The sequence below is a fragment of the Scyliorhinus torazame genome, chromosome 2 (genome assembly GCF_047496885.1).
Source record: "Scyliorhinus torazame isolate Kashiwa2021f chromosome 2, sScyTor2.1, whole genome shotgun sequence".
In the NCBI taxonomy this organism is placed as follows: domain Eukaryota; kingdom Metazoa; phylum Chordata; class Chondrichthyes; order Carcharhiniformes; family Scyliorhinidae; genus Scyliorhinus; species Scyliorhinus torazame.
In genome coordinates, this window is record NC_092708.1 from 397741648 (window position 1) to 397878927 (window position 137280).

A 137280-nucleotide genomic window follows, 5' to 3' on the forward strand; every position below is an offset into this window, starting at 1 on the left:
CTGCGTGTACCGGGATAGTTCAGCCTGCGTGTACCGGGGTAGTTCAGCCTGCGTGTACCGGGGTAGTTCAGCCTGCGTGTACCGGGATAGTTCAGCCTGCGTGTACCGGGGTAGTTCAGCCTGCGTCTACCGGGGTAGTTCAGCCTGCGTGTACCGGGATAGTTCAGCCTGCGTATACCGGGATAGTACAGCCTGCGTGTACCGGGATAGTTCAGCCTGCGTGTACCGGGGTAGTTCAGCCTGCGTGTACCGGGGTAGTTCAGGCTGCGTGTACCGGGGTAGTTCAGGCTGCGTGTAGCGGGATAGTTCAGCCTGCGTGTACCGGGGTAGTTCAGCCTGCGTGTACCGGGATAGTTCAGCCTGCGTGTACCAGGGTAGTTCAGCCTGCGTGTACCGGGATAGTTCAGGCTGCGTGTACCGGGATAGTTCAGCCTGCGTGTACCGGGGTAGTTCAGCCTGCGTGTACCGGGGTAGGTCAGCCTGCGTGTACCGGGGTAGTTCAGCCTGCGTGTACCGGGATAGTTCAGCCTGCGTGTACCGGGATAGCTCAGGCTGCGTGTACCGGGGTAGTTCAGCCTGCGTGTAGCGGGGTAGTTCAGCCTGCGTGTACCGGGATAGTTCAGCCTGCGTGTACCGGGGTAGTTCAGCCTGCGTGTACCGGGGTAGTTCAGCCTGCGTGTACCGGGGTAGTTCAGCCTGCGTGTACCGGGATAGTACAGCCTGCGTGTACCGGGGAAGTTCAGCCTGCGTCAACCGGGATAGTTCAGGCTGCGTGTACCGGGGGAGTTCAGCCTGCGTGTACCGGGGTAGTTCAGCCTGCGTGTACCGGGATAGTTCAGGCTGCGTGTACCGGGGTAGTTCAGCCTGCGTGTCCCGGGGTTGTTCAGCCTGCGTGTACCGGGGTAGGTCAGCCTGCGTGTACCGGGGTAGTTCAGCCTGCGTGTACCGGGATAGCTCAGCCTGCGTGTACCGGGGTAGTTCAGCCTGCGTGTACCGGGGTTGTTCAGCCTGCGTGTACCGGGGTAGTTCAGCCTACGTGTACCGGGATAGTTCAGCCTGCGTGTACCGGGGTAGTTCAGCCTGCGTGTCCCGGGATAGTTCAGCTTGCGTGTACCGGGGTAGTTCAGCCTGCGTGTACCGGGGTAGTTCAGCCCGCGTGTACCGGGGTAGTTCAGCCTGCGTGTACCGGGATAGTTCAGCCTGCGTGTACCGGGGTAGTTCAGCCTGCGTGTACCGGGATAGTTCAGCCTGCGTGTACCGGGGCAGTACAGCCTGCGTGTACCGGGGTAGTTCAGCCTGCGTGTACCGGGATAGTTCAGGCTGCGTGTACCGGGATAGTTCAGCCTGCGTGTACCGGGGTAGTTCAGCCTGCGTGTACCGGGGTAGGTCAGCCTGCGTGTACCGGGGTAGTTCAGCCTGCATGTACCGGGATAGTTCAGCCTGCGTGTACCGGGATAGCTCAGGCTGCGTGTACCGGGGTAGTTCAGCCTGCGTGTAGCGGGGTAGTTCAGCCTGCGTGTACCGGGATAGTTCAGCCTGCGTGTACCGGGGTAGTTCAGCCTGCGTGTACCGGGGTAGTTCAGCCTGCGTGTACCGGGGTAGTTCAGCGTGCGTGTACCGGGGTAGTTCAGCCTGCGTGTACCGGGGAAGTTCAGCCTGCGTCAACCGGGATAGTTCAGGCTGCGTGTACCGGGGTAGTTCAGCCTGCGTGTACCGGGGTAGTTCAGCCTGCGTGTACCGGGATAGTTCAGGCTGCGTGTACCGGGTAGTTCAGCCTGCGTGTCCCAGGGTTGTTCAGCCTGCGTGTACCGGGGTAGGTCAGCCTGCGTGTACCGGGGTAGTTCAGCCTGCGTGTACCGGGATAGCTCAGCCTGCGTGTACCGGGGTAGTTCAGCCTGCGTGTACCGGGGTTGTTCAGCCTGCGTGTACCGGTGTAGTTCAGCCTACGTGTACCGGGATAGTTCAGCCTGCGTGTACCGGGGTAGTTCAGCCTGCGTGTCCCGGGATAGTTCAGCCTGCGTGTACCGGGGTAGTTCAGCCTGCGTGTACCGGGGTAGTTCAGCCCGCGTGTACCGGGGTAGTTCAGCCTGCGTGTACCGGGATAGTTCAGCCTGCGTGTACCGGGGTAGTTCAGCCTGCGTGTACCGGGATAGTTCAGCCTGCGTGTACCGGGGCAGTACAGCCTGCGTGTACCGGGGTAGTTCAGCCTGCGTGTACCGGGGTAGTTCAGCCTGCGTGTACCGGGATAGTTCAGCCTGCGTGTACCGGGGTAGTTCAGCCTGCGTGTACCGGGGTAGTTCAGCCCGCGTGTACCGGGATAGTTCAGCCTGCGTGTACCGGGATAGTTCAGCCTGCGTGTACCGGGGTAGTCCAGCCTGCGTGTACCGGGGTAGTTCAGCCCGCGTGTACCGGGATAGTTCAGCCTGCGTGTATCGGGATAGTTCAGCCTGCGTGTACCGGGATAGTTCAGCCTGCGTGTACCGGGATAGTTCAGCCTGCGTGTACCGGGGCAGTACAGCCTGCGTGTACCGGGATAGTTCAGCCTGCGTGTACCGGGGTAGTTCAGCCTGCGTGTACCGGGGTAGTTCAGCCTGCGTCAACCGGGATAGTTCAGGCTGCGTGTACCGGGGTACTTCAGGCTGCGTGTACCGGGATAGTTCAGCCTGCGTGTACCGGGGTAGTTCATGCTGCGTGTACCAGGATAGTTCAGGCTGCGTGTACCGGGATAGTTCAGCCTGCGTGTACCGGGGTAGTTCAGCCTGCGTGTACCGGGGTAGTTCAGCCTGCGTGTACCGGGATAGTTCAGGCTGCGTGTACCGGGATAGTTCAGCCTGCGTGTACAGGGGTAGTTCAGGCTGCGTGCACCGGGGTAGTTCAGCCTGCGTGTACCGGGATAGTTCAGCCTGCGTGTACCGGGGTAGTTCAGCCTGCGTGTACCGGGGAAGTTCAGCCTGCGTGTACCGGGGTAGGTCAGCCTGCGTGTACCGGGGTAGTTCAGCCTGCGTCAACCGGGATAGTTCAGGCTGCGTGTACCGGGGTACTTCAGGCTGCGTGTACCGGGATAGTTCAGCCTGCGTGTACCGGGGTAGTTCAGGCTGCGTGTACCGGGATAGTTCAGGCTGCGTGTACCGGGATAGTTCAGCCTTTGTGTACTGGGGTAGTTCAGCCTGCGTGTACCGGGGTAGTTCAGCCTGCGTGTACCGGGGTAGTTCAGCCTGCGTGTACCGGGGAAGTTCAGCCTGCGTCAACCGGGATAGTTCAGGCTGCGTCTACCGGGATAGTTCAGCCTGCGTGTACCGGGATAGCTCAGGCTGCGTGTACCGGGGTAGTTCAGCCTGTGTGTACCGGGGTAGTTCAGCCTGCGTGTACCGGGATAGTTCAGCCTGCGTGTACCAGGATAGCTCAGGCTGCGTGTACCGGGGTAGTCCAGCCTGCGTGTAGCGGGGTAGTTCAGCCTGCGTGTACCGGGATAGTTCAGCCTGCGTGTACCGGGGTAGTCCAGCCTGCGTGTAGCGGGGTAGTTCAGCCTGCGTGTACCGGGATAGTTCAGCCTGCGTGTACCGGGGTAGTTCAGCCTGCGTGTACCGGGGTAGTTCAGCCTGCGTGTAGCGGGGTAGTTCAGCCTGCGTGTACCGGGATAGTTCAGCCTGCGTGTACCGGGATAGTTCAGCCTGCGTGTACCGGGATAGTTCAGCCTGCGTGTACCGGGATAGTTCAGCCTGCGTGTACCGGGGTAGTTCAGCCTGCGTGTAGCGGGGTAGTTCAGCCTGCGTGTACCGGGATAGTTCAGCCTGCGTGTACCGGGGTAGTTCAGCCTGCGTGTACCGGGATAGTTCAGCCCGCGTGTACCGGGGTAGTTCAGCCTGCGTGTACCGGGATAGTTCAGCCTGCGTGTACCGGGGTAGTTCAGCCTGCGTGTACCGGGGTTGTTCAGCCTGCGTGTACGGGGGTAGGTCAGCCTGCGTGTACCGGGATAGTTCAGGCTGCGTGTACCGGGGTTGTTCAGCCTGCGTGTACCGGGGTAGGGCAGCCTGCGTGTACCGGGATAGTTCAGGCTGCGTGTACCGGGATAGTTCAGCCTGCTTGTGCCGGGGTAGTTCAGCCTGCGTGTACCGGGATAGTTCAGCCCGCGTGTACCGGGGTAGTTCAGCCTGCGTGTACCGGGATAGTTCAGCCTGCGTGTACCGGGGTAGTTCAGCCTGCGTGTACCGGGATAGTTCAGCCTGCATGTACCGGGATAGTTCAGCCTGCGTGTACCGGGGTAGTTCAGCCTGCGTGTACCGGGATAGTTCAGCCTGCGTGTACCGGGATAGTTCAGCCTGCGTGTACCGGGATAGTTCAGCCTGCGTGTACCGGGATAGTTCAGCCTGCGTGTACCGGGGCAGTACAGCCTGCGTGTACCGGGATAGTTCAGCCTGCGTGTACCGGGACAGTTCAGCCTGCGTGTACCGGGATAGTTCAGCCTGCGTGTACCGGGGTAGTTCAGGCTGCGTGTACCGGGATAGTTCAGCCTGCGTGTACCGGGATAGTTCAGCCTGCGTGTACCGGGATAGTTCAGCCTGCGTGTACCGGGGTAGTTCAGCCTGCGTGTACTGGGGTAGTTCAGCCTGCGTGTACCGGGGTAGTTCAGCCTGCGTGTACCGGGATAGTTCAGCCTGCGTGTACCGGGGTAGTTCAGCCTGCGTGTACCGGGGTAGTTCAGCCCGCGTGTACCGGGGGAGTTCAGCCTGCGTGTACCGGGATAGTTCAGCCTGCATGTACCGGGGTAGTTCAGCCTGCGTGTACCGGGATAGTTCAGCCTGCGTGTACCGGGGTAGTTCAGCCTGCGTGTACCGGGGTAGTTCAGCCTGCGTGTACCGGGGTAGTTCAGCCTGCGTGTACCGGGGTAGTTCAGGCTGCGTGTACCGGGGTAGTTCAGCCTGCGTGTACCGGGGTAGTTCAGCCTGCGTGTACCGGGGTAGTTCAGCCTGCGTGTACCGGGATAGTTCAGCCTGCGTGTGCCGGGATAGTTCAGCCTGCGTGTACCGGGATAGTTCAGCCTGCGTGTACCGGGATAGTTCAGCCTGCGTGTACCGGGATAGTTCAGCCTGCGTGTACCGGGGCAGTACAGCCTGCGTGTACCGGGATAGTTCAGCCTGCGTGTACCGGGGTAGTCCAGCCTGCGTGTACCGGGATAGTTCAGCCTGCGTGTACCGGGATAGTTCAGCCTGCGTGTACCCGGGTAGATCAGCCTGCGTGTACCGGAGTAGTCCAGCCTGCGTGTACCGGGATAGTTCAGCCTGCGTGTACCGGGGTAGTTCAGCCTGCGTGTACCGGGGAAGTTCAGCCTGCGTGTACCGGGATAGTTCAGCCTGCGTGTACCGGGGTAGATCAGCCTGCGTGTACCGGGGTAGTCCAGCCTGCGTGTACCGGGATAGTTCAGCCTGCGTGTACCGGGGTAGTTCAGCCTGCGTGTACCGGGGTAGTTCAGCCTGCGTGTACCGGGATAGTTCAGCCTGCGTGTACCGGGGTAGTTCAGCCTGCGTGTACCGGGGTAGTTCAGCCTGCGTGTACCGGGGTAGGTCAGCCTGCGTGTACCGGGGTTGTTCAGCCTGCGTGTACCGGGGTAGTTCAGCCTGCGTGTAACGGGATAGTTCAGCCTGCGTGTACCGGGATAGTTCAGCCTGCGTGTACCGGGATAGTTCAGCCTGCGTGTACCGGGGTAGGTCAGCCTGCGTGTACCGGGATAGTTCAGCCTGCGTGTACCGGGGTAGTTCAGCCTGCGTGTACCGGGATAGTTCAGCTTGCGTGTACCGGGGTAGTTCAGCCTGCGTGTACCGGGGTAATTCAGCCTGCGTGTACCGGGGTAGTTCAGCCTGCGTGTACCGGGGTAGGTCAGCCTGCGTGTACCGGGATAGTTCAGCCTGCGTGTACCGGGATAGTTCAGCCTGCGTGTACCGGGATAGTTCAGGCTGCGTGTACCGGGGTAGTTCAGCCTGCGTGTACCGGGGTAGTTCAGCCTGCGTGTACCGGGGTAGTTCAGCCTGCGTGTACCGGGGTAGTTCAGCCTGCATGTACCGGGATAGTTCAGCCTGCGTGTACCGGGGTAGGTCAGCCTGCGTGTACCGGGATAGTTCAGCCTGCGTGTACCGGGATAGTTCAAGCTGCGTGTACCGGGGTAGTTCAGCCTGCGTGTACGGGGGTAGTTCAGCCTGCGTGTACCGGGGTAGTTCAGCCTGCGTGTACCGGGATAGTTCAGCCTGCGTGTACCGGGGTAGTTCAGCCTGCGTGTACCGGGATAGTTCAGCCTGCGTGTACCGGGGTAGTTCAGCCTGCGTGTACCGGGATAGTTCAGCCTGCGTGTACCGGGATAGTTCAGCCTGCGTGTACCGGGGTAGTTCAGCCTGCGTGTACCGGGATAGTTCAGCCTGCGTGTACCGGGGTAGTTCAGCCTGCGTGTACCGGGATAGTTCAGCCTGCGTGTACCGGGGTAGTTCAGCCTGCGTGTACCGGGGTAGTTCAGGCTGCGTGTACCGGGATAGTTCAGCCTGCGTGTACCGGGGTAGTTCAGCCTGCGTGTACCGGGGTAGTTCAGCCTGCGTGTACCGGGATAGTTCAGCCTGCGTGTACCGGGGTAGTTCAGCCTGCGTGTACCGGGGTAGTTCAGCCTGCGTGTACCGGGATAGTTCAGCCTGCGTGTACCGGGATAGTACAGCCTGCGTGTACCGGGATAGTTCAGCCTGCGTGTACCGGGGTAGTTCAGCCTGCGTGTACCGGGGTAGTTCAGGCTGCGTGTACCGGGGTAGTTCAGGCTGCGTGTAGCGGGATAGTTCAGCCTGCGTGTACCGGGGTAGTTCAGCCTGCGTGTACCGGGATAGTTCAGCCTGCGTGTACCAGGGTAGTTCAGCCTGCGTGTACCGGGATAGTTCAGGCTGCGTGTACCGGGATAGTTCAGCCTGCGTGTACCGGGGTAGTTCAGCCAGCGTGTACCGGGGTAGGTCAGCCTGCGTGTACCGGGGTAGTTCAGCCTGCGTGTACCGGGATAGTTCAGCCTGCGTGTACCGGGATAGTTCAGCCTGCGTGTACCGGGGATAGTTCAGCCTGCGTGTACCGGGATAGCTCACGCTGCGTGTACCGGGGTAGTTCAGCCTGCGTGTAGCGGGGTAGTTCAGCCTGCGTGTACCGGGATAGTTCAGCCTGCGTGTACCGGGGTAGTTCAGCCTGCGTGTACCGGGGTAGTTCAGCCTGCGTGTACCGGGGTAGTTCAGCCTGCGTGTACCGGGGTAGTTCAGCCTGCGTGTACCGGGGAAGTTCAGCCTGCGTCAACCGGGATAGTTCAGGCTGCGTGTACCGGGATAGTTCAGCCTGCGTGTACCGGGGTAGTTCAGCCTGCGTGTACCGGGGTAGTTCAGCCTGCGTGTACCGGGGTAGTTCAGCCTGCGTGTACCGGGGTAGTTCAACCTGCGTGTCCCGGGGTTGTTCAGCCTGCGTGTACCGGGGTAGGTCAGCCTGCGTGTACCGGGGTAGTTCAGCCTGCGTGTACCGGGATACCTCAGCCTGCGTGTACCGGGGTAGTTCAGCCTGCGTGTACCGGGGTTGTTCAGCCTGCGTGTACCGGGGTAGTTCAGCCTGCGTGTACCGGGATAGTTCAGCCTGCGTGTACCGGGGTACTTCAGCCTGCGTGTCCCGGGATAGTTCAGCCTGCGTGTACCGGGGTAGTTCAGCCTGTGTGTACCGGGGTAGTTCAGCCCGCGTGTACCGGGGTAGTTCAGCCTGCGTGTACCGGGGTAGTTCAGCCTGCGTGTACCGGGGTAGTTCAGGCTGCGTGTACCGGGATAGTTCAGCCTGCGTGTACCGGGGTAGTTCAGCCTGCGTGTACCGGGATAGTTCAGCCTGCGTGTACCGGGGTAGTTCAGCCTGCGTGTATCGGGATAGTTCAGCCTGCGTGTACCGGGATAGTCCAGCCTGCGTGTACCGGGGTAGTTCAGCCTGCGTGTACCGGGATAGTTCAGCCTGCGTGTACCGGGGTAGTTCAGCCTGCGTGTACCGGGGTAGTTCAGCCTGCGTGTATCGGGATAGTTCAGCCTGCGTGTACCGGGGCAGTACAGCCTGCGTGTACCGCGATAGTCCAGCCTGCGTGTACCGGGATAGTTCAGCCTGCGTGTACCGGGATAGTTCAGGCTGCGTGTACCGGGGTAGTTCAGGCTGCGTGTACCGGGGTAGTTCAGGCTGCGTGTACCGGGGTAGTTCAGCCTGCGTGTACCGGGATAGTTCAGCCTGCGTGTACCGGGATAGTTCAGCCTGCGTGTACCGGGATAGTTCAGCCTGCGTGTACCGGGATAGTTCCGCCTGCGTGTACCGGGGTAGTTCAGCCTGCGTGTACCGGGATAGTTCAGCCTGCGTGTACCGGGATAGTTCAGCCTGCGTGTACCGAGGTAGTTCAGGCTGCGTGTACCGGGGTAGTTCAGCCTGCGTGTACCGGGATAGTTCAGCCTGCGTGTACCGAGGTAGTTCAGGCTGCGTGTACCGGGATAGTTCAGCCTGCGTGTACCGGGATAGTTCAGCCTGCGTGTACCGGGGTAGTCCAGCCTGCGTGTACCGGGATAGTTCAGCCTGCGTGTACCGGGATAGTTCAGGCTGCGTGTACCGGGGTAGTCCAGCCTGCGTGTACCGGGGTTGTTCAGCCTGCGTGTACCGGGGTAGTTCAGGCTGCGTGTACCGGGGTAGTTCAGGCTGCGTGTACCGGGATAGGTCAGCCTGCGTGTACCGGGGTAGTTCAGGCTGCGTGTACCGGGATAGTTCAGCCTGCGTGTACCGGGATAGTTCAGGCTGCGTGTACCGGGGTAGTTCAGGCTGCGTGTACCGGGGTAGTTCAGGCTGCGTGTACCGGGGTAGTTCAGGCTGCGTGTACCGGGGTAGTTCAGCCTGCGTGTACCGGGATAGTTCAGGCTGCGTGTACCGGGGTAGTCCAGCCTGCGTGTACCGGGGTTGTTCAGCCTGCGTGTACCGGGGTAGTTCAGCCTGCGTGTACCGGGGTAGTTCAGCCTGCGTGTACCGGGATAGTTCAGGCTGCGTGTACCGGGGTAGTTCAGGCTGCGTGTACCGGGGTAGTTCAGCCTGCGTGTACCGGGGTAGTTCAGCCTGCGTGTACCGGGATAGTTCAGCCTGCGTGTACCGGGATAGTTCAGCCTGCGTGTACCGGGATAGTTCAGGCTGCGTGTACCGGGATAGTCCAGCCTGCGTGTACCGGGGTAGTTCAGCCTGCGTGTACCGGGATAGTTCAGCCTGCGTGTACCGGGGTAGTCGAGGCTGCGTGTACCGGGGTAGTCCAGCCTGCGTGTACCGGGGTAGTTCAGCCTGCGTGTACCGGGGTAGTTCAGCCTGCGTGTACCGGGGTAGTCCAGCCTGCGTGTACCGGGGTAGTTCAGCCCGCGTGTACCGGGGTAGTTCAGCCTGCGTGTACCGGGGTAGTTCAGCCTGCGTGTACCGGGGTAGTTCAGCCTGCGTGTACCGGGGTAGTTCAGCCTGCTTGTACCGGGGTAGTCCAGCCTGCGTGTACCGGGATAGTTCAGCCTGCGTGTACCGGGGTAGTTCAGCCTGCGTGTACCGGGGTAGTTCAGCCTGCGTGTACCGGGATAGTCCAGCCTGCGTGTACCGGGATAGTTCAGCCTGCGTGTACCGGGGTAGTTCAGCCTGCGTGTACCGGGATAGTTCAGCCTGCGTGTACCGGGGTAGTTCAGCCTGCGTGTACCGGGGTAGTTCAGCCTGCGTGTACCGGGGTAGTTCAGCCTGCGTGTACCGGGGTAGTTCAGCCTGCGTGTACCGGGGTAGTTCAGCCTGCGTGTACCGGGGTAGTTCAGCCTGCGTGTACCGGGATAGTCCAGCCTGCGTGTACCGGGATAGTTCAGCCTGCGTGTACCGGGGTAGTTCAGCCTGCGTGTACCGGGATAGTTCAGCCTGCGTGTACCGGGGTAGTTCAGCCTGCGTGTACCGGGGTAGTTCAGCCTGCGTGTACCGGGATAGTCCAGCCTGCGTGTACCGGGATAGTTCAGCCTGCGTGTACCGGGGTAGTTCAGCCTGCGTGTACCGGGATAGTTCAGCCTGCGTGTACCGGGGTAGTTCAGCCTGCGTGTACCGGGGTAGTTCAGCCTGCTTGTACCGGGGTAGTCCAGCCTGCGTGTACCGGGATAGTTCAGCCTGCGTGTACCGGGGTAGTTCAGCCTGCGTGTACCGGGGTAGTTCAGCCTGCGTGTACCGGGATAGTCCAGCCTGCGTGTACCGGGATAGTTCAGCCTGCGTGTACCGGGGTAGTTCAGCCTGCGTGTACCGGGGTAGTTCAGCCTGCGTGTACCGGGGTTGTTCAGCCTGCGTGTACCGGGGTAGTTCAGCCTGCGTGTACCGGGATAGTCCAGCCTGCGTGTACCGGGATAGTTCAGCCTGCGTGTACCGGGATAGTTCAGCCTGCGTGTACCGGGATAGTTCAGCCTGCGTGTACCGGGGTAGTTCAGCCTGCGTGTACCGAGGTAGTTCAGCCTGCGTGTACCGGGGTAGTTCAGGCTGCGTGTACCGGGGTAGTTCAGCCTGTGTGCACCGGGGTAGTTCAGCCTGCGTGTACCGGGGTAGTTCAGCCTGCGTGTACCGGGGTAGTTCAGCCTGCGTGTACCGGGGTAGTTCAGCCCGCGTGTACCGGGGTAGTTCAGCCTGCGTGTACCGGGGTAGTTCAGCCTGCGTGTACCGGGGTAGTTCAGCCTGCGTGTACCGGGGTAGTCCAGCCTGCGTGTACCGGGGTAGTTCAGCCTGCGTGTACCGGGGTAGTTCAGCCCGCGTGTACCGGGGTAGTTCAGCCTGCGTGTACCGGGATAGTTCAGCCCGCGTGTACCGGGGTAGTTCAGCCCGCGTGTACCGGGGTAGTTCAGCCTGCGTGTACCGGGGTAGTTCAGCCTGCGTGTACCGGGATAGTTCAGGCTGCGTGTACCGGGATAGTTCAGCCTGCGTGTACCGGGGTAGTTCAGCCTGCGTGTACCGGGATAGTTCAGCCTGCTTGTACCGGGGTAGTTCAGCCCGCGTGTACCGGGGTAGTTCAGCCTGCGTGTACCGGGATAGTTCAGCCTGCGTGTACCGGGGTAGTTCAGCCCGCGTGTACCGGGGTAGTTCAGCCTGCGTGTACCGGGATAGTTCAGCCTGCTTGTACCGGGGTAGTCCAGCCTGCGTGTACCGGGGTAGTTCAGCCTGCGTGTACCGGGGTAGTTCAGCCTGCGTGTACCGGGGTAGTTCAGCCTGCGTGTACCGGGGTAGTTCAGCCTGCGTGTATCGGGATAGTTCAGCCTGCGTGTACCGGGATAGTTCAGCCTGCGTGTACCGGGATAGTTCAGCCTGCGTGTACCGGGATAGTTCAGCCTGCGTGTATCGGGATAGTTCAGCCTGCGTGTACCGGGATAGTTCAGCCTGCGTGTATCGGGATAGTTCAGCCTGCGTGTACCGGGATAGTTCAGCCTGCGTGTACCGGGATAGTTCAGGCTGCGTGTACCGGGGTAGTTCAGCCTGCGTGTACCGGGGTAGTTCAGCCTGCGGGTACCGGGGTAGTTCAGCCCGCGTGTACCGGGATAGTTCAGCCTGCGTGTATCGGGATAGTTCAGCCTGCGTGTACCGGGATAGTTCAGCCTGCGTGTACCGGGATAGTTCAGCCTGCGTGTACCGGGGCAGTACAGCCTGCGTGTACCGGGATAGTTCAGCCTGCGTGTACCGGGGTAGTTCAGCCTGCGTCAACCGGGATAGTTCAGGCTGCGTGTACCGGGGTACTTCAGGCTGCGTGTACCGGGATAGTTCAGCCTCCGTGTACCGGGGTAGTTCATGCTGCGTGTACCAGGATAGTTCAGGCTGCGTGTACCGGGATAGTTCAGCCTGCGTGTACCGGGGTAGTTCAGCCTGCGTGTACCGGGGTAGTTCAGCCTGCGTGTACCGGGGTAGTTCAGCCTGCGTGTACCGGGGTAGTTCAGCCTGCGTGTACCGGGGTAGTTCAGCCTGCGTGTACCGGGGTAGTTCAGCCTGCGTGTACCGGGGTAGTTCAGCCTGCGTGTACCGGGATAGTTCAGGCTGCGTGTACCGGGATAGTTCAGCCTGCGTGTACAGGGGTAGTTCAGGCTGCGTGTACCGGGGTAGTTCAGCCTGCGTGTACCGGGATAGTTCAGCCTGCGTGTACCGGGGTAGTTCAGCCTGCGTGTACCGGGGAAGTTCAGCCTGCGTCAACCGGGATAGTTCAGGCTGCGTGTACCGGGATAGTTCAGGCTGCGTGTACCGGGGTCGTTCAGCCTGCGTGTACCGGGGTTGTTCAGCCTGCGTGTACCGGGGTAGATCAGCCTGCGTGTACCGGGGTAGTTCAGCCTGCGTCAACCGGGATAGTTCAGGCTGCGTGTACCGGGGTACTTCAGGCTGCGTGTACCGGGATAGTTCAGCCTGCGTGTACCAGGGTAGTTCAGGCTGCGTGTACCGGGGTAGTTCAGCCTTTGTGTACTGGGGTAGTTCAGCCTGCGTGTACCGGGGTAGTTCAGCCTGCGTGTACCGGGGTAGTTCAGCCTGCGTGTACCGGGGTAGTTCAGCCTGCGTGTACCGGGATAGTTCAGCCTGCGTGTACCGGGGTAGTTCAGCCTTTGTGTACCGGGGTAGTTCAGCCTGCGTGTACCGGGGTAGTTCAGGCTGCGTGTACCGGGATAGTTCAGCCTTTGTGTACTGGGGTAGTTCAGCCTGCGTGTACCGGGATAGTTCAGCCTGCGTGTACCGGGGTAGTTCAGCCTGCGTGTACCGGGATAGTTCAGCCTGCGTGTACCGGGATAGTTCAGCCTGCGTGTACCGGGGTAGTTCAGCCTGCGTGTACCGGGATAGTACAGCCTGCGTGTACCGGGATAGTTCAGGCTGCGTGTACCGGGATAGTTCAGCCTTTGTGTACTGGGGTAGTTCAGCCTGCGTGTACCGGGGTAGTTCAGCCTGCGTGTACCGGGGTAGTTCAGCCTGCGTGTACCGGGGTAGTTCAGCCTGCGTGTACCGGGATAGTTCAGCCTGCGTGTACCGGGGTAGTTCAGCCTGCGTGTACCGGGGTAGTTCAGGCTGCGTGTACCGGGATAGTTCAGCCTGCGTGTACCGGGGTAGTTCAGCCTGCGTGTACCGGGGTAGTTCAGCCCGCGTGTACCGGGGTAGTTCAGCCTGCGTGTACCGGGATAGTTCAGCCTGCGTGTACCGGGATAGTTCAAGCTGCGTGTACCGGGGTAGTTCAGCCTGCGTGTACCGGGGTAGTTCAGCCTGCGTGTACCGGGGTAGTTCAGCCTGCGTGTACCGGGATAGTTCAGCCTGCGTGTACCGGGGTAGTTCAGCCTGCATGTACCGGGGTAGTTCAGGCTGCGTGTACCGGGATAGTTCAGCCTGCGTGTACCGGGATAGTTCAGCCTGCGTGTACCGGGGTAGTTCAGCCTGCGTGTACCGGGATAGTTCAGGCTGCGTGTACCGGGATAGTTCAGCCTGCGTGTACCGGGGTAGTTCAGCCTGCGTGTACCGGGATAGTTCAGCCTGCGTGTACCGGGGTAGTTCAGCCTGCGTGTACCGGGGTAGTTCAGCCCGCGTGTACCGGGGTAGTTCAGCCTGCGTGTACCGGGATAGTTCAGCCTGCGTGTACCGGGATAGTTCAGCCTGCGTGTACCGGGGTAGTTCAGCCTGCGTGTACCGGGATAGTTCAGCCTGCGTGTACCGGGGTAGTTCAGCCTGCGTGTACCGGGATAGTTCAGCCTGCGTGTACCGGGATAGTTCAGCCTGCGTGTACCGGGGTAGGTCAGCCTGCGTGTACCGGGATAGTTCAGGCTGCGTGTACCGGGGTAGTTCAGCCTGCGTGTACCGGGGTAGTTCAGCCTGCGTGTACCGGGGTAGTTCAGCCTGCGTGTACCGGGGTAGTTCAGCCTGCGTGTACCGGGATAGTTCAGCCTGCGTGTACCGGGGTAGGTCAGCCTGCGTGTACCGGGATAGTTCAGCCTGCGTGTACCGGGATAGTTCAGGCTGCGTGTACCGGGGTAGTTCAGCCTGCGTGTACCGGGATAGTTCAGCCTGCGTGTACCGGGGTAGTTCAGCCCGCGTGTACCGGGATAGTTCAGACTGCGTGTACCGGGATAGTTCAGCCTGCGTGTACCGGGGTAGTTCAGCCTGCGTGTACCGGGATAGTTCAGCCTGCGTGTACCGGGATAGTTCAGCCTGCGTGTACCGGGATAGTTCAGCCTGCGTGTACCGGGATAGGTCAGCCTGCGTGTACCGGGGTAGTTCAGCCTGCGTGTACCGGGGTAGTTCAGCCTGCGTGTACCGGGATAGTTCAGCCTGCGTGTACCGGGATAGTTCAGCCTGCGTGTACCGGGATAGTTCAGCCTGCGTGTACCGGGGTAGTTCAGCCTGCGTGTACCGGGGTAGTTCAGGCTGCGTGTACCGGGATAGTTCAGGCTGCGTGTACCGCGGTAGTTCAGCCTGCGTGTACCGGGGTAGTTCAGCCTGCGTGTACCGGGATAGTTCAGCCTGCGTGTACCGGGGTAGTTCAGCCTGCGTGTACCGGGATAGTTCAGCCTGCGTGTACCGGGATAGGTCAGCCTGCGTGTACCGGGGTAGTTCAGCCTGCGTGTACCGGGATAGTTCAGCCTGCGTGTACCGGGGTAGTTCAGCCTGCGTGTACCGGGATAGTTCAGCCTGCGTGTACCGGGGTAGTTCAGCCTGCGTGTACCGGGGTAGTTCAGCCCGCGTGTACCGGGGTAGTTCAGCCTGCGTGTACCGGGATAGTTCAACCTGCTTGTACCGGGGTAGTTCAGCCTGCGTGTACCGGGGTAGTTCAGCCTGCGTGTACCGGGGTAGTTCAGCCTGCGTGTACCGGGGTAGTCCAGCCTGCGTGTACCGGGGTAGTTCAGCCTGCGTGTACCGGGGTAGTTCAGCCTGCGTGTATCGGGATAGTTCAGCCTGCGTGTACCGGGATAGTTCAGCCTGCGTGTACCGGGATAGTTCAGCCTGCGTGTACCGGGATAGTTCAGCCTGCGTGTACCGGGATAGTTCAGGCTGCGTGTACCGGGGTAGTTCAGCCCGCGTGTACCGGGATAGTTCAGCCTGCGTGTATCGGGATAGTTCAGCCTGCGTGTACCGGGATAGTTCAGCCTGCGTGTACCGGGATAGTTCAGCCTGCGTGTACCGGGGCAGTACAGCCTGCGTGTACCGGGATAGTTCAGCCTGCGTGTACCGGGGTAGTTCAGCCTGCGTCAACCGGGATAGTTCAGGCTGCGTGTACCGGGGTACTTCAGGCTGCGTGTACCGGGATAGTTCAGCCTGCGTGTACCGGGGTAGTTCATGCTGCGTGTACCAGGATAGTTCAGGCTGCGTGTACCGGGATAGTTCAGCCTGCGTGTACCGGGGTAGTTCAGCCTGCGTGTACCGGGGTAGTTCAGCCTGCGTGTACCGGGATAGTTCAGGCTGCGTGTACCGGGATAGTTCAGCCTGCGTGTACAGGAGTAGTTCAGGCTGCGTGTACCGGGGTAGTTCAGCCTGCGTGTACCGGGATAGTTCAGCCTGCGTGTACCGGGGTAGTTCAGCCTGCGTGTACCGGGGAAGTTCAGCCTGCGTCAACCGGGATAGTTCAGGCTGCGTGTACCGGGATAGTTCAGGCTGCGTGTACCGGGGTAGTTCAGCCTGCGTGTACCGGGGTTGTTCAGCCTGCGTGTACCGGGGTAGGTCAGCCTGCGTGTACCGGGGTAGTTCAGCCTGCGTCAACCGGGATAGTTCAGGCTGCGTGTACCGGGGTACTTCAGGCTGCGTGTACCGGGATAGTTCAGCCTGCGTGTACCAGGGTAGTTCAGGCTGCGTGTACCGGGATAGTTCAGGCTGCGTGTACCGGGATAGTTCAGCCTTTGTGTACTGGGGTAGTTCAGCCTGCGTGTACCGGGGTAGTTCAGCCTGCGTGTACCGGGGTAGTTCAGCCTGCGTGTACCGGGGTAGTTCAGCCTGCGTGTACCGGGATAGTTCAGCCTGCGTGTACCGGGGTAGTTCAGCCTGCGTGTACCGGGGTAGTTCAGGCTGCGTGTACCGGGATAGTTCAGCCTGCGTGTACCGGGGTAGTTCAGCCTGCGTGTACCGGGGTAGTTCAGCCCGCGTGTACCGGGGTAGTTCAGCCTGCGTGTACCGGGATAGTTCAGCCTGCGTGTACCGGGATAGTTCAAGCTGCGTGTACCGGGGTAGTTCAGCCTGCGTGTACCGGGGTAGTTCAGCCTGCGTGTACCGGGGTAGTTCAGCCTGCGTGTACCGGGATAGTTCAGCCTGCGTGTACCGGGGTAGTTCAGCCTGCATGTACCGGGGTAGTTCAGGCTGCGTGTACCGGGATAGTTCAGCCTGCGTGTACCGGGATAGTTCAGCCTGCGTGTACCGGGGTAGTTCAGCCTGCGTGTACCGGGATAGTTCAGGCTGCGTGTACCGGGATAGTTCAGCCTGCGTGTACCGGGGTAGTTCAGCCTGCGTGTACCGGGATAGTTCAGCCTGCGTGTACCGGGGTAGTTCAGCCTGCGTGTACCGGGGTAGTTCAGCCCGCGTGTACCGGGGTAGTTCAGCCTGCGTGTACCGGGATAGTTCAGCCTGCGTGTACCGGGATAGTTCAGCCTGCGTGTACCGGGGTAGTTCAGCCTGCGTGTACCGGGATAGTTCAGCCTGCGTGTACCGGGGTAGTTCAGCCTGCGTGTACCGGGATAGTTCAGCCTGCGTGTACCGGGATAGTTCAGCCTGCGTGTACCGGGGTAGGTCAGCCTGCGTGTACCGGGATAGTTCAGGCTGCGTGTACCGGGGTAGTTCAGCCTGCGTGTACCGGGGTAGTTCAGCCTGCGTGTACCGGGGTAGTTCAGCCTGCGTGTACCGGGGTAGTTCAGCCTGCGTGTACCGGGATAGTTCAGCCTGCGTGTACCGGGGTAGGTCAGCCTGCGTGTACCGGGATAGTTCAGCCTGCGTGTACCGGGATAGTTCAGGCTGCGTGTACCGGGGTAGTTCAGCCTGCGTGTACCGGGATAGTTCAGCCTGCGTGTACCGGGGTAGTTCAGCCCGCGTGTACCGGGATAGTTCAGACTGCGTGTACCGGGATAGTTCAGCCTGCGTGTACCGGGGTAGTTCAGCCTGCGTGTACCGGGATAGTTCAGCCTGCGTGTACCGGGATAGTTCAGCCTGCGTGTACCGGGATAGTTCAGCCTGCGTGTACCGGGATAGGTCAGCCTGCGTGTACCGGGGTAGTTCAGCCTGCGTGTACCGGGGTAGTTCAGCCTGCGTGTACCGGGATAGTTCAGCCTGCGTGTACCGGGATAGTTCAGCCTGCGTGTACCGGGATAGTTCAGCCTGCGTGTACCGGGGTAGTTCAGCCTGCGTGTACCGGGGTAGTTCAGGCTGCGTGTACCGGGATAGTTCAGGCTGCGTGTACCGCGGTAGTTCAGCCTGCGTGTACCGGGGTAGTTCAGCCTGCGTGTACCGGGATAGTTCAGCCTGCGTGTACCGGGATAGGTCAGCCTGCGTGTACCGGGGTAGTTCAGCCTGCGTGTACCGGGATAGTTCAGCCTGCGTGTACCGGGGTAGTTCAGCCTGCGTGTACCGGGATAGTTCAGCCTGCGTGTACCGGGGTAGTTCAGCCTGCGTGTACCAGGGTAGTTCAGCCTGCGTGTACCGGGATAGTTCAGGCTGCGTGTACCGGGGTAGTTCAGCCTGCCTGTACCGGGATAGTTCAGCCTGCGTGTACCGGGGTAGTTCAGCCTGCGTGTACCGGGGTAGTTCAGCCTGCGTGTACCGGGATAGTTCAGGCTGCGTGTACCGGGGTAGTTCAGCCTGCGTGTACCGGGATAGTTCAGGCTGCGTGTACCGGGGTAGTTCAGGCTGCATGTACCGGGATAGTTCAGCCTGCGTGTACCGGGGTAGTTCAGGCTGCGTGTACCGGGGTAGTTCAGGCTGCGTGTACCGGGGTAGTTCAGCCTGCGTGTACCGGGATAGTTCAGGCTGCGTGTACCGGGATAGGTCAGCCTGCGTGTACCGGGATAGGTCAGCCTGCGTGTACCGGGGTTGTTCAGCCTGCGTGTACCGGGGTAGTTCAGCCTGCGTGTACCGGGATAGTTCAGCCTGCGTGTACCGGGGTAGTTCAGCCTGCGTGTACCGGGATAGTTCAGCCTGCGTGTACCGGGGTAGTTCAGCCTGCGTGTACCGGGGTAGTTCAGGCTGCGTGTACCGGGATAGTTCAGCCTGCGTGTACCGGGGTAGTTCAGCCTGCGTGTACCGGGGTAGTTCAGCCTGCGTGTACCGGGGTAGTTCAGCCTGCGTGTACCGGGATAGTTCAGGCTGCGTGTACCGGGGTATTTCAGCCTGCGTGTACCGGGATAGTTCAGCCTGCGTGTACCGGGGTAGTTCAGCCTGAGTGTACCGGGGATGTTCAGCCTGCGTGTACCGGGGCAGCTCAGCCTGCGTGTACCGGGATAGTTCAGCCTGCGTGTACCGGGGTAGTTTAGCCTGCGTGTACCGGGGTAGTTCAGCCTGCGTGTACCGGGATAGTTCAGCCTGCGTATAGCGGGATAGTTCAGCCTGCGTGTACCGGGATAGTTCAGCCTGCGTGTACCGGGATAGTTCAGGCTGCGTGTACCGGGATAGTTCAGCCTGCGTATAGCGGGATAGTTCAGCCTGCGTGTACCGGGGTAGTTCAGGCTGCGTGTACCGGGGAAGTTCAGCCTGCGTGTACCGGGATAGTTCAGCCTGCGTGTACCGGGGTAGTTCAGCCTGCGTGTACCGGGGTAGTTCAGCCTGCGTGTACCGGGGTAGTTCAGCCTGCGTGTACCGGGGTAGTTCAGCCTGCGTGTACCGGGATAGTTCAGCCTGCGTGTACCGGGATAGTTCAGCCTGCGTGTACCGGGGTAGTTCAGCCTGCGTGTACCGGGATAGTTCAGCCTGCGTGTACCGGGGTAGTTCAGCCTGCGTGTACCGGGATAGTTCAGCCTGCGTGTACCGGGATAGTTCAGCCTGCGTGTACCGGGGTAGTTCAGCCCGCGTGTACCGGGATAGTTCAGCCTGCGTGTACCGGGGTAGTTCAGCCTGCGTGTACCGGGGTAGTTCAGCCTGCGTGTACCGGGGTAGTTCAGCCTGCGTGTACCGGGGTAGTTCAGCCTGCGTGTACCGGGGTAGTTCAGCCTGCGTGTACCGGGGTAGTTCAGCCTGCGTGTACCGGGGTAGTTCAGCCTGCGTGTACCGGGGTAGTTCAGCCCGCGTGTACCGGGATAGTTCAGCCTGCGTGTACCGGGGTAGTTCAGCCTGCGTGTACCGGGGTAGTTCAGCCTGCGTGTACCGGGATAGTTCAGCCTGCGTGTACCGGGATAGTTCAGCCTGCGTGTACCGGGGAAGTTCAGGCTGCGTGTACCGGGATAGTTCAGCCTGCGTGTACCGGGGTAGTTCAGCCTGCGTGTACCGGGGTAGTTCAGCCTGCGTGTACCGGGATAGTTCAACCTGTGTGTACCGGGGTAGTTCAGGCTGCGTGTACCGGGGTAGTTCAGCCTGCGTGTACCGGGATAGTTCAGGCTGCGTGTACCGGGATAGTTCAGCCTGCGTGTACCGGGGTAGTTCAGCCTGCGTGTACCGGGATAGTTCAGCCTGCGTGTACCGGGGTAGTTCAGCCCGCGTGTACCGGGGTAGTTCAGCCTGCGTGTACCGGGATAGTTCAGCCTGCGTGTACCGGGATAGTTCAGCCTGCGTGTACCGGGATAGTTCAGCCTGCGTGTACCGGGGTAGTTCAGCCTGCGTGTACCGGGATAGTTCAGCCTGCGTGTACCGGGATAGTTCAGCCTGCGTGTACCGGGGTAGGTCAGCCTGCGTGTACCGGGATAGTTCAGGCTGCGTGTACCGGGGTAGTTCAGCCTGCGTGTACCGGGGTAGTTCAGCCTGCGTGTACCGGGGTAGTTCAGCCTGCGTGTACCGGGGTAGTTCAGCCTGCGTGTACCGGGATAGTTCAGCCTGCGTGTACCGGGGTAGGTCAGCCTGCGTGTACCGGGATAGTTCAGCCTGCGTGTACCGGGATAGTTCAGGCTGCGTGTACCGGGGTAGTTCAGCCTGCGTGTACCGGGATAGTTCAGCCTGCGTGTACCGGGGTAGTTCAGCCCGCGTGTACCGGGATAGTTCAGACTGCGTGTACCGGGATAGTTCAGCCTGCGTGTACCGGGGTAGTTCAGCCTGCGTGTACCGGTATAGTTCAGCCTGCGTGTACCGGGATAGTTCAGCCTGCGTGTACCGGGATAGTTCAGCCTGCGTGTACCGGGATTGGTCAGCCTGCGTGTACCGGGGTAGTTCAGCCTGCGTGTACCGGGGTAGTTCAGCCTGCGTGTACCGGGATAGTTCAGCCTGCGTGTACCGGGATAGTTCAGCCTGCGTGTACCGGGATAGTTCAGCCTGCGTGCACCGGGGTAGTTCAGCCTGCGTGTACCGGGGTAGTTCAGGCTGCGTGTACCGGGATAGTTCAGGCTGCGTGTACCGCGGTAGTTCAGCCTGCGTGTACCGGGGTAGTTCAGCCTGCGTGTACCGGGATAGTTCAGCCTGCGTGTACCGGGGTAGTTCAGCCTGCGTGTACCGGGATAGTTCAGCCTGCGTGTACCGGGATAGGTCAGCCTGCGTGTACCGGGGTAGTTCAGCCTGCGTGTACCGGGATAGTTCAGCCTGCGTGTACCGGGGTAGTTCAGCCTGCGTGTACCGGGATAGTTCAGCCTGCGTGTACCGGGGTAGTTCAGCCTGCGTGTACCGGGGTAGTTCAGGCTGCGTGTACCGGGGTAGTTCAGCCTGCCTGTACCGGGATAGTTCAGCCTGCGTGTACCGGGGTAGTTCAGCCTGCGTGTACCGGGGTAGTTCAGCCTGCGTGTACCGGGATAGTTCAGGCTGCGTGTACCGGGGTAGTTCAGCCTGCGTGTACCGGGATAGTTCAGGCTGCGTGTACCGGGGTAGTTCAGGCTGCATGTACCGGGATAGTTCAGCCTGCGTGTACCGGGGTAGTTCAGGCTGCGTGTACCGGGGTAGTTCAGGCTGCGTGTACCGGGGTAGTTCAGCCTGCGTGTACCGGGATAGTTCAGGCTGCGTGTACCGGGATAGGTCAGCCTGCGTGTACCGGGATAGGTCAGCCTGCGTGTACCGGGGTTGTTCAGCCTGCGTGTACCGGGGTAGTTCAGCCTGCGTGTACCGGGATAGTTCAGCCTGCGTGTACCGGGGTAGTTCAGCCTGCGTGTACCGGGATAGTTCAGCCTGCGTGTACCGGGGTAGTTCAGCCTGCGTGTACCGGGGTAGTTCAGGCTGCGTGTACCGGGATAGTTCAGCCTGCGTGTACCGGGGTAGTTCAGCCTGCGTGTACCGGGGTAGTTCAGCCTGCGTGTACCGGGGTAGTTCAGCCTGCGTGTACCGGGATAGTTCAGGCTGCGTGTACCGGGGTATTTCAGCCTGCGTGTACCGGGATAGTTCAGCCTGCGTGTACCGGGGTAGTTCAGCCTGAGTGTACCGGGGATGTTCAGCCTGCGTGTACCGGGGCAGCTCAGCCTGCGTGTACCGGGATAGTTCAGCCTGCGTGTACCGGGGTAGTTCAGCCTGCGTGTACCGGGGTAGTTCAGCCTGCGTGTACCGGGGTAGTTCAGCCTGCGTGTACTGGGGTAGCTCAGCCTGCGTGTAGCGGGATAGCTCAGCCTGCGTGTACCGGGGTAGTTCAGCCTGCGTGTACCGGGGTAGTTCAGCCTGCGTGTACCGGGGTAGTTCAGCCTGCGTGTACCGGGATAGTTCAGCCTGCGTGTACCGGGGTAGTTCAGGCTGCGTGTACCGGGATAGTTCAGCCTGCGTATAGCGGGATAGTTCAGCCTGCGTGTACCGGGATAGTTCAGCCTGTGTGTACCGGGGTAGTTCAGGCTGCGTGTACCGGGGTAGTTTAGCCTGCGTGTACCGGGGTAGTTCAGCCTGCGTGTACCGGGATAGTTCAGCCTGCGTATAGCGGGATAGTTCAGCCTGCGTGTACCGGGATAGTTCAGCCTGCGTGTACCGGGATAGTTCAGGCTGCGTGTACCGGGATAGTTCAGCCTGCGTATAGCGGGATAGTTCAGCCTGCGTGTACCGGGGTAGTTCAGGCTGCGTGTACCGGGGAAGTTCAGCCTGCGTGTACCGGGATAGTTCAGCCTGCGTGTACCGGGGTAGTTCAGCCTGCGTGTACCGGGGTAGTTCAGCCTGCGTGTACCGGGGTAGTTCAGCCTGCGTGTACCGGGATAGTTCAGCCTGCGTGTACCGGGGTAGTTCAGCCTGCGTGTACCGGGGTAGTTCAGCCTGCGTGTACCGGGATAGTTCAGCCTGCGTGTACCGGGATAGTTCAGCCTGTGTGTACCGGGGTAGTTCAGCCTGCGTGTACCGGGATAGTTCAGCCTGCGTGTACCGGGGTAGTTCAGCCTGCGTGTACCGGGATAGTTCAGCCTGCGTGTACCGGGATAGTTCAGCCTGCGTGTACCGGGGTAGTTCAGCCCGCGTGTACCGGGATAGTTCAGCCTGCGTGTACCGGGGTAGTTCAGCCTGCGTGTACCGGGGTAGTTCAGCCTGCGTGTACCGGGGTAGTTCAGCCTGCGTGTACCGGGGTAGTTCAGCCTGCGTGTACCGGGGTAGTTCAGCCTGCGTGTACCGGGGTAGTTCAGCCTGCGTGTACCGGGGTAGTTCAGCCTGCGTGTACCGGGGTAGTTCAGCCCGCGTGTACCGGGATAGTTCAGCCTGCGTGTACCGGGGTAGTTCAGCCTGCGTGTACCGGGGTAGTTCAGCCTGCGTGTACCGGGATAGTTCAGCCTGCGTGTACCGGGATAGTTCAGCCTGCGTGTACCGGGGAAGTTCAGGCTGCGTGTACCGGGATAGTTCAGCCTGCGTGTACCGGGGTAGTTCAGCCTGCGTGTACCGGGGTAGTTCAGCCTGCGTGTACCGGGATAGTTCAACCTGTGTGTACCGGGGTAGTTCAGGCTGCGTGTACCGGGGTAGTTCAGCCTGCGTGTACCGGGATAGTTCAGCCTGCGTGTACCGGGGTAGTTCAGCCTGCGTGTACCGGGATAGTTCAGCCTGCGTGTACCGGGATAGTTCAGCCTGCGTGTACCGAGGTAGTTCAGCCTGCGTGTACCGGGGTAGTTCAGGCTGCGTGTACCGGGGTAGTTCAGGCTGCGTGTAGCGGGATAGTTCAGCCTGCGTGTACCGGGGTAGTTCAGCCTGCGTGTACCGGGATAGTTCAGCCTGCGTGTACCAGGGTAGTTCAGCCTGCGTGTACCGGTGTAGTTCAGCCTGCGTGTACCGGGATAGTTCAGGCTGCGTGTACCGGGATAGTTCAGCCTGCGTGTACCGGGGTAGTTCAGCCTGCGTGTACCGGGGTAGTTCAGCCTGTGTGTACCGGGGTAGTTCAGCCTGCGTGTACCGGGGAAGTTCAGCCTGCGTCAACCGGGATAGTTCAGGCTGCGTGTACCGGGATAGTTCAGGCTGCGTGTACCGGGGTAGTTCAGCCTGCGTGTGCCGGGGTTGTTCAGCCTGCGTGTACCGGGATAATTCAGCCTGCGTGTACCGGGATAGCTCAGGCTGCGTGTACCGGGGTAGTTCAGCCTGCGTGTAGCGGGGTAGTTCAGCCTGCGTGTACCGGGATAGTTCAGGCTGCGTGTACCGGGATAGTTCAGCCTGCGTGTACCGGGGTAGTTCAGGCTGCGTGTACCGGGGTAGTTCAGCCTGCGTGTACCGGGATAGTTCAGCCTGCGTGTACCGGGATAGTTCAGCCTGCGTGTACCGGGATAGTTCAGGCTGCGTGTACCGGGATAGTTCAGCCTGCGTGTACCGGGATAGTTCAGCCTGCGTGTACCGGGGTAGTTCAGCCTGCGTGTACCGTGGTAGTTCAGCCTGCGTGCACCGGGATAGTTCAGCCTGCGTGTACTGGGATAGTTCAGGCTGCGTGTACCGGGATAGTTCAGCCTGCGTGTACCGGGGTAGTTCAGGCTGCGTGTACCGGGGTAGGTCAGCCTGCGTGTACCGGGGTTGTTCAGCCTGCCTGTACCGGGATAGTTCAGCCTGCGTGTACCGGGATAGTTCAGGCTGCGTGTACCGGGATAGTTCAGCCTGCGTGTACCGGGGTAGTTCAGCCTGCGTGTACCGGGATAGTTCAGCCTGCGTGTACCGGGATACTTCAGCCTGCGTGTACCGGGGTAGTTCAGCCTGCGTGTACCGGGATAGTTCAGCCTGCGTGTACCGGGGTAGTTCAGCCTGCGTGTACCGGGATAGTTCAGGCTGCGTGTACCGGGATAGTTCAGGCTGCGTGTACCGGGGTAGTTCAGCCTGCATGTACCGGGGTAGTTCAGCCTGCGTGTACCGGGGTAGTTCAGGCTGCGTGTACCGGGGTAGTTCAGCCTGCGTGTACCGGGGAAGTTCAGCCTGCGTCAACCGGGATAGTTCAGGCTGCGTGTACCGGGGTAGTTCAGCCTGCATGTACCGGGGTAGTTCAGCCTGCGTGTACCGGGATAGTTCAGCCTGCGTGTACCGGGGTAGTTCAGCCTGCGTGTACCGGTATAGTTCAGCCTGCGTGTACCGGGGTAGTTCAGCCTGCGTGTACCGGGGTAGTTCAGCCTGCGTGTACCGGGATAGTTCAGGCTGCGTGTACCGGGATAGTTCATCCTGCGTGTACCGGGGTAGTTCAGCCTGCGTGTACCGGGGTAGTTCAGCCTGCGTGTACCGGGATAGTTCAGCCTGCGTGTACCGGGATAGTTCAGGCTGCGTGTACCGGGATAGTTCAGCCTGCGTGTACCGGGATAGTTCAGCCTGCGTGTACCGGGGTAGTTCAGCCTGCGTGTACCGTGGTAGTTCAGCCTGCGTGCACCGGGTTAGTTCAGCCTGCGTGTACCGGGATAGTTCAGCCTGCGTGTACCGTGGTAGTTCAGCCTGCGTGCACCGGGTTAGTTCAGCCTGCGTGTACCGGGATAGTTCAGCCTGCGTGTACCGTGGTAGTTCAGCCTGCGTGCACCGGGTTAGTTCAGCCTGCGTGTACCGGGATAGTTCAGGCTGCGTGTACCGGGATAGTTCAGCCTGCGTGTACCGGGGTAGTTCAGGCTGCGTGTACCGGGGTAGGTCAGCCTGCGTGTACCGGGGTTGTTCAGCCTGCCTGTACCGGGATAGTTCAGCCTGCGTGTACCGGGATAGTTCAGGCTGCGTGTACCGGGATAGTTCAGCCTGCGTGTACCGGGGTAGTTCAGCCTGCGTGTACCGGGATAGTTCAGCCTGCGTGTACCGGGATAGTTCAGCCTGCGTGTACCGGGGTAGTTCAGCCTGCGTGTACCGGGTTAGTTCAGCCTGCGTGTACCGGGATAGTTCAGGCTGCGTGTACCGGGATAGTTCAGCCTGCGTGTACCGGGGTAGTTCAGGCTGCGTGTACCGGGGTAGGTCAGCCTGCGTGTACCGGGGTTGTTCAGCCTGCCTGTACCGGGATAGTTCAGCCTGCGTGTACCGGGATAGTTCAGGCTGCGTGTACCGGGATAGTTCAGCCTGCGTGTACCGGGGTAGTTCAGCCTGCGTGTACCGGGATAGTTCAGCCTGCGTGTACCGGGATAGTTCAGCCTGCGTGTACCGGGGTAGTTCAGCCTGCGTGTACCGGGATAGTTCAGCCTGCGTGTACCGGAGTAGTTCAGCCTGCGTGTACCGGGATAGTTCAGGCTGCGTGTACCGGGATAGTTCAGGCTGCGTGTACCGGGGTAGTTCAGCCTGCGTGTACCGGAGTAGTTCAGCCTGCGTGTACCGGGATAGTTCAGGCTGCGTGTACCGGGATAGTTCAGGCTGCGTGTACCGGGATAGTTCAGGCTGCGTGTACCGGGATAGTTCAGCCTGCGTGTACCGGGATAGTTCAGCCTGCGTGTACCGGGGTAGTTCAGACTGCGTGTACCGGGGTAGTTCAGCCTGCGTGTACCGGGGTAGTTCAGCCTGCGTGTACCGGGGAAGTTCAGCCTGCGTCAACCGGGATAGTTCAGGCTGCGTGTACCGGGATAGTTCAGCCTGCGTGTACCGGGGTAGTTCAGCCTGCGTGTACCGGGATAGTTCAGGCTGCGTGTACCGGGATAGTTCAGCCTGCGTGTACCGGGATAGTTCAGGCTGCGTGTACCGGGGTAGTTCAGCCTGCGTGTACCGGGTTTGTTCAGCCTGCGTGTACTGGGATAGTTCAGCCTGCGTGTACCGGGATAGTTCAGGCTGCGTGTACCGGGGTAGTTCAGCCTGCGTGTACCGGGGTTGTTCAGGCTGCGTGTACTGGGATAGTTCAGCCTGCGTGTACCGGGATAGCTCAGGCTGCGTGTACCGGGGAAGTTCAGCCTGTGTGTACCGGGGTAGTTCAGCCTGCGTGTACCAGGATAGTTCAGCCTGCGTGTACCGGGGTAGTTCAGCCTGCGTGTACCGGGGTAGTTCAGCCTGCGTGTACCGGGGTAGTTCAGCCTGCGTGTACCGGGGTAGTTCAGCCTGCGTGTACCGGGGTAGTTCAGCCTGCGTGTACCGGGGTAGTTCAGCCTGCGTGTACCGGGGTAGTTCAGCCTGCGTGTACCGGGATAGTTCAGCCTGCGTGTACCGGGGTAGTTCAGCCTGCGTGTACCGGGGTAGTTCAGCCTGTGTGTACCGGGGTAGTTCAGCCTGCGTGTACCGGGATAGATCAGCCTGCGTGTACCGGGATAGTTCAGCCTGTGTGTACCGGGGTAGGTCAGCCTGCGTGTACCGGGGTAGTTCAGCCTGTGTGTACCGGGATAGTTCAGCCTGCGTGTACCGGGATAGTTCAGCCTGCGTGTACCGGGGTAGTTCAGCCTGCGTGTACCGGGATAGTTCAGCCTGCGTGTACCGGGATAGTTCAGCCTGCGTGTACCGGGATAGTTCAGCCTGCGTGTACCGGGGTAGTTCAGCCTGCGTGTACCGGGGTAGTCCAGGCTGCGTGTACCGGGGTAGTTCAGCCTGCGTGTACCGGGGTAGTTCAGCCTGCGTGTACCGGGGTAGTTCAGCCTGCGTGTACCGGGATAGTTCAGCCTGCGTGTACCGGGATAGTTCAGCCTGCGTGTACCGGATAGTTCAGCCTGCGTGTACCGGGGTAGTTCAGGCTGCGTCAATCGGGATAGTTCAGCCTGCGTGTACCGGGGTAGTTCAGCCTGCGTGTAGCGGGGTAGTTCAGGCTGCGTGTACCGGGGTAGTTCAGCCTGCGTGTACCGGGGTAGTTCAGGCTGAGTGTACCGGGGTAGTTCAGGCTGCGTGTACCGGGGTAGTTCAGCTTGCGTGTACCAGGGTAGTTCAGCCTGCGTGTACCGGGATAGTTCAGCCTGCGTGTACCGGGATAGTTCAGCCTGCGTGTACCGGGGTAGTTCAGCCTGCGTGTACCGGGGTAGTTCAGCCTGCGTGTACCGGGGTAGTTCAGCCTGCGTGTACCGGGATAGTTCAGCCTGCGTGTACCGGGGTAGGTCAGCCTGCGTGTACCGGGATAGTTCAGCCTGCGTGTACCGGGATAGTTCAGGCTGCGTGTACCGGGGTAGTTCAGCCTGCGGGTACCGGGATAGTTCAGCCTGCGTGTACCGGGGTAGTTCAGCCCGCGTGTACCGGGATAGTTCAGACTGCGTGTACCGGGATAGTTCAGCCTGCGTGTACCGGGGTAGTTCAGCCTGCGTGTACCGGGATAGTTCAGCCTGCGTGTACCGGGATAGTTCAGCCTGCGTGTACCGGGATAGTTCAGCCTGCGTGTACCGGGATAGGTCAGCCTGCGTGTACCGGGGTAGTTCAGCCTGCGTGTACCGGGGTAGTTCAGCCTGCGTGTACCGGGATAGTTCAGCCTGCGTGTACCGGGATAGTTCAGCCTGCGTGTACCGGGATAGTTCAGCCTGCGTGCACCGGGGTAGTTCAGCCTGCGTGTACCGGGGTAGTTCAGGCTGCGTGTACCGGGATAGTTCAGGCTGCGTGTACCGCGGTAGTTCAGCCTGCGTGTATCGGGGTAGTTCAGCCTGCGTGTACCGGGATAGTTCAGCCTGCGTGTACCGGGGTAGTTCAGCCTGCGTGTACCGGGATAGTTCAGCCTGCGTGTACCGGGATAGGTCAGCCTGCGTGTACCGGGGTAGTTCAGCCTGCGTGTACCGGGATAGTTCAGCCTGCGTGTACCGGGGTAGTTCAGCCTGCGTGTACCGGGATAGTTCAGCCTGCGTGTACCGGGGTAGTTCAGCCTGCGTGTACCGGGGTAGTTCAGGCTGCGTGTACCGGGGTAGTTCAGCCTGCCTGTACCGGGATAGTTCAGCCTGCGTGTACCGGGGTAGTTCAGCCTGCGTGTACCGGGGTAGTTCAGCCTGCGTGTACCGGGATAGTTCAGGCTGCGTGTACCGGGGTAGTTCAGCCTGCGTGTACCGGGATAGTTCAGGCTGCGTGTACCGGGGTAGTTCAGGCTGCATGTACCGGGATAGTTCAGCCTGCGTGTACCGGGGTAGTTCAGGCTGCGTGTACCGGGGTAGTTCAGGCTGCGTGTACCGGGGTAGTTCAGCCTGCGTGTACCGGGATAGTTCAGGCTGCGTGTACCGGGATAGGTCAGCCTGCGTGTACCGGGATAGGTCAGCCTGCGTGTACCGGGGTTGTTCAGCCTGCGTGTACCGGGGTAGTTCAGCCTGCGTGTACCGGGATAGTTCAGCCTGCGTGTACCGGGGTAGTTCAGCCTGCGTGTACCGGGATAGTTCAGCCTGCGTGTACCGGGGTAGTTCAGCCTGCGTGTACCGGGGTAGTTCAGGCTGCGTGTACCGGGATAGTTCAGCCTGCGTGTACCGGGGTAGTTCAGCCTGCGTGTACCGGGGTAGTTCAGCCTGCGTGTACCGGGGTAGTTCAGCCTGCGTGTACCGGGATAGTTCAGGCTGCGTGTACCGGGGTATTTCAGCCTGCGTGTACCGGGATAGTTCAGCCTGCGTGTACCGGGGTAGTTCAGCCTGAGTGTACCGGGGATGTTCAGCCTGCGTGTACCGGGGCAGCTCAGCCTGCGTGTACCGGGATAGTTCAGCCTGCGTGTACCGGGGTAGTTCAGCCTGCGTGTACCGGGATAGTTCAGCCTGCGTGTACCGGGGTAGTTCAGCCTGCGTGTACTGGGGTAGCTCAGCCTGCGTGTAGCGGGATAGCTCAGCCTGCGTGTACCGGGGTAGTTCAGCCTGCGTGTACCGGGGTAGTTCAGCCTGCGTGTACCGGGGTAGTTCAGCCTGCGTGTACCGGGATAGTTCAGCCTGCGTGTACCGGGGTAGTTCAGGCTGCGTGTACCGGGATAGTTCAGCCTGCGTATAGCGGGATAGTTCAGCCTGCGTGTACCGGGATAGTTCAGCCTGTGTGTACCGGGGTAGTTCAGGCTGCGTGTACCGGGGTAGTTTAGCCTGCGTGTACCGGGGTAGTTCAGCCTGCGTGTACCGGGATAGTTCAGCCTGCGTATAGCGGGATAGTTCAGCCTGCGTGTACCGGGATAGTTCAGCCTGCGTGTACCGGGATAGTTCAGGCTGCGTGTACCGGGATAGTTCAGCCTGCGTATAGCGGGATAGTTCAGCCTGCGTGTACCGGGGTAGTTCAGGCTGCGTGTACCGGGGAAGTTCAGCCTGCGTGTACCGGGATAGTTCAGCCTGCGTGTACCGGGGTAGTTCAGCCTGCGTGTACCGGGGTAGTTCAGCCTGCGTGTACCGGGGTAGTTCAGCCTGCGTGTACCGGGATAGTTCAGCCTGCGTGTACCGGGGTAGTTCAGCCTGCGTGTACCGGGGTAGTTCAGCCTGCGTGTACCGGGATAGTTCAGCCTGCGTGTACCGGGATAGTTCAGCCTGTGTGTACCGGGGTAGTTCAGCCTGCGTGTACCGGGATAGTTCAGCCTGCGTGTACCGGGGTAGTTCAGCCTGCGTGTACCGGGATAGTTCAGCCTGCGTGTACCGGGATAGTTCAGCCTGCGTGTACCGGGGTAGTTCAGCCCGCGTGTACCGGGATAGTTCAGCCTGCGTGTACCGGGGTAGTTCAGCCTGCGTGTACCGGGGTAGTTCAGCCTGCGTGTGCCGGGGTAGTTCAGCCTGCGTGTACCGGGGTAGTTCAGCCTGCGTGTACCGGGGTAGTTCAGCCTGCGTGTACCGGGGTAGTTCAGCCTGCGTGTACCGGGGTAGTTCAGCCTGCGTGTACCGGGGTAGTTCAGCCCGCGTGTACCGGGATAGTTCAGCCTGCGTGTACCGGGGTAGTTCAGCCTGCGTGTACCGGGGTAGTTCAGCCTGCGTGTACCGGGATAGTTCAGCCTGCGTGTACCGGGATAGTTCAGCCTGCGTGTACCGGGGAAGTTCAGGCTGCGTGTACCGGGATAGTTCAGCCTGCGTGTACCGGGGTAATTCAGCCTGCGTGTACCGGGATAGTTCAGCCTGCGTGTACCGGGGTAGTTCAGCCCGCGTGTACCGGGATAGTTCAGCCTGCGTGTACCGGGGTAGTTCAGCCTGCGTGTACCGGGATAGTTCAACCTGTGTGTACCGGGGTAGTTCAGGCTGCGTGTACCGGGGTAGTTCAGCCTGCGTGTACCGGGATAGTTCAGCCTGCGTGTACCGGGGTAGTTCAGCCTGCGTGTACCGGGATAGTTCAGCCTGCGTGTACCGGGATAGTTCAGCCTGCGTGTACCGGGATAGTTCAGCCTGCGTGTACCGAGGTAGTTCAGCCTGCGTGTACCGGGGTAGTTCAGGCTGCGTGTACCGGGGTAGTTCAGGCTGCGTGTAGCGGGATAGTTCAGCCTGCGTGTACCGGGGTAGTTCAGCCTGCGTGTACCGGGATAGTTCAGCCTGCGTGTACCAGGGTAGTTCAGCCTGCGTGTACCGGTGTAGTTCAGCCTGCGTGTACCGGGATAGTTCAGGCTGCGTGTACCGGGATAGTTCAGCCTGCGTGTACCGGGGTAGTTCAGCCTGCGTGTACCGGGGTAGTTCAGCCTGTGTGTACCGGGGTAGTTCAGCCTGCGTGTACCGGGGAAGTTCAGCCTGCGTCAACCGGGATAGTTCAGGCTGCGTGTACCGGGATAGTTCAGGCTGCGTGTACCGGGGTAGTTCAGCCTGCGTGTGCCGGGGTTGTTCAGCCTGCGTGTACCGGGATAATTCAGCCTGCGTGTACCGGGATAGCTCAGGCTGCGTGTACCGGGGTAGTTCAGCCTGCGTGTAGCGGGGTAGTTCAGCCTGCGTGTACCGGGATAGTTCAGGCTGCGTGTACCGGGATAGTTCAGCCTGCGTGTACCGGGGTAGTTCAGGCTGCGTGTACCGGGGTAGTTCAGCCTGCGTGTACCGGGATAGTTCAGCCTGCGTGTACCGGGATAGTTCAGCCTGCGTGTACCGGGATAGTTCAGGCTGCGTGTACCGGGATAGTTCAGCCTGCGTGTACCGGGATAGTTCAGCCTGCGTGTACCGGGGTAGTTCAGCCTGCGTGTACCGTGGTAGTTCAGCCTGCGTGCACCGGGATAGTTCAGCCTGCGTGTACCGGGATAGTTCAGGCTGCGTGTACCGGGATAGTTCAGCCTGCGTGTACCGGGGTAGTTCAGGCTGCGTGTACCGGGGTAGGTCAGCCTGCGTGTACCGGGGTTGTTCAGCCTGCCTGTACCGGGATAGTTCAGCCTGCGTGTACCGGGATAGTTCAGGCTGCGTGTACCGGGATAGTTCAGCCTGCGTGTACCGGGGTAGTTCAGCCTGCGTGTACCGGGATAGTTCAGCCTGCGTGTGCCGGGATACTTCAGCCTGCGTGTACCGGGGTAGTTCAGCCTGCGTGTACCGGGATAGTTCAGCCTGCGTGTACCGGGGTAGTTCAGCCTGCGTGTACCGGGATAGTTCAGGCTGCGTGTACCGGGATAGTTCAGGCTGCGTGTACCGGGGTAGTTCAGCCTGCATGTACCGGGGTAGTTCAGCCTGCGTGTACCGGGGTAGTTCAGGCTGCGTGTACCGGGGTAGTTCAGCCTGCGTGTACCGGGGAAGTTCAGCCTGCGTGTACCGGGATAGTTCAGCCTGCGTGTACCGGGGTAGTTCAGCCTGCGTCAACCGGGATAGTTCAGGCTGCGTGTACCGGGGTAGTTCAGCCTGCATGTACCGGGGTAGTTCAGCCTGCGTGTACCGGGATAGTTCAGCCTGCGTGTACCGGGGTAGTTCAGCCTGCGTGTACCGGGATAGTTCAGCCTGCGTGTACCGGGGTAGTTCAGCCTGCGTGTACCGGGGTAGTTCAGCCTGCGTGTACCGGGATAGTTCAGGCTGCGTGTACCGGGATAGTTCATCCTGCGTGTACCGGGGTAGTTCAGCCTGCGTGTACCGGGGTAGTTCAGCCTGCGTGTACCGGGATAGTTCAGCCTGCGTGTACCGGGATAGTTCAGGCTGCGTGTACCGGGATAGTTCAGCCTGCGTGTACCGGGATAGTTCAGCCTGCGTGTACCGGGGTAGTTCAGCCTGCGTGTACCGTGGTAGTTCAGCCTGCGTGCACCGGGTTAGTTCAGCCTGCGTGTACCGGGATAGTTCAGCCTGCGTGTACCGTGGTAGTTCAGCCTGCGTGCACCGGGTTAGTTCAGCCTGCGTGTACCGGGATAGTTCAGGCTGCGTGTACCGGGATAGTTCAGCCTGCGTGTACCGGGGTAGTTCAGGCTGCGTGTACCGGGGTAGGTCAGCCTGCGTGTACCGGGGTTGTTCAGCCTGCCTGTACCAGGATAGTTCAGCCTGCGTGTACCGGGATAGTTCAGGCTGCGTGTACCGGGATAGTTCAGCCTGCGTGTACCGGGGTAGTTCAGCCTGCGTGTACCGGGATAGTTCAGCCTGCGTGTACCGGGATAGTTCAGCCTGCGTGTACCGGGGTAGTTCAGCCTGCGTGTACCGGGTTAGTTCAGCCTGCGTGTACCGGGATAGTTCAGGCTGCGTGTACCGGGATAGTTCAGCCTGCGTGTACCGGGGTAGTTCAGGCTGCGTGTACCGGGGTAGGTCAGCCTGCGTGTACCGGGGTTGTTCAGCCTGCCTGTACCGGGATAGTTCAGCCTGCGTGTACCGGGATAGTTCAGGCTGCGTGTACCGGGATAGTTCAGCCTGCGTGTACCGGGGTAGTTCAGCCTGCGTGTACCGGGATAGTTCAGCCTGCGTGTACCGGGATAGTTCAGCCTGCGTGTACCGGGGTAGTTCAGCCTGCGTGTACCGGGATAGTTCAGCCTGCGTGTACCGGAGTAGTTCAGCCTGCGTGGACCGGGATAGTTCAGGCTGCGTGTACCGGGATAGTTCAGGCTGCGTGTACCGGGGTAGTTCAGCCTGCGTGTACCGGAGTAGTTCAGCCTGCGTGTACCGGGATAGTTCAGGCTGCGTGTACCGGGATAGTTCAGGCTGCGTGTACCGGGATAGTTCAGGCTGCGTGTACCGGGATAGTTCAGGCTGCGTGTACCGGGATAGTTCAGGCTGCGTGTACCGGGATAGTTCAGGCTGCGTGTACCGGGATAGTTCAGCCTGCGTGTACCGGGGTAGTTCAGACTGCGTGTACCGGGGTAGTTCAGCCTGCGTGTACCGGGGTAGTTCAGCCTGCGTGTACCGGGGTAGTTCAGCCTGCGTGTACCGGGGTAGTTCAGCCTGCGTGTACCGAGGAAGTTCAGCCTGCGTCAACCGGGATAGTTCAGCCTGCCTGTACCGGGATAGTTCAGCCTGCGTGTACCGGGATAGTTCAGGCTGCGTGTACCGGGATAGTTCAGGCTGCGTGTACCGGGATAGTTCAGCCTGCGTGTACCGGGGTAGTTCAGCCTGCGTGTACCGGGATAGTTCAGCCTGCGTGTACCGGGATAGTTCAGCCTGCGTGTACCGGGGTAGTTCAGCCTGCGTGTACCGGGATAGTTCAGCCTGCGTGTACCGGAGTAGTTCAGCCTGCGTGTACCGGGATAGTTCAGGCTGCGTGTACCGGGATAGTTCAGGCTGCGTGTACCGGGGTAGTTCAGCCTGCGTGTACCGGAGTAGTTCAGCCTGCGTGTACCGGGATAGTTCAGGCTGCGTGTACCGGGATAGTTCAGGCTGCGTGTACCGGGATAGTTCAGGCTGCGTGTACCGGGATAGTTCAGCCTGCGTGTACCGGGGTAGTTCAGCCTGCGTGTACCGGGGTAGTTCAGCCTGCGTGTACCGGGGTAGTTCAGACTGCGTGTACCGGGGTAGTTCAGCCTGCGTGTACCGGGGTAGTTCAGCCTGCGTGTACCGGGGAAGTTCAGCCTGCGTCAACCGGGATAGTTCAGGCTGCGTGTACCGGGATAGTTCAGCCTGCGTGTACCGGGGTAGTTCAGCCTGCGTGTACCGGGATAGTTCAGGCTGCGTGTACCGGGATAGTTCAGCCTGCGTGTACCGGGATAGTTCAGGCTGCGTGTACCGGGGTAGTTCAGCCTGCGTGTACCGGGTTTGTTCAGCCTGCGTGTACTGGGATAGTTCAGCCTGCGTGTACCGGGATAGTTCAGGCTGCGTGTACCGGGGTAGTTCAGCCTGCGTGTACCGGGGTTGTTCAGGCTGCGTGTACTGGGATAGTTCAGCCTGCGTGTACCGGGATAGCTCAGGCTGCGTGTACCGGGGAAGTTCAGCCTGTGTGTACCGGGGTAGTTCAGCCTGCGTGTACCGGGGTAGTTCAGCCTGCGTGTACCAGGATAGTTCAGCCTGCGTGTACCGGGGTAGTTCAGCCTGCGTGTACCGGGGTAGTTCAGCCTGCGTGTACCGGGGTAGTTCAGCCTGCGTGTACCGGGGTAGTTCAGCCTGCGTGTACCGGGGTAGTTCAGCCTGCGTGTACCGGGGTAGTTCAGCCTGCGTGTACCGGGGTAGTTCAGCCTGCGTGTACCGGGATAGTTCAGCCTGCGTGTACCGGGGTAGTTCAGCCTGCGTGTACCGGGGTAGTTCAGCCTGTGTGTACCGGGGTAGTTCAGCCTGCGTGTACCGGGATAGATCAGCCTGCGTGTACCGGGATAGTTCAGCCTGTGTGTACCGGGGTAGGTCAGCCTGCGTGTACCGGGGTAGTTCAGCCTGTGTGTACCGGGATAGTTCAGCCTGCGTGTACCGGGATAGTTCAGCCTGCGTGTACCGGGGTAGTTCAGCCTGCGTGTACCGGGATAGTTCAGCCTGCGTGTACCGGGATAGTTCAGCCTGCGTGTACCGGGATAGTTCAGCCTGCGTGTACCGGGGTAGTTCAGCCTGCGTGTACCGGGGTAGTCCAGGCTGCGTGTACCGGGGTAGTTCAGCCTGCGTGTACCGGGGTAGTTCAGCCTGCGTGTACCGGGGTAGTTCAGCCTGCGTGTACCGGGATAGTTCAGCCTGCGTGTACCGGGATAGTTCAGCCTGCGTGTACCGGATAGTTCAGCCTGCGTGTACCGGGGTAGTTCAGGCTGCGTCAATCGGGATAGTTCAGCCTGCGTGTACCGGGGTAGTTCAGCCTGCGTGTAGCGGGGTAGTTCAGGCTGCGTGTACCGGGGTAGTTCAGCCTGCGTGTACCGGGGTAGTTCAGGCTGAGTGTACCGGGGTAGTTCAGGCTGCGTGTACCGGGGTAGTTCAGCTTGCGTGTACCAGGGTAGTTCAGCCTGCGTGTACCGGGATAGTTCAGCCTGCGTGTACCGGGATAGTTCAGCCTGCGTGTACCGGGGTAGTTCAGCCTGCGTGTACCGGGGTAGTTCAGCCTGCGTGTACCGGGGTAGTTCCGCCTGCGTGTACCGGGATAGTTCAGGCTGCATGTACCGGGGTAGTTCAGGCTGCGTGTACCGGGATAGTTCAGGCTGCGTGTACCTGGATAGTTCAGCCTGCGTGTACCGAGATAGTTCATCCTGCGTGTACCGGGGTAGTTCAGGCTGCGTGTTCCGGGATAGTTCAGCCTGCGTGTACCGGGGTAGTTCAGGCTGCGTGTACCGGGGTAGTTCAGGCTGCGTGTACCGGGGTAGTTCAGGCTGCGTGTACCGGGGTAGTTCAGCTTGCGTGTACCGGGGTAGTTCAGCCTGCGTGTACCGGGATAGTTCAGCCTGCGTGTACCGCGATAGTTCAGCCTGCGTGTACCGGGGTAGTTCAGCCTGCGTGTACCGGGGTAGTTCCGCCTGCGTGTACCGGGATAGTTCAGGCTGCGTGTACCGGGGTAGTTCAGGCTGCGCGTACCGGGATAGTTCAGGCTGCGTGTACCGGGATAGTTCAGCCTGCGTGTACCGAGATAGTTCAGCCTGCGTGTACCGGGGTAGTTCAGGCTGCGTGTACCGGGATAGTTCAGCCTGCGTGTACCGGGGTAGTTCAGCCTGCATGTACCGGGGTAGTTCCGCCTGCGTGTACCGGGGTAGTTCCGCCTGCGTGTACCGGGATAGTTCAGCCTGCGTGTAACGGGGTAGTTCAGCCTGCGTGTACCGGGGTAGTTCAGCCTGCGTGTACCGGGGTAGTTCAGCCTGCGTGTACCGCGATAGTTCAGGCTGCGTGTACCGGGGTAGTTCAGCCTGCGTGTACCGGGATAGTTCAGCCTGCGTGTACCGGGGTAGTTCAGCCTGAGTGTACCGGGGATGTTCAGCCTGCGTGTACCGGGGCAGCTCAGCCTGCGTGTACCGGGATAGTTCAGCCTGCGTGTACCGGGGTAGTTCAGCCTGCGTGTACCGGTGTAGTTCAGCCTGCGTGTACCGGGGTAGTTCAGCCTGCGTGTACTGGGGTAGCTCAGCCTGCGTGTAGCGGGATAGCTCAGCCTGCGTGTACCGGGGTAGTTCAGCCTGCGTGTACCGGGGTAGTTCAGCCTGCGTGTACCGGGGTAGTTCAGCCTGCGTGTACCGGGATAGTTCAGCCTGCGTGTACCGGGGTAGTTCAGGCTGCGTGTACCGGGATAGTTCAGCCTGCGTATAGCGGGATAGTTCAGCCTGCGTGTACCGGGATAGTTCAGCCTGTGTGTACCGGGGTAGTTCAGGCTGCGTGTACCGGGATAGTTCAGCCTGCGTATAGCGGGATAGTTCAGCCTGCGTGTACCGGGATAGTTCAGGCTGCGTGTACCGGGATAGTTCAGCCTGCGTATAGCGGGATAGTTCAGCCTGCGTGTACCGGGATAGTTCAGGCTGCGTGTACCGGGGAAGTTCAGCCTGCGTGTACCGGGATAGTTCAGCCTGCGTGTACCGGGGTAGTTCAGCCTGCGTGTACCGGGGTAGTTCAGCCTGCGTGTACCGGGGTAGTTCAGCCTGCGTGTACCGGGATAGTTCAGCCTGCGTGTACCGGGGTAGTTCAGCCTGCGTGTACCGGGATAGTTCAGCCTGCGTGTACCGGGGTAGTTCAGCCTGCGTGTACCGGGATAGTTCAGCCTGCGTGTACCGGGGTAGTTCAGCCTGCGTGTACCGGGATAGTTCAGCCTGCGTGTACCGGGATAGTTCAGCCTGCGTGTACCGGGGTAGTTCAGCCCGCGTGTACCGGGATAGTTCAGCCTGCGTGTACCGGGGTAGTTCAGCCTGCGTGTACCGGGGTAGTTCAGCCTGCGTGTACCGGGGTAGTTCAGCCTGCGTGTACCGGGGTAGTTCAGCCTGCGTGTACCGGGGTAGTTCAGCCTGCGTGTACCGGGGTAGTTCAGCCTGCGTGTACCGGGGTAGTTCAGCCTGCGTGTACCGGGGTAGTTCAGCCTGCGTGTACCGGGGTAGTTCAGCCCGCGTGTACCGGGATAGTTCAGCCTGCGTGTGCCGGGGTAGTTCAGCCTGCGTGTACCGGGGTAGTTCAGCCTGCGTGTACCGGGATAGTTCAGCCTGCGTGTACCGGGATAGTTCAGCCTGCGTGTACCGGGGTAGTTCAGCCTGCGTGTACCGGGATAGTTCAGCCTGCGTGTACCGGGGTAGTTCAGGCTGCGTGTACCGGGATAGTTCAGCCTGCGTGTACCGGGGTAGTTCAGCCTGCGTGTACCGGGGTAGTTCAGCCTGCGTGTACCGGGATAGTTCAACCTGTGTGTACCGGGGTAGTTCAGGCTGCGTGTACCGGGGTAGTTCAGCCTGCGTGTACCGGGATAGTTCAGCCTGCGTGTACCGGGGTAGTTCAGGCTGCGTGTACCGGGATAGTTCAGCCTGCGTGTACCGGGATAGTTCAGCCTGCGTGTACCGGGATAGTTCAGCCTGCGTGTACCGGGGTAGTTCAGCCTGCGTGTACCGGGGTAGTTCAGGCTGCGTGTACCGGGGTAGTTCAGGCTGCGTGTAGCGGGATAGTTCAGCCTGCGTGTACCGGGGTAGTTCAGCCTGCGTGTACCGGGATAGTTCAGCCTGCGTGTACCAGGGTAGTTCAGCCTGCGTGTATCGGTGTAGTTCAGCCTGCGTGTACAGGGATAGTTCAGGCTGCGTGTACCGGGATAGTTCAGCCTGCGTGTACCGGGGTAGTTCAGCCTGCGTGTACCGGGGTAGTTCAGCCTGCGTGTACCGGGGAAGTTCAGCCTGCGTCAACCGGGATAGTTCAGGCTGCGTGTACCGGGATAGTTCAGGCTGCGTGTACCGGGGTAGTTCAGCCTGCGTGTGCCGGGGTTGTTCAGCCTGCGTGTACCGGGATAGTTCAGCCTGCGTGTGCCGGGATAGCTCAGGCTGCGTGTACCGGGGTAGTTCAGCCTGCGTGTAGCGGGGTAGTTCAGCCTGCGTGTACCGGGATAGTTCAGCCTGCGTGTACCGGGGTAGTTCAGCCTGCGTGTACCGGGGTAGTTCAGCCTGCGTGTACCGGGATAGTTCAGCCTGCGTGTACCGGGGTAGTTCAGCCTGCGTGTAGCGGGGTAGTTCAGCCTGCGTGTACCGGGGTAGTTCAGCCTGCGTCAACCGGGATAGTTCAGGCTGCGTGTACCGGGATAGTTCAGCCTGCGTGTACCGGGGCAGTACAGCCTGCGTGTACCGGGATAGTTCAGCCTGCGTGTACCGGGGCAGTACAGCCTGCGTGTACCGGGGTAGTTCAGCCTGCGTGTACCGGGATAGTTCAGCCTGCGTGTACCGGGATAGTTCAGCCTGCGTGTACCGGGGTAGTTCAGCCTGCGTGTACCGGGGTCGTTCAGCCTGCGTGTACTGGGGTAGTTCAGCCTGCGTGTACTGGGGTAGCTCAGCGTGCGTGTACCGGGGTAGTTCAGCCTGCGTGTACCGGGATAGTTCAGCCTGCGTGTACCGGGATAGTTCAGGCTGCGTGTACCGGGGTAGTTCAGGCTGCGTGTAGCGGGATAGCTCAGCCTGCGTGTACCGGGGTAGTTCAGCCTGCGTGTACCGGGGTAGTTCAGCCTGCGTGTACCGGGGTAGTTCAGCCTGCGTGTACCGGGGTAGTTCAGCCTGCGTGTACCGGCATAGTTCAGCCTGCGTGTACCGGGGTAGTTCAGGCTGCGTGTACCGGGATAGTTCAGCCTGCGTATAGCGGGATAGTCCAGCCTGCGTGTACCGGGATAGTTCAGGCTGCGTGTACCGGGATAGTTCAGCCTGCGTATAGCGGGATAGTTCAGCCTGCGTGTACCGGGGTAGTTCAGCCTGCGTGTACCGGGGAAGTTCAGCCTGCGTGTACCGGGATAGTTCAGCCTGCGTGTACCGGGGTAGTTCAGCCTGCGTGTACCGGGGTAGTTCAGCCTGCGTGTACCGGGGTAGTTCAGCCTGCGTGTACCGGGATAGTTCAGCCTGCGTGTACCGGGGTAGTTCAGCCTGCGTGTACCGGGGTAGTTCAGCCTGCGTGTACCGGGATAGTTCAGCCTGCGTGTACCGGGATAGTTCAGCCTGCGTGTACCGGGGTAGTTCAGCCTGCGTGTACCGGGGTAGTTCAGCCTGCGTGTACCGGGGTAGTTCAGGCTGCGTGTACCGGGATAGTTCAGCCTGCGTGTACCGGGGAAGTTCAGCCTGCGTCAACCGGGATAGTTCAGGCTGCGTGTACCGGGATAGTTCAGGCTGCGTGTACCGGGGTAGTTCAGCCTGCGTGTGCCGGGGTTGTTCAGCCTGCGTGTACCGGGATAGTTCAGCCTGCGTGTGCCGGGATAGCTCAGGCTGCGTGTACCGGGGTAGTTCAGCCTGCGTGTAGCGGGGTAGTTCAGCCTGCGTGTACCGGGATAGTTCAGCCTGCGTGTACCGGGGTAGTTCAGCCTGCGTGTACCGGGGTAGTTCAGCCTGCGTGTACCGGGATAGTTCAGCCTGCGTGTACCGGGGTAGTTCAGCCTGCGTGTAGCGGGGTAGTTCAGCCTGCGTGTACCGGGGTAGTTCAGCCTGCGTCAACCGGGATAGTTCAGGCTGCGTGTACCGGGATAGTTCAGCCTGCGTGTACCGGGGCAGTACAGCCTGCGTGTACCGGGATAGTTCAGCCTGCGTGTACCGGGGCAGTACAGCCTGCGTGTACCGGGGTAGTTCAGCCTGCGTGTACCGGGATAGTTCAGCCTGCGTGTACCGGGATAGTTCAGCCTGCGTGTACCGGGGTAGTTCAGCCTGCGTGTACCGGGGTCGTTCAGCCTGCGTGTACTGGGGTAGTTCAGCCTGCGTGTACTGGGGTAGCTCAGCGTGCGTGTACCGGGGTAGTTCAGCCTGCGTGTACCGGGATAGTTCAGCCTGCGTGTACCGGGATAGTTCAGGCTGCGTGTACCGGGGTAGTTCAGGCTGCGTGTAGCGGGATAGCTCAGCCTGCGTGTACCGGGGTAGTTCAGCCTGCGTGTACCGGGGTAGTTCAGCCTGCGTGTACCGGGGTAGTTCAGCCTGCGTGTACCGGGGTAGTTCAGCCTGCGTGTACCGGCATAGTTCAGCCTGCGTGTACCGGGGTAGTTCAGGCTGCGTGTACCGGGATAGTTCAGCCTGCGTATAGCGGGATAGTCCAGCCTGCGTGTACCGGGATAGTTCAGGCTGCGTGTACCGGGATAGTTCAGCCTGCGTATAGCGGGATAGTTCAGCCTGCGTGTACCGGGGTAGTTCAGCCTGCGTGTACCGGGGAAGTTCAGCCTGCGTGTACCGGGATAGTTCAGCCTGCGTGTACCGGGGTAGTTCAGCCTGCGTGTACCGGGGTAGTTCAGCCTGCGTGTACCGGGGTAGTTCAGCCTGCGTGTACCGGGATAGTTCAGCCTGCGTGTACCGGGGTAGTTCAGCCTGCGTGTACCGGGGTAGTTCAGCCTGCGTGTACCGGGATAGTTCAGCCTGCGTGTACCGGGATAGTTCAGCCTGCGTGTACCGGGGTAGTTCAGCCTGCGTGTACCGGGGTAGTTCAGCCTGCGTGTACCGGGGTAGTTCAGGCTGCGTGTACCGGGATAGTTCAGCCTGCGTGTACCGGGATAGTTCAGCCTGCGTGTACCGGGGTAGTTCAGCCTGCGTGTACCGGGGTAGTTCAGCCTGCGTGTACCGGGGTAGTTCAGCCCGCGTGTACCGGGATAGTTCAGCCTGCGTGTACCGGGATAGTACAGCCTGCGTGTACCGGGATAGTTCAGCCTGCGTGTACCGGGGTAGTTAAGCCCGCGTGTACCGGGATAGTTCAGCCTGCGTGTACCGGGGTAGTTCAGCCTGCGTGTACCGGGGTAGTTCAGCCTGCGTGTACCGGGGTAGTTCAGCCTGCATGTACCGGGGTAGTTCAGCCTGCGTGTACCGGGGTAGTTCAGCCTGCATGTACCGGGGTAGTTCAGCCTGCGTGTACCGGGGTAGTTCAGCCTGCGTGTACCGGGGTAGTTCAGCCTGCGTGTACCGGGGTAGTTCAGCCTGCGTGTACCGGGGTAGTTCAGCCTGCGTGTACCGGGGTAGTTCAGCCTGCGTGTACCGGGGTAGTTCAGCCTGCGTGTACCGGGGTAGTTCAGCCCGCGTGTACCGGGATAGTTCAGCCTGCGTGTACCCCGGTAGTTCAGCCTTCGTGTACCGGGGTAGTTCAGCCTGCGTGTACCGGGATAGTTCAGCCTGCGTGTACCGGGATAGTTCAGCCTGCGTGTACCGGGGTAGTTCAGCCTGCGTGTAGCGGGGTAGTTCAGCCTGCGTGTACCGGGATAGTTCAGCCTGCGTGTACCGGGGTAGTTCAGGCTGCGTGTACCGGGATAGTTCAGCCTGCGTGTACCGGGGTAGTTCAGCCTGCGTGTACCGGGGTAGTTCAGCCTGCGTGTACCGGGATAGTTCAACCTGTGTGTACCGGGGTAGTTCAGGCTGCGTGTACCGGGGTAGTTCAGCCTGCGTGTACCGGGATAGTTCAGCCTGCGTGTACCGGGGTAGTTCAGCCTGCGTGTACCGGGATAGTTCAGCCTGCGTGTACCGGGATAGTTCAGCCTGCGTGTACCGGGATAGTTCAGCCTGCGTGTACCGGGGTAGTTCAGCCTGCGTGTACCGGGGTAGTTCAGGCTGCGTGTACCGGGGTAGTTCAGGCTGCGTGTAGCGGGATAGTTCAGCATGCGTGTACCGGGGTAGTTCAGCCTGCGTGTACCGGGATAGTTCAGCCTGCGTGTACCAGGGTAGTTCAGCCTGCGTGTACCGGTGTAGTTCAGCCTGCGTGTACCGGGATAGTTCAGGCTGCATGTACCGGGATAGTTCAGCCTGCGTGTACCGGGGTAGTTCAGCCTGCGTGTACCGGGGTAGTTCAGCCTGCGTGTACAGGGGTAGTTCAGCCTGCGTGTACCGGGGAAGTTCAGCCTGCGTCAACCGGGATAGTTCAGGCTGCGTGTATCGGGATAGTTCAGGCTGCGTGTACCGGGGTAGTTCAGCCTGCGTGTACCGGGGTTGTTCAGCCTGCGTGTACCGGGGTAGTTCAGCCTGCGTGTACCGGGATAGTTCAGCCTGCGTGTACCGGGGTAGTTCAGCCTGCGTGTACCGGGGTAGTTCAGCCTGCGTGTACCGGGGTAGTTCAGCCCGCGTGTACCGGGGTAGTTCAGCCTGCGTGTACCGGGGTAGTTCAGCCTGCGTGTACAGGGGTAGTTCAGCCTGCGTGTACCGGGGTAGTTCAGCCCGCGTGTACCGGGGTAGTTCAGCCTGCGTGTACCGGGGTAGTTCAGCCTGCGTGTACAGGGGTAGTTCAGCCTGCGTGTACCGGGGAAGTTCAGCCTGCGTCAACCGGGATAGTTCAGGCTGCGTGTATCGGGATAGTTCAGGCTGCGTGTACCGGGGTAGTTCAGCCTGCGTGTACCGGGGTTGTTCAGCCTGCGTGTACCGGGGTAGTTCAGCCTGCGTGTACCGGGATAGTTCAGCCTGCGTGTACCGGGGTAGTTCAGCCTGCGTGTACCGGGGTAGTTCAGCCTGCGTGTACCGGGGTAGTTCAGCCTGCGTGTACCGGGGTTGTTCAGCCTGCGTGTACCGGGGTAGTTCAGCCTGCGTGTACCGGGATAGTTCAGCCTGCGTGTACCGGGGTAGTTCAGCCTGCGTGTACCGGGGTAGTTCAGCCTGCGTGTACCGGGGTAGTTCAGCCTGCGTGTACCGGGGAAGTTCAGCCTGCGTCAACCGGGATAGTTCAGGCTGCGTGTATCGGGATAGTTCAGGCTGCGTGTACCGGGGTAGTTCAGCCTGCGTGTACCGGGGTTGTTCAGCCTGCGTGTACCGGGGTAGTTCAGCCTGCGTGTACCGGGATAGTTCAGCCTGCGTGTACCGGGGTAGTTCAGCCCGCGTGTACCGGGATAGTTCAGCCTGCGTGTACCGGGGTAGTTCAGCCTGCGTGTACCGGGGTAGTTCAGCCCGCGTGTACCGGGATAGTTCAGCCTGCGTGTACCGGGGTAGTTCAGCCTGCGTGTACCGGGGTAGTTCAGCCTGCGTGTACCGGGGTAGTTCAGCCTGCGTGTACCGGGGTAGTTCAGGCTGCGTGTACCGGGATAGTCCAGCCTGCGTGTACCGGGATAGTTCAGCCTGCGTGTACCGGGGTAGTTCAGCCTGCGTGTACCGGGGTAGTTCAGCCTGCGTGTACCGGGGTAGTTCAGCCCGCGTGTACCGGGATAGTTCAGCCTGCGTGTACCGGGATAGTTCAGCCTGCGTGTACCGGGATAGTTCAGCCTGCGTGTACCGGGGTAGTTCAGCCTGCGTGTACCGGGGTAGTTCAGCCTGCGTGTACCGGGGTAGTTCAGCCTGCGTGTACCGGGGTAGTTCAGCCTGCGTCAACCGGGATAGTTCAGGCTGCGTGTACCGGGATAGTTCAGCCTGCGTGTACCGGGGCAGTACAGCCTGCGTGTACCGGGGTAGTTCAGCCTGCGTGTACCGGGGTAGTTCAGCCTGCGTGTACCGGGGTAGTTCAGCCTGCGTGTACCGGGATAGTTCAGCCTGCGTGTACCAGGGTAGTTCAGCCTGCGTGTACCGGGGTAGTTCAGCCTGCGTGTACCGGGACAGTTCAGCCTGCGTGTACCGGGGTAGTTCAGCCTGCGTGTACCGGGGTAGTTCAGCCTGCGTGTACCGGGATAGTTCAGCCTGCGTGTACCGGGATAGTTCAGCCTGCGTGTACCGGGGTAGTTCAGCCTGCGTGTACCGGGATAGTTCAGCCTGCGTGTACCGGGGTAGTTCAGGCTGCGTGTACCGGGATAGTTCAGCCTGCGTGTACCGGGGTAGTTCAGCCTGCGTGTACCGGGGTAGTTCAGCCTGCGTGTACCGGGATAGTTCAGCCTGCGTGTACCGGGGAAGTTCAGCCTGCGTGTACCGGGGTAGTTCAGCCTGCGTGTAACGGGATAGTTCAGCCTGCGTGTACCGGGATAGTACAGCCTGCGTGTACCGGGATAGTTCAGCCTGCGTGTACCGTGGTAGTTCAGCCTGCGTGTACCGGGGTAGTTCAGGCTGCGTGTACCGGGGTAGTTCAGGCTGCGTGTAGCGGGATAGTTCAGCCTGCGTGTACCGGGGTAGTTCAGCCTGCGTGTACCGGGATAGTTCAGCCTGCGTGTACCAGGGTAGTTCAGCCTGCGTGTACCGGGGAAGTTCAGCCTGCGTCAACCGGGATAGTTCAGGCTGCGTGTATCGGGATAGTTCAGGCTGCGTGTACCGGGGTAGTTCAGCCTGCGTGTACCGGGGTTGTTCAGCCTGCGTGTACCGGGGTAGTTCAGCCTGCGTGTACCGGGATAGTTCAGCCTGCGTGTACCGGGGTAGTTCAGCCCGCGTGTACCGGGATAGTTCAGCCTGCGTGTACCGGGGTAGTTCAGCCTGCGTGTACCGGGGTAGTTCAGCCCGCGTGTACCGGGATAGTTCAGCCTGCGTGTACCGGGGTAGTTCAGCCTGCGTGTACCGGGGTAGTTCAGCCTGCGTGTACCGGGGTAGTTCAGCCTGCGTGTACCGGGGTAGTTCAGGCTGCGTGTACCGGGATAGTCCAGCCTGCGTGTACCGGGATAGTTCAGCCTGCGTGTACCGGGGTAGTTCAGCCTGCGTGTACCGGGGTAGTTCAGCCTGCGTGTACCGGGGTAGTTCAGCCCGCGTGTACCGGGATAGTTCAGCCTGCGTGTACCGGGATAGTTCAGCCTGCGTGTACCGGGATAGTTCAGCCTGCGTGTACCGGGGTAGTTCAGCCTGCGTGTACCGGGGTAGTTCAGCCTGCGTGTACCGGGGTAGTTCAGCCTGCGTGTACCGGGGTAGTTCAGCCTGCGTCAACCGGGATAGTTCAGGCTGCGTGTACCGGGATAGTTCAGCCTGCGTGTACCGGGGCAGTACAGCCTGCGTGTACCGGGGTAGTTCAGCCTGCGTGTACCGGGGTAGTTCAGCCTGCGTGTACCGGGGTAGTTCAGCCTGCGTGTACCGGGATAGTTCAGCCTGCGTGTACCAGGGTAGTTCAGCCTGCGTGTACCGGGGTAGTTCAGCCTGCGTGTACCGGGACAGTTCAGCCTGCGTGTACCGGGGTAGTTCAGCCTGCGTGTACCGGGGTAGTTCAGCCTGCGTGTACCGGGATAGTTCAGCCTGCGTGTACCGGGATAGTTCAGCCTGCGTGTACCGGGGTAGTTCAGCCTGCGTGTACCGGGATAGTTCAGCCTGCGTGTACCGGGGTAGTTCAGGCTGCGTGTACCGGGATAGTTCAGCCTGCGTGTACCGGGGTAGTTCAGCCTGCGTGTACCGGGGTAGTTCAGCCTGCGTGTACCGGGATAGTTCAGCCTGCGTGTACCGGGGAAGTTCAGCCTGCGTGTACCGGGGTAGTTCAGCCTGCGTGTAACGGGATAGTTCAGCCTGCGTGTACCGGGATAGTACAGCCTGCGTGTACCGGGATAGTTCAGCCTGCGTGTACCGTGGTAGTTCAGCCTGCGTGTACCGGGGTAGTTCAGGCTGCGTGTACCGGGGTAGTTCAGGCTGCGTGTAGCGGGATAGTTCAGCCTGCGTGTACCGGGGTAGTTCAGCCTGCGTGTACCGGGATAGTTCAGCCTGCGTGTACCAGGGTAGTTCAGCCTGCGTGTACCGGGATAGTTCAGGCTGCGTGTACCGGGATAGTTCAGCCTGCGTGTACCGGGGTAGTTCAGCCTGCGTGTACCGGGGTAGTTCAGCCTGCGTCAACCGGGATAGTTCAGGCTGCGTGTACCGGGGTACTTCAGGCTGCGTGTACCGGGATAGTTCAGCCTGCGTGTACCGGGGTAGTTCAGGCTGCGTGTACCGGGATAGTTCAGGCTGCGTGTACCGGGATAGTTCAGCCTGCGTGTACCGGGGTAGTTCAGCCTGCGTGTACCGGGGTAGTTCAGCCTGCGTGTACCGGGGTAGTTCAGCCTGCGTGTACCGGTGAAGTTCAGCCTGCGTCAACCAGGTTAGTTCAGCCTGCGTGTACCGGGGAAGTTCAGGCTGCGTGTACCGGGATAGTTCAGGCTGCGTGTACCGGGGTAGTTCAGCCTGCGTGTACCGGGGTTGTTCAGCCTGCGTGTACCGGGGTAGGTCAGCCTGCGTGTACCGGGGTAGTTCAGCCTGCGTGTACCGGGATAGTTCAGCCTGCGTGTACCGGGATAGCTCAGGCTGCGTGTACCGGGGTAGTTCAGCCTGCGTGTAGCGGGGTAGTTCAGTCTGCGTGTACCGGGATAGTTCAGCCTGCGTGTACCGGGGTAGTTCAGCCTGCGTATACAGGGGTAGTTCAGCCTGCGTGTCCCGGGATAGTTCAGCCTGCGTGTACCGGGGTAGTTCAGCCTGCGTGTACCGGGGAAGTTCAGCCTGCGTCAACCGGGATAGTTCAGGCTGCGTGTACCGGGATAGTTCAGGCTGCGTGTACCGGGGTAGTTCAGCCTGCGTGTACCGGGGTTGTTCAGCCTGTGTGTACCGGGGTAGGTCAGCCTGCGTGTACCGGGGTAGTTCAGCCTGCGTGTACCGGGATAGTTCAGCCTGCGTGTACCGGGATAGCTCAGGCTGCGTGTACCGGGGTAGTTCAGCCTGCGTGTACCGGGATAGTTCAGGCTGCGTGTACCGGGGTAGTTCAGCCTGCGTGTACCGGGGTAGTTCAGCCTGCGTGTACCGGGATAGTTCAGCCTGCGTGTACCGGGATAGTTCAGGCTGCGTGTACCGGGGTAGTTCAGCCTGCGTGTACCGGGATAGTTCAGCCTGCGTGTACCGGGGTAGTTCAGCCTGCGTGTACCGGGATAGTTCAGCCTGCGTGTACCGGGGTAGTCCAGCCTGCGTGTACCGGGATAGTTCAGCCTGCGTGTACCGGGGTAGTTCAGCCCGCGTGTACCGGGGTAGTTCAGCCCGCGTGTACCGGGGTAGTTCAGCCCGCGTGTACCGGGATAGTTCAGCCTGCGTGTACCGGGGTAGATCAGCCTGCGTGTACCGGGATAGTTCAGCCTGCGTGTACCGGGGTAGTTCAGCCTGCGTGTACCGGGATAGTTCAGCCTGCGTGTACCGGGATAGTTCAGCCTGCGTATACCGGGATAGTTCAGCCTGCGTGTACCGGGATAGTTCAGCCTGCGTGTACCGGGGCAGTACAGCCTGCGTGTACCGGGATAGTTCAGCCTGCGTGTACCGGGATAGTTCAGGCTGCGTGTACCGGGATAGTTCAGCCTGCGTGTACCGGGGTAGTTCAGGCTGCGTGTACCGGGATAGTTCAGGCTGCGTGTACCGGGATAGTTCAGCCTGCGTGTACCGGGGTAGTTCAGCCTGCGTGTACCGGGGTAGTTCAGCCTGCGTGTACCGGGGTAGTTCAGCCTGCGTGTACCGGTGAAGTTCAGCCTGCGTCAACCGGGATAGTTCAGCCTGCGTGTACCGGGGAAGTTCAGGCTGCGTGTACCGGGATAGTTCAGGCTGCGTGTACCGGGGTAGTTCAGCCTGCGTGTACCGGGGTTGTTCAGCCTGCGTGTACCGGGGTAGGTCAGCCTGCGTGTACCGGGGTAGTTCAGCCTGCGTGTACCGGGATAGTTCAGCCTGCGTGTACCGGGATAGCTCAGGCTGCGTGTACCGGGGTAGTTCAGCCTGCGTGTAGCGGGGTAGTTCAGTCTGCGTGTACCGGGATAGTTCAGCCTGCGTGTACCGGGGTAGTTCAGCCTGCGTATACAGGGGTAGTTCAGCCTGCGTGTACCGGGGTAGTTCAGCCTGCGTGTACCGGGGTAGTTCAGCCTGCGTGTACCGGGGAAGTTCAGCCTGCGTCAACCGGGATAGTTCAGGCTGCGTGTACCGGGATAGTTCAGGCTGCGTGTACCGGGGTAGTTCAGCCTGCGTGTACCGGGGTTGTTCAGCCTGTGTGTACCGGGGTAGGTCAGCCTGCGTGTACCGGGGTAGTTCAGCCTGCGTGTACCGGGATAGTTCAGCCTGCGTGTACCGGGATAGCTCAGGCTGCGTGTACCGGGGTAGTTCAGCCTGCGTGTACCGGGATAGTTCAGGCTGCGTGTACCGGGGTAGTTCAGCCTGCGTGTACCGGGGTAGTTCAGCCTGCGTGTACCGGGATAGTTCAGCCTGCGTGTACCGGGATAGTTCAGGCTGCGTGTACCGGGGTAGTTCAGCCTGCGTGTACCGGGATAGTTCAGCCTGCGTGTACCGGGGTAGTTCAGCCTGCGTGTACCGGGGAAGTTCAGCCTGCGTGTACCGGGGTAGTTCAGCCTGCGTGTACCGGGATAGTTCAGCCTGCGTGTACCGGGATAGTTCAGCCTGCGTGTACCGGGGAAGTTCAGCCTGCGTGTACCGGGGTAGTTCAGCCTGCGTGTACCGGGATAGTTCAGCCTGCGTGTACCGGGGTAGTCCAGCCTGCGTGTACCGGGATAGTTCAGCCTGCGTGTACCGGGGTAGTTCAGCCTGCGTGTACCGGGGTAGTTCAGCCCGCGTGTACCGGGGTAGTTCAGCCCGCGTGTACCGGGATAGTTCAGCCTGCGTGTACCGGGGTAGATCAGCCTGCGTGTACCGGGATAGTTCAGCCTGCGTGTACCGGGGTAGTTCAGCCTGCGTGTACGGGGATAGTTCAGCCTGCGTGTACCGGGATAGTTAAGCCTGCGTATACCGGGATAGTTCAGCCTGCGTGTACCGGGATAGTTCAGCCTGCGTGTACCGGGGCAGTACAGCCTGCGTGTACCGGGATAGTTCAGCCTGCGTGTACCGGGATAGTTCAGCCTGCGTGTACCGGAATAGTTCAGCCTGCGTGTACCGGGATAGTTCAGCCTGCGTGTACCGGGATAGTTCAGCCTGCGTGTACCGGGGTAGTTCAGCCTGCGTGTACCGGGGTAGTTCAGCCTGCGTGTACCGGGGTACTTCAGCCTGCGTGTACCGGGGTAGTTCAGCCTGCGTGTACCGGGGTAGTTCAGCCTGCGTGTACCGGGATAGTTCAGCCTGCGTGTACCGGGATAGTTCAGCCTGCGTGTACCGGGGTAGTTCAGCCTGCGTGTACCGGGGTAGTTCAGCCTGCGTGTACCGGGGTAGTTCAGCCTGCGTGTACCGGGGTAGTTCAGCCTGCGTGTACCGGGATAGTTCAGCCTGCGTGTACCGGGATAGTTCAGCCTGCGTGTACCGGGGTAGGTCAGCCTGCGTGTACCGGGATAGTTCAGCCTGCGTGTACCGGGGTAGTTCAGCCTGCGTGTACCGGGGTAGTCCAGGCTGCGTGTACCGGGGTAGCTCAGCCTGCGTGTACCGGGGTAGTTCAGCCTGCGTGTACCTGGGTAGTTCAGCCAGCGTGTACCGTGGTAGTTCAGCCTGCGTGCACCGGGATAGTTCAGCCTGCGTGTACCGGGATAGTTCAGGCTGCGTGTACCGGGGAAGTTCAGCCTGCGTGTACCGGGGTAGTTCAGCCTGCGTGTACCGGGATAGTTCAGCCTGCGTGTACCGGGATAGTTCAGCCTGCGTGTACCGGGATAGTTCAGCCTGCGTGTACCGGGGTAGTTCAGCCCGCGTGTACCGGGATAGTTCAGCCTGCGTGTACCGGGATAGTTCAGCCTGCGTGTACCGGGGTAGTTCAGCCTGCGTGTACCGGGGTAGTTCAGCCTGCGTGTTCCGGGGTAGTTCAGCCTGCGTGTACCGGGGTAGTTCAGCCTGCGTGTACCGGGATAGTTCAGCCTGCGTGTACCGGGGTAGGTCAGCCTGCGTGTACCGGGGTAGTTCAGCCTGCGTGTACCGGGGTAGTTCAGCCTGCGTGTACCGGGGTAGTTCAGCCTGTTTGTACCGGGATAGTTCAGCCTGCGTGTACCGGGGTAGTTCAGCCTGCGTGTACCGGGATAGTTCAGCCTGCGTATACCGGGATAGTTCAGCCTGCGTGTACCGGGGTAGTTCAGCCTGCGTGTACCGGGATAGTTCAGCCTGCGTGTACCGGGATAGTTCAGCCTGCGTGTACCGGGATAGTTCAACCTGCGTGTACCGGGGTAGTTCAGCCTGCGTGTACCGGGATAGTTCAGGCTGCGTGTACCGGGATAGTTCAGCCTGCGTGTACCGGGGTAGTTCAGGCTGCGTGTACCGGGGTAGGTCAGCCTGCGTGTACCGGGGTTGTTCAGCCTGCGTGTACCGGGATAGTTCAGCCTGCGTGTACCGGGATAGTTCAGCCTGCGTGTACCGGGATAGTTCAGCCTGCGTGTACCGGGATAGTTCAGCCTGCGTGTACCGGGGTAGTTCAGCCTGCGTGTACCGGGATAGTTCAGGCTGCGTGTACCGGGGTAGGTCAGCCTGCGTGTACCGGGGTTGTTCAGCCTGCGTGTACCGGGATAGTTCAGCCTGCATGTACCGGGGTAGTCCAGCCTGCGTGTACCGGGGTAGTTCAGCCTGCGTGTACCGGGATAGTTCAGCCTGCGTGTACCGGGGTAGTTCAGCCTGCGTGTACCGGGGTAGTTCAGGCTGCATGTTCCGGGGTAGTTCAGCCTGCGTGTACCGGGATAGTTCAGCCTGCGTGTACCGGGATAGTTCAGCCTGCGTGTACCGGGGTAGTTCAGCCTGCGTGTACCGGGGTAGTTCAGCCTGCGTGTACCGGGATAGTTCAGCCTGCGTGTACCGGGATAGTTCAGGCTGCGTGTACCGGGGTAGTTCAGCCTGCGTGTACCGGGGTAGTTCAGCCTGCGTGTACCGGGGTAGTTCAGGCTGCGTGTACCGGGGTAGTTCAGCCTGCGTGTACCGGGATAGTTCAGCCTGCGTGCACCGGGGTAGTTCAGCCTGCGTGTACCGGGGTAGTTCAGCCTGCGTGCACCGGGGTAGTTCAGCCTGCGTGCACCGGGGTAGAACAGCCTGCGTGTACCGGGGTACTTCAGGCTGCGCGTACCGGGGTAGTTCAGCCTGCGTGTACCGGGTTAGTTCAACCTGCGTATACCGGGGTAGTTCAGGCTGCGTGTACCGGGAGAGTTCAGCCTGCGTGTACCGGGGTACTTCAGGCTGCGTGTACCGGGGTAGTTCAGCCTGCGTGTACCGGGGTAGTTCAGCCTGCGTGTACCGGGGTAGTTCAGCCTGCGTGTACCGGGGTAGTCCAGGCTGCGTGTACCGGGGTAGTTCAGCCTGCGTGTACCGGGGTAGTTCAGCCTGCGTGTACCGGGGTAGTTCAGCCTGCGTGTACCGGGATAGTTCAGCCTGCGTGTACCGGGGTAGTTCAGCCTGCGTGTACCGGGGTAGTCCAGGCTGCGTGTACCGGGGTAGTTCAGCCTGCGTGTACCGGGGTAGTTCAGCCTGCGTGTACCGGGGTAGTTCAGCCTGCGTGTACCGGGGTAGTCCAGGCTGCGTGTACCGGGGTAGTTCAGCCTGCGTGTACCGTGATAGTTCAGCCTGCGTGTACCGGGGTAGTTCAGCCCGCGTGTACCGGGGTAGTTCAGCCTGCGTGTACCGGGGTAGTTCAGCCTGCGTGTACCGGGGTAGTTCAGCCTGCGTGTACCGGGATAGTTCAGCCTGCGTGTACCGGGGTAGTTCAGCCTGCGTGTACCGGGGTAGTTCAGCCTGCGTGTACCGGGGTAGTTCAGCCTGCGTGTACCGGGGTAGTCCAGGCTGCGTGTACCGGGGTAGTTCAGCCTGCGTGTACCGGGGTAGTCCAGCCTGCGTGTACCGGGGTAGTTCAGCCTGCGTGTACCGGGGTAGTCCAGCCTGCGTGTACCGGGGTAGTTCAGCCTGCGTGTACCGGGGTAGTCCAGCCTGCGTGTACCGGGGTAGTTCAGCCTGCGTGTACCGGGGTAGTTCTGCCTGCGTGTAGCGGGGTAGTTCAGGCTGCGTGTACCGGGATAGTTCAGCCTGCGTGTACCGGGATAGTTCAGCCTGCGTGTACCGGGATAGTTCAGCCTGCGTGTACCGGGATAGTTCAGCCTGCGTGTACCGTGGTAGTTCAGCCTGCGTGTACCGGGGTAGTTCAGCCTGCGTGTACCGGGATAGTTCAGCCTGCGTGTACCGGGATAGTTCAGCCTGCGTGTACCGGGGTAGTTCAGCCTGCGTGTACCGGGGTAGTTCAGCCTGCGTGTACCGGTGTAGTTCAGCCTGCGTGTACCGGGGTAGTTCAGCCTGCGTGTACCGGGATAGTTCAACCTGCGTGTACCGGGATAGTTCAGCCTGCGTGTACCGGGATAGTTCAGCCTGCGTGTACCGGGGTAGTTCAGCCTGCGTGTACCGGGGTAGTCCAGCCTGCGTGTACCGGGGTAGTTCAGCCTGCGTGTACCGGGGTAGTTCAGCCTGCGTGTACCGGGGTAGTCCAGCCTGCGTGTACCGGGGTAGTCCAGCCTGCGTGTACCGGGGTAGTCCAGCCTGCGTGTACCGGGATAGTTCAGGCTGCGTGTACCGGGGTAGTTCAGCCTGCGTGCACCGGGGTAGTTCAGCCTGCGTGTACCGGGGTAGTTCAGCCTGCGTGTACCGGGGTACTTCAGGCTGCGTGTACCGGGGTAGTTCAGCCTGCGTGTACCGGGGTAGTTCAGTCTGCGTGTACCGGGGTAGTTCAGGCTGCGTCAATCGGGATAGTTCAGCCTGCGTGTACCGGGGTAGTTCAGCCTGCGTGTACCAGGATAGTTCAGCCTGCGTGTTCCGGGGTAGTTCAGCCTGCGTGTACCGGGGTAGTTCAGCCTGCGTGTACCGGGGTAGTTCAGCCTGCGTGTACCGGGATAGTTCAGCCTGCGTGTACCGGGGTAGTTCAGCCTGCGTGTACCGGGATAGTTCAGGCTGCGTGTACCGGGATAGTTCAGTCTGCGTGTACCGGGGTAGTTCATGCTGCGTGTACCGGGATAGTTCAGCCTGCGTGTACCGGGATAGTTCAGCCTGCGTGTACCGGGGTAGTTCAGGCTGCGTGTACCGGGGTAGTTCAGGCTGCGTGTACCGGGGTAGTTCAGCCTGCGTGCACCGGGGTAGTTCAGCCTGCGTGTACCGGGATACATCAGGCTGCGTGTACCGGGGTAGTTCAGCCTGCGTGTACCGGGGTAGTTCAGCCTGCGTGTACCGGGGTAGTTCAGGCTGCGTCAATCGGGATAGTTCAGCCTGCGTGTACCGGGGTAGTTCAGCCTGCGTGTACCGGGATAGGTCAGCCTGCGTGTACCGAGATAGTTCAGCCTGTGTGTACCGGGGTAGTTCAGCCTGCGTGTACCGGGGTAGTTCAGCCTGCGTGTAGCGGGGTAGTTCAGGCTGCGTGTACCGGGGTAGTTCAGCCTGCGTGTACCGGGGTAGTTCAGGCTGCGTGTACCGGGGTAGTTCAGGCTGCGTGTACCGGGGTAGTTCAGCTTGCGTGTGCCGGGGTAGTTCAGCCTGCGTGTACCGGGATAGTTCAGCCTGCGTGTACCGGGATAGTTCAGCCTGCGTGTACCGGGGTAGTTCAGCCTGCGTGTACCGGGGTAGTTCAGCCTGCGTGTACCGGGGTAGTTCCGCCTGCGTGTACCGGGATAGTTCAGGCTGCGTGTACCGGGGTAGTTCAGGCTGCGTGTACCGGGATAGTTCAGGCTGCGTGTACCGGGATAGTTCAGCCTGCGTGTACCGAGATAGTTCAGCCTGCGTGTACCGGGGTAGTTCAGGCTGCGTGTTCCGGGATAGTTCAGCCTGCGTGTACCGGGGTAGTTCAGGCTGCGTGTACCGGGGTAGTTCAGGCTGCGTGTACCGGGGTAGTTCAGGCTGCGTGTACCGGGGTAGTTCAGCTTGCGTGTACCGGGGTAGTTCAGCCTGCGTGTACCGGGATAGTTCAGCCTGCGTGTACCGGGATAGTTCAGCCTGCGTGTACCGGGGTAGTTCAGCCTGCGTGTACCGGGGTAGTTCAGCCTGCGTGTACCGGGGTAGTTCCGCCTGCGTGTACCGGGATAGTTCAGGCTGCGTGTACCGGGGTAGTTCAGGCTGCGTGTACCGGGATAGTTCAGGCTGCGTGTACTGGGATAGTTCAGCCTGCGTGTACCGAGATAGTTCAGCCTGCGTGTACCGGGGTAGTTCAGGCTGCGTGTACCGGGGTAGTTCAGCCTGCGTGTACCGGGGTTGTTCAGCCTGCGTGTACCGGGGTAGGTCAGCCTGCGTGTACCGGGGTAGTTCAGCCTGCGTGTACCGGGATAGTTCAGCCTGCGTGTACCGGGATAGCTCAGGCTGCGTGTACCGGGGTAGTTCAGCCTGCGTGTAGCGGGGTAGTTCAGCCTGCGTGTACCGGGATAGTTCAGCCTGCGTGTACCGGGGTAGTTCAGCCTGCGTGTACCGGGGTAGTTCAGCCTGCGTGTACCGGGGTAGTTCAGCCTGCGTGTACCGGGGTAGTTCAGCCTGCGTGTACCGGGGAAGTTCAGCCTGCGTCAACCGGGATAGTTCAGGCTGCGTGTACCGGGATAGTTCAGGCTGCGTGTACCGGGGTAGTTCAGCCTGCGTGTACCAGGGTTGTTCAGCCTGTGTGTACCGGGGTAGTTCAGGCTGCGTTTACCGGGATAGTTCAGGCTGCGTGTACTGGGATAGTTCAGCCTGCGTGTACCGAGATAGTTCAGCCTGCGTGTACCGGGGTAGTTCAGGCTGCGTGTACCGGGGTAGTTCAGCCTGCGTGTACCGGGGTTGTTCAGCCTGCGTGTACCGGGGTAGGTCAGCCTGCGTGTACCGGGGTAGTTCAGCCTGCGTGTACCGGGATAGTTCAGCCTGCGTGTACCGGGATAGCTCAGGCTGCGTGTACCGGGGTAGTTCAGCCTGCGTGTAGCGGGGTAGTTCAGCCTGCGTGTACCGGGATAGTTCAGCCTGCGTGTACCGGGGTAGTTCAGCCTGCGTGTACCGGGGTAGTTCAGCCTGCGTGTACCGGGGTAGTTCAGCCTGCGTGTACCGGGGTAGTTCAGCCTGCGTGTACCGGGGAAGTTCAGCCTGCGTCAACCGGGATAGTTCAGGCTGCGTGTACCGGGATAGTTCAGGCTGCGTGTACCGGGGTAGTTCAGCCTGCGTGTACCAGGGTTGTTCAGCCTGTGTGTACCGGGGTAGGTCAGCCTGCGTGTACCGGGGTAGTTCAGCCTGCGTGTACCGGGATAGTTCAGCCTGCGTGTACCGGGATAGCTCAGGCTGCGTGTACCGGGGTAGTTCAGCCTGCGTGTACCGGGATAGTTCAGGCTGCGTGTACCGGGGTAGTTCAGCCTGCGTGTACCGGGGTTGTTCAGCCTGCGTGTACCGGGATAGTTCAGCCTGCGTGTACCGGGATAGTTCAGGCTGCGTGTACCGGGGTAGTTCAGCCTGCGTGTACCGGGATAGTTCAGCCTGCGTGTACCGGGGTAGTTCAGCCTGCGTGTACCGGGATAGTTCAGCCTGCGTGTACCGGGGTAGTCCAGCCTGCGTGTACCGGGATAGTTCAGCCTGCGTGTACAGGGTTGTTCAGCCTGCGTGTACCGGGGTAGTTCAGCCCGCGTGTACCGGGGTAGTTCAGCCCGCGTGTACCGGGATAGTTCAGCCTGCGTGTACCGGGGTAGTTCAGCCTGCGTGTACCGGGATAGTTCAGCCTGCGTGTACCGGGGTAGTTCAGCCTGCATGTACCGGGATAGTTCAGCCTGCGTGTACCGGGATAGTTCAGCCTGCGTATACCGGGATAGTTCAGCCTGCGTGTACCGGGATAGTTCAGCCTGCGTGTACCGGGATAGTTCAGCCTGCGTGTACCGGGATAGTTCAGCCTGCGTGTACCGGGATAGTTCAGCCTGCGTGTACCGGAATAGTTCAGCCTGCGTGTACCGGGATAGTTCAGCCTGCGTGTACCGGGATAGTTCAGCCTGCGTGTACCGGGGTAGTTCAGCCTGCGTGTACCGGGGTAGGTCAGCCTGCGTGTACCGGGGTAGTTCAGCCTGCGTGTACCGGGGTAATTCAGCCTGCGTGTACCGGGGTACTTCAGCCTGCGTGTACCGGGGTAGTTCAGCCTGCGTGTACCGGGGTAGTTCAGCCTGCGTGTACCGGGATAGTTCAGCCTGCGTGTACCGGGATAGTTCAGCCTGCGTGTACCGGGGTAGTTCAGCCTGCGTGTACCGGGGTAGTTCAGCCTGCGTGTACCGGGGTAGTTCAGCCTGCGTGTACCGGGGTAGTTCAGCCTGCGTGTACCGGGATAGTTCAGCCTGCGTGTACCGGGATAGTTCAGCCTGCGTGTACCGGGGTAGGTCAGCCTGCGTGTACCGGGGTAGTTCAGCCTGCGTGTACCGGGGTAGTTCAGCCTGCGTGTACCGGGGTAGTCCAGGCTGCGTGTACCGGGGTAGCTCAGCCTGCGTGTACCGGGGTAGTTCAGCCTGCGTGTACCGGGGTAGTTCAGCCAGCGTGTACCGTGGTAGTTCAGCCTGCGTGCACCGGGATAGTTCAGCCTGCGTGTACCGGGATAGTTCAGGCTGCGTGTACCGGGGTAGTTCAGCCTGCGTGTACCGGGGTAGTTCAGCCTGCGTGTACCGGGATAGTTCAGCCTGCGTGTACCGGGATAGTTCAGCCTGCGTGTACCGGGATAGTTCAGCCTGCGTGTACCGGGGTAGTTCAGCCCGCGTGTACCGGGATAGTTCAGACTGCGTGTACCGGGATAGTTCAGCCTGCGTGTACCGGGGTAGTTCAGCCTTCGTGTACCGGGGTAGTTCAGCCTGCGTGTACCGGGGTAGTTCAGCCTGCGTGTACCGGGGTAGTTCAGCCTGCGTGTACCGGGATAGTTCAGCCTGCGTGTACCGAGGTAGGTCAGCCTGCGTGTACCGGGGTAGTTCAGCCTGCGTGTACCGGGGTAGTTCAGCCTGCGTGTACCGGGGTAGTTCAGCCTGTTTGTACCGGGATAGTTCAGCCTGCGTGTACCGGGGTAGTTCAGCCTGCGTGTACCGGGATAGTTCAGCCTGCGTGTACCGGGATAGTTCAGCCTGCGTGTACCGGGGTAGTTCAGCCTGCGTGTACCGGGATAGTTCAGCCTGCGTGTACCGGGATAGTTCAGCCTGCGTGTACCGGGATAGTTCAGCCTGCGTGTACCGGGGTAGTTCAGCCTGCGTGTACCGGGATAGTTCAGGCTGCGTGCACCGGGATAGTTCAGCCTGCGTGTACCGGGGTAGTTCAGGCTGCGTGTACCGGGGTAGGTCAGCCTGCGTGTACCGGTGTTGTTCAGCCTGCGTGTACCGGGATAGTTCAGCCTGCGTGTACCGGGATAGTTCAGCCTGCGTGTACCGGGATAGTTCAGCCTGCGTGTACCGGGATAGTTCAGCCTGCGTGTACCGGGGTAGTTCAGCCTGCGTGTACCGGGGTAGTTCAGGCTGCGTGTACCGGGGTAGGTCAGCCTGCGTGTACCGGGGTTGTTCAGCCTGCGTGTACCGGGATAGTTCAGCCTGCGTGTACCGGGGTAGTCCAGCCTGCGTGTACCGGGGTAGTTCAGCCTGCGTGTACCGGGATAGTTCAGCCTGCGTGTACCGGGATAGTTCAGCCTGCGTGTACCGGGGTAGTTCAGCCCGCGTGTACCGGGATAGTTCAGCCTGCGTGTACCGGGATAGTTCAGCCTGCGTGTACCGGGGTAGTTCAGGCTGCATGTTCCGGGGTAGTTCAGCCTGCGTGTACCGGGATAGTTCAGCCTGCGTGTACCGGGGTAGTTCAGCCTGCGTGTACCGGGGTAGTTCAGCCTGCGTGTACCGGGGTAGTTCAGCCTGCGTGTACCGGGGTAGTTCAGCCTGTTTGTACCGGGATAGTTCAGCCTGCGTGTACCGGGGTAGTTCAGCCTGCGTGTACCGGGATAGTTCAGCCTGCGTGTACCGGGATAGTTCAGCCTGCGTGTACCGGGGTAGTTCAGCCTGCGTGTACCGGGATAGTTCAGCCTGCGTGTACCGGGATAGTTCAGCCTGCGTGTACCGGGATAGTTCAGCCTGCGTGTACCGGGGTAGTTCAGCCTGCGTGTACCGGGATAGTTCAGGCTGCGTGCACCGGGATAGTTCAGCCTGCGTGTACCGGGGTAGTTCAGGCTGCGTGTACCGGGGTAGGTCAGCCTGCGTGTACCGGGGTTGTTCAGCCTGCGTGTACCGGGATAGTTCAGCCTGCGTGTACCGGGATAGTTCAGCCTGCGTGTACCGGGATAGTTCAGCCTGCGTGTACCGGGATAGTTCAGCCTGCGTGTACCGGGGTAGTTCAGCCTGCGTGTACCGGGGTAGTTCAGGCTGCGTGTACCGGGGTAGGTCAGCCTGCGTGTACCGGGGTTGTTCAGCCTGCGTGTACCGGGATAGTTCAGCCTGCGTGTACCGGGGTAGTCCAGCCTGCGTGTACCGGGGTAGTTCAGCCTGCGTGTACCGGGATAGTTCAGCCTGCGTGTACCGGGATAGTTCAGCCTGTGTGTACCGGGGTAGTTCAGCCTGCGTGTACCGGGGTAGTTCAGGCTGCGTGTACCGGGGTAGGTCAGCCTGCGTGTACCGGGATAGTTCAGCCTGCGTGTTCCGGGGTAGTTCAGCCTGCGTGTACCGGGATAGTTCAGCCTGCGTGTACCGGGATAGTTCAGCCTGCGTGTACCGGGGTAGTTCAGCCTGCGTGTACCGGGGTAGTTCAGCCTGCGTGTACCGGGATAGTTCAGCCTGCGTGTACCGGGATAGTTCAGGCTGCGTGTACCGGCGTAGTTCAGCCTGCGTGTACCGGGGTAGTTCAGCCTGCGTGTACCGGGGTAGTTCAGGCTGCGTGTACCTGGGTAGTTCAGCCTGCGTGTACCGGGATAGTTCAGCCTGCGTGCACCGGGGTAGTTCAGCCTGCGTGTACCGGGGTAGTTCAGCCTGCGTGCACCGGGGTAGTTCAGCCTGCGTGCACCGGGGTAGAACAGCCTGCGTGTACCGGGGTACTTCAGGCTGCGCGTACCGGGGTAGTTCAGCCTGCGTGTACCGGGTTAGTTCAGCCTGCGTATACCGGGGTAGTTCAGGCTGCGTGTACCGGGAGAGTTCAGCCTGCGTGTACCGGGGTACTTCAGGCTGCGTGTACCGGGTTAGTTCAGCCTGCGTGTACCGGGGTAGTTCAGCCTGCGTGTACCGGGGTAGTTCAGCCTGCGTGTACCGGGGTAGTTCAGCCTGCGTGTACCGGGATAGTTCAGCCTGCGTGTACCGGGGTAGTTCAGCCTGCGTGTACCGGGGTAGTCCAGGCTGCGTGTACCGGGATAGTTCAGCCTGCGTGTACCGGGGTAGTTCAGCCCGCGTGTACCGGGATAGTTCAGCCTGCGTGTACCGGGATAGTTCAGCCTGCGTGTACCGGGGTACTTCAGGCTGCGTGTACCGGGGTAGTTCAGCCTGCGTGTACCGGGGTAGTCCAGCCTGCGTGTACCGGGGTAGTTCAGCCTGCGTGTACCGGGGTAGTTCAGCCTGCGTGTAGCGGGGTAGTTCAGGCTGCGTGTACCGGGATAGTTCAGCCTGCGTGTACCGGGATAGTTCAGCCTGCGTGTACCGGGATAGTTCAGCCTGCGTGTACCGGGATAGTTCAGCCTGCGTGTACCGGGATAGTTCAGCCTGCGTGTACCGGGATAGTTCAGCCTGCGTGTACCGGGATAGTTCAGCCTGCGTGTACCGGGGTAGTTCAGCCTGCGTGTACCGGGATAGTTCAGCCTGCGTGTACCGGGATAGTTCAGCCTGCGTGTACCGGGGTAGTTCAGCCTGCGTGTACCGGGGTAGTTCAGCCTGCGTGTACCGGGATAGTTCAGCCTGCGTGTACCGGGATAGTTCAGCCTGCGTGTACCGGGATAGTTCAGCCTGCGTGTACCGGGGTAGATCAGCCTGCGTGTACCGGGATAGTTCAGCCTGCGTGTACCGGGGTAGTTCAGCCTGCGTGTACCGGGATAGTTCAGCCCGCGTGTACCGGGATAGTCCAGCCTGCGTGTACCGGGGTAGTTCAGCCTGCGTGTACCGGGATAGTTCAGCCTGCGTGTACCGGGGTAGTTCAACCTGCGTGTACCGGGGTAGTTCAGCCTGCGTGTACCGGGGTAGTTCAGCCTGCGTGTACCGGGATAGTTCAGCCTGCGTGTACCGGGGTAGTTCAGCCTGCGTGTACCGGGATAGTTCAGGCTGCGTGTACCGGGATAGTTCAGCCTGCGTGTACCGGGGTAGTTCAGGCTGCGTGTACCGGGATAGTTCAGCCTGCGTGTACCGGGATAGTTCAGCCTGCGTGTACCGGGGTAGTTCAGGCTGCGTGTACCGGGGTAGTTCAGGCTGTGTGTACCGGGGTAGTTCAGCCTGCGTGTACCGGGGTAGTTCAGCCTGCGTGCACCGGGGTAGTTCAGCCTGCGTGTACCGGGGTACTTCAGGCTGCGTGTACCGGGGTAGTTCAGCCTGCGTGTACCGGGGTAGCTCAGCCTGCGTGTACCGGGGTAGTTCAGCCTGCGTGTACCAGGGTAGTTCAGCCTGCGTGTACCGGGGTAGTTCAGCCTGCGTGTACCGGGGTAGTTCAGCCTGCGTGTACCGGGGTACTTCAGGCTGCGTGTACCGGGGTAGTTCAGCCTGCGTGTACCGGGGTAGTTCAGGCTGCGTCAATCGGGATAGTTCAGCCTGCGTGTACCGGGGTAGTTCAGCCTGCGTGTACCGGGATAGTTCAGCCTGCGTGTACCGGGATAGTTCAGCCTGCGTGTACCGGGGTAGTTCAGCCTGCGTGTACCGGGATAGTTCAGCCTGCGTGTACCGAGATAGTTCAGCCTGTGTGTACCGGGGTAGTTCAGCCTGCGTGTACCGGGTAGTTCAGCCTGCGTGTAGCGGGGTAGTTCAGGCTGCGTGTACCGGGGTAGTTCAGCCTGCGTGTACCGGGGTAGTTCAGGCTGCGTGTACCGGGGTAGTTCAGGCTGCGTGTACCGGGGTAGTTCAGCTTGCGTGTGCCGGGGTAGTTCAGCCTGCGTGTACCGGGATAGTTCAGCCTGCGTGTACCGGGATAGTTCAGCCTGCGTGTACCGGGGTAGTTCAGCCTGCGTGTACCGGGGTAGTTCAGCCTGCGTGTACCGGGATAGTTCAGGCTGCGTGTACCGGGATAGTTCAGCCTGCGTGTACCGGGGTAGTTCAGGCTGCGTGTTCCGGGATAGTTCAGCCTGCGTGTACCGGGGTAGTTCAGGCTGCGTGTACCGGGGTAGTTCAGGCTGCGTGTACCGGGGTAGTTCAGGCTGCGTGTACCGGGGTAGTTCAGCTTGCGTGTACCGGGGTAGTTCAGCCTGCGTGTACCGGGATAGTTCAGCCTGCGTGTACCGGGATAGTTCAGCCTGCGTGTACCGGGGTAGTTCAGCCTGCGTGTACCGGGGTAGTTCAGCCTGCGTGTACCGGGGTAGTTCCGCCTGCGTGTACCGGGATAGTTCAGGCTGCGTGTACCGGGGTAGTTCAGGCTGCGTGTACCGGGATAGTTCAGGCTGCGTGTACCGGGATAGTTCAGCCTGCGTGTACCGAGATAGTTCAGCCTGCGTGTACCGGGGTAGTTCAGGCTGCGTGTACCGGGGTAGTTCAGCCTGCATGTACCGGGGTAGTTCAGCCTGCGTGTACCAGGGTACTTCAGCCTGCGTGTACCGGGGTAGTTCAGCCTGCATGTACCGGGGTAGTTCCGCCTGCGTGTACCGGGGTAGTTCCGCCTGCGTGTACCGGGGTAGTTCCGCCTGCGTGTACCGGGATCGTTCAGCCTGCGGGTACCGGGATAGTTCAGCCTGCGTGTACCGGGATAGTTCAGCCTGCGTGTACCGGGGTAGTTCAGCCTGCGTGTACCGGGGTAGTTCAGCCTGCGTGTACCGGGGTAGTTCAGCCTGCGTGTACCGGGATAGTTCAGGCTGCGTGTACCGGGGTAGTTCAGCCTGCGTGTACCGGGATAGTTCAGCCTGCGTGTACCGGGGTAGTTCAGCCTGAGTGTACCGGGGATGTTCAGCCTGCGTGTACCGGGGCAGCTCAGCCTGCGTGTACCGGGATAGTTCAGCCTGCGTGTACCGGGGTAGTTCAGCCTGCGTGTACCGGGGTAGTTCAGCCTGCGTGTACCGGGGTAGTTCAGCCTGCGTGTACTGGGGTAGCTCAGCCTGCGTGTAGCGGGATAGCTCAGCCTGCGTGTACCGGGGTAGTTCAGCCTGCGTGTACCGGGGTAGTTCAGCCTGCGTGTACCGGGGTAGTTCAGCCTGCATGTACCGGGATAGTTCAGCCTGCGTGTACCGGGGTAGTTCAGGCTGCGTGTACCGGGATAGTTCAGCCTGCGTATAGCGGGATAGTTCAGCCTGCGTGTACCGGGATAGTTCAGGCTGCGTGTACCGGGATAGTTCAGCCTGCGTGTACCGGGGTAGTTCAGGCTGCATGTTCCGGGGTAGTTCAGCCTGCGTGTACCGGGGTAGTTCAGCCTGTGTGTACCGGGGTAGGTCAGCCTGCGTGTACCGGGATAGTTCAGCCTGCGTGTACCGGGATAGTTCAGCCTGCGTGTACCGGGATAGTTCAGGCTGCGTGTACCGGGGTAGTTCAGCCTGCGTGTACCGGGGTAGTTCAGCCTGCGTGTACCGGGGTAGTTCAGCCTGTTTGAACCGGGATAGTTCAGCCTGCGTGTACCGGGGTAGTTCAGCCTGCGTGTACCGGGATAGTTCAGGCTGCGTGCACCGGGATAGTTCAGGCTGCGTGTACCGGGGTAGTTCAGGCTGCGTGTACCGGGATAGTTCAGGCTGCGTGTACCGGGATAGTTCAGCCTGCGTGTACCGAGATAGTTCAGCCTGCGTGTACCGGGGTAGTTCAGGCTGCGTGTTCCGGGATAGTTCAGCCTGCGTGTACCGGGGTAGTTCAGGCTGCGTGTACCGGGGTAGTTCAGGCTGCGTGTACCGGGGTAGTTCAGGCTGCGTGTACCGGGGTAGTTCAGCTTGCGTGTACCGGGGTAGTTCAGCCTGCGTGTACCGGGATAGTTCAGCCTGCGTGTACCGGGATAGTTCAGCCTGCGTGTACCGGGGTAGTTCAGCCTGCGTGTACCGGGGTAGTTCAGCCTGCGTGTACCGGGGTAGTTCCGCCTGCGTGTACCGGGATAGTTCAGGCTGCGTGTACCGGGGTAGTTCAGGCTGCGTGTACCGGGATAGTTCAGGCTGCGTGTACTGGGATAGTTCAGCCTGCGTGTACCGAGATAGTTCAGCCTGCGTGTACCGGGGTAGTTCAGGCTGCGTGTACCGGGGTAGTTCAGCCTGCGTGTACCGGGGTTGTTCAGCCTGCGTGTACCGGGGTAGGTCAGCCTGCGTGTACCGGGGTAGTTCAGCCTGCGTGTACCGGGATAGTTCAGCCTGCGTGTACCGGGATAGCTCAGGCTGCGTGTACCGGGGTAGTTCAGCCTGCGTGTAGCGGGGTAGTTCAGCCTGCGTGTACCGGGATAGTTCAGCCTGCGTGTACCGGGGTAGTTCAGCCTGCGTGTACCGGGGTAGTTCAGCCTGCGTGTACCGGGGTAGTTCAGCCTGCGTGTACCGGGGTAGTTCAGCCTGCGTGTACCGGGGAAGTTCAGCCTGCGTCAACCGGGATAGTTCAGGCTGCGTGTACCGGGATAGTTCAGGCTGCGTGTACCGGGGTAGTTCAGCCTGCGTGTACCAGGGTTGTTCAGCCTGTGTGTACCGGGGTAGTTCAGGCTGCGTTTACCGGGATAGTTCAGGCTGCGTGTACTGGGATAGTTCAGCCTGCGTGTACCGAGATAGTTCAGCCTGCGTGTACCGGGGTAGTTCAGGCTGCGTGTACCGGGGTAGTTCAGCCTGCGTGTACCGGGGTTGTTCAGCCTGCGTGTACCGGGGTAGGTCAGCCTGCGTGTACCGGGGTAGTTCAGCCTGCGTGTACCGGGATAGTTCAGCCTGCGTGTACCGGGATAGCTCAGGCTGCGTGTACCGGGGTAGTTCAGCCTGCGTGTAGCGGGGTAGTTCAGCCTGCGTGTACCGGGATAGTTCAGCCTGCGTGTACCGGGGTAGTTCAGCCTGCGTGTACCGGGGTAGTTCAGCCTGCGTGTACCGGGGTAGTTCAGCCTGCGTGTACCGGGGTAGTTCAGCCTGCGTGTACCGGGGAAGTTCAGCCTGCGTCAACCGGGATAGTTCAGGCTGCGTGTACCGGGATAGTTCAGGCTGCGTGTACCGGGGTAGTTCAGCCTGCGTGTACCAGGGTTGTTCAGCCTGTGTGTACCGGGGTAGGTCAGCCTGCGTGTACCGGGGTAGTTCAGCCTGCGTGTACCGGGATAGTTCAGCCTGCGTGTACCGGGATAGCTCAGGCTGCGTGTACCGGGGTAGTTCAGCCTGCGTGTACCGGGATAGTTCAGGCTGCGTGTACCGGGGTAGTTCAGCCTGCGTGTACCGGGGTTGTTCAGCCTGCGTGTACCGGGATAGTTCAGCCTGCGTGTACCGGGATAGTTCAGGCTGCGTGTACCGGGGTAGTTCAGCCTGCGTGTACCGGGATAGTTCAGCCTGCGTGTACCGGGGTAGTTCAGCCTGCGTGTACCGGGATAGTTCAGCCTGCGTGTACCGGGGTAGTCCAGCCTGCGTGTACCGGGATAGTTCAGCCTGCGTGTACAGGGTTGTTCAGCCTGCGTGTACCGGGGTAGTTCAGCCCGCGTGTACCGGGATAGTTCAGCCTGCGTGTACCGGGGTAGTTCAGCCTGCGTGTACCGGGATAGTTCAGCCTGCGTGTACCGGGGTAGTTCAGCCTGCGTGTACCGGGATAGTTCAGCCTGCGTGTACCGGGATAGTTCAGCCTGCGTATACCGGGATAGTTCAGCCTGCGTGTACCGGGATAGTTCAGCCTGCGTGTACCGGGATAGTTCAGCCTGCGTGTACCGGGATAGTTCAGCCTGCGTGTACCGGGATAGTTCAGCCTGCGTGTACCGGAATAGTTCAGCCTGCGTGTACCGGGATAGTTCAGCCTGCGTGTACCGGGATAGTTCAGCCTGCGTGTACCGGGGTAGTTCAGCCTGCGTGTACCGGGGTAATTCAGCCTGCGTGTACCGGGGTACTTCAGCCTGCGTGTACCGGGGTAGTTCAGCCTGCGTGTACCGGGGTAGTTCAGCCTGCGTGTACCGGGATAGTTCAGCCTGCGTGTACCGGGATAGTTCAGCCTGCGTGTACCGGGGTAGTTCAGCCTGCGTGTACCGGGGTAGTTCAGCCTGCGTGTACCGGGGTAGTTCAGCCTGCGTGTACCGGGGTAGTTCAGCCTGCGTGTACCGGGATAGGTCAGCCTGCGTGTACCGGGATAGTTCAGCCTGCGTGTACCGGGGTAGGTCAGCCTGCGTGTACCGGGGTAGTTCAGCCTGCGTGTACCGGGGTAGTTCAGCCTGCGTGTACCGGGGTAGTCCAGGCTGCGTGTACCGGGGTAGCTCAGCCTGCGTGTACCGGGGTAGTTCAGCCTGCGTGCACCGGGATAGTTCAGCCTGCGTGTACCGGGATAGTTCAGGCTGCGTGTACCGGGGTAGTTCAGCCTGCGTGTACCGGGGTAGTTCAGCCTGCGTGTACCGGGATAGTTCAGCCTGCGTGTACCGGGATAGTTCAGCCTGCGTGTACCGGGATAGTTCAGCCTGCGTGTACCGGGGTAGTTCAGCCCGCGTGTACCGGGATAGTTCAGACTGCGTGTACCGGGATAGTTCAGCCTGCGTGTACCGGGGTAGTTCAGCCTTCGTGTACCGGGGTAGTTCAGCCTGCGTGTACCGGGGTAGTTCAGCCTGCGTGTACCGGGGTAGTTCAGCCTGCGTGTACCGGGATAGTTCAGCCTGCGTGTACCGAGGTAGGTCAGCCTGCGTGTACCGGGGTAGTTCAGCCTGCGTGTACCGGGGTAGTTCAGCCTGCGTGTACCGGGGTAGTTCAGCCTGTTTGTACCGGGATAGTTCAGCCTGCGTGTACCGGGGTAGTTCAGCCTGCGTGTACCGGGATAGTTCAGCCTGCGTGTACCGGGATAGTTCAGCCTGCGTGTACCGGGGTAGTTCAGCCTGCGTGTACCGGGATAGTTCAGCCTGCGTGTACCGGGATAGTTCAGCCTGCGTGTACCGGGATAGTTCAGCCTGCGTGTACCGGGGTAGTTCAGCCTGCGTGTACCGGGATAGTTCAGGCTGCGTGCACCGGGATAGTTCAGCCTGCGTGTACCGGGGTAGTTCAGGCTGCGTGTACCGGGGTAGGTCAGCCTGCGTGTACCGGTGTTGTTCAGCCTGCGTGTACCGGGATAGTTCAGCCTGCGTGTACCGGGATAGTTCAGCCTGCGTGTACCGGGATAGTTCAGCCTGCGTGTACCGGGATAGTTCAGCCTGCGTGTACCGGGGTAGTTCAGCCTGCGTGTACCGGGGTAGTTCAGGCTGCGTGTACCGGGGTAGGTCAGCCTGCGTGTACCGGGGTTGTTCAGCCTGCGTGTACCGGGATAGTTCAGCCTGCGTGTACCGGGGTAGTCCAGCCTGCGTGTACCGGGGTAGTTCAGCCTGCGTGTACCGGGATAGTTCAGCCTGCGTGTACCGGGATAGTTCAGCCTGCGTGTACCGGGGTAGTTCAGCCCGCGTGTACCGGGATAGTTCAGCCTGCGTGTACCGGGATAGTTCAGCCTGCGTGTACCGGGGTAGTTCAGGCTGCATGTTCCGGGGTAGTTCAGCCTGCGTGTACCGGGATAGTTCAGCCTGCGTGTACCGGGATAGTTCAGGCTGCGTGTACCGGGATAGTTCAGGCTGCGTGTACCGGGGTAGTTCAGCCTGCGTGTACCGGGGTAGGTCAGCCTGCGTGTACCGGGGTAGTTCAGCCTGCGTGTACCGGGGTAGTTCAGCCTGCGTGTACCGGGGTAGTTCAGCCTGTTTGTACCGGGATAGTTCAGCCTGCGTGTACCGGGGTAGTTCAGCCTGCGTGTACCGGGATAGTTCAGCCTGCGTGTACCGGGATAGTTCAGCCTGCGTGTACCGGGGTAGTTCAGCCTGCGTGTACCGGGATAGTTCAGCCTGCGTGTACCGGGATAGTTCAGCCTGCGTGTACCGGGATAGTTCAGCCTGCGTGTACCGGGGTAGTTCAGCCTGCGTGTACCGGGATAGTTCAGGCTGCGTGCACCGGGATAGTTCAGCCTGCGTGTACCGGGGTAGTTCAGGCTGCGTGTACCGGGGTAGGTCAGCCTGCGTGTACCGGGGTTGTTCAGCCTGCGTGTACCGGGATAGTTCAGCCTGCGTGTACCGGGATAGTTCAGCCTGCGTGTACCGGGATAGTTCAGCCTGCGTGTACCGGGATAGTTCAGCCTGCGTGTACCGGGGTAGTTCAGCCTGCGTGTACCGGGGTAGTTCAGGCTGCGTGTACCGGGGTAGGTCAGCCTGCGTGTACCGGGGTTGTTCAGCCTGCGTGTACCGGGATAGTTCAGCCTGCGTGTACCGGGGTAGTCCAGCCTGCGTGTACCGGGGTAGTTCAGCCTGCGTGTACCGGGATAGTTCAGCCTGCGTGTACCGGGATAGTTCAGCCTGTGTGTACCGGGGTAGTTCAGCCTGCGTGTACCGGGGTAGTTCAGGCTGCGTGTACCGGGGTAGGTCAGCCTGCGTGTACCGGGATAGTTCAGCCTGCGTGTTCCGGGGTAGTTCAGCCTGCGTGTACCGGGATAGTTCAGCCTGCGTGTACCGGGATAGTTCAGCCTGCGTGTACCCGGGTAGTTCAGCCTGCGTGTACCGGGGTAGTTCAGCCTGCGTGTACCGGGATAGTTCAGCCTGCGTGTACCGGGATAGTTCAGGCTGCGTGTACCGGCGTAGTTCAGCCTGTGTGTACCGGGGTAGTTCAGCCTGCGTGTACCGGGGTAGTTCAGGCTGCGTGTACCTGGGTAGTTCAGCCTGCGTGTACCGGGATAGTTCAGCCTGCGTGCACCGGGGTAGTTCAGCCTGCGTGTACCGGGGTAGTTCAGCCTGCGTGCACCGGGGTAGTTCAGCCTGCGTGCACCGGGGTAGAACAGCCTGCGTGTACCGGGGTACTTCAGGCTGCGCGTACCGGGGTAGTTCAGCCTGCGTGTACCGGGTTAGTTCAGCCTGCGTATACCGGGGTAGTTCAGGCTGCGTGTACCGGGAGAGTTCAGCCTGCGTGTACCGGGGTACTTCAGGCTGCGTGTACCGGGTTAGTTCAGCCTGCGTGTACCGGGGTAGTTCAGCCTGCGTGTACCGGGGTAGTTCAGCCTGCGTGTACCGGGGTAGTTCAGCCTGCGTGTACCGGGATAGTTCAGCCTGCGTGTACCGGGGTAGTTCAGCCTGCGTGTACCGGGGTAGTCCAGGCTGCGTGTACCGGGATAGTTCAGCCTGCGTGTACCGGGGTAGTTCAGCCCGCGTGTACCGGGATAGTTCAGCCTGCGTGTACCGGGATAGTTCAGCCTGCGTGTACCGGGGTACTTCAGGCTGCGTGTACCGGGGTAGTTCAGCCTGCGTGTACCGGGGTAGTCCAGCCTGCGTGTACCGGGGTAGTTCAGCCTGCGTGTACCGGGGTAGTTCAGCCTGCGTGTAGCGGGGTAGTTCAGGCTGCGTGTACCGGGATAGTTCAGCCTGCGTGTACCGGGATAGTTCAGCCTGCGTGTACCGGGATAGTTCAGCCTGCGTGTACCGGGATAGTTCAGCCTGCGTGTACCGGGATAGTTCAGCCTGCGTGTACCGGGATAGTTCAGCCTGCGTGTACCGGGATAGTTCAGCCTGCGTGTACCGGGGTAGTTCAGCCTGCGTGTACCGGGATAGTTCAGCCTGCGTGTACCGGGATAGTTCAGCCTGCGTGTACCGGGGTAGTTCAGCCTGCGTGTACCGGGGTAGTTCAGCCTGCGTGTACCGGGATAGTTCAGCCTGCGTGTACCGGGATAGTTCAGCCTGCGTGTACCGGGATAGTTCAGCCTGCGTGTACCGGGGTAGATCAGCCTGCGTGTACCGGGATAGTTCAGCCTGCGTGTACCGGGGTAGTTCAGCCTGCGTGTACCGGGATAGTTCAGCCTGCGTGTACCGGGGTAGTTCAGCCTGCGTGTACCGGGGTAGTTCAGCCTGCGTGTACCGGGATAGTTCAGCCTGCGTGTACCGGGGTAGTTCAGCCTGCGTGTACCGGGATAGTTCAGCCTGCGTGTACCGGGATAGTTCAGCCTGCGTGTACCGGGGTAGTTCAGCCTGCGTGTACCGGGATAGTTCAGGCTGCGTGTACCGGGATAGTTCAGCCTGCGTGTACCGGGGTAGTTCAGGCTGCGTGTACCGGGATAGTTCAGCCTGCGTGTACCGGGATAGTTCAGCCTGCGTGTACCGGGGTAGTTCAGGCTGCGTGTACCGGGGTAGTTCAGGCTGTGTGTACCGGGGTAGTTCAGCCTGCGTGTACCGGGGTAGTTCAGCCTGCGTGCACCGGGGTAGTTCAGCCTGCGTGTACCGGGGTAGTTCAGCCTGCGTGTACCGGGGTAGTTCAGCCTGCGTGTACCAGGGTAGTTCAGCCTGCGTGTACCGGGGTAGTTCAGCCTGCGTGTACCGGGGTAGTTCAGCCTGCGTGTACCGGGGTACTTCAGGCTGCGTGTACCGGGGTAGTTCAGCCTGCGTGTACCGGGGTAGTTCAGGCTGCGTCAATCGGGATAGTTCAGCCTGCGTGTACCGGGGTAGTTCAGCCTGCGTGTACCGGGATAGTTCAGCCTGCGTGTACCGGGATAGTTCAGCCTGCGTGTACCGGGGTAGTTCAGCCTGCGTGTACCGGGATAGTTCAGCCTGCGTGTACCGAGATAGTTCAGCCTGTGTGTACCGGGGTAGTTCAGCCTGCGTGTACCGGGTAGTTCAGCCTGCGTGTAGCGGGGTAGTTCAGGCTGCGTGTACCGGGGTAGTTCAGCCTGCGTGTACCGGGGTAGTTCAGGCTGCGTGTACCGGGGTAGTTCAGGCTGCGTGTACCGGGGTAGTTCAGCTTGCGTGTACCGGGATAGTTCAGCCTGCGTGTACCGGGATAGTTCAGCCTGCGTGTACCGGGGTAGTTCAGCCTGCGTGTACCGGGATAGTTCAGCCTGCGTGTACCGGGATAGTTCAGCCTGCGTGTACCGGGGTAGTTCAGCCTGCGTGTACCGGGGTAGTTCAGCCTGCGTGTACCGGGGTAGTTCCGCCTGCGTGTGCCGGGATAGTTCAGGCTGCGTGTACCGGGGTAGTTCAGGCTGCGTGTACCGGGATAGTTCAGGCTGCGTGTACCGGGATAGTTCAGCCTGCGTGTACCGGGGTAGTTCAGGCTGCGTGTACCGGGGTAGTTCAGGCTGCGTGTACCGGGGTAGTTCAGGCTGCGTGTACCGGGGTAGTTCAGCTTGCGTGTACCGGGGTAGTTCAGCCTGCGTGTACCGGGATAGTTCAGCCTGCGTGTACCGGGATAGTTCAGCCTGCGTGTACCGGGGTAGTTCAGCCTGCGTGTACCGGGGTAGTTCAGCTTGCGTGTACCGGGGTAGTTCAGGCTGCGTGTACCGGGGTAGTTCAGCTTGCGTGTACCGGGGTAGTTCAGCCTGCGTGTACCGGGGTAGTTCCGCCTGCGTGTACCGGGATAGTTCAGGCTGCGTGTACCGGGGTAGTTCAGGCTGCGTGTACCGGGATAGTTCAGGCTGCGTGTACCGGGATAGTTCAGCCTGCGTGTACCGAGATAGTTCAGCCTGCGTGTACCGGGGTAGTTCAGGCTGCGTGTACCGGGGTACTTCAGCCTGCGTGTACCGGGGTAGTTCAGCCTGCATGTACCGGGGTAGTTCCGCCTGCGTGTACCGGGGTAGTTCCGCCTGCGTGTACCGGGATAGTTCAGCCTGCGTGTACCGGGATAGTTCAGCCTGCGTGTACCGGGATAGTTCAGCCTGCGTGTACCGGGATAGTTCAGCCTGCGTGTACCGGGGTAGTTCCGCCTGCGTGTACCGGGGTAGTTCCGCCTGCGTGTACCGGGATAGTTCAGCCTGCGTGTACCGGGGTAGTTCCGCCTGCGTGTACCGGGATAGTTCAGCCTGCGTGTACCGGGATAGTTCAGCCTGCGTGTACCGGGATAGTTCAGGCTGCGTGTACCGGGATAGTTCAGCCTGCGTGTACCGGGGTAGTTCAGCCTGCGTGTACCGGGGTAGTTCAGCCTGCGTGTACCGGGGTAGTTCAGCCTGCGTGTACCGGGATAGTTCAGGCTGCGTGTACCGGGGTAGTTCAGCCTGCGTGTACCGGGATAGTTCAGCCTGCGTGTACCGGGGTAGTTCAGCCTGCGTGTACCGGGGTAGTTCAGCCTGCGTGTACCGGGGTAGTTCCGCCTGCGTGTACCGGGGTAGTTCCGCCTGCGTGTACCGGGATAGTTCAGCCTGCGTGTACCGGGGTAGTTCCGCCTGCGTGTACCGGGGTAGTTCAGCCTGCGTGTACCGGGGTAGTTCCGCCTGCGTGTACCGGGGTAGTTCAGCCTGCGTGTACCGGGGTAGTTCAGCCTGCGTGTACCGGGGTAGTTCAGCCTGCGTGTACCGGGATAGTTCAGGCTGCGTGTACCGGGGTAGTTCAGCCTGCGTGTACCGGGATAGTTCAGCCTGCGTGTACCGGGGTAGTTCAGCCTGAGTGTACCGGGGATGTTCAGCCTGCGTGTACCGGGGCAGCTCAGCCTGCGTGTACCGGGATAGTTCAGCCTGCGTGTACCGGGGTAGTTCAGCCTGCGTGTACCGGGGTAGTTCAGCCTGCGTGTACCGGGGTAGTTCAGCCTGCGTGTACTGGGGTAGCTCAGCCTGCGTGTAGCGGGATAGCTCAGCCTGCGTGTACCGGGGTAGTTCAGCCTGCGTGTACCGGGGTAGTTCAGCCTGCGTGTACCGGGGTAGTTCAGCCTGCATGTACCGGGATAGTTCAGCCTGCGTGTACCGGGGTAGTTCAGGCTGCGTGTACCGGGATAGTTCAGCCTGCGTATAGCGGGATAGTTCAGCCTGCGTGTACCGGGATAGTTCAGGCTGCGTGTACCGGGATAGTTCAGCCTGCGTGTACCGGGGTAGTTCAGGCTGCATGTTCCGGGGTAGTTCAGCCTGCGTGTACCGGGATAGTTCAGCCTGCGTGTACCGGGATAGTTCAGGCTGCGTGTACCGGGGTAGTTCAGCCTGCGTGTACCGGGGTAGTTCAGCCTGCGTGTACCGGGGTAGTTCAGCCTGTTTGTACCGGGATAGTTCAGCCTGCGTGTACCGGGGTAGTTCAGCCTGCGTGTACCGGGATAGTTCAGCCTGCGTGTACCGGGATAGTTCAGCCTGCGTGTACCGGGATAGTTCAGCCTGCGTGTACCGGGATAGTTCAGCCTGCGTGTACCGGGGTAGTTCAGCCTGCGTGTACCGGGATAGTTCAGCCTGCGTGTACCGGGATAGTTCAGCCTGCGTGTACCGGGATAGTTCAGCCTGCGTGTACCGGGGTAGTTCAGCCTGCGTGTACCGGGATAGTTCAGGCTGCGTGCACCGGGATAGTTCAGCCTGCGTGTACCGGGGTAGTTCAGGCTGCGTGTACCGGGGTAGGTCAGCCTGCGTGTACCGGGGTTGTTCAGCCTGCGTGTACCGGGATAGTTCAGCCTGCGTGTACCGGGATAGTTCAGCCTGCGTGTACCGGGATAGTTCAGCCTGCGTGTACCGGGATAGTTCAGCCTGCGTGTACCGGGGTAGTTCAGCCTGCGTGTACCGGGGTAGTTCAGGCTGCGTGTACCGGGGTAGGTCAGCCTGCGTGTACCGGGGTTGTTCAGCCTGCGTGTACCGGGATAGTTCAGCCTGCGTGTACCGGGGTAGTCCAGCCTGCGTGTACCGGGGTAGTTCAGCCTGCGTGTACCGGGATAGTTCAGCCTGCGTGTACCGGGATAGTTCAGCCTGTGTGTACCGGGGTAGTTCAGCCTGCGTGTACCGGGGTAGTTCAGGCTGCGTGTACCGGGGTAGGTCAGCCTGCGTGTACCGGGATAGTTCAGCCTGCGTGTTCCGGGGTAGTTCAGCCTGCGTGTACCGGGATAGTTCAGCCTGCGTGTACCGGGATAGTTCAGCCTGCGTGTACCGGGGTAGTTCAGCCTGCGTGTACCGGGGTAGTTCAGCCTGCGTGTACCGGGATAGTTCAGCCTGCGTGTACCGGGATAGTTCAGGCTGCGTGTACCGGCGTAGTTCAGCCTGCGTGTACCGGGGTAGTTCAGCCTGCGTGTACCGGGGTAGTTCAGGCTGCGTGTACCTGGGTAGTTCAGCCTGCGTGTACCGGGATAGTTCAGCCTGCGTGCACCGGGGTAGTTCAGCCTGCGTGTACCGGGGTAGTTCAGCCTGCGTGCACCGGGGTAGTTCAGCCTGCGTGCACCGGGGTAGAACAGCCTGCGTGTACCGGGGTACTTCAGGCTGCGCGTACCGGGGTAGTTCAGCCTGCGTGTACCGGGTTAGTTCAGCCTGCGTATACCGGGGTAGTTCAGGCTGCGTGTACCGGGAGAGTTCAGCCTGCGTGTACCGGGGTACTTCAGGCTGCGTGTACCGGGTTAGTTCAGCCTGCGTGTACCGGGGTAGTTCAGCCTGCGTGTACCGGGGTAGTTCAGCCTGCGTGTACCGGGGTAGTTCAGCCTGCGTGTACCGGGATAGTTCAGCCTGCGTGTACCGGGGTAGTTCAGCCTGCGTGTACCGGGGTAGTCCAGGCTGCGTGTACCGGGATAGTTCAGCCTGCGTGTACCGGGGTAGTTCAGCCCGCGTGTACCGGGATAGTTCAGCCTGCGTGTACCGGGATAGTTCAGCCTGCGTGTACCGGGGTACTTCAGGCTGCGTGTACCGGGGTAGTTCAGCCTGCGTGTACCGGGGTAGTCCAGCCTGCGTGTACCGGGGTAGTTCAGCCTGCGTGTACCGGGGTAGTTCAGCCTGCGTGTAGCGGGGTAGTTCAGGCTGCGTGTACCGGGATAGTTCAGCCTGCGTGTACCGGGATAGTTCAGCCTGCGTGTACCGGGATAGTTCAGCCTGCGTGTACCGGGATAGTTCAGCCTGCGTGTACCGGGATAGTTCAGCCTGCGTGTACCGGGATAGTTCAGCCTGCGTGTACCGGGGTAGTTCAGCCTGCGTGTACCGGGATAGTTCAGCCTGCGTGTACCGGGGTAGTTCAGCCTGCGTGTACCGGGATAGTTCAGCCTGCGTGTACCGGGGTAGTTCAGCCTGCGTGTACCGGGATAGTTCAGCCCGCGTGTACCGGGATAGTCCAGCCTGCGTGTACCGGGGTAGTTCAGCCTGCGTGTACCGGGATAGTTCAGCCTGCGTGTACCGGGGTAGTTCAACCTGCGTGTACCGGGGTAGTTCAGCCTGCGTGTACCGGGGTAGTTCAGCCTGCGTGTACCGGGATAGTTCAGCCTGCGTGTACCGGGGTAGTTCAGCCTGCGTGTACCGGGATAGTTCAGGCTGCGTGTACCGGGATAGTTCAGCCTGCGTGTACCGGGGTAGTTCAGGCTGCGTGTACCGGGATAGTTCAGCCTGCGTGTACCGGGATAGTTCAGCCTGCGTGTACCGGGGTAGTTCAGGCTGCGTGTACCGGGGTAGTTCAGGCTGTGTGTACCGGGGTAGTTCAGCCTGCGTGTACCGGGGTAGTTCAGCCTGCGTGCACCGGGGTAGTTCAGCCTGCGTGTACCGGGGTACTTCAGGCTGCGTGTACCGGGGTAGTTCAGCCTGCGTGTACCGGGGTAGTTCAGCCTGCGTGTACCAGGGTAGTTCAGCCTGCGTGTACCGGGGTAGTTCAGCCTGCGTGTACCGGGGTAGTTCAGCCTGCGTGTACCGGGGTACTTCAGGCTGCGTGTACCGGGGTAGTTCAGCCTGCGTGTACCGGGGTAGTTCAGGCTGCGTCAATCGGGATAGTTCAGCCTGCGTGTACCGGGGTAGTTCAGCCTGCGTGTACCGGGATAGTTCAGCCTGCGTGTACCGGGATAGTTCAGCCTGCGTGTACCGGGGTAGTTCAGCCTGCGTGTACCGGGATAGTTCAGCCTGCGTGTACCGAGATAGTTCAGCCTGTGTGTACCGGGGTAGTTCAGCCTGCGTGTACCGGGTAGTTCAGCCTGCGTGTAGCGGGGTAGTTCAGGCTGCGTGTACCGGGGTAGTTCAGCCTGCGTGTACCGGGGTAGTTCAGGCTGCGTGTACCGGGGTAGTTCAGGCTGCGTGTACCGGGGTAGTTCAGCTTGCGTGTGCCGGGGTAGTTCAGCCTGCGTGTACCGGGATAGTTCAGCCTGCGTGTACCGGGATAGTTCAGCCTGCGTGTACCGGGGTAGTTCAGCCTGCGTGTACCGGGGTAGTTCAGCCTGCGTGTACCGGGGTAGTTCCGCCTGCGTGTGCCGGGATAGTTCAGGCTGCGTGTACCGGGGTAGTTCAGGCTGCGTGTACCGGGATAGTTCAGGCTGCGTGTACCGGGATAGTTCAGCCTGCGTGTACCGAGATAGTTCAGCCTGCGTGTACCGGGGTAGTTCAGGCTGCGTGTTCCGGGATAGTTCAGCCTGCGTGTACCGGGGTAGTTCAGGCTGCGTGTACCGGGGTAGTTCAGGCTGCGTGTACCGGGGTAGTTCAGGCTGCGTGTACCGGGGTAGTTCAGCTTGCGTGTACCGGGGTAGTTCAGCCTGCGTGTACCGGGATAGTTCAGCCTGCGTGTACCGGGATAGTTCAGCCTGCGTGTACCGGGGTAGTTCAGCCTGCGTGTACCGGGGTAGTTCAGCCTGCGTGTACCGGGGTAGTTCCGCCTGCGTGTACCGGGATAGTTCAGGCTGCGTGTACCGGGGTAGTTCAGGCTGCGTGTACCGGGATAGTTCAGGCTGCGTGTACCGGGATAGTTCAGCCTGCGTGTACCGAGATAGTTCAGCCTGCGTGTACCGGGGTAGTTCAGGCTGCGTGTACCGGGGTACTTCAGCCTGCGTGTACCGGGGTAGTTCAGCCTGCATGTACCGGGGTAGTTCCGCCTGCGTGTACCGGGGTAGTTCCGCCTGCGTGTACCGGGATAGTTCAGCCTGCGTGTACCGGGATAGTTCAGCCTGCGTGTACCGGGGTAGTTCAGCCTGCGTGTACCGGGGTAGTTCAGCCTGCGTGTACCGGGGTAGTTCAGCCTGCGTGTACCGGGATAGTTCAGGCTGCGTGTACCGGGGTAGTTCAGCCTGCGTGTACCGGGATAGTTCAGCCTGCGTGTACCGGGGTAGTTCAGCCTGAGTGTACCGGGGATGTTCAGCCTGCGTGTACCGGGGCAGCTCAGCCTGCGTGTACCGGGATAGTTCAGCCTGCGTGTACCGGGGTAGTTCAGCCTGCGTGTACCGGGGTAGTTCAGCCTGCGTGTACCGGGGTAGTTCAGCCTGCGTGTACTGGGGTAGCTCAGCCTGCGTGTAGCGGGATAGCTCAGCCTGCGTGTACCGGGGTAGTTCAGCCTGCGTGTACCGGGGTAGTTCAGCCTGCGTGTACCGGGGTAGTTCAGCCTGCATGTACCGGGATAGTTCAGCCTGCGTGTACCGGGGTAGTTCAGGCTGCGTGTACCGGGATAGTTCAGCCTGCGTATAGCGGGATAGTTCAGCCTGCGTGTACCGGGATAGTTCAGCCTGTGTGTACCGGGGTAGTTCAGGCTGCGTGTACCGGGATAGTTCAGCCTGCGTATAGCGGGATAGTTCAGCCTGCGTGTACCGGGATAGTTCAGGCTGCGTGTACCGGGATAGTTCAGCCTGCGTATAGCGGGATAGTTCAGCCTGCGTGTACCGGGGTAGTTCAGCCTGCGTGTACCGGGGAAGTTCAGCCTGCGTCTACCGGGATAGTTCAGCCTGCGTGTACCGGGGTAGTTCAGCCTGCGTGTACCGGGGTAGTTCAGCCTGCGTGTACCGGGGTAGTTCAGCCTGCGTGTACCGGGATAGTTCAGCCTGCGTGTACCGGGGTAGTTCAGCCTGCGTGTACCGGGGTAGTTCAGCCTGCGTGTACCGGGATAGTTCAGCCTGCGTGTACCGGGATAGTTCAGCCTGCGTGTACCGGGGTAGTTCAGCCTGCGTGTACCGGGATAGTTCAGCCTGCGTGTACCGGGGTAGTTCAGCCTGCGTGTACCGGGATAGTTCAGCCTGCGTGTACCGGGGTAGTTCAGGCTGCGTGTACCGGGGTAGTTCAGCCTGCGTGTACCGGGATAGTTCAGCCTGCGTGTACCGGGATAGTTCAGCCTGCGTGTACCGGGGTAGTTCAGCCTGCGTGTACCGGGATAGTTCAGCCTGCGTGTACCGGGATAGTTCAGCCTGCGTGTACCGGGGCAGTTCAGCCCGCGTGTACCGGGATAGTTCAGCCTGCGTGTACCGGTGTAGTTCAGCCTGCGTGTACCGGGGTAGTTCAGCCTGCGTGTACCGGGGTAGTTCAGCCTGCGTGTACCGGGGTAGTTCAGCCTGCGTGTACCGGGGTAGTTCAGCCTGCGTGTACCGGGGTAGTTCGGCCTGCGTGTACCGGGGTAGTTCAGCCCGCGTGTACCGGGATAGTTCAGCCTGCGTGTACCGGGGTAGTTGAGCCTGCGTGTACCGGGGTAGTTCAGCCTGCGTGTACCGGGATAGTTCAGCCTGCGTGTACCGGGATAGTTCAGCCTGCGTGTAGCGGGGTAGTTCAGCCTGCGTGTACCGGGATAGTTCAGCCTGCGTGTACCGGGATAGTTCAGGCTGCGTGTACCGGGATAGTTCAGCCTGCGTGTACCGGGGTAGTTCAGCCTGCGTGTACCGGGGTAGTTCAGCCTGCGTGTACCGGGATAGTTCAACCTGTGTGTACCGGGGTAGTTCAGGCTGCGTGTACCGGGGTAGTTCAGCCTGCGTGTACCGGGATAGTTCAGCCTGCGTGTACCGGGGTAGTTCAGCCTGCGTGTACCGGGATAGTTCAGCCTGCGTGTACCGGGATAGTTCAGCCTGCGTGTACCGGGATAGTTCAGCCTGCGTGTACCGGGGTAGTTCAGCCTGCGTGTACCGGGGTAGTTCAGGCTGCGTGTACCGGGGTAGTTCAGGCTGCGTGTAGCGGGATAGTTCAGCCTGCGTGTACCGGGATAGTTCAGCCTGCATGTACCGGGATAGTTCAGCCTGCGTGTACCAGGGTAGTTCAGCCTGCGTGTACCGGTGTAGTTCAGCCTGCGTGTCCCGGGATAGTTCAGGCTGCGTGTACCGGGATAGTTCAGCCTGCGTGTACCGGGGTAGTTCAGCCTGCGTGTACCGGGGTAGTTCAGCCTGCGTGTACCGGGGTAGTTCAGCCTGCGTGTACCGGGGAAGTTCAGCCTGCGTCAACCGGGATAGTTCAGGCTGCGTGTACCGGGATAGTTCAGCCTGCGTGTACCGGGGTAGTTCAGCCTGCGTGTACCGGGATAGTTCAGCCTGCGTGTACCGGGGTAGTCCAGCCTGCGTGTACCGGGGTTGTTCAGCCTGCGTGTACCGGGATAGTTCAGCCTGCGTGTACCGGGGTAGCTCAGGCTGCGTGTACCGGGGTTGTTCAGCCTGCGTGTACCGGGGTTGTTCAGCCTGCGTGTACCGGGATAGTTCAGGCTGCGTGTACCGGGGTAGTTCAGCCTGCGTGTACCGGGGTTGTTCAGCCTGCGTGTACCGGGGTAGTTCAGCCTGCGTGTACCGGGATAGCTCAGGCTGCGTGTACCGGGGTAGTTCAGCCTGCGTGTAGCGGGGTAGTTCAGCCTGCGTGTACCGGGATAGTTCAGCCTGCATGTACCGGGGTAGTTCAGCCTGCGTGTACCGGGGTAGTTCAGCCTGCGTGTACCGGGATAGTTCAGCCTGCGTGTACCGGGGTAGTTCAGCCTGCGTGTAGCGGGGTAGTTCAGCCTGCGTGTACCGGGGTAGTTCAGCCTGCGTCAACCGGGATAGTTCAGGCTGCGTGTACCGGGATAGTTCAGCCTGCGTGTACCGGGGCAGTACAGCCTGCGTGTACCGGGATAGTTCAGCCTGCGTGTACCGGGGCAGTACAGCCTGCATGTACCGGGATAGTTCAGCCTGCGTGTACCGGGATAGTTCAGCCTGCGTGTACCGGGATAGTTCAGCCTGCGTGTACCGGGGTAGTTCAGCCTGCGTGTACCGGGGTCGTTCAGCCTGCGTGTACCGGGGTAGTTCAGCCTGCGTGTACTGGGGTAGCTCAGCCTGCGTGTAGCGGGATAGCTCAGCCTGCGTGTACCAGGGTCGTTCAGCCGGCGTGTACCGGGGTAGTTCAGCCTGCGTGTACCGGGGTAGTTCAGCCTGCGTGTACCGGCATAGTTCAGCCTGCGTGTACCGGGGTAGTTCAGGCTGCGTGTACCGGGATAGTTCAGCCTGCGTATAGCGGGATAGTTCAGCCTGCGTGTACCGGGATAGTTCAGCCTGTGTGTACCGGGGTAGTTCAGGCTGCGTGTACCGGGATAGTTCAGCCTGCGTATAGCGGGATAGTTCAGCCTGCGTGTACCGGGGTAGTTCAGCCTGCGTGTACCGGGGAAGTTCAGCCTGCGTGTACCGGGATAGTTCAGCCTGCGTGTACCGGGGTAGTTCAGCCTGCGTGTACCGGGGTAGTTCAGCCTGCGTGTACCGGGGTAGTTCAGCCTGCGTGTACCGGGATAGTTCAGCCTGCGTGTACCGGGGTAGTTCAGCCTGCGTGTACCGGGGTAGTTCAGCCTGCGTGTACCGGGATAGTTCAGCCTGCGTGTACCGGGATAGTTCAGCCTGCGTGTACCGGGGTAGTTCAGCCTGCGTGTACCGGGATAGTTCAGCCTGCGTGTACCGGGGTAGTTCAGCCTGCGTGTACCGGGGTAGTTCAGCCTGCGTGTACCGGGGTAGTTCAGCCTGTGTGTACCGGGATAGTTCAGCCTGCGTGTACCGGGGAAGTTCAGCCTGCATGTACCGGGATAGTTCAGCCTGCGTGTACCGGGATAGTTCAGCCTGCATGTACCGGGATAGTTCAGCCTGCGTGTACCGGGGTAGTTCAGCCTGCGTGTACCGGGGTAGTTCAGCCTGCGTGTACCGGGGTAGTTCAGCCCGCGTGTACCGGGATAGTTCAGCCTGCGTGTACCGGGGTAGTTCAGCCTGCGTGTACCGGGGTAGTTCAGCCTGCGTGTACCGGGATAGTTCAGCCTGCGTGTACCGGGATAGTTCAGCCTGCGTGTACCGGGGTAGTTCAGCCTGCGTGTACCGGGATAGTTCAGCCTGCGTGTACCGGGGTAGTTCAGGCTGCGTGTACCGGGATAGTTCAGCCTGCGTGTACCGGGGTAGTTCAGCCTGCGTGTACCGGGGTAGTTCAGCCTGCGTGTACCGGGATAGTTCAACCTGGGTGTACCGGGGTAGTTCAGGCTGCGTGTACCGGGGTAGTTCAGCCTGCGTGTACCGGGATAGTTCAGCCTGCGTGTACCGGGGTAGTTCAGCCTGCGTGTACCGGGATAGTTCAGCCTGCGTGTACCGGGATAGTTCAGCCTGCGTGTACCGGGATAGTTCAGCCTGCGTGTACCGGGATAGTTCAGCCTGCGTGTACCGGGATAGTTCAGCCTGCGTGTACCGGGGTAGTTCAGCCTGCGTGTACCGGGATAGTTCAGCCTGCGTGTACCGGGGTAGTTCAGGCTGCGTGTACCGGGGTAGTTCAGGCTGCGTGTAGCGGGATAGTTCAGCCTGCGTGTACCGGGGTAGTTCAGCCTCCGTGTACCGGGATAGTTCAGCCTGCGTGTACCAGGGTAGTTCAGCCTGCGTATACCGGTGTAGTTCAACCTGCGTGTACCGGGATAGTTCAGGCTGCGTGTACCGGGATAGTTCAGCCTGCGTGTACCGGGGTAGTTCAGCCTGCGTGTACCGGGGTAGTTCAGCCTGCGTGTACCGGGGTAGTTCAGCCTGCGTCAACCGGGATAGTTCAGCCTGCGTGTACCGGGGAAGTTCAGCCTGCGTCAACCGGGATAGTTCAGGCTGCGTGTACCGGGATAGTTCAGGCTGCGTGTACCGGGGTAGTTCAGCCTGCGTGTACCGGGGTTGTTCAGCCTGCGTGTACCGGGATAGTTCAGCCTGCGTGTACCGGGATAGCTCAGGCTGCGTGTACCGGGGTAGTTCAGCCTGCGTGTAGCGGGGTAGTTCAGCCTGCGTGTACCGGGATAGTTCAGCCTGCATGTACCGGGGTAGTTCAGCCTGCGTGTACCGGGGTAGTTCAGCCTGCGTGTACCGGGATAGTTCAGCCTGCGTGTACCGGGGTAGTTCAGCCTGCGTGTAGCGGGGTAGTTCAGCCTGCGTGTACCGGGGTAGTTCAGCCTGCGTCAACCGGGATAGTTCAGGCTGCGTGTACCGGGATAGTTCAGCCTGCGTGTACCGGGGCAGTACAGCCTGCGTGTACCGGGATAGTTCAGCCTGCGTGTACCGGGGCAGTACAGCCTGCGTGTACCGGGATAGTTCAGCCTGCGTGTACCGGGATAGTTCAGCCTGCGTGTACCGGGATAATTCAGCCTGCGTGTACCGGGGTAGTTCAGCCTGCATGTACCGGGGTCGTTCAGCCTGCGTGTACCGGGGTAGTTCAGCCTGCGTGTACTGGGGTAGCTCAGCCTGCGTGTAGCGGGATAGCTCAGCCTGCGTGTACCGGGGTAGTTCAGCCTGCGTGTACCGGGGTAGTTCAGCCTGCGTGTACCGGGGTAGTTCACCCTGCGTGTACCGGCATAGTTCAGCCTGCGTGTACCGGGGTAGTTCAGGCTGCGTGTACCGGGATAGTTCAGCCTGCGTATAGCGGGATAGTTCAGCCTGCGTGTACCGGGATAGTTCAGCCTGTGTGTACCGGGGTAGTTCAGGCTGCGTGTACCGGGATAGTTCAGCCTGCGTATAGCGGGATAGTTCAGCCTGCGTGTACCGGGGTAGTTCAGCCTGCGTGTACCGGGGAAGTTCAGCCTGCCTGTACCGGGATAGTTCAGCCTGCGTGTACCGGGGTAGTTCAGCCTGCGTGTACCGGGGTAGTTCAGCCTGCGTGTACCGGGGTAGTTCAGCCTGCGTGTACCGGGATAGTTCAGCCTGCGTGTACCGGGGTAGTTCAGCCTGCGTGTACCGGGGTAGTTCAGCCTGCGTGTACCGGGATAGTTCAGCCTGCGTGTATCGGGATAGTTCAGCCTGCGTGTACCGGGGTAGTTCAGCCTGCGTGTACCGGGATAGTTCAGCCTGCGTGTACCGGGGTAGTTCAGCCTGCGTGTACCGGGGTAGTTCAGCCTGCGTGTACCGGGGTAGTTCAGCCTGCGTGTACCGGGGTAGTTCAGCCTGCGTGTACCGGGGTAGTTCAGCCTGCGTGTACCGGGGTAGTTCAGCCTGCGTGTACCCCGGTAGTTCAGCCTGCGTGTACCGGGGTAGTTCAGCCTGCGTGTACCGGGATAGTTCAGCCTGCGTGTACCGGGATAGTTCAGCCTGCGTGTACCGGGGTAGTTCAGCCTGCGTGTACCGGGATAGTTCAGCCTGCGTGTACCGGGGTAGTTCAGGCTGCGTGTACCGGGGTAGTTCAGCCTGCGTGTACCGGGGTAGTTCAGCCTGCGTGTACCGGGGTAGTTCAGCCTGCGTGTACCGGGGTAGTTCAGCCTGCGTGTACCGGGATAGTTCAACCTGCGTGTACCGGGGTAGTTCAGCCTGCGTGTACCGGGGTAGTTCAGCCCGCGTGTACCGTGATAGTTCAGGCTGCGTGTACCGGGATAGTTCAGCCTGCGTGCACCGGGGTAGTTCAGCCTGCGTGTACCGGGATAGTTCAGCCTGCGTGTACCGGGATAGTTCAGCCTGTGTGTACCGGGGTAGTTCAGGCTGCGTGTACCGGGATAGTTCAGCCTGCGTATAGCGGGATAGTTCAGCCTGCGTGTACCGGGGTAGTTCAGCCTGCGTGTACCGGGGAAGTTCAGCCTGCGTGTACCGGGATAGTTCAGCCTGCGTGTACCGGGGTAGTTCAGCCTGCGTGTACCGGGGTAGTTCAGCCTGCGTGTACCGGGGTAGTTCAGCCTGCGTGTACCGGGATAGTTCAGCCTGCGTGTACCGGGGTAGTTCAGCCTGCGTGTACCGGGGTAGTTCAGCCTGCGTGTACCGGGGTAGTTCAGCCTGCGTGTACCGGGGTAGTTCAGCCTGCGTGTACCGGGGTAGTTCAGCCTGCGTGTACCGGGGTAGTTCAGCCTGCGTGTACCGGGGTAGTTCAGCCTGCGTGTACCGGGATAGTTCAGCCTGCGTGTACCGGGGTAGTTCAGCCTGCGTGTACCGGGGTAGTTCAGCCTGCGTGTACCGGGGTAGTTCAGCCTGCGTGTACCGGGATAGTTCAGCCTGCGTGTACCGGGATAGTTCAGCCTGCGTGTACCGGGGTAGTTCAGCCTGCGTCTACCGGGATAGTTCAGCCTGCGTGTACCGGGGTAGTTCAGCCTGCGTGTACCGGGGTAGTTCAGCCTGCGTGTACCGGCGTAGTTCAGCCCGCGTGTACCGGGATAGTTCAGCCTGCGTGTACCGGGATAGTTCAGCCTGCGTGTACCGGGATAGTTCAGCCTGCGTGTACCGGGGTAGTTCAGCCCGCGTGTACCGGGATAGTTCAGCCTGCGTGTACCGGGGTAGTTCAGCCTGCGTGTACCGGGGTAGTTCAGCCTGCGTGTACCGGGGTAGTTCAGCCTGCGTGTACCGGGGTAGTTCACCCTGCGTGTACCGGCATAGTTCAGCCTGCGTGTACCGGGGTAGTTCAGGCTGCGTGTACCGGGATAGTTCAGCCTGCGTATAGCGGGATAGTTCAGCCTGCGTGTACCGGGATAGTTCAGCCTGTGTGTACCGGGGTAGTTCAGGCTGCGTGTACCGGGATAGTTCAGCCTGCGTATAGCGGGATAGTTCAGCCTGCGTGTACCGGGGTAGTTCAGCCTGCGTGTACCGGGGAAGTTCAGCCTGCGTGTACCGGGGTAGTTCAGCCTGCGTGTACCGGGATAGTTCAGCCTGCGTGTACCGGGATAGTTCAGCCTGCGTGTACCGGGGTAGTTCAGCCTGCGTGTACCGGGGTAGTTCAGCCTGCGTGTACCGGGGTAGTTCAGCCTGCGTGTACCGGGATAGTTCAGCCTGCGTGTACCGGGGTAGTTCAGCCTGCGTGTACCGGGGTAGTTCAGCCTGCGTGTACCGGGATAGTTCAGCCTGCGTGTATCGGGATAGTTCAGCCTGCGTGTACCGGGGTAGTTCAGCCTGCGTGTACCGGGATAGTTCAGCCTGCGTGTACCGGGGTAGTTCAGCCTGCGTGTACCGGGGTAGTTCAGCCTGCGTGTACCGGGGTAGTTCAGCCTGCGTGTACCGGGGTAGTTCAGCCTGCGTGTACCGGGGTAGTTCAGCCTGCGTGTACCGGGGTAGTTCAGCCCGCGTGTACCGGGATAGTTCAGCCTGCGTGTACCCCGGTAGTTCAGCCTGCGTGTACCGGGGTAGTTCAGCCTGCGTGTACCGGGATAGTTCAGCCTGCGTGTACCGGGATAGTTCAGCCTGCGTGTACCGGGGTAGTTCAGCCTGCGTGTAACGGGATAGTTCAGCCTGCGTGTACCGGGGTAGTTCAGGCTGCGTGTACCGGGATAGTTCAGCCTGCGTGTACCGGGGTAGTTCAGCCTGCGTGTACCGGGGTAGTTCAGCCTGCGTGTACCGGGGTAGTTCAGCCTGCGTGTACCGGGATAGTTCAACCTGCGTGTACCGGGGTAGTTCAGCCTGCGTGTACCGGGGTAGTTCAGCCCGCGTGTACCGTGATAGTTCAGGCTGCGTGTACCGTGATAGTTCAGGCTGCGTGTACCGGGGTAGTTCAGCCTGCGTGTACCGGGATAGTTCAGCCTGCGTGTACCGGGGTAGTTCAGGCTGCGTGTACCGGGGTAGTTCAGCCTGCGTGTACCGGGATAGTTCAGCCTGCGTGTACCGGGGTAGTTCAGCCTGCGTGTACCGGGATAGTTCAGCCTGCGTGTACCGGGATAGTTCAGCCTGCGTGTACCGGGATAGTTCAGCCTGCGTGTACCGGGGTAGTTCAGCCTGCGTGTACCGGGTTAGTTCAGGCTGCGTGTACCGGGGTAGTTCAGGCTGCGTGTAGCGGGGTAGTTCAGCCTGCGTGTACCGGGGTAGTTCAGCCTGCGTGTACCGGGGTAGTTCAGCCTGCGTGTACCGGGGTAGTTCAGCCTGCGTGTACCGGGGTAGTTCAGCCTGCGTGTACCGGCGTAGTTCAGCCCGCGTGTACCGGGGTAGTTCAGCCTGCGTGTACCGGGATAGTTCAGCCTGCGTGTACCGGTGTAGTTCAGCCTGCGTGTACCGGGGTAGTTCAGCCTGCGGGTACCGGGATAGTTCAGCCTGCGTGTACCGGGATAGTTCAGCCTGTGTGTACCGGGGTAGTTCAGGCTGCGTGTACCGGGATAGTTCAGCCTGCGTATAGCGGGATAGTTCAGCCTGCGTGTACCGGGGTAGTTCAGCCTGCGTGTACCGGGGAAGTTCAGCCTGCGTGTACCGGGATAGTTCAGCCTGCGTGTACCGGGGTAGTTCAGCCTGCGTGTACCGGGGTAGTTCAGCCTGCGTGTACCGGGGTAGTTCAGCCTGCGTGTACCGGGATAGTTCAGCCTGCGTGTACCGGGGTAGTTCAGCCTGCGTGTACCGGGGTAGTTCAGCCTGCGTGTACCGGGATAGTTCAGCCTGCGTGTACCGGGATAGTTCAGCCTGCGTGTACCGGGGTAGTTCAGCCTGCGTCTACCGGGATAGTTCAGCCTGCGTGTACCGGGGTAGTTCAGCCTGCGTGTACCGGGGTAGTTCAGCCTGCGTGTACCGGCGTAGTTCAGCCCGCGTGTACCGGGATAGTTCAGCCTGCGTGTACCGGGATAGTTCAGCCTGCGTGTACCGGGATAGTTCAGCCTGCGTGTACCGGGGTAGTTCAGCCCGCGTGTACCGGGATAGTTCAGCCTGCGTGTACCGGGGTAGTTCAGCCTGCGTGTACCGGGGTAGTTCAGCCTGCGTGTACCGGGGTAGTTCAGCCTGCGTGTACCGGGGTAGTTCACCCTGCGTGTACCGGCATAGTTCAACCTGCGTGTACCGGGGTAGTTCAGGCTGCGTGTACCGGGATAGTTCAGCCTGCGTATAGCGGGATAGTTCAGCCTGCGTGTACCGGGATAGTTCAGCCTGCGTATAGCGGGATAGTTCAGCCTGCGTGTACCGGGGTAGTTCAGGCTGCGTGTACCGGGATAGTTCAGCCTGCGTATAGCGGGATAGTTCAGCCTGCGTGTACCGGGGTAGTTCAGCCTGCGTGTACCGGGGAAGTTCAGCCTGCGTGTACCGGGGTAGTTCAGCCTGCGTGTACCGGGGTAGTTCAGCCTGCGTGTACCGGGGAAGTTCAGCCTGCGTGTACCGGGATAGTTCAGCCTGCGTGTACCGGGGTAGTTCAGCCTGCGTGTACCGGGATAGTTCAGCCTGCGTGTACCGGGGTAGTTCAGCCTGCGTGTACCGGGGTAGTTCAGCCTGCGTGTACCGGGGTAGTTCAGCCTGCGTGTACCGGGATAGTTCAGCCTGCGTGTACCGGGGTAGTTCAGCCTGCGTGTACCGGGGTAGTTCAGCCTGCGTGTACCGGGATAGTTCAGCCTGCGTGTATCGGGATAGTTCAGCCTGCGTGTACCGGGGTAGTTCAGCCTGCGTGTACCGGGATAGTTCAGCCTGCGTGTACCGGGGTAGTTCAGCCTGCGTGTACCGGGGTAGTTCAGCCTGCGTGTACCGGGGTAGTTCAGCCTGCGTGTACCGGGGTAGTTCAGCCTGCGTGTACCGGGGTAGTTCAGCCTGCGTGTACCGGGGTAGTTCAGCCTGCGTGTACCGGGATAGTTCAGCCTGCGTGTACCCCGGTAGTTCAGCCTGCGTGTACCGGGGTAGTTCAGCCTGCGTGTACCGGGATAGTTCAGCCTGCGTGTACCGGGATAGTTCAGCCTGCGTGTACCGGGGTAGTTCAGCCTGCGTGTACCGGGATAGTTCAGCCTGCGTGTACCGGGGTAGTTCAGGCTGCGTGTACCGGGATAGTTCAGCCTGCGTGTACCGGGGTAGTTCAGCCTGCGTGTACCGGGGTAGTTCAGCCTGCGTGTACCGGGGTAGTTCAGCCTGCGTGTACCGGGATAGTTCAACCTGCGTGTACCGGGGTAGTTCAGCCTGCGTGTACCGGGGTAGTTCAGCCCGCGTGTACCGTGATAGTTCAGGCTGCGTGTACCGGGATAGTTCAGCCTGCGTGCACCGGGGTAGTTCAGCCTGCGTGTACCGGGATAGTTCAGCCTGCGTGTACCGGGGTAGTTCAGCCTGCGTGTACCGGGGTAGTTCAGCCTGCGTGTACCGGGATAGTTCAGCCTGCGTGTACCGGGATAGTTCAGCCTGCGTGTACCGGGATAGTTCAGCCTGCGTGTACCGGGATAGTTCAGCCTGCGTGTACCGGGGTAGTTCAGCCTGCGTGTACCGGGTTAGTTCACGCTGCGTGTACCGGGGTAGTTCAGGCTGCGTGTACCGGGGTAGTTCAGCCTGCGTGTACCGGGGTAGTTCAGCCTGCGTGTACCGGGGTAGTTCAGCCTGCGTGTACCGGGGTAGTTCAGCCTGCGTGTACCGGCGTAGTTCAGCCCGCGTGTACCGGGGTAGTTCAGCCTGCGTGTACCGGGGCAGCTCAGCCTGCGTGTACCGGGGTAGTTCAGGCTGCGTGTACCGGGGTAGTTCAGCCTGCGTGTACCGGGATAGTTCAGCCTGCGTGTACCGGGGTAGTTCAGCCTGCGTGTACCGGGATAGTTCAGCCTGCGTGTACCGGTGTAGTTCAGCCTGCGTGTACCGGGGTAGTTCAGCCTGCGGGTACCGGGATAGTTCAGGCTGCGTGTACCGGGGTAGTTCAGCCTGCGGGTACCGGGATAGTTCAGCCTGCGTGTACCGGGGTAGTTCAGCCTGCGGGTACCGGGGTAGTTCAGCCTGCGTGTACCGGGGTAGTTCAGCCTGCGTGTACCGGGGAAGTTCAGCCTGCGTCAACCGGGATAGTTCAGGCTGCGTGTATCGGGATAGTTCAGGCTGCGTGTACCGGGGTAGTTCAGCCTGCGTGTACCGGGGTTGTTCAGCCTGCGTGTACCGGGATAGTTCAGCCTGCGTGTACCGGGATAGCTCAGGCTGCGTGTACCGGGGTAGTTCAGCCTGCGTGTACCGCGCTAGTTCAGGCTGCGTGTACCGGGGTAGTTCAGGCTGCGTGTAGCGGGATAGTTCAGCCTGCGTGTACCGGGGTAGTTCAGCCTACGTGTACCGGGATAGTTCAGCCTGCGTGTACCAGGGTAGTTCAGCCTGCGTGTACCGGTGTAGTTCAGCCCGCGTGTACCGGGATAGTTCAGGCTGCGTGTACCGGGATAGTTCAGCCTGCGTGTACCGGGGTAGTTCAGCCTGCGTGTACCGGGGTAGTTCAGCCTGCGTGTACCGGGGTAGTTCAGCCTGCGTGTACCGGGGTAGTTCAGCCTGCGTGTACCGGGGAAGTTCAGCCTGCGTCAACCGGGATAGTTCAGGCTGCGTGTACCGGGATAGTTCAGGCTGCGTGTACCGGGGTAGTTCAGCCTGCGTGTACCGGGGTTGTTCAGCCTGCGTGTACCGGGATAGTTCAGCCTGCGTGTACCGGGATAGCTCAGGCTGCGTGTACCGGGGTAGTTCAGCCTGCGTGTAGCGGGGTAGTTCAGCCTGCGTGTACCGGGATAGTTCAGCCTGCATGTACCGGGGTAGTTCAGCCTGCGTGTACCGGGGTAGTTCAGCCTGCGTGTACCGGGATAGTTCAGCCTGCGTGTACCGGGGTAGTTCAGCCTGCGTGTAGCGGGGTAGTTCAGCCTGCGTGTACCGGGGTAGTTCAGCCTGCGTCAACCGGGATAGTTCAGGCTGCGTGTACCGGGATAGTTCAGCCTGCGTGTACCGGGGCAGTACAGCCTGCGTGTACCGGGATAGTTCAGCCTGCGTGTACCGGGGCAGTACAGCCTGCGTGTACCGGGATAGTTCAGCCTGCGTGTACCGGGATAGTTCAGCCTGCGTGTACCGGGATAGTTCAGCCTGCGTGTACCGGGGTAGTTCAGCCTGCGTGTACCGGGGTCGTTCAGCCTGCGTGTACCGGGGTAGTTCAGCCTGCGTGTACTGGGGTAGCTCAGCCTGCGTGTAGCGGGATAGCTCAGCCTGCGTGTACCGGGGTAGTTCAGCCGGCGTGTACCGGGGTAGTTCAGCCTGCGTGTACTGGGGTAGTTCAGCCTGCGTGTACCGGCATAGTTCAGCCTGCGTGTACCGGGGTAGTTCAGGCTGCGTGTACCGGGATAGTTCAGCCTGCGTATAGCGGGATAGTTCAGCCTGCGTGTACCGGGATAGTTCAGCCTGTGTGTACCGGGGTAGTTCAGGCTGCGTGTACCGGGATAGTTCAGCCTGCGTATAGCGGGATAGTTCAGCCTGCGTGTACTGGGGTAGTTCAGCCTGCGTGTACCGGGGTAGTTCAGCCTGCGTGTACCGGGATAGTTCAGCCTGCGTGTACCGGGATAGTTCAGCCTGCGTGTACCGGGGTAGTTCAGCCTGCGTGTACCGGGATAGTTCAGCCTGCGTGTACCGGGGTAGTTCAGCCTGCGTGTACCGGAGTAGTTCAGCCTGCGTGTACCGGGGTAGTTCAGCCCGCGTGTACCGGGATAGTTCAGCCTGCATGTACCGGGATAGTTCAGCCTGCGTGTACCGGGGTAGTTCAGCCTGCGTGTACCGGGGTAGTTCAGCCTGCGTGTACCGGGGTAGTTCAGCCCGCGTGTACCGTGATAGTTCAGGCTGCGTGTACCGTGATAGTTCAGGCTGCGTGTACCGGGGTAGTTCAGCCTGCGTGTACCGGGATAGTTCAGCCTGCGTGTACCGGGGTAGTTCAGGCTGCGTGTACCGGGGTAGTTCAGCCTGCGTGTACCGGGATAGTTCAGCCTGCGTGTACCGGGGTAGTTCAGCCTGCGTGTACCGGGATAGTTCAGCCTGCGTGTACCGGGATAGTTCAGCCTGCGTGTACCGGGATAGTTCAGCCTGCGTGTACCGGGGTAGTTCAGCCTGCGTGTACCGGGTTAGTTCAGGCTGCGTGTACCGGGGTAGTTCAGGCTGCGTGTAGCGGGGTAGTTCAGCCTGCGTGTACCGGGGTAGTTCAGCCTGCGTGTACCGGGGTAGTTCAGCCCGCGTGTACCGGGGTAGTTCAGCCTGCGTGTACCGGGATAGTTCAGCCTGCGTGTACCGGTGTAGTTCAGCCTGCGTGTACCGGGGTAGTTCAGCCTGCGGGTACCGGGATAGTTCAGCCTGCGTGTACCGGGATAGTTCAGCCTGTGTGTACCGGGGTAGTTCAGGCTGCGTGTACCGGGATAGTTCAGCCTGCGTATAGCGGGATAGTTCAGCCTGCGTGTACCGGGGTAGTTCAGCCTGCGTGTACCGGGGAAGTTCAGCCTGCGTGTACCGGGATAGTTCAGCCTGCGTGTACCGGGGTAGTTCAGCCTGCGTGTACCGGGGTAGTTCAGCCTGCGTGTACCGGGGTAGTTCAGCCTGCGTGTACCGGGATAGTTCAGCCTGCGTGTACCGGGGTAGTTCAGCCTGCGTGTACCGGGGTAGTTCAGCCTGCGTGTACCGGGATAGTTCAGCCTGCGTGTACCGGGATAGTTCAGCCTGCGTGTACCGGGGTAGTTCAGCCTGCGTCTACCGGGATAGTTCAGCCTGCGTGTACCGGGGTAGTTCAGCCTGCGTGTACCGGGGTAGTTCAGCCTGCGTGTACCGGCGTAGTTCAGCCCGCGTGTACCGGGATAGTTCAGCCTGCGTGTACCGGGATAGTTCAGCCTGCGTGTACCGGGGTAGTTCACCCTGCGTGTACCGGCATAGTTCAACCTGCGTGTACCGGGGTAGTTCAGGCTGCGTGTACCGGGATAGTTCAGCCTGCGTATAGCGGGATAGTTCAGCCTGCGTGTACCGGGGTAGTTCAGGCTGCGTGTACCGGGGTAGTTCAGGCTGCGTGTACCGGGATAGTTCAGCCTGCGTGTACCGGGGTAGTTCAGCCTGCGTGTACCGGGGTAGTTCAGCCTGCGTGTACCGGGGTAGTTCAGCCTGCGTGTACCGGGGTAGTTCACCCTGCGTGTACCGGCATAGTTCAACCTGCGTGTACCGGGGTAGTTCAGGCTGCGTGTACCGGGATAGTTCAGCCTGCGTATAGCGGGATAGTTCAGCCTGCGTGTACCGGGATAGTTCAGCCTGTGTGTACCGGGGTAGTTCAGGCTGCGTGTACCGGGATAGTTCAGCCTGCGTATAGCGGGATAGTTCAGCCTGCGTGTACCGGGGTAGTTCAGCCTGCGTGTACCGGGGAAGTTCAGCCTGCCTGTACCGGGATAGTTCAGCCTGCGTGTACCGGGGTAGTTCAGCCTGCGTGTACCGGGGTAGTTCAGCCTGCGTGTACCGGGGTAGTTCAGCCTGCGTGTACCGGGATAGTTCAGCCTGCGTGTACCGGGGTAGTTCAGCCTGCGTGTACCGGGGTAGTTCAGCCTGCGTGTACCGGGATAGTTCAGCCTGCGTGTATCGGGATAGTTCAGCCTGCGTGTACCGGGGTAGTTCAGCCCGCGTGTACCGGGGTAGTTCAGCCTGCGTGTACCGGGGTAGTTCAGCCTGCGTGTACCGGGATAGTTCAGCCTGCGTGTACCGGGGTAGTTCAGCCTGCGTGTACCGGGATAGTTCAGCCTGCGTGTATCGGGATAGTTCAGCCTGCGTGTACCGGGGTAGTTCAGCCTGCGTGTACCGGGGTAGTTCAGCCTGCGTGTACCGGGATAGTTCAGCCTGCGTGTATCGGGATAGTCCAGCCTGCGTGTACCGGGGTAGTTCAGCCTGCGTGTACCGGGATAGTTCAGCCTGCGTGTACCGGGATAGTTCAGCCTGCGTGTACCGGGGTAGTTCAGCCTGCGTGTACCGGGGTAGTTCAGCCTGCGTGTACCGGGGTAGTTCAGCCTGCGTGTACCGGGGTAGTTCAGCCTGCGTGTACCGGGGTAGTTCAGCCTGCGTGTACCGGGGTAGTTCAGCCCGCGTGTACCGGGATAGTTCAGCCTGCGTGTACCCCGGTAGTTCAGCCTGCGTGTACCGGGGTAGTTCAGCCTGCGTGTACCGGGATAGTTCAGCCTGCGTGTACCGGGATAGTTCAGCCTGCGTGTACCGGGGTAGTTCAGCCTGCGTGTACCGGGATAGTTCAGCCTGCGTGTACCGGGGTAGTTCAGGCTGCGTGTACCGGGATAGTTCAGCCTGCGTGTACCGGGGTAGTTCAGCCTGCGTGTACCGGGGTAGTTCAGCCTGCGTGTACCGGGGTAGTTCAGCCTGCGTGTACCGGGATAGTTCAACCTGCGTGTACCGGGGTAGTTCAGCCTGCGTGTACCGGGGTAGTTCAGCCCGCGTGTACCGTGATAGTTCAGGCTGCGTGTACCGGGATAGTTCAGCCTGCGTGCACCGGGGTAGTTCAGCCTGCGTGTACCGGGATAGTTCAGCCTGCGTGTACCGGGGTAGTTCAGGCTGCGTGTACCGGGGTAGTTCAGCCTGCGTGTACCGGGGTAGTTCAGCCTGCGTGTACCGGGATAGTTCAGCCTGCGTGTACCGGGATAGTTCAGCCTGCGTGTACCGGGATAGTTCAGCCTGCGTGTACCGGGGTAGTTCAGCCTGCGTGTACCGGGTTAGTTCACGCTGCGTGTACCGGGGTAGTTCAGGCTGCGTGTAGCGGGGTAGTTCAGCCTGCGTGTACCGGGGTAGTTCAGCCTGCGTGTACCGGGTTAGTTCACGCTGCGTGTACCGGGGTAGTTCAGGCTGCGTGTACCGGGGTAGTTCAGCCTGCGTGTACCGGGGTAGTTCAGCCTGCGTGTACCGGGGTAGTTCAGCCTGCGTGTACCGGCGTAGTTCAGCCCGCGTGTACCGGGGTAGTTCAGCCTGCGTGTACCGGGATAGTTCAGCCTGCGTGTACCGGTGTAGTTCAGCCTGCGTGTACCGGGATAGTTCAGCCTGCGTGTACCGGGGTAGTTCAGCCTGCGTGTACCGGGGTAGTTCAGCCTGCGTGTACCGGCGTAGTTCAGCCCGCGTGTACCGGGGTAGTTCAGCCTGCGGGTACCGGGATAGTTCAGGCTGCGTGTACCGGGGTAGTTCAGCCTGCGTGTACCGGGATAGTTCAGCCTGCGTGTACCGGGGTAGTTCAGCCTGCGTGCACCGGGGTAGTTCAGCCTGCGTCAACCGGGATAGTTCAGGCTGCGTGTATCGGGATAGTTCAGGCTGCGTGTACCGGGGTAGTTCAGCCTGCGTGTAGCGGGATAGTTCAGCCTGCGTGTACCGGGATAGTTCAGCCTGCGTGTACCGGGGTAGTTCAGCCTGCGTGTACCGGGGTAGTTCAGCCTGCGTGTACCGGGGTAGTTCAGGCTGCGTGTACCGGGGTAGTTCAGCCTGCGTGTACCGGGGAAGTTCAGCCTGCGTCAACCGGGATAGTTCAGGCTGCGTGTATCGGGATAGTTCAGGCTGCGTGTACCGGGGTAGTTCAGCCTGCGTGTACCGGGGTTGTTCAGCCTGCGTGTACCGGGATAGTTCAGCCTGCGTGTACCGGGATAGCTCAGGCTGCGTGTACCGGGGTAGTTCAGCCTGCGTGTACCGCGCTAGTTCAGGCTGCGTGTACCGGGGTAGTTCAGGCTGCGTGTAGCGGGATAGTTCAGCCTGCGTGTACCGGGGTAGTTCAGCCTACGTGTACCGGGATAGTTCAGCCTGCGTGTACCAGGGTAGTTCAGCCTGCGTGTACCGGTGTAGTTCAGCCCGCGTGTACCGGGATAGTTCAGGCTGCGTGTACCGGGATAGTTCAGCCTGCGTGTACCGGGGTAGTTCAGCCTGCGTGTACCGGGGTAGTTCAGCCTGCGTGTACCGGGGTAGTTCAGCCTGCGTGTACCGGGGTAGTTCAGCCTGCGTGTACCGGGGAAGTTCAGCCTGCGTCAACCGGGATAGTTCAGGCTGCGTGTACCGGGATAGTTCAGGCTGCGTGTACCGGGGTAGTTCAGCCTGCGTGTACCGGGGTTGTTCAGCCTGCGTGTACCGGGATAGTTCAGCCTGCGTGTACCGGGATAGCTCAGGCTGCGTGTACCGGGGTAGTTCAGCCTGCGTGTAGCGGGGTAGTTCAGCCTGCGTGTACCGGGATAGTTCAGCCTGCATGTACCGGGGTAGTTCAGCCTGCGTGTACCGGGGTAGTTCAGCCTGCGTGTACCGGGATAGTTCAGCCTGCGTGTACCGGGGTAGTTCAGCCTGCGTGTAGCGGGGTAGTTCAGCCTGCGTGTACCGGGGTAGTTCAGCCTGCGTCAACCGGGATAGTTCAGGCTGCGTGTACCGGGATAGTTCAGCCTGCGTGTACCGGGGCAGTACAGCCTGCGTGTACCGGGATAGTTCAGCCTGCGTGTACCGGGGCAGTACAGCCTGCGTGTACCGGGATAGTTCAGCCTGCGTGTACCGGGATAGTTCAGCCTGCGTGTACCGGGATAGTTCAGCCTGCGTGTACCGGGGTAGTTCAGCCTGCGTGTACCGGGGTCGTTCAGCCTGCGTGTACCGGGGTAGTTCAGCCTGCGTGTACTGGGGTAGCTCAGCCTGCGTGTAGCGGGATAGCTCAGCCTGCGTGTACCGGGGTAGTTCAGCCGGCGTGTACCGGGGTAGTTCAGCCTGCGTGTACTGGGGTAGTTCAGCCTGCGTGTACCGGCATAGTTCAGCCTGCGTGTACCGGGGTAGTTCAGGCTGCGTGTACCGGGATAGTTCAGCCTGCGTATAGCGGGATAGTTCAGCCTGCGTGTACCGGGATAGTTCAGCCTGTGTGTACCGGGGTAGTTCAGGCTGCGTGTACCGGGATAGTTCAGCCTGCGTATAGCGGGATAGTTCAGCCTGCGTGTACTGGGGTAGTTCAGCCTGCGTGTACCGGGGTAGTTCAGCCTGCGTGTACCGGGATAGTTCAGCCTGCGTGTACCGGGATAGTTCAGCCTGCGTGTACCGGGGTAGTTCAGCCTGCGTGTACCGGGATAGTTCAGCCTGCGTGTACCGGGGTAGTTCAGCCTGCGTGTACCGGAGTAGTTCAGCCTGCGTGTACCGGGGTAGTTCAGCCCGCGTGTACCGGGATAGTTCAGCCTGCATGTACCGGGATAGTTCAGCCTGCGTGTACCGGGGTAGTTCAGCCTGCGTGTACCGGGGTAGTTCAGCCTGCGTGTACCGGGGTAGTTCAGCCCGCGTGTACCGGGATAGTTCAGCCTGCGTGTACCGGGGTAGTTCAGCCTGCGTGTACCGGGGTAGTTCAGCCTGCGTGTACCGGGATAGTTCAGCCTGCGTGTACCGGGATAGTTCAGCCTGCGTGTACCGGGGTAGTTCAGCCTGCGTGTACCGGGATAGTTCAGTCTGCGTGTACCGGGGTAGTTCAGGCTGCGTGTACCGGGATAGTTCAGCCTGCGTGTACCGGGGTAGTTCAGCCTGCGTGTACCGGGGTAGTTCAGCCTGCGTGTACCGGGATAGTTCAACCTGTGTGTACCGGGGTAGTTCAGGCTGCGTGTACCGGGGTAGTTCAGCCTGCGTGTACCGGGATAGTTCAGCCTGCGTGTACCGGGGTAGTTCAGCCTGCGTGTACCGGGATAGTTCAGCCTGCGTGTACTGGGATAGTTCAGCCTGCGTGTACCGGGATAGTTCAGCCTGCGTGTACCGGGATAGTTCAGCCTGCGTGTACCGGGGTAGTTCAGGCTGCGTGTACCGGGGTAGTTCAGGCTGCGTGTAGCGGGATAGTTCAGCCTGCGTGTACCGGGGTAGTTCAGCCTGCGTGTACCGGGATAGTTCAGCCTGCGTGTACCAGGGTAGTTCAGCCTGCGTATACCGGTGTAGTTCAGCCTGCGTGTACCGGGATAGTTCAGGCTGCGTGTACCGGGATAGTTCAGCCTGCGTGTACCGGGGTAGTTCAGCCTGCGTGTACCGGGGTAGTTCAGCCTGCGTGTACCGGGGTAGTTCAGCCTGCGTGTACCGGGGAAGTTCAGCCTGCGTCAACCGGGATAGTTCAGGTTGCGTGTACCGGGATAGTTCAGGCTGCGTGTACCGGGGTAGTTCAGCCTGCGTGTACCGGGGTTGTTCAGCCTGCGTGTACCGGGATAGTTCAGCCTGCGTGTACCGGGATAGCTCAGGCTGCGTGTACCGGGGTAGTTCAGCCTGCGTGTAGCGGGGTAGTTCAGCCTGCGTGTACCGGGATAGTTCAGCCTGCATGTACCGGGGTAGTTCAGCCTGCGTGTACCGGGGTAGTTCAGCCTGCGTGTACCGGGATAGTTCAGCCTGCGTGTACCGGGGTAGTTCAGCCTGCGTGTAGCGGGGTAGTTCAGCCTGCGTGTACCGGGGTAGTTCAGCCTGCGTCAACCGGGATAGTTCAGGCTGCGTGTACCGGGATAGTTCAGCCTGCGTGTACCGGGGCAGTACAGCCTGCGTGTACCGGGATAGTTCAGCCTGCGTGTACCGGGGCAGTACAGCCTGCGTGTACCGGGATAGTTCAGCCTGCGTGTACCGGGATAGTTCAGCCTGCGTGTACCGGGATAATTCAGCCTGCGTGTACCGGGGTAGTTCAGCCTGCATGTACCGGGGTCGTTCAGCCTGCGTGTACCGGGGTAGTTCAGCCTGCGTGTACTGGGGTAGCTCAGCCTGCCTGTAGCGGGATAGCTCAGCCTGCGTGTACCGGGGTAGTTCAGCCTGCGTGTACCGGGGTAGTTCAGCCTGCGTGTACCGGGGTAGTTCAGCCTGCGTGTACCGGCATAGTTCAGCCTGCGTGTACCGGGGTAGTTCAGGCTGCGTGTACCGGGATAGTTCAGCCTGCGTATAGCGGGATAGTTCAGCCTGCGTGTACCGGGATAGTTCAGCCTGTGTGTACCGGGGTAGTTCAGGCTGCGTGTACCGGGATAGTTCAGCCTGCGTATAGCGGGATAGTTCAGCCTGCGTGTACCGGGGTAGTTCAGCCTGCGTGTACCGGGGAAGTTCAGCCTGCGTGTACCGGGATAGTTCAGCCTGCGTGTACCGGGGTAGTTCAGCCTGCGTGTACCGGGGTAGTTCAGCCTGCGTGTACCGGGGTAGTTCAGCCTGCGTGTACCGGGATAGTTCAGCCTGCGTGTACCGGGGTAGTTCAGCCTGCGTGTACCGGGGTAGTTCAGCCTGCGTGTACCGGGATAGTTCAGCCTGCGTGTACCGGGATAGTTCAGCCTGCGTGTACCGGGGTAGTTCAGCCTGCGTCTACCGGGATAGTTCAGCCTGCGTGTACCGGGGTAGTTCAGCCTGCGTGTACCGGGGTAGTTCAGCCTGCGTGTACCGGCGTAGTTCAGCCCGCGTGTACCGGGATAGTTCAGCCTGCGTGTACCGGGATAGTTCAGCCTGCGTGTACCGGGATAGTTCAGCCTGCGTGTACCGGGGTAGTTCAGCCCGCGTGTACCGGGATAGTTCAGCCTGCGTGTACCGGGGTAGTTCAGCCTGCGTGTACCGGGGTAGTTCAGCCTGCGTGTACCGGGGTAGTTCAGCCTGCGTGTACCGGGGTAGTTCAGCCTGCGTGTACCGGGGTAGTTCAGCCTGCGTGTACCGGGGAAGTTCAGCCTGCGTGTACCGGGGTAGTTCAGCCTGCGTGTACCGGGGTAGTTCAGCCCGCGTGTACCGGGATAGTTCAGCCTGCGTGTACCCCGGTAGTTCAGCCTGCGTGTACCGGGGTAGTTCAGCCTGCGTGTACCGGGATAGTTCAGCCTGCGTGTACCGGGATAGTTCAGCCTGCGTGTACCGGGGTAGTTCAGCCTGCGTGTACCGGGATAGTTCAGCCTGCGTGTACCGGGGTAGTTCAGGCTGCGTGTACCGGGATAGTTCAGCCTGCGTGTACCGGGGCAGTTCAGCCTGCATGTACCGGGGTAGTTCAGCCTGCGTGTACCGGGATAGTTCAACCTGTGTGTACCGGGGTAGTTCAGGCTGCGTGTACCGGGGTAGTTCAGCCTGCGTGTACCGGGATAGTTCAGCCTGCGTGTACCGGGGTAGTTCAGCCTGCGTGTACCGGGATAGTTCAGCCTGCGTGTACCGGGATAGTTCAGCCTGCGTGTACCGGGTTAGTTCAGCCTGCGTGTACTGGGGTAGTTCAGCCTGCGTGTACCGGGGTAGTATAGGCTGCGTGTACCGGGGTAGTTCAGGCTGCGTGTAGTGGGACAGTTCAGCCTGCGTGTACCGGGGTAGTTCAGCCTGCGTGTACCGGGATAGTTCCGCCTGCGTGTACCAGGGTAGTTCAGCCTGCGTGTACCGGTGTAGTTCAGCCTGCGTGTACCGGGATAGTTCAGGCTGCGTGTACCGGGATAGTTCAGCCTGCGTGTACCGGGGTAGTTCAGCCTGCGTCAACCGGGATAGTTCAGGCTGCGTGTATCGGGATAGTTCAGGCTGCGTGTACCGGGGTAGTTCAGCCTGCGTGTACCGGGGTTGTTCAGCCTGCGTGTACCGGGGTAGTTCAGCCTGCGTGTACCGGGGTAGTTCAGCCTGCGTGTACCGGGATAGTTCAGCCTGCGTGTACCGGGGTAGTTCAGCCTGCGTGTACCGGGATAGTTCAGCCTGCGTGTACCGGGGTAGTTCAGCCTGCGTGTAGCGGGGTAGTTCAGCCTGCGTGTACCGGGATAGTTCAGCCTGCGTGTACCGGGGTAGTTCAGCCTGCGTGTACCGGGGAAGTTCAGCCTGCGTGTACCGGGATAGTTCAGCCTGCGTGTACCGGGGTAGTTCAGCCTGCGTGTAGCGGGGTAGTTCAGCCTGCGTGTACCAGGGTAGTTCAGCCTGCGTGTACCGGGATAGTTCAGCCTGCGTGTACCGGGGTAGTTCAGCCTGCGTCAACCGGGATAGTTCAGGCTGCGTGTACCGGGATAGTTCAGCCTGCGTGTACCGGGGCAGTACAGCCTGCGTGTACCGGGATAGTTCAGCCTGCGTGTACCGGGATAGTTCAGCCTGCGTGTACCGGGGTAGTTCAGCCTGCGTGTACCGGGATAGTTCAGCCTGCGTGTACCGGGGTAGTTCAGCCTGCGTGTACCGGGGTAGTTCAGCCTGCGTGTACCGGGATAGTTCAGCCTGCGTGTACCGGGATAGTTCAGCCTGCGTGTACCGGGGTAGTCCAGCCTGCGTGTACCGGGATAGTTCAGCCTGCGTGTACCGGGGTAGTTCAGGCTGCGTGTACCGGGATAGTTCAGCCTGCGTGTACCGGGGTAGTTCAGCCTGCGTGTACCGGGGTAGTTCAGCCTGCGTGTACCGGGATAGTTCAGCCTGCGTGTACCGGGGTAGTTCAGCCTGCGTGTACCGGGGTAGTTCAGCCTGCGTGTACCGGGATAGTTCAGCCTGCGTGTACCGGGATAGTACAGCCTGCGTGTACCGGGATAGTTCAGCCTGCGTGTACCGGGGTAGTTCAGCCTGCGTGTACCGGGGTAGTTCAGGCTGCGTGTACCGGGGTAGTTCAGGCTGCGTGTAGCGGGATAGTTCAGCCTGCGTGTACCGGGGTAGTTCAGCCTGCGTGTACCGGGATAGTTCAGCCTGCGTGTACCAGGGTAGTTCAGCCTGCGTGTACCGGGATAGTTCAGGCTGCGTGTACCGGGATAGTTCAGCCTGCGTGTACCGGGGTAGTTCAGCCTGCGTGTACCGGGGTAGTTCAGCCTGCGTCAACCGGGATAGTTCAGGCTGCGTGTACCGGGGTACTTCAGGCTGCGTGTACCGGGATAGTTCAGCCTGCGTGTACCGGGGTAGTTCAGGCTGCGTGTACCGGGATAGTTCAGCCTGCGTGTACCGGGATAGTTCAGCCTGCGTGTACCGGGGTAGTTCAGCCTGCGTGTACCGGGGTAGTTCAGCCTGCGTCAACCGGGATAGTTCAGGCTGCGTGTTCCGGGGTACTTCAGGCTGCGTGTACCGGGATAGTTCAGCCTGCGTGTACCGGGATAGTTCAGGCTGCGTGTTCCGGGGTACTTCAGCCTGCGTGTACCGGGATAGTTCAGCCTGCGTGTACCGGGATAGTTCACCCTGCGTGTACCGGGATAGTTCAGCCTGCGTGTACCGGGGTAGTTCAGGCTGCGTGTACCGGGATAGTTCAGGCTGCGTGTACCGGGATAGTTCAGCCTGCGTGTACCGGGGTAGTTCAGCCTGCGTGTACCGGGATAGTTCAGCCTGCGTGTAGCGGGGTAGTTCAGGCTGCGTGTACCGGGATAGTTCAGCCTGCGTGTACCGGGATAGTTCAACCTGCGTGTACCGGGATAGGTCAGCCTGCGTGTACCGGGGTAGTTCAGCCTGCGTGTACCGGGGAAGTTCAGCCTGCGTGTACCGGGATAGTTCAGCCTGCGTGTACCGGGGTAGTTCAGCCTGCGTGTAGCGGGGTAGTTCAGCCTGCGTGTACCGGGGTAGTTCAGCCTGCGTCAACCGGGATAGTTCAGGCTGCGTGTACCGGGATAGTTCAGCCTGCGTGTACAGGGGCAGTACAGCCTGCGTGTACCGGGATAGTTCAGCCTGCGTGTACCGGGATAGTTCAGCCTGCGTGTACCGGGGTAGTTCAGCCTGCGTGTACCGGGATAGTTCAGCCTGCGTGTACCAGGGTAGTTCAGCCTGCGTGTACCGGGGTAGTTCAGCCTGCGTGTACCGGGATAGTTCAGCCTGCGTGTACCGGGGTAGTTCAGCCTGCGTGTACCGGGGTAGTTCAGCCTGCGTGTACCGGGATAGTTCAGCCTGCCTGTACCGGGATAGTTCAGCCTGCGTGTACCGGGATAGTTCAGCCTGCGTGTACCGGGGTAGCTCAGCCTGCGTGTACCGGGATAGTTCAGCCTGCGTGTACCGGGGTAGTTCAGGCTGCGTGTACCGGGATAGTTCAGCCTGCCTGTACCGGGGTAGTTCAGCCTGCGTGTACCGGGGTAGTTCAGCCTGCGTGTACCGGGATAGTTCAGCCTGCGTGTACCGGGGTAGTTCAGCCTGCGTGTACCGGGGTAGTTCAGCCTGCGTGTACCGGGATAGTTCAGCCTGCGTGTACCGGGATAGTACAGCCTGCGTGTACCGGGATAGTTCAGCCTGCGTGTACCGGGGTAGTTCAGCCTGCGTGTACCGGGGTAGTTCAGGCTGCGTGTACCGGGGTAGTTCAGGCTGCGTGTAGCGGGATAGTTCAGCCTGCGTGTACCGGGGTAGTTCAGCCTGCGTGTACCGGGATAGTTCAGCCTGCGTGTACCAGGGTAGTTCAGCCTGCGTGTACCGGGATAGTTCAGGCTGCGTGTACGGGGATAGTTCAGCCTGCGTGTACCGGGGTAGTTCAGCCTGCGTGTACCGTGGTAGTTCAGCCTGCGTCAACCGTGATAGTTCAGGCTGCGTGTACCGGGGTACTTCAGGCTGCGTGTACCGGGATAGTTCAGCCTGCGTGTACCGGGGTAGTTCAGGCTGCGTGTACCGGGATAGTTCAGGCTGCGTGTACCGGGATAGTTCAGCCTGCGTGTACCGGGGTAGTTCAGCCTGCGTGTACCGGGGTAGTTCAGCCTGCGTGTACCGGGGTAGTTCAGCCTGCGTGTACCGGGGAAGTTCAGCCTGCGTCAAACGGGATAGTTCAGGCTGCGTGTACCGGGATAGTTCAGGCTGCGTGTACCGGGGTAGTTCAGCCTGCGTGTACCGGGGTTGTTCAGCCTGCGTATACCGGGGTAGGTCAGCCTGCGTGTACCGGGGTAGTTCAGCCTGCGTGTACCGGGATAGTTCAGCCTGCGTGTACCGGGATAGCTCAGGCTGCGTGTACCGGGATAGTTCAGCCTGCGTGTACCGGGGTAGTTCAGCCTGCGTGTAGCGGGGTAGTTCAGCCTGCGTGTACCGGGATAGTTCAGCCTGCGTGTACCGGGGTAGTTCAGCCTGCGTGTACCGGGGTAGTTCAGCCTGCGTGTACCGGGGTAGTTCAGCCTGCGTGTACCGGGGTAGTTCAGCCTGCGTGTACCGGGGAAGTTCAGCCTGCGTCAACCGGGATAGTTCAGGCTGCGTGTACCGGGATAGTTCAGCCTGCGTGTACCGGGGTAGTTCAGCCTGCGTGTACCGGGGTAGTTCAGCCTGCGTGTACCGGGATAGTTCAGCCTGCGTGTACCGGGGTAGTCCAGCCTGCGTGTACCGGGATAGTTCAGCCTGCGTGTACCGGGGTAGTTCACCTGCGTGTACCGGGGTAGTTCAGCCCGCGTGTACCGGGGTAGTTCAGCCCGCGTGTACCGGGATAGTTCAGCCTGCGTGTACCGGGGTAGTTCAGCCTGCGTGTACCGGGATAGTTCAGCCTGCGTGTACCGGGGTAGTTCAGCCTGCGTGTACCGGGATAGTTCAGCCTGCGTATACCGGGATAGTTCAGCCTGCGTGTATCGGGATAGTTCAGCCTGCGTGTACCGGGATAGTTCAGCCTGCGTGTACCGGGGCAGTACAGCCTGCGTGTACCGGGATAGTTCAGCCTGCGTGTACCGGGATAGTTCAGCCTGCGTGTACCGGGATAGTTCAGCCTGCGTGTACCGGGATAGTTCAGCCTGCGTGTACCGGGATAGTTCAGCCTGCCTGTACCGGGGTAGTTCAGCCTGCGTGTACCGGGGTAGTTCAGCCTGCGTGTACCGGGGTACTTCAGCCTGCGTGTACCGGGGTAGTTCAGCCTGCGTGTACCGGGGTAGTTCAGCCTGCGTGTACCGGGATAGTTCAGCCTGCGTGTACCGGGATAGTTCAGCCTGCGTGTACCGGGGTAGTTCAGCCTGCGTGTACCGGGGTAGTTCAGCCTGCGTGTACCGGGGTAGTTCAGCCTGCGTGTACCGGGATAGTTCAGCCTGCGTGTACCGGGATAGTTCAGCCTGCGTGTACCGGGGTAGGTCAGCCTGCGTGTACCGGGATAGTTCAGCCTGCGTGTACCGGGGTAGTTCAGCCTGCGTGTACCGGGGTAGTCCAGCCTGCGTGTACCGGGGGAGCTCAGCCTGCATGTACCGGGGTAGTTCAGCCTGCGTGTACCGGGGTAGTTCAGCCAGCGTGTACCGTGGTAGTTCAGCCTGCGTGCACCGTGATAGTTCAGCCTGCGTGTACCGGGATAGTTCAGGCTGCGTGTACCGGGGTAGTTCAGCCTGCGTGTACCGGGGTAGTTCAGCCTGCGTGTACCGGGGTAGTTCAGGCTGCGTGTACCGGGGTAGTTCAGCCTGCGTGTACCGGGATAGTTCAGCCTGCGTGTACTGGGATAGTTCAGCCTGCGTGTACCGGGGTAGTTCAGCCTGCGTGTACCGGGGTAGTTCAGCCCGCGTGTACCGGGATAGTTCAGCCTGCGTGTACCGGGATAGTTCAGCCTGCGTGTACCGGGGTAGTTCAGCCTGCGTGTACCGGGGTAGTTCAGCCTGCGTGTACCGGGGTAGTTCAGCCTGCGTGTACCGGGGTAGTTCAGCCTGCGTGTACCGGAATAGTTCAGCCTGCGTGTACCGGGGTAGGTCAGCCTGCGTGTACCGGGGTAGTTCAGCCTGCGTGTACCGGGGTAGTTCAGCCTGCGTGTACCGGGGTAGTTCAGCCTGCGTGTACCGGGATAGTTCAGCCTGCGTGTACCGGGGTAGTTCAGCCTGCGTGTACCGGGGTAGTTCAGCCTGCGTGTACCGGGATAGTTCAGCCTGCGTGTACCGGGGTAGTTCAGCCTGCGTGTACCGGGATAGTTCAGCCTGCGTGTACCGGGATAGTTCAGCCTGCGTGTACCGGGATAGTTCAGCCTGCGTGTACCGGGGTAGTTCAGCCTGCGTGTACCGGGATAGTTCAGGCTGCGTGTACCGGGATAGTTCAGCCTGCGTGTACCGGGGTAGTTCAGGCTGCGTGTACCGGGGTAGGTCAGCCTGCGTGTACCGGGGTTGTTCAGCCTGCGTGTACCGGGATAGTTCAGCCTGCGTGTACCGGGATAGTTCAGCCTGCGTGTACCGGGATAGTTCAGCCTGCGTGTACCGGGATAGTTCCGCCTGCGTGTACCGGGGTAGTTCAGCCTGCGTGTACCGGGGTAGTTCAGCCTGCGTGTACCGGGGTAGTTCAGCCTGCGTGTACCGGGATAGTTCAGCCTGCGTGTACCGGGATAGTTCAGCCTGCGTGTACCGGGGTAGGTCAGCCTGCGTGTACCGGGATAGTTCAGCCTGCGTGTACCGGGGTAGTTCAGCCTGCGTGTACCGGGGTAGTCCAGCCTGCGTGTACCGGGGGAGCTCAGCCTGCATGTACCGGGGTAGTTCAGCCTGCGTGTACCAGGATAGTTCAGCCTGCGTGTACCGGGATAGTTCAGCCTGCGTGTTCCGGGGTAGTTCAGCCTGCGTGTACCGGGGTAGTTCAGCCAGCGTGTACCGTGGTAGTTCAGCCTGCGTGCACCGTGATAGTTCAGCCTGCGTGTACCGGGATAGTTCAGGCTGCGTGTACCGGGGTAGTTCAGCCTGCGTGTACCGGGGTAGTTCAGCCTGCGTGTACCGGGGTAGTTCAGGCTGCGTGTACCGGGGTAGTTCAGCCTGCGTGTACCGGGATAGTTCAGCCTGCGTGTACCGGGGTAGTTCAGGCTGCGTGTACCGGGGTAGTTCAGGCTGCGTGTAGCGGGATAGTTCAGCCTGCGTGTACCGGGGTAGTTCAGCCTGCGTGTACCGGGATAGTTCAGCCTGCGTGTACCAGGGTAGTTCAGCCTGCGTGTACCGGGATAGTTCAGGCTGCGTGTACCGGGATAGTTCAGCCTGCGTGTACCGGGGTAGTTCAGCCTGCGTGTACCGTGGTAGTTCAGCCTGCGTCAACCGTGATAGTTCAGGCTGCGTGTACCGGGATAGTTCAGCCTGCGTGTACCGGGGTAGTTCAGCCTGCGTGTACCGGGGTAGTTCAGCCTGCGTGTACCGGGATAGTTCAGCCTGCGTGTACCGGGGTAGTTCAGCCTGCGTGTACCGGGATAGTTCAGCCTGCGTGTACCGGGATAGTTCAGCCTGCGTGTACCGGGATAGTTCAGCCTGCGTGTACCGGGGTAGTTCAGCCTGCGTGTACCGGGATAGTTCAGGCTGCGTGTACCGGGATAGTTCAGCCTGCGTGTACCGGGGTAGTTCAGGCTGCGTGTACCGGGGTAGGTCAGCCTGCGTGTACCGGGGTTGTTCAGCCTGCGTGTACCGGGATAGTTCAGCCTGCGTGTACCGGGATAGTTCAGCCTGCGTGTACCGGGATAGTTCAGCCTGCGTGTACCGGGATAGTTCCGCCTGCGTGTACCGGGGTAGTTCAGCCTGCGTGTACCGGGGTAGTTCAGCCTGCGTGTACCGGGGTAGTTCAGCCTGCGTGTACCGGGATAGTTCAGCCTGCGTGTACCGGGATAGTTCAGCCTGCGTGTACCGGGGTAGGTCAGCCTGCGTGTACCGGGATAGTTCAGCCTGCGTGTACCGGGGTAGTTCAGCCTGCGTGTACCGGGGTAGTCCAGCCTGCGTGTACCGGGGGAGCTCAGCCTGCATGTACCGGGGTAGTTCAGCCTGCGTGTACCGGGGTAGTTCAGCCTGCGTGTACCGGGGTAGTCCAGCCTGCGTGTACCGGGGGAGCTCAGCCTGCATGTACCGTGATAGTTCAGCCTGCGTGTACCGGGATAGTTCAGGCTGCGTGTACCGGGGTAGTTCAGCCTGCGTGTACCGGGGTAGTTCAGCCTGCGTGTACCGGGGTAGTTCAGGCTGCGTGTACCGGGGTAGTTCAGCCTGCGTGTACCGGGATAGTTCAGCCTGCGTGTACCGGGATAGTTCAGCCTGCGTGTACCGGGGTAGTTCAGCCTGCGTGTACCGGGGTAGTTCAGCCCGCGTGTACCGGGATAGTTCAGCCTGCGTGTACCGGGATAGTTCAGCCTGCGTGTACCGGGGTAGTTCAGCCTGCGTGTACCGGGGTAGTTCAGCCTGCGTGTACCGGGGTAGTTCAGCCTGCGTGTACCGGGGTAGTTCAGCCTGCGTGTACCGGGATAGTTCAGCCTGCGTGTACCGGGGTAGGTCAGCCTGCGTGTACCGGGGTAGTTCAGCCTGCGTGTACCGGGGTAGTTCAGCCTGCGTGTACCGGGGTAGTTCAGCCTGCGTGTACCGGGATAGTTCAGCCTGCGTGTACCGGGGTAGTTCAGCCTGCGTGTACCGGGGTAGTTCAGCCTGCGTGTACCGGGATAGTTCAGCCTGCGTGTACCGGGGTAGTTCAGCCTGCGTGTACCGGGATAGTTCAGCCTGCGTGTACCGGGATAGTTCAGCCTGCGTGTACCGGGATAGTTCAGCCTGCGTGTACCGGGGTAGTTCAGCCTGCGTGTACCGGGATAGTTCAGGCTGCGTGTACCGGGATAGTTCAGCCTGCGTGTACCGGGGTAGTTCAGGCTGCGTGTACCGGGGTAGGTCAGCCTGCGTGTACCGGGGTTGTTCAGCCTGCGTGTACCGGGATAGTTCAGCCTGCGTGTACCGGGATAGTTCAGCCTGCGTGTACCGGGATAGTTCAGCCTGCGTGTACCGGGATAGTTCCGCCTGCGTGTACCGGGGTAGTTCAGCCTGCGTGTACCGGGGTAGTTCAGGCTGCGTGTACCGGGGTAGGTCAGCCTGCGTGTACCGGGGTTGTTCAGCCTGCGTGTACCGGGATAGTTCAGCCTGCGTGTACCGGGATAGTTCAGCCTGCGTGTACCGGGATAGTTCAGCCTGCGTGTACCGGGATAGTTCAGCCTGCGTGTACCGGGGTAGTTCAGCCTGCGTGTACCGGGATAGTTCAGGCTGCGTGTACCGGGGTAGTTCAGCCTGCGTGTACCGGGGTAGTTCAGCCTGCGTGTACCGGGGTAGTTCAGCCTGCGTGTACCGGGATAGTTCAGGCTGCGTGTACCGGGGTAGTTCAGCCTGCGTGTACCGGGAATGTTCAGCCTGCGTCAACCGGGATAGTTCAGGCTGCGTGTACCGGGATAGTTCAGCCTGCGTGTACCGGGGTAGTTCAGGCTGCGTGTACCGGGATAGTTCAGGCTGCGTGTACCGGGGTAGTTCAGCCTGCGTGTACCGGGGTAGTTCAGCCTGCGTGTACCGGGGTAGTTCAGCCTGCGTGTACCGGGGTAGTTCAGCCTGCGTGTACCGGGGTAGTTCAGCCTGCGTGTACCGGGGAAGTTCAGCCTGCGTCAACCGGGATAGTTCAGGCTGCGTGTACCGGGATAGTTCAGCCTGCGTGTACCGGGGTAGGTCAGCCTGCGTGTACCGGGATAGTTCAGGCTGCGTGTACCGGGATAGTTCAGCCTGCGTGTACCGGGATAGTTCAGGCTGCGTGTACCGGGGTAGTTCAGCCTGCGTGTACCGGGGTTGTTCAGCCTGCGTGTACCGGGATAGTTCAGCCAGCGTGTACCGGGATAGTTCAGGCTGCGTGTACCGGGGTAGTTCAACCTGCGTGTACCGGGGTTGTTCAGCCTGCGTGTACCGGGATAGCTCAGCCTGCGTGTACCGGGATAGCTCAGGCTGCGTGTACCGGGGTAGTTCAGCCTGCGTGTACCGGGGTAGTTCAGGCTGCGTGTACCGGGGTAGTTCAGCCTGCGTGTACCGGGGTAGTTCAGCCTGCGTGTACCGGGGTAGTTCAGCCTGCGTGTACCGGGGTAGTTCAGCCTGCATGTACCGGGATAGTTCAGGCTGCGTCTACCGGGATAGTTCAGCCTGCGTGTACCGGGGTAGTTCAACCCGCGTGTACCGGCGTAGTTCAGCCTGCGTGTACCGGGATAGTTCAGCGTGCGTGTACCGGGGTAATTCAGCCTGCGTGTACCGGGATAGTTCAGCCTGCGTGTACCGGGGTAGTTCAGCCTGCGTGTACCGGGATAGTTCAGCCTGCGTGTACCGGGGTAGTTCAGGCTGCGTGTACCGGGATAGTTCAGGCTGCGTGTACCGGGATAGTTCAGCCTGCGTGTACCGGGATAGTTTAGCCTGCGTGTACCGGGATAGTTCAGCCTGCGTGTACCGGGGTAGTTCAGCCTGCGTGTACCGGGGTACTTCAGCCTGCGTGTACCGGGGTAGTTCAGCCTGCGTGTACCGGGATAGTTCAGCCTGCGTGTACCGGGATAGTTCAGCCTGCGTGTACCGGGGTAGTTCAGCCTGCGTGTACCGGGGTAGTTCAGCCTGCGTGTACCGGGGTACTTCAGCCTGCGTGTACTGGGGTAGTTCAGCCTGCGTGTACCGGGGTAGTTCACCCTGCGTGTACCGGGATAGTTCAGCCTGCGTGTACCGGGATAGTTCAGCCTGCGTGTACCGGGGTAGTTCAGCCTGCGTGTACCGGGGTAGTTCAGCCTGCGTGTACCGGGGTAGTTCAGCCTGCGTGTACCGGGGTAGTTCAGCCTGCGTGTACCGGGATAGTTCAGCCTGCGTGTACCGGGGTAGTTCAGCCTGCGTGTACCGGGGTAGTTCAGCCTGCGTGTACCGGGGTAGGTCAGCCTGCGTGTACCGGGATAGTTCAGCCTGCGTGTACCGGGGTAGTTCAGCCTGCGTGTACCGGGGTAGTCCAGCCTGCGTGTACCGGGGGAGCTCAGCCTGCATGTACCGGGGTAGTTCAGCCTGCGTGTACCGGGGTAGTTCAGCCTGCGTGTACCGAGATAGTTCAGCCTGCGTGTACCGGGGTAGTTCAGCCTGTGTGTACCGGGGTAGTTCAGCCTGCGTGTACCGGGATAGTTCAGCCTGCGTGTACCGTGGTAGTTCAGCCTGCGTGCACCGTGATAGTTCAGCCTGCGTGTACCGGGATAGTTCAGGCTGCGTGTACCGGGGTAGTTCAGCCTGCGTGTACCGGGGTAGTTCAGCCTGCGTGTACCGGGGTAGTTCAGGCTGCGTGTACCGGGGTAGTTCAGCCTGCGTGTACCGGGATAGTTCAGCCTGCGTGTACCGGGATAGTTCAGCCTGCGTGTTCCGGGGTAGTTCAGCCTGCGTGTACCGGGGTAGTTCAGCCTGCGTGTACCGGGATAGTTCAGCCTGCGTGTACCGGGGTAGTTCAGCCTGCGTGTACCGGGGTAGTTCAGCCCGCGTGTACCGGGATAGTTCAGCCTGCGTGTACCGGGATAGTTCAGCCTGCGTGTACCGGGGTAGTTCAGCCTGCGTGTACCGGGGTAGTTCAGCCTGCGTGTACCGGGGTAGTTCAGCCTGCGTGTACCGGGGTAGTTCAGCCTGCGTGTACCGGGATAGTTCAGCCTGCGTGTACCGGGGTAGGTCAGCCTGCGTGTACCGGGGTAGTTCAGCCTGCGTGTACCGGGGTAGTTCAGCCTGCGTGTACCGGGGTAGTTCAGCCTGCGTGTACCGGGATAGTTCAGCCTGCGTGTACCGGGGTAGTTCAGCCTGCGTGTACCGGGATAGTTCAGCCGGCGTGTACCGGGATAGTTCAGCCTGCGTGTACCGGGGTAGTTCAGCCTGCGTGTACCGGGATAGTTCAGCCTGCGTGTACCGGGATAGTTCAGCCTGCGTGTACCGGGATAGTTCAGCCTGCGTGTACCGGGGTAGTTCAGCCTGCGTGTACCGGGATAGTTCAGGCTGCGTGTACCGGGATAGTTCAGCCTGCGTGTACCGGGGTAGTTCAGGCTGCGTGTACCGGGGTAGGTCAGCCTGCGTGTACCGGGGTTGTTCAGCCTGCGTGTACCGGGATAGTTCAGCCTGCGTGTACCGGGATAGTTCAGCCTGCGTGTACCGGGATAGTTCAGCCTGCGTGTACCGGGATAGTTCCGCCTGCGTGTACCGGGGTAGTTCAGCCTGCGTGTACCGGGGTAGTTCAGGCTGCGTGTACCGGGGTAGGTCAGCCTGCGTGTACCGGGGTTGTTCAGCCTGCGTGTACCGGGATAGTTCAGCCTGCGTGTACCGGGATAGTTCAGCCTGCGTGTACCGGGATAGTTCAGCCTGCGTGTACCGGGGTAGTTCAGCCTGCGTGTACCGGGGTAGTTCAGCCTGCGTGTACCGGGGTAGTTCAGCCTGCGTGTACCGGGGTAGGTCAGCCTGCGTGTACCGGGGTAGTTCAGCCTGCGTGTACCGGGGTAGTTCAGCCTGCGTGTACCGGGATAGTTCAGCCTGCGTGTACCGGGGTAGTTCAGCCTGCGTGTACCGGGATAGTTCAGGCTGCGTGTACCGGGGTAGTTCAGCCTGCGTGTACCGGGGTAGTTCAGGCTGCGTGTACCGGGGTAGTTCAGCCTGCGTGTACCGGGGTAGTTCAGCCTGCGTGTACCGGGGTAGTTCAGCCTGCGTGTAACGGGATAGTTCAGGCTGCGTGTACCGGGGTAGTTCAGCCTGCGTGTACCGGGAATGTTCAGCCTGCGTCAACCGGGATAGTTCAGGCTGCGTGTACCGGGATAGTTCAGCCTGCGTGTACCGGGGTAGTTCAGGCTGCGTGTACCGGGATAGTTCAGCCTGCGTGTACCGGGGTAGTTCAGCCTGCGTGTACCGGGGTAGTTCAGCCTGCGTGTACCGGGGTAGTTCAGCCTGCGTGTACCGGGGTAGTTCAGCCTGCGTGTACCGGGGTAGTTCAGCCTGCGTGTACCGGGGAAGTTCAGCCTGCGTCAACCGGGATAGTTCAGGCTGCGTGTACCGGGATAGTTCAGCCTGCGTGTACCGGGGTAGTTCAGCCTGCGTGTACCGGGATAGTTCAGGCTGCGTGTACCGGGATAGTTCAGCCTGCGTGTACCGGGATAGTTCAGGCTGCGTGTACCGGGGTAGTTCAGCCTGCGTGTACCGGGGTTGTTCAGCCTGCGTGTACCGGGATAGTTCAGCCAGCGTGTACCGGGATAGTTCAGGCTGCGTGTACCGGGGTAGTTCAGCCTGCGTGTACCGGGGTTGTTCAGCCTGCGTGTACTGGGATAGTTCAGCCTGCGTGTACCGGGATAGCTCAGGCTGCGTGTACCGGGGTAGTTCAGCCTGCGTGTACCGAGGTAGTTCAGCCTGCGTGTACCGGGGTAGTTCAGGCTGTGTGTACCGGGGTAGTTCAGCCTGCGTGTACCGGGGTAGTTCAGCCTGCGTGTACCGGGGTAGTTCAGCCTGCGTGTACCGGGGTAGTTCAGCCTGCGTGTACCGGGGTAGTTCAGGCTGCATGTACCGGGATAGTTCAGGCTGCGTCTACCGGGATAGTTCAGGCTGCGTCTACCGGGATAGTTCAGGCTGCGTGTACCGGGGTAGTTCAGGCTGCATGTACCGGGATAGTTCAGGCTGCGTCTACCGGGATAGTTCAGCCTGCGTGTACCGGGGTAGTTCAACCCGCGTGTACCGGGGTAGTTCAGCCTGCGTGTACCGGGATAGTTCAGCGTGCGTGTACCGGGGTAATTCAGCCTGCGTGTACCGGGATAGTTCAGCCTGCGTGTACCGGGGTAGTTCAGCCTGCGTGTACCGGGATAGTTCAGCCTGCGTGTACCGGGGTAGTTCAGCCTGCGTGTACCGGGGTAGTTCAGCCTGCGTGTACCGGGATAGTTCAGCCTGCGTGTACCGGGATAGTTCAGCCTGCGTGTACCGGGATAGTTCAGCCTGCGTGTACCGGGGTAGTTCAGCCTGCGTGTACCGGGATAGTTCAGCCTGCGTGTACCGGGATAGTTTAGCCTGCGTGTACCGGGGTAGTTCAGCCTGCGTGTACCGGGGTAGTTCAGCCTGCGTGTACCGGGGTAGTTCAGCCTGCGTGTACCGAGGTAGTTCAGCCTGCGTGTACCGGGGTAGTTCAGGCTGCGTGTACCGGGGTAGTTCAGCCTGCGTGTACCGGGGTAGTTCAGCCTGCGTGTACCGGGGTTGTTCAGCCTGCGTGTACTGGGATAGTTCAGCCTGCGTGTACCGGGATAGCTCAGGCTGCGTGTACCGGGGTAGTTCAGCCTGCGTGTACCGAGGTAGTTCAGCCTGCGTGTACCGGGGTAGTTCAGGCTGCGTGTACCGGGGTAGTTCAGCCTGCGTGTACCGGGGTAGTTCAGCCTGCGTGTACCGGGGTAGTTCAGCCTGCGTGTACCGGGGTAGTTCAGCCTGCGTGTACCGGGGTAGTCCAGCCTGCGTGTACCGGGATAGTTCAGGCTGCGTCTACCGGGATAGTTCAGCCTGCGTGTACCGGGGTAGTTCAACCCGCGTGTACCGGGGTAGTTCAGGCTGCGTGTACCGGGGTAGTTCAGCCTGCGTGTACCGGGGTAGTTCAGCCTGCGTGTACCGGGATAGTTCAGCGTGCGTGTACCGGGGTAATTCAGCCTGCGTGTACCGGGATAGTTCAGCCTGCGTGTACCGGGGTAGTTCAGCCTGCGTGTACCGGGATAGTTCAGCCTGCGTGTACCGGGGTAGTTCAGCCTGCGTGTACCGGGGTAGTTCAGCCTGCGTGTACCGGGATAGTTCAGCCTGCGTGTACCGGGATAGTTCAGCCTGCGTGTACCGGGATAGTTCAGCCTGCGTGTACCGGGGTAGTTCAGCCTGCGTGTACCGGGATAGTTCAGCCTGCGTGTACCGGGATAGTTCAGCCTGCGTGTACCGGGATAGTTCAGGCTGCGTCTACCGGGATAGTTCAGGCTGCGTGTACCGGGGTAGTTCAACCCGCGTGTACCGGGGTAGTTCAGCCTGCGTGTACCGGGATAGTTCAGCGTGCGTGTACCGGGGTAATTCAGCCTGCGTGTACCGGGATAGTTCAGCCTGCGTGTACCGGGGTAGTTCAGCCTGCGTGTACCGGGATAGTTCAGCCTGCGTGTACCGGGGTAGTTCAGCCTGCGTGTACCGGGGTAGTTCAGCCTGCGTGTACCGGGATAGTTCAGCCTGCGTGTACCGGGATAGTTCAGCCTGCGTGTACCGGGATAGTTCAGCCTGCGTGTACCGGGGTAGTTCAGCCTGCGTGTACCGGGATAGTTCAGCCTGCGTGTACCGGGATAGTTTAGCCTGCGTGTACCGGGGTAGTTCAGCCTGCGTGTACCGGGATAGTTCAGCCTGTGTGTACCGGGGTAGTTCAGCCTGCGTGTACCGGGGTAGTTCAGCCTGCGTGTACCGGGATAGTTCAGCCTGCGTGTACCGGGATAGTTCAGCCTGCGTGTACCGGGATAGTTCAGCCTGCGTGTACCGGGGTAGTTCAGCCTGCGTGTACCGGGGTAGTTCAGCCTGCGTGTACCGGGATAGTTTAGCCTGCGTGTACCGGGATAGTTCAGCCTGCGTGTACCGGGTTAGTTCAGCCTGTGTGTACCGGGATAGTTCAGCCTGCGTGTACCGGGGTAGTTCAGCTTGCGTGTACCGGGGTAGTTCAGCCTGCATGTACCGGGGTAGTTCAGCCTGCGTGTACCGGGGTAGTTCAGCCTGTGTGTACCGGGATAGTTTAGCCTGCGTGTACCGGGATAGTTCAGCCTTTGTGTACCGGGGTAGTTCAGCCTGTGTGTACCGGGATAGTTCAGCCTGCGTGTACCGGGGTAGTTCAGCCTGCGTGTACCGGGATAGTTCAGCCTGCGTGTACCGGGGTAGTTCAGCCTGCGTGTACCGGGGTAGTTCAGGCTGCGTGTTCCGGGGTAGTTCAGCCTGCGTGTACCGGGGTAGTTCAGCCTGCGTGTACCGGGGTAGTTCAGCTTGCGTGTACCGGGGTAGTTCAGCCTGCGTGTACCGGGGTAGTTCAGCCTGCGTGTACCGGGGTAGTTCAGCCTGCGTGTACCGGGATAGTTCAGCCTGTGTGTACCGGGATAGTTCAGCCTGCGTGTACCGGGATAGTTCAGCCTGCGTGTACCGGGATAGTTCAGCCTGTGTGTACCGGGGTAGGTCAGCCTGCGTGTACCGGGGTAGTTCAGCCTGCGTGTACCGGGATAGTTCAGGCTGCGTGTACCGGGATAGTTCAGGCTGCGTGTACCGGGGTAGTTCAGCCTGCGTGTACCGGGATAGTTCAGCCTGCGTGTACCGGGGTAGTTCAGCCTGCGTGTACCGGGGTAGTTCAGCCTGCGTGTACCGGGATAGTTCAGCCTGCGTGTACCGGGATAGTTCAGCCTGCGTGTACCGGGATAGTTCAGCCTGCGTGTACCGGGGTAGGTCAGCCTGCGTGTACCGGGATAGTTCAGCCTGCGTATACCGGGGTAGTTCAGCCTGCGTGTACCGGGGTAGTTCAGCCTGCGTGTACCGGGGTAGCTCAGCCTGCGTGTACCGGGATAGTTCAGCCTGCGTGTACCGGGGTAGCTCAGCCTGCGTGTACTGGGATAGTTCAGCCTGCGTGCACCGGGGTAGTTCAGCCTGCGTGTACCGGGGTAGTTCAGCCTGCGTGTACCGGGATAGTTCAGCCTGCGTGTACCGGGGTAGCTCAGCCTGCGTGTACCGGGATAGTTCAGCCTGCGTGTACCGGGATAGTTCAGCCTGCGTGTACCGGGATAGTTCAGCCTGCGTGTACCGGGGTAGCTCAGCCTGCGTGTACCGGGGTAGCTCAGCCTGCGTGTACCGGGATAGTTCAGCCTGCGTGTACCGGGGTAGTTCAGCCTGCGTGTACCGGGATAGTTCAGCCTGCGTGTACCGGGATAGTTCAGCCTGCGTTTACCGGGATAGTTCAGCCTGCGTGTACCGGGATAGTTCAGCCTGCGTGTACCGGGATAGTTCAGCCTGCGTGTACCGGGGTAGTTCAGCCTGCGTGTACCGGGATAGTTCAGCCTGTGTGTACCGGGATAGTTCAGGCTGCGTGTACCGGGGTAGTTCAGCCTGCGTGTACCGGGATAGTTCAGCCTGCGTGTACCGGGATAGTTCAGCCTGCGTGTACCGGGATAGTTCAGCCTGCGTGTACCGGGGTAGTTCAGCCTGCGTGTACCGGGGTAGTTCAGCCTGCGTGTACCGGGATAGTTCAGCCTGTGTGTACCGGGATAGTTCAGCCTGTGTGTACCGGGATAGTTCAGCCTGCGTGTACCGGGGTAGTCCAGGCTGCGTGTACCGGGGTAGTTCAGCCTGCGTGTACCGGGATAGTTCAGCCTGCGTGTACCGGGATAGTTCAGGCTGCGTGTACCGGGGTAGTTCAGCCTGCGTGTACCGGGATAGTTCAGCCTGCGTGTACCGGGATAGTTCAGCCTGCGTGTACCGGGATAGTTCAGCCTGCGTGTACCGGGGTAGTTCAGCCTGCGTGTACCGGGGTAGGTCAGCCTGCGTGTACCGGGGTAGTTCAGCCTGCGTGTACCGGGGTAGTTCAGCCTGCGTGTACCGGGGTAGTTCAGCCTGCGTGTACCGGGGTAGTTCAGCCTGCGTGTAACGGGGTAGTCCAGGCTGCGTGTACCGGGATAGTTCAGCCTGCGTGTACCGGGATAGTTCAGCCTGCGTGTACCGGGGTAGTCCAGGCTGCGTGTACCGGGATAGTTCAGCCTGCGTGTACCGGGGTAGTTCAGCCTGCGTGTACCGGGGTAGTTCAGGCTGCGTGTACCGGGGTAGTTCAGCCTGCGTGTACCGGGGTAGTTCAGGCTGCGTGTACCGGGATAGTTCAGCCTGCGTGTACCGGGGTAGTTCAGCCTGCGTGTACCGGGGTTGTTCAGCCTGCGTGTACCGGGGTAGTTCAGGCTGCGTGTACCGGGGTAGTTCAGCCTGCGTGTACCGGGGTAGTTCAGGCTGCGTGTACCGGGATAGTTCAGCCTGCGTGTACCGGGGTAGTTCAGCCTGCGTGTACCGGGGTAGTTCAGCCTGCGTGTACCGGGATAGTTCAGCCTGCGTGTACCGGGATAGTTCAGCCTGCGTGTACCGGGGTAGTTCAGGCTGCGTGTACCGGGATAGTTCAGCCTGCGTGTACCAGGGTAGTTCAGCCTGCGTGTACCGGGGTAGTTCAGCCTGCGTGTACCGGGGTAGTCCAGCCTGCGTGTACCGGGGTAGTTCAGCCTGCGTGTACCGGGATAGCTCAGGCTGCGTGTACCGGGGTAGCTCAGCCTGCGTGTAGCGGGGTAGTTCAGCCTGCGTGTACCGGGGTAGTCCAGCCTGCGTGTACCAGGGTAGTTCAGCCTGCGTGTACCGGGGTAGTTCAGCCTGCGTGTACCGGGGTAGTCCAGCCTGCGTGTACCGGGATAGTTCAGCCTGCGTGTACCGGGATAGTTCAGCCTGCGTGTAGCGGGATAGTTCAGCCTGCGTGTACCGGGGTATTTCAGCCTGCGTGTACCGGGGTAGTTCAGCCTGCGTGTACCGGGGTAGTTCAGCCTGCGTGTACCGGGGTAGTTCAGCCCGCGTGTACCGGGATAGTTCAAGCTGCGTGTACCGGGATAGTTCAGGCTGCGTGTACCGGGGTAGTTCAGCCTGCGTGTACCGGGGTTGTTCAGCCTGCGTGTACCGGGGTAGGTCAGCCTGCGTGTACCGGGGTAGTTCAGCCTGCGTGTACCGGGATAGTTCAGCCTGCGTGTACCGGGATAGCTCAGGCTGCGTGTACCGGGGTAGCTCAGCCTGCGTGTAGCGGGGTAGTTCAGCCTGCGTGTACCGGGATAGTTCAGCCTGCGTGTACCGGGGTAGTTCAGCCTGCGTGTACCGGGGTAGTCCAGCCTGCGTGTACCGGGATAGTTCAGCCTGCGTGTACCGAGGTAGTTCAGCCTGCGTGTACCGGGGTAGTTCAGCCCGCGTGTACCGGGGTAGTTCAGCCCGCGTGTACCGGGATAGTTCAGCCTGCGTGTACCGGGGTAGTTCAGCCTGCGTGTACCGGGATAGTTCAGCCTGCGTGTACCGGGGTAGTTCAGCCTGCGTGTACCGGGATAGTTCAGCCTGCGTGTACCGGGATAGTTCAGCCTGCGTGTACCGGGATAGTTCAGCCTGCGTGTACCGGGATAGTTCAGCCTGCGTGTACCGGGATAGTTCAGCCTGCGTGTACCGGAATAGTTCAGCCTGCGTGTACCGGGATAGTTCAGCCTGCGTGTACCGGGATAGTTCAGCCTGCGTGTACCGGGGTAGTTCAGCCTGCGTGTACCGGGGTAGTTCAGCCTGCGTGTACCGGGGTACTTCAGCCTGCGTGTACCGGGGTAGTTCAGCCTGCGTGTACCGGGGTAGTTCAGCCTGCGTGTACCGGGATAGTTCAGCCTGCGTGTACCGGGATAGTTCAGCCTGCGTGTACCGGGGTAGTTCAGCCTGCGTGTACCGGGGTAGTTCAGCCTGCGTGTACCGGGGTACTTCAGCCTGCGTGTACCGGGGTAGTTCAGCCTGCGTGTACCGGGGTAGTTCACCCTGCGTGTACCGGGATAGTTCAGCCTGCGTGTACCGGGATAGTTCAGCCTGCGTGTACCGGGGTAGTTCAGCCTGCGTGTACCGGGGTAGTTCAGCCTGCGTGTACCGGGGTAGTTCAGCCTGCGTGTACCGGGGTAGTTCAGCCTGCGTGTACCGGGGTAGTTCAGCCTGCGTGTACCGGGATAGTTCAGCCTGCGTGTACCGGGATAGTTCAGCCTGCGTGTACCGGGGTAGGTCAGCCTGCGTGTACCGGGATAGTTCAGCCTGCGTGTACCGGGGTAGTTCAGCCTGCGTGTACCGGGGTAGTCCAGCCTGCGTGTACCGGGGGAGCTCAGCCTGCATGTACCGGGGTAGTTCAGCCTGCGTGTACCGGGGTAGTTCAGCCAGCGTGTACCGGGATAGTTCAGGCTGCGTGTACCGGGGTAGTTCAGCCTGCGTGTACCGGGATAGTTCAGCCTGCGTGTACCGGGATAGTTCAGGCTGCGTGTACCGGGGTAGTTCAGCCTGCGTGTACCGGGATAGTTCAGCCTGCGTGTACCGGGATAGTTCAGGCTGCGTGTACCGGGATAGTTCAGCCTGCGTGTACCGGGGTAGTTCAGCCTGCGTGTACCGGGATAGTTCAGCCTGCGTGTACCGGGATAGTTCAGGCTGCGTGTACCGGGGTAGTTCAGCCTGCGTGTACCGGGGTAGTTCAGCCTGCGTGTACCGGGGTAGTTCAGGCTGCGTGTACCGGGGTAGTTCAGCCTGCGTGTACCGGGGTAGTTCAGGCTGCGTGTACCGGGGTAGTTCAGCCTGCGTGTACCGGGATAGTTCAGCCTGCGTGTACCGGGATAGTTCAGCCTGCGTGTACCGGGGTAGTTCAGCCTGCGTGTACCGGGGTAGTTCAGCCCGCGTGTACCGGGATAGTTCAGCCTGCGTGTACCGGGGTAGTTCAGCCTGCGTGTACCGGGGTAGTTCAGTCTGCGTGTACCGGGATAGTTCAGCCTGCGTGTACCGGGGTAGGTCAGCCTGCGTGTACCGGGGTAGTTCAGCCTGCGTGTACCGGGGTAGTTCAGCCTGCGTGTACCGGGGTAGTTCAGCCTGCGTGTACCGGGATAGTTCAGCCTGCGTGTACCGGGGTAGTTCAGCCTGCGTGTACCGGGATAGTTCAGCCGGCGTGTACCGGGATAGTTCAGCCGGCGTGTACCGGGGTAGTTCAGCCTGCGTGTACCGGGATAGTTCAGCCTGCGTGTACCGGGATAGTTCAGCCTGCGTGTACCGGGATAGTTCAGCCTGCGTGTACCGGGGTAGTTCAGCCTGCGTGTACCGGGATAGTTCAGGCTGCGTGTACCGGGATAGTTCAGCCTGCGTGTACCGGGGTAGTTCAGGCTGCGTGTACCGGGGTAGGTCAGCCTGCGTGTACCGGGGTTGTTCAGCCTGCGTGTACCGGGATAGTTCAGCCTGCGTGTACCGGGATAGTTCAGCCTGCGTGTACCGGGATAGTTCAGCCTGCGTGTACCGGGATAGTTCAGCCTGCGTGTACCGGGGTAGTTCAGGCTGCGTGTACCGGGGTTGTTCAGCCTGCGTGTACCGGGATAGTTCAGCCTGCGTGTACCGGGATAGTTCAGCCTGCGTGTACCGGGATAGTTCAGCCTGCGTGTACCGGGATAGTTCAGCCTGCGTGTACCGGGGTAGTTCAGCCTGCGTGTACCGGGATAGTTCAGGCTGCGTGTACCGGGGTAGTTCAGCCTGCGTGTACCGGGGTAGTTCAGCCTGCGTGTACCGGGGTAGTTCAGCCTGCGTGTACCGGGATAGTTCAGGCTGCGTGTACCGGGGTAGTTCAGCCTGCGTGTACCGGGAATGTTCAGCCTGCGTCAACCGGGATAGTTCAGGCTGCGTGTACCGGGATAGTTCAGCCTGCGTGTACCGGGGTAGTTCAGGCTGCGTGTACCGGGATAGTTCAGGCTGCGTGTACCGGGGTAGTTCAGCCTGCGTGTACCGGGGTAGTTCAGCCTGCGTGTACCGGGGTAGTTCAGCCTGCGTGTACCGGGGAAGTTCAGCCTGCGTCAACCGGGATAGTTCAGGCTGCGTGTACCGGGATAGTTCAGCCTGCGTGTACCGGGGTAGTTCAGCCTGCGTGTACCGGGATAGTTCAGGCTGCGTGTACCGGGATAGTTCAGCCTGCGTGTACCGGGATAGTTCAGGCTGCGTGTACCGGGGTAGTTCAGCCTGCGTGTACCGGGGTTGTTCAGCCTGCGTGTACCGGGATAGTTCAGCCAGCGTGTACCGGGATAGTTCAGGCTGCGTGTACCGGGGTAGTTCAGCCTGCGTGTACCGGGGTTGTTCAGCCTGCGTGTACTGGGATAGTTCAGCCTGCGTGTACCGGGATAGCTCAGGCTGCGTGTACCGGGGTAGTTCAGCCTGCGTGTACCGGGGTAGTTCAGCCTGCGTATAGCGGGATAGTTCAGCCTGCGTGTACCGGGGTAGTTCAGCCTGCGTGTACCGGGGTAGTTCAGGCTGCGTGTACCGGGGTAGTTCAGCCTGCGTGTACCGGGGTAGTTCAGCCTGCGTGTACCGGGGTAGTTCAGCCTGCGTGTACCGGGGTAGTTCAGCATGCGTGTACCGGGATAGTTCAGCCTGCGTGTACCGGGGTAGTTCAGCCTGCATGTACCGGGATAGTTCAGGCTGCGTCTACCGGGGTAGTTCAGCCTGCGTGTACCGGGATAGTTCAGCCTGCGTGTACCGGGATAGTTCAGCCTGCGTGTACCGGGATAGTTCAGCCTGCGTGTACCGGGGTAGTTCAGCCTGCGTGTACCGGGATAGTTCAGCCTGTGTGTACCGGGATAGTTCAGGCTGCGTGTACCGGGGTAGTTCAGCCTGCGTGTACCGGGATAGTTCAGCCTGCGTGTACCGGGATAGTTCAGCCTGCGTGTACCGGGATAGTTCAGCCTGCGTGTACCGGGGTAGTTCAGCCTGCGTGTACCGGGGTAGTTCAGCCTGCGTGTACCGGGATAGTTCAGCCTGTGTGTACCGGGATAGTTCAGCCTGTGTGTACCGGGATAGTTCAGCCTGCGTGTACCGGGGTAGTCCAGGCTGCGTGTACCGGGGTAGTTCAGCCTGCGTGTACCGGGATAGTTCAGCCTGCGTGTACCGGGATAGTTCAGGCTGCGTGTACCGGGGTAGTTCAGCCTGCGTGTACCGGGATAGTTCAGCCTGCGTGTACCGGGATAGTTCAGCCTGCGTGTACCGGGATAGTTCAGCCTGCGTGTACCGGGGTAGTTCAGCCTGCGTGTACCGGGGTAGGTCAGCCTGCGTGTACCGGGGTAGTTCAGCCTGCGTGTACCGGGGTAGTTCAGCCTGCGTGTACCGGGGTAGTTCAGCCTGCGTGTACCGGGGTAGTTCAGCCTGCGTGTAACGGGGTAGTCCAGGCTGCGTGTACCGGGATAGTTCAGCCTGCGTGTACCGGGATAGTTCAGCCTGCGTGTACCGGGGTAGTCCAGGCTGCGTGTACCGGGATAGTTCAGCCTGCGTGTACCGGGGTAGTTCAGCCTGCGTGTACCGGGGTAGTTCAGGCTGCGTGTACCGGGGTAGTTCAGCCTGCGTGTACCGGGGTAGTTCAGGCTGCGTGTACCGGGATAGTTCAGCCTGCGTGTACCGGGGTAGTTCAGCCTGCGTGTACCGGGGTTGTTCAGCCTGCGTGTACCGGGGTAGTTCAGGCTGCGTGTACCGGGGTAGTTCAGCCTGCGTGTACCGGGGTAGTTCAGGCTGCGTGTACCGGGATAGTTCAGCCTGCGTGTACCGGGGTAGTTCAGCCTGCGTGTACCGGGGTAGTTCAGCCTGCGTGTACCGGGATAGTTCAGCCTGCGTGTACCGGGATAGTTCAGCCTGCGTGTACCGGGGTAGTTCAGGCTGCGTGTACCGGGATAGTTCAGCCTGCGTGTACCGGGATAGCTCAGGCTGCGTGTACCGGGGTAGCTCAGCCTGCGTGTAGCGGGGTAGTTCAGCCTGCGTGTACCGGGGTAGTCCAGCCTGCGTGTACCAGGGTAGTTCAGCCTGCGTGTACCGGGGTAGTTCAGCCTGCGTGTACCGGGGTAGTCCAGCCTGCGTGTACCGGGATAGTTCAGCCTGCGTGTACCGGGATAGTTCAGCCTGCGTGTAGCGGGATAGTTCAGCCTGCGTGTACCGGGGTATTTCAGCCTGCGTGTACCGGGGTAGTTCAGCCTGCGTGTACCGGGGTAGTTCAGCCTGCGTGTACCGGGGTAGTTCAGCCCGCGTGTACCGGGATAGTTCAAGCTGCGTGTACCGGGATAGTTCAGGCTGCGTGTACCGGGGTAGTTCAGCCTGCGTGTACCGGGGTTGTTCAGCCTGCGTGTACCGGGGTAGGTCAGCCTGCGTGTACCGGGGTAGTTCAGCCTGCGTGTACCGGGATAGTTCAGCCTGCGTGTACCGGGATAGCTCAGGCTGCGTGTACCGGGGTAGCTCAGCCTGCGTGTAGCGGGGTAGTTCAGCCTGCGTGTACCGGGATAGTTCAGCCTGCGTGTACCGGGGTAGTTCAGCCTGCGTGTACCGGGGTAGTCCAGCCTGCGTGTACCGGGATAGTTCAGCCTGCGTGTACCGAGGTAGTTCAGCCTGCGTGTACCGGGGTAGTTCAGCCCGCGTGTACCGGGGTAGTTCAGCCCGCGTGTACCGGGATAGTTCAGCCTGCGTGTACCGGGGTAGTTCAGCCTGCGTGTACCGGGATAGTTCAGCCTGCGTGTACCGGGGTAGTTCAGCCTGCGTGTACCGGGATAGTTCAGCCTGCGTGTACCGGGATAGTTCAGCCTGCGTGTACCGGGGTAGTTCAGCCTGCGTGTACCGGGATAGTTCAGCCTGCGTGTACCGGAATAGTTCAGCCTGCGTGTACCGGGATAGTTCAGCCTGCGTGTACCGGGATAGTTCAGCCTGCGTGTACCGGGGTAGTTCAGCCTGCGTGTACCGGGGTAGTTCAGCCTGCGTGTACCGGGGTAGTTCAGCCTGCGTGTACCGGGATAGTTCAGCCTGCGTGTACCGGGATAGTTCAGCCTGCGTGTACCGGAATAGTTCAGCCTGCGTGTACCGGGATAGTTCAGCCTGCGTGTACCGGGATAGTTCAGCCTGCGTGTACCGGGGTAGTTCAGCCTGCGTGTACCGGGGTAGTTCAGCCTGCGTGTACCGGGGTACTTCAGCCTGCGTGTACCGGGGTAGTTCAGCCTGCGTGTACCGGGGTAGTTCAGCCTGCGTGTACCGGGATAGTTCAGCCTGCGTGTACCGGGATAGTTCAGCCTGCGTGTACCGGGGTAGTTCAGCCTGCGTGTACCGGGGTAGTTCAGCCTGCGTGTACCGGGGTACTTCAGCCTGCGTGTACCGGGGTAGTTCAGCCTGCGTGTACCGGGGTAGTTCACCCTGCGTGTACCGGGATAGTTCAGCCTGCGTGTACCGGGATAGTTCAGCCTGCGTGTACCGGGGTAGTTCAGCCTGCGTGTACCGGGGTAGTTCAGCCTGCGTGTACCGGGGTAGTTCAGCCTGCGTGTACCGGGGTAGTTCAGCCTGCGTGTACCGGGGTAGTTCAGCCTGCGTGTACCGGGATAGTTCAGCCTGCGTGTACCGGGATAGTTCAGCCTGCGTGTACCGGGGTAGGTCAGCCTGCGTGTACCGGGATAGTTCAGCCTGCGTGTACCGGGGTAGTTCAGCCTGCGTGTACCGGGGTAGTCCAGCCTGCGTGTACCGGGGGAGCTCAGCCTGCATGTACCGGGGTAGTTCAGCCTGCGTGTACCGGGGTAGTTCAGCCAGCGTGTACCGGGATAGTTCAGGCTGCGTGTACCGGGGTAGTTCAGCCTGCGTGTACCGGGATAGTTCAGCCTGCGTGTACCGGGATAGTTCAGGCTGCGTGTACCGGGGTAGTTCAGCCTGCGTGTACCGGGATAGTTCAGCCTGCGTGTACCGGGATAGTTCAGGCTGCGTGTACCGGGATAGTTCAGCCTGCGTGTACCGGGGTAGTTCAGCCTGCGTGTACCGGGATAGTTCAGCCTGCGTGTACCGGGATAGTTCAGGCTGCGTGTACCGGGGTAGTTCAGCCTGCGTGTACCGGGGTAGTTCAGCCTGCGTGTACCGGGGTAGTTCAGGCTGCGTGTACCGGGGTAGTTCAGCCTGCGTGTACCGGGGTAGTTCAGGCTGCGTGTACCGGGGTAGTTCAGCCTGCGTGTACCGGGATAGTTCAGCCTGCGTGTACCGGGATAGTTCAGCCTGCGTGTACCGGGGTAGTTCAGCCTGCGTGTACCGGGGTAGTTCAGCCCGCGTGTACCGGGATAGTTCAGCCTGCGTGTACCGGGGTAGTTCAGCCTGCGTGTACCGGGGTAGTTCAGTCTGCGTGTACCGGGATAGTTCAGCCTGCGTGTACCGGGGTAGGTCAGCCTGCGTGTACCGGGGTAGTTCAGCCTGCGTGTACCGGGGTAGTTCAGCCTGCGTGTACCGGGGTAGTTCAGCCTGCGTGTACCGGGATAGTTCAGCCTGCGTGTACCGGGGTAGTTCAGCCTGCGTGTACCGGGATAGTTCAGCCGGCGTGTACCGGGATAGTTCAGCCGGCGTGTACCGGGGTAGTTCAGCCTGCGTGTACCGGGATAGTTCAGCCTGCGTGTACCGGGATAGTTCAGCCTGCGTGTACCGGGATAGTTCAGCCTGCGTGTACCGGGGTAGTTCAGCCTGCGTGTACCGGGATAGTTCAGGCTGCGTGTACCGGGGTAGGTCAGCCTGCGTGTACCGGGGTTGTTCAGCCTGCGTGTACCGGGGTAGTCCAGCCTGCGTGTACCGGGGTAGGTCAGCCTGCGTGTACCGGGGTTGTTCAGCCTGCGTGTACCGGGATAGTTCAGCCTGCGTGTACCGGGATAGTTCAGCCTGCGTGTACCGGGATAGTTCAGCCTGCGTGTACCGGGATAGTTCCGCCTGCGTGTACCGGGGTAGTTCAGCCTGCGTGTACCGGGGTAGTTCAGGCTGCGTGTACCGGGGTAGGTCAGCCTGCGTGTACCGGGGTTGTTCAGCCTGCGTGTACCGGGATAGTTCAGCCTGCGTGTACCGGGATAGTTCAGCCTGCGTGTACCGGGATAGTTCAGCCTGCGTGTACCGGGATAGTTCAGCCTGCGTGTACCGGGGTAGTTCAGCCTGCGTGTACCGGGATAGTTCAGGCTGCGTGTACCGGGGTAGTTCAGCCTGCGTGTACCGGGGTAGTTCAGCCTGCGTGTACCGGGGTAGTTCAGCCTGCGTGTACCGGGATAGTTCAGGCTGCGTGTACCGGGGTAGTTCAGCCTGCGTGTACCGGGAATGTTCAGCCTGCGTCAACCGGGATAGTTCAGGCTGCGTGTACCGGGATAGTTCAGCCTGCGTGTACCGGGGTAGTTCAGGCTGCGTGTACCGGGATAGTTCAGGCTGCGTGTACCGGGGTAGTTCAGCCTGCGTGTACCGGGGTAGTTCAGCCTGCGTGTACCGGGATAGTTCAGGCTGCGTGTACCGGGGTAGTTCAGCCTGCGTGTACCGGGATAGTTCAGGCTGCGTGTACCGGGGTAGTTCAGCCTGCGTGTACCGGGGTAGTTCAGGCTGCGTGTACCGGGGTAGTTCAGCCTGCGTGTACCGGGGAAGTTCAGCCTGCGTCAACCGGGATAGTTCAGGCTGCGTGTACCGGGATAGTTCAGCCTGCGTGTACCGGGGTAGTTCAGCCTGCGTGTACCGGGATAGTTCAGGCTGCGTGTACCGGGATAGTTCAGCCTGCGTGTACCGGGATAGTTCAGGCTGCGTGTACCGGGGTAGTTCAGCCTGCGTGTACCGGGGTTGTTCAGCCTGCGTGTACCGGGATAGTTCAGCCAGCGTGTACCGGGATAGTTCAGGCTGCGTGTACCGGGGTAGTTCAGCCTGCGTGTACCGGGGTTGTTCAGCCTGCGTGTACTGGGATAGTTCAGCCTGCGTGTACCGGGATAGCTCAGGCTGCGTGTACCGGGGTAGTTCAGCCTGCGTGTACCGAGGTAGTTCAGCCTGCGTGTACCGGGGTAGTTCAGGCTGCGTGTACCGGGGTAGTTCAGCCTGCGTGTACCGGGGTAGTTCAGCCTGCGTGTACCGGGGTAGTTCAGCCTGCGTGTACCGGGGTAGTTCAGCCTGCATGTACCGGGATAGTTCAGGCTGCGTCTACCGGGGTAGTTCAGCCTGCGTGTACCGGGGTAGTTCAGCCTGCATGTACCGGGATAGTTCAGGCTGCGTGTACCGGGGTAGTTCAGCCTGCGTGTACCGGGGTAGTTCAGCCTGCGTGTACCGGGGTAGTTCAGCCTGCATGTACCGGGATAGTTCAGGCTGCGTCTACCGGGATAGTTCAGGCTGCGTCTACCGGGGTAGTTCAGCCTGCGTGTACCGGGATAGTTCAGGCTGCGTGTACCGGGGTAGTTCAGCCTGCGTGTACCGGGGTAGTTCAGCCTGCGTGTACCGGGGTAGTTCAACCCGCGTGTACCGGGGTAGTTCAGCCTGCGTGTACCGGGATAGTTCAGCGTGCGTGTACCGGGGTAATTCAGCCTGCGTGTACCGGGATAGTTCAGCCTGCGTGTACCGGGGTAGTTCAGCCTGCGTGTACCGGGATAGTTCAGCCTGCGTGTACCGGGGTAGTTCAGCCTGCGTGTACCGGGGTAGTTCAGCCTGCGTGTACCGGGATAGTTCAGCCTGCGTGTACCGGGATAGTTCAGCCTGCGTGTACCGGGATAGTTCAGCCTGCGTGTACCGGGGTAGTTCAGCCTGCGTGTACCGGGGTAGTTTAGCCTGCGTGTACCGGGGTAGTTCAGCCTGCGTGTACCGGGATAGTTCAGCCTGCGTGTACCGGGATAGTTTAGCCTGCGTGTACCGGGGTAGTTCAGCCTGCGTGTACCGGGATAGTTCAGCCTGTGTGTACCGGGGTAGTTCAGCCTGCGTGTACCGGGGTAGTTCAGCCTGCGTGTACCGGGATAGTTCAGCCTGCGTGTACCGGGATAGTTCAGCCTGCGTGTACCGGGATAGTTCAGCCTGCGTGTACCGGGGTAGTTCAGCCTGCGTGTACCGGGGTAGTTCAGCCTGCGTGTACCGGGATAGTTTAGCCTGCGTGTACCGGGATAGTTCAGCCTGCGTGTACCGGGTTAGTTCAGCCTGTGTGTACCGGGATAGTTCAGCCTGCGTGTACCGGGGTAGTTCAGCTTGCGTGTACCGGGGTAGTTCAGCCTGCGTGTACCGGGGTAGTTCAGCCTGCGTGTACCGGGGTAGTTCAGCCTGTGTGTACCGGGATAGTTTAGCCTGCGTGTACCGGGATAGTTCAGCCTTTGTGTACCGGGGTAGTTCAGCCTGTGTGTACCGGGATAGTTCAGCCTGCGTGTACCGGGGTAGTTCAGCTTGCGTGTACCGGGGTAGTTCAGCCTGCGTGTACCGGGGTAGTTCAGCCTGCGTGTACCGGGGTAGTTCAGCCTGCGTGTACCGGGATAGTTCAGCCTGTGTGTACCGGGATAGTTCAGCCTGCGTGTACCGGGATAGTTCAGCCTGCGTGTACCGGGATAGTTCAGCCTGTGTGTACCGGGGTAGGTCAGCCTGCGTGTACCGGGGTAGTTCAGCCTGCGTGTACCGGGATAGTTCAGGCTGCGTGTACCGGGATAGTTCAGGCTGCGTGTACCGGGGTAGTTCAGCCTGCGTGTACCGGGATAGTTTAGCCTGCGTGTACCGGGATAGTTCAGCCTGCGTGTACCGGGGTAGTTCAGCCTGCGTGTACCGGGGTACTTCAGCCTGCGTGTACCGGGGTAGTTCAGCCTGCGTGTACCGGGATAGTTCAGCCTGCGTGTACCGGGATAGTTCAGCCTGCGTGTACCGGGGTAGTTCAGCCTGCGTGTACCGGGGTAGTTCAGCCTGCGTGTACCGGGGTACTTCAGCCTGCGTGTACCGGGGTAGTTCAGCCTGCGTGTACCGGGGTAGTTCACCCTGCGTGTACCGGGATAGTTCAGCCTGCGTGTACCGGGATAGTTCAGCCTGCGTGTACCGGGGTAGTTCAGCCTGCGTGTACCGGGGTAGTTCAGCCTGCGTGTACCGGGGTAGTTCAGCCTGCGTGTACCGGGGTAGTTCAGCCTGCGTGTACCGGGGTAGTTCAGCCTGCGTGTACCGGGATAGTTCAGCCTGCGTGTACCGGGATAGTTCAGCCTGCGTGTACCGGGGTAGGTCAGCCTGCGTGTACCGGGATAGTTCAGCCTGCGTGTACCGGGGTAGTTCAGCCTGCGTGTACCGGGGTAGTCCAGCCTGCGTGTACCGGGGGAGCTCAGCCTGCATGTACCGGGGTAGTTCAGCCTGCGTGTACCGGGGTAGTTCAGCCAGCGTGTACCGTGGTAGTTCAGCCTGCGTGCACCGTGATAGTTCAGCCTGCGTGTACCGGGATAGTTCAGGCTGCGTGTACCGGGGTAGTTCAGCCTGCGTGTACCGGGGTAGTTCAGCCTGCGTGTACCGGGGTAGTTCAGGCTGCGTGTACCGGGGTAGTTCAGCCTGCGTGTACCGGGATAGTTCAGCCTGCGTGTACCGGGGTAGTTCAGCCTGCGTGTACCGGGGTAGTTCAGCCTGCGTGTACCGGGGTAGTTCAGCCTGCGTGTACCGGGATAGTTCAGCCTGCGTGTACCGGGGTAGGTCAGCCTGCGTGTACCGGGGTAGTTCAGCCTGCGTGTACCGGGGTAGTTCAGCCTGCGTGTACCGGGGTAGTTCAGCCTGCGTGTACCGGGATAGTTCAGCCTGCGTGTACCGGGGTAGTTCAGCCTGCGTGTACCGGGATAGTTCAGCCGGCGTGTACCGGGATAGTTCAGCCTGCGTGTACCGGGGTAGTTCAGCCTGCGTGTACCGGGATAGTTCAGCCTGCGTGTACCGGGATAGTTCAGCCTGCGTGTACCGGGATAGTTCAGCCTGCGTGTACCGGGGTAGTTCAGCCTGCGTGTACCGGGATAGTTCAGGCTGCGTGTACCGGGATAGTTCAGCCTGCGTGTACCGGGGTAGTTCAGGCTGCGTGTACCGGGGTAGGTCAGCCTGCGTGTACCGGGGTTGTTCAGCCTGCGTGTACCGGGATAGTTCAGCCTGCGTGTACCGGGATAGTTCAGCCTGCGTGTACCGGGATAGTTCAGCCTGCGTGTACCGGGATAGTTCCGCCTGCGTGTACCGGGGTAGTTCAGCCTGCGTGTACCGGGGTAGTTCAGGCTGCGTGTACCGGGGTAGGTCAGCCTGCGTGTACCGGGGTTGTTCAGCCTGCGTGTACCGGGATAGTTCAGCCTGCGTGTACCGGGATAGTTCAGCCTGCGTGTACCGGGATAGTTCAGCCTGCGTGTACCGGGATAGTTCAGCCTGCGTGTACCGGGGTAGTTCAGCCTGCGTGTACCGGGATAGTTCAGGCTGCGTGTACCGGGGTAGTTCAGCCTGCGTGTACCGGGGTAGTTCAGCCTGCGTGTACCGGGGTAGTTCAGCCTGCGTGTACCGGGATAGTTCAGGCTGCGTGTACCGGGGTAGTTCAGCCTGCGTGTACCGGGAATGTTCAGCCTGCGTCAACCGGGATAGTTCAGGCTGCGTGTACCGGGATAGTTCAGCCTGCGTGTACCGGGGTAGTTCAGGCTGCGTGTACCGGGATAGTTCAGGCTGCGTGTACCGGGGTAGTTCAGCCTGCGTGTACCGGGGTAGTTCAGCCTGCGTGTACCGGGGTAGTTCAGCCTGCGTGTACCGGGGTAGTTCAGCCTGCGTGTACCGGGGTAGTTCAGCCTGCGTGTACCGGGGAAGTTCAGCCTGCGTGTACCGGGGTAGTTCAGGCTGCGTGTACCGGGATAGTTCAGGCTGCGTGTACCGGGATAGTTCAGGCTGCGTGTACCGGGATAGTTCAGGCTGCGTGTACCGGGGTAGTTCAGCCTGCGTCAACCGGGATAGTTCAGGCTGCGTGTACCGGGATAGTTCAGCCTGCGTGTACCGGGGTAGTTCAGCCTGCGTGTACCGGGATAGTTCAGGCTGCGTGTACCGGGATAGTTCAGCCTGCGTGTACCGGGATAGTTCAGGCTGCGTGTACCGGGGTAGTTCAGCCTGCGTGTACCGGGGTTGTTCAGCCTGCGTGTACCGGGATAGTTCAGCCAGCGTGTACCGGGATAGTTCAGGCTGCGTGTACCGGGGTAGTTCAGCCTGCGTGTACCGGGGTTGTTCAGCCTGCGTGTACTGGGATAGTTCAGCCTGCGTGTACCGGGATAGCTCAGGCTGCGTGTACCGGGGTAGTTCAGCCTGCGTGTACCGAGGTAGTTCAGCCTGCGTGTACCGGGGTAGTTCAGGCTGCGTGTACCGGGGTAGTTCAGCCTGCGTGTACCGGGGTAGTTCAGCCTGCGTGTACCGGGGTAGTTCAGCCTGCGTGTACCGGGGTAGTTCAGCCTGCATGTACCGGGATAGTTCAGCCTGCGTGTACCGGGGTAGTTCAACCCGCGTGTACCGGGGTAGTTCAGCCTGCGTGTACCGGGATAGTTCAGCGTGCGTGTACCGGGGTAATTCAGCCTGCGTGTACCGGGATAGTTCAGCCTGCGTGTACCGGGGTAGTTCAGCCTGCGTGTACCGGGATAGTTCAGCCTGCGTGTACCGGGGTAGTTCAGCCTGCGTGTACCGGGGTAGTTCAGCCTGCGTGTACCGGGATAGTTCAGCCTGCGTGTACCGGGATAGTTCAGCCTGCGTGTACCGGGATAGTTCAGCCTGCGTGTACCGGGGTAGTTCAGCCTGCGTGTACCGGGATAGTTCAGCCTGCGTGTACCGGGATAGTTTAGCCTGCGTGTACCGGGGTAGTTCAGCCTGCGTGTACCGGGATAGTTCAGCCTGTGTGTACCGGGGTAGTTCAGCCTGCGTGTACCGGGGTAGTTCAGCCTGCGTGTACCGGGATAGTTCAGCCTGCGTGTACCGGGATAGTTCAGCCTGCGTGTACCGGGATAGTTCAGCCTGCGTGTACCGGGGTAGTTCAGCCTGCGTGTACCGGGGTAGTTCAGCCTGCGTGTACCGGGATAGTTTAGCCTGCGTGTACCGGGATAGTTCAGCCTGCGTGTACCGGGTTAGTTCAGCCTGTGTGTACCGGGATAGTTCAGCCTGCGTGTACCGGGGTAGTTCAGCCTGCGTGTACCGGGGTAGTTCAGCCTGTGTGTACCGGGATAGTTTAGCCTGCGTGTACCGGGATAGTTCAGCCTTTGTGTACCGGGGTAGTTCAGCCTGTGTGTACCGGGATAGTTCAGCCTGCGTGTACCGGGGTAGTTCAGCTTGCGTGTACCGGGGTAGTTCAGCCTGCGTGTACCGGGGTAGTTCAGCCTGCGTGTACCGGGGTAGTTCAGCCTGCGTGTACCGGGATAGTTCAGCCTGTGTGTACCGGGATAGTTCAGCCTGCGTGTACCGGGATAGTTCAGCCTGCGTGTACCGGGATAGTTCAGCCTGTGTGTACCGGGGTAGGTCAGCCTGCGTGTACCGGGGTAGTTCAGCCTGCGTGTACCGGGATAGTTCAGGCTGCGTGTACCGGGATAGTTCAGGCTGCGTGTACCGGGGTAGTTCAGCCTGCGTGTACCGGGATAGTTTAGCCTGCGTGTACCGGGGTAGATCAGCCTGCGTGTACCGGGGTAGTTCAGCCTGCGTGTACCGGGATAGTTCAGCCTGCGTGAACCGGGATAGTTCAGCCTGCGTGTACCGGGATAGTTCAGCCTGCGTGTACCGGGGTAGGTCAGCCTGCGTGTACCGGGATAGTTCAGCCTGCGTATACCGGGTTAGTTCAGCCTGCGTGTACCGGGGTAGTTCAGCCTGCGTGTACCGGGGTAGCTCAGCCTGCGTGTACCGGGATAGTTCAGCCTGCGTGTACCGGGGTAGCTCAGCCTGCGTGTACCGGGATAGTTCAGCCTGCGTGTACCGGGGTAGTTCAGCCTGCGTGTACCGGGGTAGTTCAGCCTGCGTGTACCGGGATAGTTCAGCCTGCGTGTACCGGGGTAGCTCAGCCTGCGTGTACCGGGATAGTTCAGCCTGCGTGTACCGGGATAGTTCAGCCTGCGTGTACCGGGATAGTTCAGCCTGCGTGTACCGGGGTAGCTCAGCCTGCGTGTACCGGGGTAGCTCAGCCTGCGTGTACCGGGATAGTTCAGGCTGCGTGTACCGGGGTAGTTCAGCCTGCGTGTACCGGGGTAGTTCAGCCTGCGTCAACCGGGATAGTTCAGCCTGCGTGTACCGGGGTAGTTCAGCCTGCGTGTACCGGGGTAGTTCAGCCTGCGTGTACCGGGGTAGTTCAGCCTGCGTGTACCGGGGTAGTTCAGGCTGCGTGTACCGGGATAGTTCAGCCTGCGTGTACCAGGATAGTTCAGCCTGCGTGTACCGGGATAGTTCAGCCTGCGTGTACCGGGGTAGTTCAGCCTGCGTGTACCGGGGTAGTTCAGCCTGCGTGTACCGGGATAGTTCAGCCTGTGTGTACCGGGATAGTTCAGCCTGTGTGTACCGGGATAGTTCAGCCTGCGTGTACCGGGGTAGTCCAGGCTGCGTGTACCGGGGTAGTTCAGCCTGCGTGTACCGGGATAGTTCAGCCTGCGTGTACCGGGATAGTTCAGGCTGCGTGTACCGGGGTAGTTCAGCCTGCGTGTACCGGGATAGTTCAGCCTGCGTGTACCGGGATAGTTCAGCCTGCGTGTACCGGGATAGTTCAGCCTGCGTGTACCGGGGTAGTTCAGCCTGCGTGTACCGGGGTAGGTCAGCCTGCGTGTACCGGGGTAGTTCAGCCTGCGTGTACCGGGGTAGTTCAGCCTGCGTGTACCGGGGTAGTTCAGCCTGCGTGTACCGGGGTAGTTCAGCCTGCGTGTACCGGGGTAGTCCAGGCTGCGTGTACCGGGATAGTTCAGCCTGCGTGTACCGGGATAGTTCAGCCTGCGTGTACCGGGGTAGTCCAGGCTGCGTGTACCGGGATAGTTCAGCCTGCGTGTACCGGGATAGTTCAGCCTGCGTGTACCGGGGTAGTTCAGCCTGCGTGTACCGGGGTAGTTCAGGCTGCGTGTACCGGGGTAGTTCAGCCTGCGTGTACCGGGGTAGTTCAGCCTGCGTGTACCGGGGTAGTTCAGCCTGCGTGTACCGGGATAGTTCAGCCTGCGTGTACCGGGGTAGTTCAGGCTGCGTGTACCGGGATAGTTCAGCCTGCGTGTACCGGGATAGTACAGCCTGCGTGTACCGGGATAGTTCAGCCTGCGTGTACCGGGGTAGTTCAGGCTGCGTGTACCGGGATAGTTCAGCCTGCGTGTACCGGGGTAGTTCAGCCTGCGTGTACCGGGGTTGTTCAGCCTGCGTGTACCGGGGTAGTTCAGGCTGCGTGTACCGGGGTAGTTCAGCCTGCGTGTACCGGGGTAGTTCAGGCTGCGTGTACCAGGATAGTTCAGCCTGCGTGTACCGGGATAGTTCAGCCTGCGTGTACCGGGGTAGTTCAGCCTGCGTGTACCGGGATAGTTCAGCCTGCGTGTACCGGGGTAGTTCAGCCTGCGTGTACCGGGATAGTTCAGCCTGTGTGTACCGGGATAGTTCAGCCTGCGTGTACCGGGATAGTTCAGCCTGCGTGTACCGGGATAGTTCAGCCTGTGTGTACCGGGGTAGGTCAGCCTGCGTGTACCGGGGTAGTTCAGCCTGCGTATACCGGGTTAGTTCAGCCTGCGTGTACCGGGGTAGTTCAGCCTGCGTGTACCGGGGTAGCTCAGCCTGCGTGTACCGGGATAGTTCAGCCTGCGTGTACCGGGGTAGCTCAGCCTGCGTGTACCGGGATAGTTCAGCCTGCGTGTACCGGGGTAGTTCAGCCTGCGTGTACCGGGGTAGTTCAGCCTGCGTGTACCGGGATATTTCAGCCTGCGTGTACCGGGGTAGCTCAGCCTGCGTGTACCGGGATAGTTCAGCCTGCGTGTACCGGGATAGTTCAGCCTGCGTGTACCGGGATAGTTCAGCCTGCGTGTACCGGGGTAGCTCAGCCTGCGTGTACCGGGGTAGCTCAGCCTGCGTGTACCGGGATAGTTCAGGTTGCGTGTACCGGGGTAGTTCAGCCTGCGTGTACCGGGGTAGTTCAGCCTGCGTCAACCGGGATAGTTCAGCCTGCGTGTACCGGGGTAGTTCAGCCTGCGTGTACCGGGGTAGTTCAGCCTGCGTGTACCGGGGTAGTTCAGCCTGCGTGTACCGGGGTAGTTCAGGCTGCGTGTACCGGGATAGTTCAGCCTGCGTGTACCAGGATAGTTCAGCCTGCGTGTACCGGGATAGTTCAGCCTGCGTGTACCGGGGTAGTTCAGCCTGCGTGTACCGGGGTAGTTCAGCCTGCGTGTACCGGGATAGTTCAGCCTGTGTGTACCGGGATAGTTCAGCCTGTGTGTACCGGGATAGTTCAGCCTGCGTGTACCGGGGTAGTCCAGGCTGCGTGTACCGGGGTAGTTCAGCCTGCGTGTACCGGGATAGTTCAGCCTGCGTGTACCGGGATAGTTCAGGCTGCGTGTACCGGGGTAGTTCAGCCTGCGTGTACCGGGATAGTTCAGCCTGCGTGTACCGGGATAGTTCAGCCTGCGTGTACCGGGATAGTTCAGCCTGCGTGTACCGGGGTAGTTCAGCCTGCGTGTACCGGGGTAGGTCAGCCTGCGTGTACCGGGGTAGTTCAGCCTGCGTGTACCGGGGTAGTTCAGCCTGCGTGTACCGGGGTAGTTCAGCCTGCGTGTACCGGGGTAGTTCAGCCTGCGTGTACCGGGGTAGTCCAGGCTGCGTGTACCGGGATAGTTCAGCCTGCGTGTACCGGGATAGTTCAGCCTGCGTGTACCGGGGTAGTCCAGGCTGCGTGTACCGGGATAGTTCAGCCTGCGTGTACCGGGATAGTTCAGCCTGCGTGTACTGGGGTAGTTCAGCCTGCGTGTGCCGGGGTAGTTCAGCCTGCGTGTACCGGGGTAATTCAGCCTGCGTGTACCGGGGTAGTTCAGGCTGCGTGTACCGGGATAGTTCAGCCTGCGTGTACCGGGGTAGTTCAGCCTGCGTGTGCCGGGGTAGTTCAGCCTGCGTGTACTGGGGTAGTTCAGCCTGCGTGTGCCGGGGTAGTTCAGCCTGCGTGTACCGGGATAGTTCAGCCTGCGTGTACCGGGGTAGTTCAGGCTGCGTGTACCGGGGTAGTTCAGCCTGCGTGTACCGGGGTAGTTCAGGCTGCGTGTACCGGGATAGTTCAGCCTGCGTGTACCGGGGTAGTTCAGCCTGCGTGTACCGGGGTTGTTCAGCCTGCGTGTACCGGGGTAGTTCAGGCTGCGTGTACCGGGGTAGTTCAGCCTGCGTGTACCGGGGTAGTTCAGGCTGCGTGTACCGGGATAGTTCAGCCTGCGTGTACCGGGATAGTTCAGCCTGCGTGTACCGGGGTAGTTCAGCCTGCGTGTACCGGGATAGTTCAGCCTGCGTGTACCGGGGTAGTTCAGCCTGCGTGTACCGGGATAGCTCAGGCTGCGTGTACCGGGGTAGTTCAGCCTGCGTGTACCGGGGTAGTTCAGCCTGCGTGTACCGGGATAGTTCAGCCTGCGTGTACCGGGATAGTTCAGCCTGCGTGTACCGGGGTAGTTCAGGCTGCGTGTACCGGGGTAGTTCAGCCTGCGTGTACCAGGGTAGTTCAGCCTGCGTGTACCGGGGTAGTTCAGCCTGCGTGTACCGGGATAGTTCAGCCTGCGTGTACCGGGGTAGTTCAGGCTGCGTGTACCGGGGTAGTTCAGCCTGCGTGTACCAGGGTAGTTCAGCCTGCGTGTACCGGGGTAGTTCAGCCTGCGTGTACCGGGGTAGTCCAGCCTGCGTGTACCAGGGTAGTTCAGCCTGCGTGTACCGGGGTAGTTCAGCCTGCGTGTACCGGGGTAGTCCAGCCTGCGTGTACCGGGATAGTTCAGCCTGCGTGTACCGGGATAGTTCAGCCTGCGTGTAGCGGGATAGTTCAGCCTGCGTGTACCGGGGTAGTTCAGCCCGCGTGTACCGGGATAGTTCAAGCTGCGTGTACCGGGATAGTTCAGGCTGCGTGTACCGGGGTAGTTCAGCCTGCGTGTACCGGGGTTGTTCAGCCTGCGTGTACCGGGGTAGTTCAGCCTGCGTGTACCGGGATAGTCCAGCCTGCGTGTACCGGGATAGCTCAGGCTGCGTGTACCGGGGTAGCTCAGCCTGCGTGTAGCGGGGTAGTTCAGCCTGCGTGTACCGGGATAGTTCAGCCTGCGTGTACCGGGGTAGTTCAGCCTGCGTGTACCGGGATAGTTCAGCCTGCGTGTACCGGGGTAGTCCAGCCTGCGTGTACCGGGATAGTTCAGCCTGCGTGTACCGGGGTAGTTCAGCCTGCGTGTACCGGGGTAGTTCAGCCCGCGTGTACCGGGGTAGTTCAGCCCGCGTGTACCGGGGTAGTCCAGCCTGCGTGTACCGGGATAGTTCAGCCTGCGTGTACCGGGGTAGTTCAGCCTGCGTGTACCGGGGTAGTTCAGGCTGCGTGTACCGGGGAAGTTCAGCCTGCGTGTACCGGGATAGTTCAGCCTGCGTGTACCGGGGTAGTTCAGCCTGCGTGTACCGGGGTAGTCCAGCCTGCGTGTACCGGGATAGTTCAGCCTGCGTGTACCGGGATAGTTCAGCCTGCGTGTAGCGGGATAGTTCAGCCTGCGTGTACCGGGGTAGTTCAGCCCGCGTGTACCGGGATAGTTCAAGCTGCGTGTACCGGGATAGTTCAGGCTGCGTGTACCGGGGTAGTTCAGCCTGCGTGTACCGGGGTTGTTCAGCCTGCGTGTACCGGGGTAGTTCAGCCTGCGTGTACCGGGATAGTCCAGCCTGCGTGTACCGGGATAGCTCAGGCTGCGTGTACCGGGGTAGCTCAGCCTGCGTGTAGCGGGGTAGTTCAGCCTGCGTGTACCGGGATAGTTCAGCCTGCGTGTACCGGGGTAGTTCAGCCTGCGTGTACCGGGATAGTTCAGCCTGCGTGTACCGGGGTAGTCCAGCCTGCGTGTACCGGGATAGTTCAGCCTGCGTGTACCGGGGTAGTCCAGCCTGCGTGTACCGGGATAGTTCAGCCTGCGTGTACCGGGATAGTTCAGCCTGCGTGTACCGGGGTAGTTCAGCCTGCGTGTACCGGGGTAGTTCAGCCTGCGTGTACCGGGGTAGTTCAGCCTGCGTGTACCGGGATAGTTCAGCCCGCGTGTACCGGGGTAGTTCAGCCTGCGTGTACCGGGGTAGTTCAGCCTGCGTGTACCGGGGTAGTTCAGCCTGCGTGTACCGGGATAGTTCAGCCTGCGTGTACCGGGATAGTTCAGCCTGCGTGTACCGGGATAGTTCAGCCTGCGTGTACCGGGATAGTTCAGCCTGCGTGTACCGGGATAGTTCAGCCTGCGTGTACCGGGATAGTTCAGCCTGCGTGTACCGGGATAGTTCAGCCTGCGTGTACCGGGATAGTTCAGCCTGCGTGTACCGGGGTAGTTCAGCCTGCGTGTACCGGGGTAGTTCAGCCTGCGTGTACCGGGGTAGTTCAGCCTGCGTGTACCGGGGTAGTTCAGCCTGCGTGTACCGGGGTAGTTCAGCCTGCGTGTACCGGGATAGTTCAGCCTGCGTGTACCGGGGTAGTTCAGCCTGCGTGTACCGGGGTAGTTCAGCCTGCGTGTACCGGGGTAGTTCAGCCTGCGTGTACCGGGGTAGTTCAGCCTGCGTGTACCGGGATAGTTCAGCCTGCGTGTACCGGGATAGTTCAGCCTGCGTGTACCGGGGTAGGTCAGCCTGCGTGTACCGGGATAGTTCAGCCTGCGTGTACCGGGGTAGTTCAGCCTGCGTGTACCGGGGTAGTCCAGGCTGCGTGTACCGGGGTAGCTCAGCCTGCGTGT